The sequence below is a fragment of the Coloeus monedula genome (genome assembly GCF_965178545.1).
Source record: "Coloeus monedula genome assembly, chromosome: 17".
Taxonomy (NCBI): domain Eukaryota; kingdom Metazoa; phylum Chordata; class Aves; order Passeriformes; family Corvidae; genus Coloeus; species Coloeus monedula.
In genome coordinates this window covers 14,104,985-14,249,163 of record NC_138797.1, presented here as the reverse complement: position 1 = coordinate 14,249,163, position 144,179 = coordinate 14,104,985, and the positions used below count along the sequence as shown (strand labels likewise).

Genomic DNA, 144,179 nt, shown 5'->3' with positions numbered 1-144,179 from the left:
GAGCTGGTGCTCGACAGATGGGAGTTAAAAGAGAACCACGTTGGCTGCCCGAGGCACAGCTTAATTTGTCACTCAGGTCCCTTTGTCTCACGTTTAGTGGTTCACTGAGCCACTGAGAATCAACACAGGAGGGGAAAACAAAATTAAGATTGAAGCTTGAAGTTTGGAGCTGCACCTGGAAACAGCAGAGAGGCCACTGGGCCTCTTGTCCAGGGCATCTTTTGATTCTGGGAATTCCGTGCATTCCCCAGGACGGTGTGGACGGCACGGGCTGCAGGATCAGCTGCGGCACGGCTCCCCTACAACACAGAAGATGGATTATAGGAAAGGGCAGCCTGGCCGGGTGATCCTGGTGCCCTCTGATGCACAGATCTGGGTTTGTGCCAGCAGCTGTCCTCCCTTCGTTCTTCAGCAGCACCAAAGCGGCCCCGCCGGGCTCTCGGTGCCCAGAGCGGGGGCTGGAATCCATCCTCTGCAGAAACACGGATTCCAGCCTCGGGATTGGGGCAGGAGGAGGGCAAACCCAGGGAATTCCTCCACAACTTCCCGAGTGTTAACTCTGTGTGTCTGCTTGAGGAAGGAGGGCTGCTGCAGGAAAACTCGATGTGGTTGCAAGAGGATGGGAATTTACCATCATTTGCTTGACCCTATATATTTGTGGTTAAAATTATGCCCACACATTTAATTTTTACAACACCTGGAGTGTAGAATAATAAGGCTGGAAGAAAACAGAGACAACTGGTTTTTTGTGTTGTTGCTGTTCTTTTGATGCAGTATGAAAAAAAGTACAGCCGTGAGATCAAGTCAGGGTTGGGGTGCAGGTTTTGTTTTGGTTTTGGTTTTTTTCCTTAATAAAGATGTTCAGGAAGTTCTTTAAATAAGAAATCTGGGTTGTAGATTTGTCATGCACATTTTCCAGCAAGCAATTAAAGCTCAACATTTACAGGCACTTAGATGAAGCAGATGTATTCCTGGCAAGGGAAAAGCAACAGATTTTGAAGGATGCTGACAGCCCTTTATCTTCAGACAGGAAAAAGTCTGCTTAGGAAGCCCAGCAGTAAGTAAATTATTTAGCTCATCATGTGTTACTTAACAGTTCTGTTATTTGATTGTTGAGGACTTAGTAAAAGAGTAAGAAAGCCCAATTTGTCTTCAGCAGGAGTGAAAGCAAAATTTCCCAGGGAACGAGATTAAGTTTGTAAGAGCAACATGAAGTGTTTTCATCTCTTATCCTAATTTAAACCAAATTACTGCGGTTTTTTTCCCTCTCCTAATGGCAGTAGATCTCCTGTAATGTGGAGACACTCTCAGCAAAGCAGTGCAGTGAGATTGTGCTAATGAGATTTTTGCCAAAAGCAATCAGTTTCTGTTCAGTGTGCAGGAAAGGAGAAGTCCTGAAGGTGTCCTGGATAAAGCTGCCGTGTTTCACAAGGGTCTGTAGTGACAGGAGAAGGGGAATGGCTTCAAACGGACACAGAGGAGGTTTGGATGGGATATTAGGAAAAAGTTCTCTGTGACGGTGGCAAGGCTCTGGGGTGGAAGTCCCAGAGCAGCCGTGGCTGCCCCTGGATCCCTGGCAGTGCCCAAGGCCAGCTCGGATGGGGCTTGGAGCAATCTGGGACAGTGGGAGGTGTCCCTGCCCATGGCAGGGGTGGGAATGGGATGGGCTTTAAGGTCCTTCCCAACCCAAACCGTTCCCTGATTCTACAATATTTTCTGGGATTCCTTTATAGACACCCAAAACTTATTTCCCTTTTCATTATAAACCACAGCAAAATAATGAAATGTTATCAGTTTGCTTTGGCACACGGCATCTGCTCCTCATTCTGCCTCTGCCCAAAATAAGTGGCATTCCCAGTGCCTTCCTCTGGCTGCTGTCAGCCTGGCTGGAGCACAGAGTTGCAATCACGTTCCTCCTGATCCTGGACAAGATGAGAGGGAGCAGTGAACGCCATCCAGTCCAGGGTTATTTTTCATTCCCATTCATTTTTCTTTGTGATTAAGCCCTGCTTTTGATATTTCAAAGCATGAGAGCATCTCCCTCACCCTGAACTGAAGAAAACCAAACCAAACCCCAAACTCTTTCTCTACTGAATAGTTTACTACAGGAACAGCAAGAGTCACCCAGGAACAAGCTGAATGTGACCTGCAGTGGTCTGAGCCTTTCCAGCCACTCCCTAAGTGATTAAAAATGAATTTTGGCCAGGTTACTTTGGTGAATCAGGGAGGTGGGAACTCTCTCTACACTGGAATGTGGATTTTCCACACTCTCTCTGCACTGGAGTTCTGTGATTGCCTGGAAAAATATTTTCACAGAGCTGTTTCTTATTTCCTAGGTGAAGTCCATTTGGCTTTAAACCTCCAGTTATTTTGCAGCTATCATTGCAGGAAAAAAATAGGCTTGTTTTTAAGAACAGTCTCCATCTGAGAGTGTATTTTGCTGTATGATGAATTCTCTGGTTTGTGGCAGCCTCGGAGGCTGTAAAAACCCTTGCAGCTTGCAAAGCTGAAGTGTTACAAAAGTTTGAAGACATAAGATATTATTCAGGGAATTATTGAAAATGGTGTTGTTGAAAGGCTGGCACGCTTAGCAGAAATGGGGGGGAGCAAAGTTTTCATTTGAAAACAAACAAAAAGCAAGAAGGAAGCTGCCAGGGAGTTGTCAGTGAAGCAATGAAGGAAGAGTTGGCCAGGGAAGGGCTCCGTGCTGCTCCAAACTATTTTTATTGTCCAGGGTCACTCGTGCACAGTTTTTCCAGGGAAAATCAGAACTGGGCACGTGTGCAAGGCATATATTAAAGAAACAACAATCTCACACTTAATCCCCTTTGTGTCTGGGGATAAAATGCAAGTTGTTGCTGTTTGAGTGGGTGCAGGTGAACAACACCTGCCTGCTGCAGGGTTTGGTTGTGATGTGGTGTTTTCCTCCAGGATTTAGCAGAAGTCATCAATGTATCTTTGACTTGTACCTCTGCAAAGACTTGGGATACAAATCCATCCAACTAACTGATCAATCTTGGATGAACTACCATTGATCTAACCCGGATTAATTTAGTGTTTCCTATTTACTCATTCTGGCCATTTGACTCCAACACTGGTCATGCTGTGTTTGTGTGCTGGTTCTTGGGTAGAAATTCCAAGTAATCAAATTCCTGCACAGTCTTTCCAGCACAAGCCACTGCCCCAGTCATACCCTAATGATTTGAGTCATCTTTTGTCCTGCAAGTCAATAAATTGCTCATTCATTGTCCTGCTAATTAGTTAGTGACCTGGAGCAGAGATTGCTGTGACAAGAAGCAGCCAACTCTATTAAAGTGTTGGCATCACAAAGGTAAAGCCTGGAATTAAAGCAGAACTAATATTTAATCTTGCTCTCATTTCACCTAAACTGTTTGAGCTCAGGATGCAGCTGAAAATCACTGTCAGTGAGACTTCTGTGACGAGAAAAGTCCCAATAACCAAAAGGAAAGGTTTGAAATTAATAATTCAGTGTGGCAGAGACAAAGCAGCCACATGATCCAAACAGAACTTTAATCAGATGAAATAGTTCTGTTGAGCAATAAAAGCAACGAACTTTCTTGTCTTAGGGCTAATAATTCATTTAACCTGACAGATATTTCAGAAGGTCTGGATGACTTAAAATGGAAGTTTCTGGGGGATGCTGTGCACTGATAGATTTGATACTTGGCAGCTCTCACAGCACTTTATTCCTGAAATAAAGGTTTTGTACTCCAGGCATACAATTAGGCACAAAGCACTGCATTCATCACCTCTTGCCTCACTTACTATCATCATTTGTCAGAATCTTTCCTCACCATTTTTTTGGCCCTGTCAAAACTGGATGACTTTTCCTTTAGAACGGCAACTCATTCAGCTCAGCTGAAGTTATTGGGTTTTTTCCTCCATCACATATAAGATTAGCTCTGATAGTGTTGGTTTTAGTGAAACAACCTTCAGAATTCACAATGACTGCAGCAGGGCAGGGTTTCATGACTACATCGTCTTTTTTTGACATCCTGTGTCTTGTCTTTGTCCTCCTGCTCAGCTACACAACGTTTCTATATTATCATTTAATATGAAACAGCATTCAGAGGGCATATTACAAATAGAAAACATCTTCCCCATGCTAAGATCAAGTGTATGAAAAAGCACTTTGATTTATTTTCATACCATAGCTCTGTCCATTCCGTATTTATCCCATGACACCAATTTACACCGTGCTTTAATGTGTTTGGGGCTTTAAAAAAAAATCAGATATATCAGAGATATAATAGCTGACAGAATAATGCATTGGGAAGATATTTAACTAGAAAATTACTTCCTTCTATTTTAAGTCTTTGTGAAGTTCTTCCCAGAAAAGTTAGTGTGAGCTGCAAGACTGATTTTTTCCTCCTTAAGTGATCATTTAATTGTGTGGACATTGTGGTTTAATAGGAGGGATGTTGGTAGTCTCCAGACAGGGATTACTGACCTCTCTAACCCTGCTCAATTTGTCAGCCCTGGGATTTCCCCGGGAGCAGCAGAGAAAGGAAAGCCCTGCTCCTTTTCCTCAGCAAATTCCAGCAGAAGGGTTGCACATAATGAAGTGCCAGCAAAGGCAGCAAATCTGGGCAGAGGGGAAATGCAGCCCCGTTCCAGCACTGCAGAGGGGATGGGAGCCCTCTCCACAAACACTCCTGGACAAAATCTATGGATTCCTGACTTCAGTTTGCTGTTCAGCACAATCAGACTTATCCCTGCTCAGACAGGAGTGATACCATTTGTGGCTGCTGATAAGCAAAGGAGAGGAAAAGTCCATTCCAGCATTTCCAGGATTGTGTCACCTATCAAATCAGTGGAGGAACAGTGATAATATTTAAGGTGCTTGCAGTGATGAAGGGTTTACAGTGCAATGAATTCCCAGGGGGAGTTGGGCTAATTCAGAGTCTGATTCCTTACAGCAAATGCTACAAGGGCTTTGCTGTGGATTCTTGTTCTATTAAAGGTCTGTTTGCATTAATCTCAAGGGGGATCCCACACTGTGCAGCCACAGCCTAAATGCTGGGGAACAGGGCGGGCCACAGTGGGAACTCCTGGCTCCTCTTTTTGAGGACTTTCTCACATTGACCTAAACAGATATTAAATTGATTTATGGCTAAATAAAAGGATTTTAGACACAGGAATGGCTGTAAATGGCTTCTACCACCAGTTAAAGGGATCAGTCAGGGTGGTCTCTTTAAAACATGTCCAAAGCTGCCCAACGAGTGTGAATTCAGTATGTGGTACCTGATAAACAAACCTGAGCCTCCCTCACCTCCCCCTCACAGTGGTGCTGTCTGTACCATCAGTAAGGATAAAACACTGAATAATTGAGCAGGATTGAGCTTGAGTTGCCAGAACAAGAGCATTTCCTGTGTGTTTTCAGGATAAAGTCACTGTGCTCCTGTCCATAATCACTTGACAGGCTCAACAGGCTCAGCCTGGTGGATTATAAAAGTCAATACAGAGAGTGAGAGGTGAGTTTTCCAACATCAAATACACTTTAATTGTTGCTAGTTAAAGCTGAAAAGCCCTTTGTACCTTAGAGCAAACCTGCTGCAGCAACACAGGCAGGTGTTACCTAAATCAAGTTTTAAGACTTGTATTAACAATGAAAACTGTTGGATTTCTGATTTAAAACACCGTTTCCCCCATGCTGGGTTATGTTGCCATAGACAACAAAGGCAGGTTTTTGCTTTTATATCCCAAAATGAGCAGTGCAGCTTTCAAAGGTGAATATTTCAATGTTCTGCTTGGCGCATGGGCTGCTAAGGGTAGGTCAGATAAAAGGAGTTATAAATTTGGGGGGTTAAAATTATCATTTTACAATGACAAAGATGGAAATTAATTATATTTATCTGCTGTGTAACAACAGCTACAGCTGGAAATGTTGGAGCCTGCCTGCATTTTCAAAGGTCTGGATGTTATGGATGTGTGTAAAGTTCCCTCTGCTCTCAGCTCTGTGTCTGTGGAAATATCCAGGCCCAAGTGATTAAAAAAAAGTCTTGGACCTGGTCCAAACATTTCTTAACTTTATTTTCATTTGCAATCCTGGAAGGTTTTGTTGAGAGGTGTTTTCAGCGCAGGCAAGATCTTCTGTCAGGAATGGAGAACAGAGGCTGGGTGGTGTTGTTTTGGGGTTTTAATGGTATTTGTTGTACATCTATAGATTGGCTCAGGAACTGCCAGACCTTGTTGTACAGATTTTTATGTATTGAGGACAATTTTGTCACATCAGAGCTGGGTATGAGCAGAGCTGTATTTTCTCATTGTGGGAGTTTCACTGGGCTCCCAAATATTAATTGTGTGTTTAATTATTCCCACTTGGAGCTCCATAGGCTTAATATGGGAACAAAACTTGTGCATTCCAGTGTGGGAGTAGTTCTGGATTCTTCAAGGTTATGGAGAAAGTGAAATTACTGCACTGTAAATGTGTCACCAGGCCCAGCATTTCTATCTGTTCCCAAGAATCTGCTGCTAAAGTTGGAATGACAGGCTCAGGGCCAGCTTGGGAGAAGTCTCCACAAGTTTATTGCCAGGTAAACCTTGTAAGAAGCATCTCCAGGTTCATTTTGATACAGAAACATTTCACAGATTAAAATCTGTTAAACGTGGAAATAAAATTTGCCGCGTCAATCACCAGCAACTGAGAAAAGCTCAAACCTGGGGAAATAACTTGTAATGAAATCAGTCTCTTACAGACTTGGAGAGTGCCATTCTAGGGCAGTTTTACCTCTTATACTTCCCTAATTTCCTATTTGACTTTTACTGCCAATTGCTTTAGCTATTGATTAGGAAGGCAGGAACGGGAGCACAGCTCTGAATGATGGTTGCACAATGCTGTTCAATATGAGTTGCAAATACCAGCAGGCAGGGTTCATCTGTCTGAGGAACTGTATGAAAAACCCTGGAAAAGTCAGAGAAACGTGAGGCAAATGGGAAATTCTGATGGAAAACTGCTGGGCTGGCACTACAAGGAAGGCAGATCCCTGAGTGTTGGTTCAGCAAAGGGCTCCAGTCTTTAGTTCTGAGTAAATGAGCTTGTTAAACTGGGATACTCCTGCTCAATTAATTGAAATGGCCATTAATTATTAAATAAAGTGGAATTGTACTCATGGGCTGCATGAACTGAAGAATTAACTCAGCACCTCTAACTGCAACAATCTCTCTGGTCTGAGGTCCCCTATAGAGAAAAGGAAGTGAACAAAAGAAAGAAAAAAAAGATAGAAAGGGGCTGTAAAATGAGGAGGCTGCTTGTGCTTGTTCCACTCAGCTTTCCTTCACACCTGTATTCACCACAAAAAAAATTTGCTGGTTTTGGACATACAGAGATTTAGGTGAATTTTGGCGTGTGATTCAATATCAGTATTTCAGTCCATTTCCCAGCCAGTGAGACGGTTCAGAGGTGAAGAGAGAAGAAGTTCAATAACCACGAAGATATCAAAATTATGTATTATGAGGATTAGGACATTGGAGGGAAAGGGAATAAAAGCTGGAGGTTTCAGGTCGGTTTCCAAGCAAAATTTCTCGGGGGAGCAGGGAAAAAATTACACTGCAGCTAAAAATGAAAACAGCAAAATAAAATATACACGAAAGTAAGAATCAGGTATTAGCTTTAAAATTCGATTTTGTGCTTTCGCAGATGGAGAATTCGAGGGATTTGGAAGCAGATCACAAACAAAACACTGAGGGGGAGGAAAAAGAAAGGTGGAAGAGAAGGTGATGGATGCAAAGGATTCCACGTACAGTGCTTTTAGAGTGATATTTCCATTTATGCTGTGAGAATTGGGAACTTGGTACCATTTTAGTGCTCTCTTAATTAATTCCTTGTACCCCAAACACCTTTTCTGATATATCTGACTGAATCTTTGCATAAAACACTCAAAGAGGGGCAACAGCATCAGCCATACTCTGGTTTTGTTATGAGGAACATTCAGGGTGGTGCTTCACTTGCATTTTCATCGCATATGCTAATATTTGTTGTATTTACCTCGGTAGATGACAAGGCAGGCGAGGCTGTGCTAATGAGCACTTCAACAAAGCCACAGAAAATGCCACCAAAACAGCAGAAATAAATAAGAAACCACCCTGCCCCTTTTCTTTCTCACCCCTGGGCCATGCTCCATATGAATCCAAGCCCCAAATTATCAATATTTTTAGGACAGAGTCCTGTGAGGAACTGGCAGAGAATTAATCAGAAAACTGCCAGTACTAAGGTTCTGCATGTTCCCAAATGCTTTGCTGCTCTGGGATGTGAGCAGAACTGTTGGGCGAAGACTTCTTCAAAGGAAGTTGTGAACATCAGTGGAAGAAACATCCTCACAACCCCACTTTTCCTGCCTCAATTGTCACCTGTAAAATTGAGAAGAAGCCTCTCTGCTGAAGATTTCAATGAGGTTGTCAAATGTGCTGAGATATTTTAGGTTGTAGGTGCTCGTTCCTCTTTGAACTGAGCTCCTTTCATGAAGAACACCAAAGAGCCCTCAGATGACAGCAATGTTCCGTTACTTCTGGGCTCTTTTTTAACAGCTGCTTGGAAATCTGAAGCCAATCACTCCAAACTGCATTTTCTGTTCACCGTACAAAGCTGAGACAGTGAAATTGCTCTGTGCAGGAGAAACAAAACTGTTATAATCCTTAAAACAAAATCTTCTGGGCTTTCCCCTGCCTGGTTTGTGCCTCAGACTGTGAGCCTGTTAATCAGCACTGAAGTGGATCAAACTGCAGCTCTCCACGTGGCAGGGATGCTGAACTAAGTGGTTGTAATGGAGCACAAGTGCCAGAGGTGCCATTCCCTGGCCATGCCTTCTGTCCCCACAGTGCCAGGGTCCTCAAAACTGATGTAAGAGTTAATCTGAGTGGATATAGGAGTTTGCTGGGTTATAGGGTTTCTCACTGGTAGCGTGCCTTGGAAAGGCCAGGTTGCATTCCTGGGGTGGTTTCCCACACCTAAAAGAGCATTATAGCCATACTTGTCCTGGAAATCTTTCCCTGGTAAATCCTCAAAGAGGCCAGAGACTCTCCAACAAGAGAGTTTAGTGGTAAAGATGGAATGTTTTCATTCACAGGAGCCAGAGCCAGAGGAAAGCCATTTCCAGTGATCTGCCTTGACCTGTTTTTCTGACAGTCTCCCTCCCTGCGCCGTCCCCTCCTGCACATCTGTGGTTACAGAGGTTGGAGCAGGAGTGAGGAGGGTTTCTGTGGTCTTTGCTCCTGTGGGCACTGATGGCTCTGGCTGAGGACCCTGGCACAGCTCTGAGCAGATGTCAAGTGCAACGTGGTGGCCAGTGTGGTGGCCCCCTGCTCCTGTCTGCAGTGCCAAACAGCTCCATCCCTGGCACAAACTGGGCTGTGCTGCTGTTTGCGTCCTCACAGGATTTCTCTACTAAGGAATAATCATGAGGGTCCTATGCAGAAAAAAATCTGTTGGATGCTTCCCTTTCCCAGTCTCCCTTTTTTTTTTAAAGGTAAAAAATAAACTCAAGAAACACCCCTTTGAAATGCTGATTCCTGTTGCTTGGGGCCATCAAGCCCCCTACAGCTTACAGCAAATTGAGGGTGATGTAATTTTGGAAGTTAATTCATTCTTGAATGAGACTGGAAGGGGAACTATCCCATGGGATGGATGAGCAGCAAAGGATGGAGAGGCACTTGAGTGTTCTGGCTTGCATTTCTCCTCTCAAACACAAATATATGATTTCTTGGAGAGCTGCTTCAAAGGCCGTCTGGCTCAGAGGCATTGGGCCCACTCTGAACTGTGACAGATCCCTCTTTAGAGGGTAAAACCCAATAATTGTGATTTATGTGAAGCCTGTCCTGGCTCTCTGCAGGAATCCTGCCCTTGGGAGGTCTGGGAGCCGTGCTGTGCCATCCATACCCATCCATGTGCTCCTGCTCCTGGCACAGCCTTCTGCAGACAGGCAAGGACAGCTCTGCTGGCCCTGTGACCATGGGGAGCTGCCCAGAGCTCACCCTGAGCCAGCTGGAGGTGGGAATGCTGGGCTGGGCTAGAGAACAAGCCCTGGTGCTCAGCCCCAGGCAGCCCTGCACTGCTGCTGCTTGGCTTTCCCTTTGGATCAGGTGTGCATTTAATATTCCCAGCCCAATCAAGGCTGCCAGGCAACTGCCTGGAAATTATCGGTGGGATTTACTCCACATTGCAGCTCCTCATGTCACAATCTCATCGACATCTGCACCAAACAGCATTTTGGTGGTGCTGTCATTGGGAGAATCCTAGCACATCTCAGGGTGTCAACTTTCCTCACTGGGGCACTCTCCATGGATATCCTGGGGGAGGATGGTTGGGGCTGACAAAGCAGCCCATAAATAGCCCACAAACCTGAAATTTCTGTGCTACAGCCTGTTTCCTACCTGTCATGGTGTTATCTCCAGAGACCTCAAAAATTAGGCTGAGCTTTTGGCCAGGAAAGGTTTGCTATTAACCAAATTCTCTGTGGGGAAAGAAATTTGTGCGTGAGCAGCGGAGAGGGAATTTCCTATTTCATCATTGTTAGCAGCTGCTCCGAGGAGAGCTGTCCTCAAAGATGTGCTTTCCTTCCAACAATTTATCATCCACAACCAAGGGAGGGAAGGGTTTGTTTTTAGGGCCCTGTAAGCCACAGGGTATCCTGGCATAACCAAAGCAATCCCTCCTGGGCAGGATTCGAAGCTGAGGGATGGATAACCCATCTTTTTCACTGGCATGCTTTGAAATGGAATTTCACTCTATGCTCACAAGTAAAATGCTGTTAAGAAAACATCCCAGTGGTTTCCACTGAACAATTGTTCTTTTATTTGGGTGAAATTATGGATAAAATCTTGAAGGGAAGCATTGACTTAAGTGTATTGTTCATCTTAAGGCAGTTAAATATTCCATTAACTGAAGCTAAGGCAAAACACAGGAGTGGAGTGATGCAAGATTAATGACCTGGTTTAAAGGTACACATTAAGTCACTTTATTTCAGCAGCACAGCGTGAGAAGTCTCCAATTGAACTGCGCCCGTGTGAGGGGAAAAAATAGAAAGCTTATGAGGGAAAATGTTTTTCATTCTTAAACCAGATTAGAGCCTGAGCCACCCCAATTTTTCCAAAGTGGTATTAATTTTACTGGTCCACTTCGTATTTGTCTGAGTTGGTGTCCAGTCTCATCACCCAAGGTCACAGATACCCCACTGCAAATTTCTGTCCGAGGGTTTTATGTTGTGATTGCTTTGCTTCAGCTCAGCAGTGCAGGGGATTCTGGAAGCCATAAATGCTCCCCTGTGGGTCTTGACCTCTTAATGGAGTGAATTCCTGGTGCTCTTTGTGTTTATTAGAGGCACAGCTAGAGGAGGGCTCTGTGGGGTCAAGGCTCTGCTTGCCAGGATGCCCACGCAGGGCACAGGAGAGGGGGTTTGGGGGCACCTGTGGAGCTCAGCCCTGCCAGAGGCGCCTTCCCAAGGCAGTAGGGGAAGCAGGGTCTCCTCCAACATCAGAGGAACTGCTACTGGGGGCTTGGTGCTTCCCACTGAACTCTGGAGCTCCTGCCTTTCCCACAGCTGGATTAATCTTCTTATTCCAGGGCTGAAATTCAGTGAAATTCCATCCCAACCCAAGTTTCTAGGCCAGGAGAATGAAAGTCTTGTTCAAATGTGTGATGGCAAAGCGTGCAGCAGTGACCCTGCACGACAGGGCTGGGCAGTCACTGCATGGATGAGTGGTCACCCGAGACATAAATCACATTTTTGTAAACAAACCTTCAGCTGCAACCAAGTGCCAGAGTGGGCCTTTTTTCTCTTGTCTCTTCCCTCATAAATCTCTACAGTGGTTTGGATTTATAGGCTGTGGAAGTGGAGAGGAGGAGCAGGTTTGGGGGTGTTTTCCTCCTGTTTGGCAAAGTGGGGTGGCCTTTCAGCAGAGACACTGTTATTGAGCACTTGGAGAGCACAGCAAGTGGAAGGAGTGATGGAGGAACGGAGATTAATTTTTACTGCTATGTAGTGGGCTTGATTTGCCCAAAAATTTTGGTTTAAAATAACAAGCTTTAGGCTGTGAGACCATGATTTTCTTTTAAGTGAGACTTGATAACATTTGTGAAATATGAAAGACACGACCCAGTCTGCTGCCAGTAAGTTCTACAACACAAGCTTTATTTTAGGAGCAGTGTGGAGCATAATATTTACTTTAAGCCCTAAATGGAGCACAGAATCTGCAATAAAGAATATTTTAAAATGCTCCAGCAATAAACAAAGTAACAGAGGAAAAAGGAAAATAAAAGTCCAGGGTAGTGTATTGGGTTCTTTGTCAGCAAGGCAAATACACTGCCAGAAACACTCCTAAGAAATCAAGCAGCTCAAACTATTCCTGCTTCCATGTTAACACTGGAATAAGCAAAGGAAAACCTGGTACAGCTTCAGCCACAGCTGATGTTTCCATAAACATCCTTTTTGCTTCACTCCAAGAAAAAATACATTTAATATTCACCTTTTAGCTAAATACTCATGATGAGTTTTTTCCTGTATACCAAAGAGAGCAAGGGAGTGAAAATGTTGATTCTAGATATTCCCCACTGTCATGACCATGGCCAGGAACATGCAGAAGAGATTTTCAGCAGAATTCTGTGCAGATCTGTGGAAACTGAAGATATCGTTGCTCCCTCAGTGCCAATAATATCTCCAAGTATATTTTTCTCCCCTAAATTTATTTATTTGCTATTATCAATAAATCAATGGGAGCTTTTGTATTTTATCCAAGTCATTTGAGTTTAAAGGTCCCAAGAGAAGCACAGAGAGAGAGAGTTTAAGTGGTTTTATCAATAAAATGGTGTGGTTTTTATCACTTTTAAAATATGACATATATCTTGTGCTACAGGTGTATTTTTGCACTGTGAATTTTCACTTACTGATGAATCTTTACTGATGCATTCATAACCAGCAGTGATTTGTAGGCATTTTTCAACAAATACCAGGATTTTGAGGCAGGATTCTGAGCAGGATTAATCCTCATTGAAATCAGAATTCTTCTGTGGCTGTAGTAAGTCACATTTTCACTTGATTGCTGCATACATTAAATAGCGGTGCTTGGCTGGGAGGGGTAAACCAGATCTGTCACTTATTGGACCAAGAACAGGGAGAGAATGAACATTTTAAACATTTTAAATTTCCAGTTTCTGCCCAGCAAACACCAGGCAGGGGTCTGGAATTAAACCATCCCAGGGACCAGATTTTCTCTCGCTCCATTTTGACCTCTGGGGACCAAGAATTTGCCTTTGGGCTGTATCTGTGAGGAAACCATAAAAGATAAATAGCTTCAGTGTTATGCAGATTTTCTGCAAAATTTTACAGACCAGAGATTTTGGGGAAGATTCTGGACCTTGATGCTTTAAATTTTGCATGCAGAGGTGCCCCTGAGGAAAGGTTCATTTTTCACCCTGCAATTAATTGGTGTGGGTATGTGATGGTTGTGCACACACGGTTTTAACCGTGTTTTTAACAGTTTTAATTGACTAAAACTTGGAGTGAAGTAGGTCTCCAAGGTTTTGGGGCAGTTTCAGCACATTTTAGAAAAGACTTAATTTCCCTACTTGTCGGCTACACAGTGAAATCTGAAATGAGCCTGTTTCAATGGATGAATGGCTGAAAATTAAAAGACTGAAGTAGAAAAGATTACATGACTTTGACTCTTTCTTTCTCCCTCTTGCTCTCTGTCACAAGCCCCACATTAAAAGCCCAAACCTCAAAGTTTTGGATATATTTAGCATTTAATTACATTCTGTTTAATTACTTGGCACCAACTAAATGCAACCTCATTAATTTTTAATATTGTTCTAATAACAGTTATTAACTGGCCCTCTAAGAGACATCTCAATAACAGTGTTTACAATGCCATAGAACCTGGACAAATCAAGGGGAAGGGAATTTATAATCTCAGCCTGTAGGTTCTAAGATCCTTTACATCTGAGTAATATCACAGGGCAAGAAAAATCTAATTGCATTCCTAACATTTTGTGACACCAAAGTCTTCTCTCCCTGAATCTTTTGGGAATGACAAGACTGAAGCTGAAGTGAGAATTCATCCAGAAAAGGAGGTTTGCTTCTAAAAAGTCTGATTTTTTTAATCAGTGAAGATTTCAAAAGGAGCAGTGTCCCTAAATCACCCATTGTGTCCACGTGGAAGAGCTTCAACAATTAAAATGAAAAAAATCCCCTAAATAGAAATGTTTGCTGATGAAAAATGTGGGATATAATGAGTCTTCAAGTTTAATCAGCCCTTTAATTAAATGAATCATTTGGTTTGCTTTTATTACTTTACCTTCACACTCTCACCTCCTGCTTTTTCTTCATGCTCCTAATCATATAACCAGAAAAACTCTGCATTTTAATTATCTTACCTCCAGACTTCCTTTGTAATGTGTTGATAATTTGTCTGTAATAGAGAGGAACATTGGACCCGTTCAGACTTGAGGTTATTTTGAAATCCTTCTCCTTCAGCTGCTCTTACAAAGCACGTGAGGTGCTTGTTACTCCTGAATTCAATAGATTGATTGGCTGGGCATTGATTAATCATCAGCCTGCACTGGGGAATGGTTAAATACTTCAGCCAGTAGATAAAAATGGGCATTTTCTAGAGTTTAAGGAGCATAAGGGAGTTGTTTCACTGACCCTGTGCTTTTCCTGGAGGTTTTATTTGGGGTTTTTGGTGTTCTTTAAGTGGACTGGGAGCTGTGCTCAGCACCAGGGCTTTGCTGTCCAGGCGTGTCACTCCTTTGCAGTGTGATTTCAGGGACCCTCTGCATCTTGCATTCTCCCAGCTCATCCCTCTCAGTTCATCTCTCTCTGAAGCAGAACTGATGAATGCCCCACACAGGAGCTGCTTCTCTGGGCAGATGTGCTCAGTGGGAAGAGCACCTTTTGTCCCCCATTTCATGGGGCAGGCTCTGAAACCCAGATCTCCTTCCCAAGCCAATATCCTGTGCTGTGGCACCTTTGCAGCTCTAATTTTTGTTCTGAGAACCTGAATTCCTGTGAGAACTGGGCATTTACACTAGCCAGTGTCACCCAGGTCCCCCCAGGGGTCCCAGCAGTGAGTGAACACCTTGAGCCTTGTTGCTGTGAGCCAGAGGGACTTTCCCACTGACTGAGAGTGAACTTTTAATCTCAGAGTTCATTTCACACCACCACAAGAGGATGATTTTGGTGGTAGATCAGTCCAGGACTCCCTCTTATCAACACTCCCCAACCACTTTGTGAATTGAGGTGGTGCTTTAGCAGTCCCACCAAAAAGCCACTCTGGGCATGCCCTGGAGCAGTTCTGCTGAAACCCAGGGGTTTAAGGATTAGAAACAACAATCTGTGGTTAGAACACCTAAATTTAACGTCAAAAGCTGTCAGGCCTTCGAGGTCTACTGTGCCTTTGTCATTCCAGTCCAGAGCCATCAAATATTACAAATACTTTACTACAGAGGGATCTGTAGTTGCAACCACAAACCAACCTGGGTAGACAATTCCTACCCCTGTATCCTGCAGGTTTCCTGCTGCCCAGACAGCAAAATTAATTGCAAGTAGCTGGCACATTTCCAAGCAAGCACGATTCGTCCCTTCATTATCACAAATCTTCGCTGGCGCTTCCTAATCAACTCTTCATTCATAACTCGGCTGCTTCTGTTTTGTTTACATTTCTGGGATGATTGATGTAAACACACTTTTGTGCTCAGCAGCCGTTTTGCATGGAGATTAAAGCTGGAGCAAGCAGTTGGTGAGATATTGAGTCTTGACAGAAAAGGAGCTCAGAAGACAAATTTCCCAGGACTGGGATCTCAAAAGTAAACCTCTTTTATCCAAACTATCTCTTTTCCTGACCAATTCCTTGGAAACAAATTTAAACCGGACTTTCCTGCTTTTCATGGGCAGCATTATATTATTATTATATTTTATATATACATTAAAATAGTTCTGCTTTCTACAAATGAAGGAAAATTTGTCCTTAGTCTATAAAAGGAAAACTAGAGGGAGCTCTATATGAGCAAGGAGAAGAGAGGAAGGCAATGGCAGGAAAATTAACTGCCAGCACTTTAGAAAAGTGCACATTCACAGGATCTAAAACAGCCAAAAATCCTTCTCTGACTTCTGCTGGACTCTAGTGTGAGTTCAGCACTGCCAAAATTCATCCTGCTCCATGTGAGGAAACCCTTTGGAATGGCAGCTTTTCAGGAATTGCTGTTCCAGTCCCATTCCCTGAGTGAAAAAATCCCTAATTTTAAGGTGCAGATCCACAGAATGATACTGATGTTAACTCATGCAAATGCTGAGGCATTTTCCTGGGAGCGTAGAGACTTCATTCATTACTCTCTGTCAAATATGGTTAAGATCCATATGTGTCACCTTAATTAAAGCCTGTGTGGAGTGGAGAGGGATAAAGAAGGATGAGCAAAGAGACTTTTATTGGCTGGATCAAGAAACAGAGCTGTGTTTTGCTGCCATCACCTTTAATACACTCCGAAACTCTGATACGGCCTAATCTGCTCGTGTAAATTGAAAAAAGGCATGATAGGAAAAATGAATAAGGAAGCAGAGCACCAGGAGGCAGAAGGATAATTAGAAAAGCTCCCTTTATCTAAAAATTTCATTAAAAACAAAGAAACACTCAAGCACACAGAGATATATAGGACATAACTTTTAATTAAAGGTGCATCTGCTGCTTTGCAGGCTCAGAGCAGAGCACACGTTTCCCTCTCCCAGACAATTCCCTGGCTCTGGAGCTCCATTTCTGGGAACAGCTCTGGGGCTGAGGTTACCACAACACTTCACAAGGAAATAGAAAGCTGATCAAAGCTCTGGGCTCACCAAATCATGGGATAACTGGTCACTGAGTGTTTAAAGAATAACCTCTCCTCTCGAAGGCTGCACGTCTCGGGCCAAAGCACCCATCTGTGAAAATAAGGACTCACAGATGATTTGCCTTTGCACATTGAGGAGTGGTGTTTTAGGAATGAGCTCCTTCTCCAGGTCAAACTTAGGGATTTGCCCTTTCTTTGGACCAAACCAAGCCCCCCCCCAGCATTTCCATCCTCGGAGGGGAGCGGGATGAGGCCTCACGCTGATTTTGTCACAGAGGTGGAACTGCCCCATGGACATTTCGGTCATTTCCACCAGAAAAACCTCAGGAACTTTACTGGAGCAGCTGCAACATTGTAGGAAGGTGGAGTGAGATAAATTTTATCTCTTCAGTTCCTTCTGCTCTTCAAGCTGGTCTTGTCTTCTCCACATCACTCAATTAATGCACAGGCAGAGCACTGGAAGTTGTTGGTGCATTGCTGGGAACTTGCTCAGAACTGGATCCGAGGAATTTTGAGATCCTTTCAAGTTTTTATTTTTTGTTTCTTTATTTTAATGCTGTTTATTGATTTTCCCTCTTCACTTTTTGCAGAGGAGACCTGTCAGGAGTGTCCTTCATAAATCCTCACCTCTGGTTTCTCACATAAATTCCAGCCAAAGAATTGCTAAGGAAATATTAAAGCAATTTACATTTCTGCCAAGGATCCTCACCTCCCCTCTTCATAAACAGCACAAACATGTCAAGGAAAACTCCAGAATCAAGGAAGTCTGTTAAAAATATATATTTGCTGCTGCCTATAGATGATGTTGATGGGATAAAAATGAATCCTATCTCCCTGCTATGCCTTACTTGGCAGATTTTCACAGTGAGAGCCAAGGTCGGTGTGCACCAGAGCTGGATTAAAGTCTGGCTCCTTGGCTCTGAGAGAGGAAGAGACAGCAGGAAAGCAGAAAAGAAGCAAAGCAGCCTAGTTCAGTAAAATGCAGGAGTCTCCTCCCCATGGTCATCAACAACCGCCCAAAAAAATGTGATTTTCACTTAATGAGCCCCTGCCAGGGAGCAGGGCCAGGGCTGGGACCCTCAGGCACTCCCAGGGCTCTGGCAACTGTCAGTGCCCAGCAAAACAAAAGCTTCCAAAAAGAATTATTTATAAGTATTGCCACCAGCACGACTTTGCCGTGAGAAAAAACACTTCACAAAGCTGGGATCCGTAATTAACAAGACATTAAGGCTGTCATTCCCATATCCTGACCACTCCTTTACTCTTGTTTTCCCTCCTGTTGGAAGCAGTGATCACTTTTGTGCACCTCAGGCATTTTTTGTGCCCAACCAAGCCAGGAGAACACAATTCCTGCTGCTGTTTTGGCACCTCAGAGCCCCACCCGTGTCTCCACGTTAGGATCTGCTCCGCAGCATTTGCGCAGCCCCAGTGCCACCCCTTGATTTGATTTGGGTTTCTGTTTCCTGCACACAGAGCAGTGAATGCTGCATGTCTGCCTGGGAGGCGACTGCTCGTGGCTGCGGTATCCAGAGGATGCTGTGTTAGCACCAGAGATCACAGCTCAGCACCAGAGAGAGCAGCTCCTTCCTTTCTCTCTGTTAGTCTGCACTGCACAGCAATAAATGAAGTTCTTCAAATCATGGCTTGATACAAGCCTCAGTTATGTTTGTGTCCTCACGTCTTGGCCAGTAAACTGAATTTAATCTAATTTTCCTCTTCTGGTTGCTCTGAGTGGCTTCAAAACGGAATGTTGGCAAGCACAGCCACAGAAAGGAAGTAATAAAAGTTAATTTCATTGTTAACAAATATCACTGTTGGTGAGCCAGGATTTATGAAGGTCATTGGGGAACTTGACACGGATTATTTAATTTCTTCAGTGCTTTAATAGGGATCTTGCTGCTTTACAGAGGCTGGCTGAGCTTCACAGCAGCCACTCATTGAGCTGCAAGTACAATGTTAGAGAAAATGGATGTTTTTAACAGAAACAAAGTGCTGAGGGGTCAGGGACAGAGCTCCCCTGGCTGAACACACATTCCCTGCTTCAGGTGTTACCCAGGTAGCGCCTGACTGAGTTTGGAGCAGACACTGGGTGCAGGAGCTTTTTAATTTGGATCCTGAAGCCGCTGCCTGCTTTCAAGAGGTCCCATTAGACAACTGAGCAACACGACCTCCCATTTCTCTGCTGTTTCTTTTATTTCCTGAGATCCTGCCACAAAAGCTCTGTGCAAACTCTGACTTAGGGAAGCATTCAATGCTCAGGCTCCCAGGAAAATCAGAGTCTGCTCATTGCACCGCCCAAAACAGGGGTGGGAGTTTAGGCATTGCTGCTTGAGCTGCAGGTGCTGTTTGCAAGGGGCTTTGAATTCCCCTCTGCCTGAGTTTGGGGTTTGAGTTCCATCTCCACAAACTATAAATAAAGTTCCCACCCAAGTGTGAATCATTGCCTTTATTGGCACAGTTCTCCTGTCTGAGGTATTTTTCTTTCGAGGTGAATGCTGGATAATTAAATAATCTGCATGGCAGCTGAGTTATGATACCTGAAAGTGTTTGCAATATCTGGATGAATAAGATAATGCCCCCCATGAAAAATGAAAGCTCATCAGTCAGATATTGCACTAGTCAGAGTCCTTACAATTAATGATAATCAATAATAAATAAATAGAGATAGACAGGTAAATGGTTTTTCAACAAGTTTGCATTGTTGATCATGGGAGTTTGCTTACCAGTCATTAACTGCAGCTGCCTCACAATCTCATTTGAGACCTTCATGCTGTGACAATATCAGCCTCCAAAAGTTTTGAAAAGATTGTCTTCTCATGTAAATATTTTCCACCCAGCCAGACCTTCCTTTCCCTTGGATTAAATTTAGCAGCAACGACCACAGCTGGCTCCTGAAATCTCTGTGCTCTGCCCCAGTGAAGGGTCCCTTCTCACTGAGTTTAATGAGAGCCTGAAGAACCAGAGAGACCTCAAAGTTATTTAAAAAGAGCCTAGTGTGTTAAATCTTAACTCTTGTGTTCAATCTTAACTCTTCAGGCATTCCCTGGGGCGTTTCTGAAGTGTGTGCCTGGAGTGGGTTCCCAGGGTTATCCAACACTGCTGCTTCCCATGCTCTGACTCCTGTGCAGCGCTGGCCACAACCCAAAATTTCAGGGCAAACCCCTGAAAAGGCTGTGCAAACACAGAAATGTTCACTCACAGGTGTGTGATTTTCCTTCTCTTTAAGAACAGCTTCAACTCCCAGATCTCTGCTTTAAAAATTGCCTTCAGGAAATCTCTGCCATTCTGTTGTTATTTTGATAAATCCAGATGAAATAAACACTCTCCAATTTATCAGAACTAACTTCTGTGCAGTAAAAACGCTCTCCATCAGCTTTGCAATGTGCACACTGCACGTTCTCCTGCTCTCCAAAGAGATTAATCACAGAGATAACCGAGTGTCACTCAGTTCCTGGGTGATTATCACTGTATCTTCCTTTTCCTTTCTTTTTAAAGAGGAAATATTACTTGAACGATGGCAAACATGGCCACACATTTAATTGTGTGGAGGTGAAGTTGAAATGAGAGCCCGATAACTCCGTGCAGCAGAATGTGTTAATGAGTTTGCACTCCTGCTAATGTTAATGAGATTATTCTGAAATAGAAGCACATGTTTCTAACAGTTGGCACTCTGTCAGCATGTGAACAGCAATGTTTATCTCCTTACTACTTCCCTGATCTTTCAGTGGGAATAATTGAAACATTTTAGTCCTGGAAATTCAGTATTTCATCTCAGGCCAAACTCAACACATTTCATTTTATTTTAAGGCAGAAGTGCAGCAATATATCAAAATAATGGCAGTTTGTAAATCCATGGATCTGCTTCTATGACTGCAGCTGAAAGTATTTGTAGGGAGAAAGCCTTGCCAGCTTTTCTGTGCTATCTTATTAAATGTGTCCTTCTAAACATTTTTCACCCAGACTCTTTTGTTTAAAGCTGTTGAATCAGGTAATTCATCATTTATATTCCTCAAAGATGCAGAACTGTGCTCAATAGAAATTGAGGGTGCTCAGTATCTTTTAATTGCTGGTAGTCCCTCTCTTTAAAGAACGGAATTTGCTGCCTCAACGAACCCCAGGTGCCCAACCTCAAGGATTTATTTGTATTTTTATCTTTCTCAGAGAGCTTGTTTCCAGACTCTTTTCTCTTTAAAGTTCAGACCCCACCAGTTCAAGTTTTCCACACTTCTCATGGCTCTTCCCTGTCCTGCTCCATGGTCTGGCCCTGGGACAAACCTGGGAGACTCCATGAAAAGCTGCGTTTCCAGACAATGCAGAATTTCTGAAATCCTTCAGATATTTTACTTCTTGTCTTAATCTGCCAGACAGCCTTCAGAAAACAGTGGGGGAAAAAACCGTCCAGAATCTGTTTGCTTTAAGGAATTCATATTTTTAACCTGACTTTATCCCTGAAGTGTCACTTTTCTCGGACAGACCCGAACCAGAACAATGCTCGGATCTTTTTCAGATCAAAGGCTCAGGTTTGCTTTCAGCTCGAGGGTTTCATGTGAAACCTCAGAGAAAAAGTCAAAGCTCTGGTCTGGAAACCATGGACAGTTCCTCGCTTCAAACTCTATTTTTAATCCACAGCCACCCTTAATATAAAAGACAAAAAAAGTCGAGGGATGGCTGTTTGTATGGAAAGCTGTGGGAAGCAGTGGGGAGAGGGGATTGGAGCTTTCCCAAGTGGGGTGGGATAACTCAGCTCAAATGGCAGCTCCAGGGCAGAAAACAGGGAACAGCCTCAGCACATTCCTGCCCCCATCCTGCTGAATCCAAGGAAGGTGTTCCCAGGCAGTCAGCCCAGGTGTTTCCTGGGTCTCTGTCACCAGGTGGAATCAGTAATTTGGGGGAAGTTTGATGCCCATCTTCCTTCTCAGCTGAATGTCACTATTTTGCTGTGTTTCACTCTTGGCAAGGTTATTTACGTTCCTTTTCCACACGGACAGGAACAAGCTCCCAGAGGGACCCCTTGAAGGTTCAGTCTTTTCCCAGCTTTGTAAGGGAAGAGCTGCTCCTCTCTCAATTTCCAAGCAAGGAAAGCAGGAGGCAGGCTGACACTTCCAGGGAATTGGATGGTGGTTGTGAGTGAACTTCTATTTCCTTTAATGAGGCAGAGGGAAATTGCCTGACTCCTTTTTTCCTTTCCTGAGACAGAAATTTCCACTTAGGATAATACCTAATTTTCTTCCCAAGCCACGTCTCCTATAGACTTCCCAGTTAGTTTGTAATTGTTTTCTTTTATCTCTGTGACTAATGAAATGCCCCTGATAAAGGACTGTACTAAGAGGCAAATGGGGACATTAGGAGTTTTATATGTCACAAGTTTTATATATTCAATGTGGGAATTAAATTAGGCTTCAGTCCCCTGGAAATTTATATCTTGGCCCTTGTTATACTTCATATATTTAATTAAAATGATAATATATTGGGCTGCAGTTGTACAATTATTTTAAAAGGAAGTGATCTCTTCTGGGGGCTTATTTGGGTTGTGAATTAAAAGATGTGGAGATGCAGAAAGAATAACAAGGTCTGCTGGGAGAATGGGCAGAGACTATTGGTGAGAGTTTATTTAGACCTCTAGGAAATTCAGATTAAAACGTTTCCCCAAATTACAGTTTACTAGAATTGTGACTGCTGCACTAACATTGAACCAGAAGCAATTTCCTGATGCTTCTCCTTAGTTTAGCTGCTACAATTACAGCCCCAGGACTCTGCTTGGGGTTTTGTAAATCCCAGAGTACCACACTAAAGTGTCCATTTCCTTTATCTTTTAGTGGAGTCAGAGGGAATCTGTCTGGTCGAAGGCACTGGGATTGCAATGACTTATGCTGACCAGCTCCAATTTTCTCTCCTTGTAAACTCTGGTTAGTGTTACAAAAACAATCCAGAGGCAGATCGTAGGTGCCACACGTCTCCTCTGACCTTTAAATCAAATTTAGCATTCCACTCTCTAGGAGGCCACCGAGGAAAACTTGACAGCTCAATAAAGTGGAAATTTTAGGCAATAAATCTAAGCATTCATGAGAAAAGGGATCAAAGCTCTGCCTCACTGTGGAAATTCCCAAACAAGAGCTTCTGAAACTTGGCTGGAATAAAACCTGGGATTGTCAGGAGTGAATTCTCCTGCCCTAAATAATAAATCAAGGAGCAGCTTGATGCTCTGCCTGCCTGACATGGCCCAGCCATCCCAGCTAAGATCAAATAATGCAAGGCTGGGATCACACTGCCAGGGATGAGCTGGGAATCCCAAAGCAGCCCAGCCCAAAGGAGCTCCCTTCCCCCCAAAATCAAGACATTTTGTCAAATAACAAATAATTTGGGTCAAACTGTGGGATAATATCCTTATAATTCATAGAAAATGATGTTTCCCTGCTCCAGAGAGAGTGAGAGGAATCCTTGTCAGGAGTTACATGGTGCAGGTGTTTATGGAAACAGCTGGGGGGTTTTTACTGACAAAGCAGTTTTGCAGAAGTGCCGTGACTTTTTTGACAGTGAGGTGTGTCCAAGGGCATCCTGAAGGTAATGACGGTGGGAAATGCAGCTTTGGGATCAAAGGCAAAGCAAAAACCAAAGAGAACAATTAAAATGTTTGAGGCTGCATCAAAACCAAACATCATTTCTGGGGAGATAAAAAAGCAAGCCCTGAATTCAGGGACAAAAGTACCAGGGCAGAGAAGGTCTGGCTTTCAGCAATTTGCTGAAGGTGTGAAAACCCCAAAATGTTGGATTTAGGCCAGTGAGTAACAGCACCGAACTAACCACAGGCTGGCATTGCCTTCGAATTTGCCACCAAGTGCTCTGGAAATCAGGTCTGTCTTCCCTAAATATAGCAGGTTCCAGCGTGGAATTGTGTCTTTCCATCTGGATTTGGCAATTAAACAAACCAAGTAGTGTAAGTCCCTCCTCTCTCATGGTTTTGATTAGAAATCTTACTTTGAACTCAGAAAATGTTCCACTTTCCATGAATGAACGTGCCCTGATGGGGAGAAAAAAGGAATATTTTGCTTTCCACAGAAAATTCTCCCCTTTAGCTGCTGGGTGAAGGAGCCTGGCAGCATCCAGAGTGGGATTTTTCAGAATGGGATTTTTCGGAACAAGGCAACACCTTTCCATACCTGTCCGACTTGTTATAAATCCATTTGCCCTGTGTTTCCCCGGGAAACACCTGCTTAGTTTAGGCAGGAATGTGAGAGGATCAATTCTCCTCGTGGAAGTCACTTACTGGGGCTTTCACAGAGCTGCAGAGGGTGTAATCCTGGGCTGGAAATCCTGGTTTTTGACAGGAATCCACACAGAGACCCTGCTCTTTGTATTCTGAGCACTTCAAGCAGAGTTTAACCAAGTCCTGGGAGTATTTTGCAGCTCTTTTGTCTCAGGATAAGTTTCGAAGAGAGGACTTGGGCTCTGTTTGCTTGGCAGGTTCTTTTTTAACAAATAAATCATTAAGTACCAGGGCTGTGAATAAGCCTAGAAATGTCCCCTCTAAAGAATAAACCCAGGCTTCAAATATTCCAAATATATTCCCTATAAATCCCTGGATTTCAATCTGCTGGTGGGGCTGGTAAACCATTATAAACCATTATCTACCCTAGGAGTCACTTATACTGACAGCATCTGATAAAAACAGTAAAGGAATTGGGATTTGCTGTTATCAGTTTAACAGAAATGCAAATTCAGATGGGATCCATTGTTCCTGTGTTCATTTATTGTCTATTGTTAGCAAAAAATCCATTACTTCAATGGAAATATCAGTAGAGACATAAGTAATTACATTTCTTTTCTCCTCTTAATTTTTGCATGCCTGGAAGGGGGAGACTTACACCAAAGGGTAGGGAAATCTGGAAATAGGAAGGGAAGGTGATTCAGCAGGGGAAAGGACAAGGATCTGCACCCCTTATTTTAGTGGGAGCTGGGAAAGAGAAAAAAAATTAAAGCAGAAAGTAAATTTCAAAATAAACCGTCCAAAAGCACCTTATTTCATTACAGAAAACACAAGGTTTCTGTCAACCTTGCAAATAGGAGAAAAGGGCTTAGGTTTTGTCTTTTGGACATAATTCACGGAGTAATAACAGATGAATATGTTCCCAAAGTAAAGATGTATTACCTCAAATTGGTCCTATATTTAAATATGAAACGAGCTGGCGTTTTGTCACGTCAGCTAATGGAGCTGCTGGGGAAAATCTGCGGATGAAAAATAGACAATTAAATGGTTCCTTTGAAAACAAAAGAGGGATTTGCATATCTCTTTATAGTGATGAGTTTGCAGTTCTTCCCTTGCAGGGTTCCAACAAAGTGTAAATCTGTAGTGTCTGGGATCCAGAGCTCCTCAGCTTCCTGGGAAAAGAGCTTTGTGTTCTTGCTGTCATTTGCAAAGGTGCCCCAGGCTGGGGAACACTCGAAAAGTAAGAGATAAAAAACCTTTCCCTTTCATGACGCCAGAGCTGTAATTCCATCAAATATTTGTCTTGCAAAAAAAGGGCTCGGAAGAGTGACTGCGCTGGGTGCTGCTAAAAGCTCCGGATTCATTGCCTGGGGCGTTCGTGGTGTCTGTAACACATTCCTGGGCTTTAAAAAGGGGTTCTGCCATTTGGGAGATTTGGAGAGCTCCCATGGCACCGTTTCCATGTGGGAAGGTCTGGGAGGAGGCAGAGGAAAGGGGACAGACCCCTGAGCAGTCACAGCACAGGAGTTCAGCCAGGCTGGCAGGGCTGGGAGCCAGAGGGGCTGGGATTTGTGGGGATTTATGCCAGAGGGGAGGTTTTAAGGGAATCACTAAGGAAAACCCTGTTTGCAGGGCATGATATTGCACTGCCACATCCCAGAGCATGGAGCCGTGACCAGGGATAAACAGGAACGGGACAAGAGACAGCCCTGAGGTGAAAAGTCCTGAGACAAATAAATCCTGTGGAAGATGAACATTTCAGGAGGAATTTCTTCCTGGAAAGGGTGCTCAGGCCTTGGAAGGGGCTGCCCAGGAAAGTTTGGAGTCCCCATTCCTGGAGGTGTCCAGGGGATTCCTGGAGGTGGCACTCAGTGCTCTGGGCTGGGCACAAGGTGGGCATGGGGCACAGCTCGGACCCGAGGGGCTGGGAGGGCTTTTTTCCAGCCTCAGTGATCCCATGAGCATCAGCAGGATGGTGCAGCAGCTTTGCATGGCTATCCCAGCAGGAGCAAAGCTGGAATACGGCACAGACCCAAGGCCCTGTCCCTGAACTGTTCAACAGAAGGAATTTGCTGACACTTTATCCTGGGATACAAAAATCTCCTGGCTTCTGTCACGGCAGCATTAACGCCTGAGCTGCATTTCCATACAGCCACAGAGGATGGATCTTCTGTGTCTCCCCCAGTTTTCCCTGCTAATCTTGCCTGGTTTCCCAGGCAATGAACAGGGAATGTACAAAGGGCCGCAGATTCTCATTTCGTTTGCGTTCCACAGCAATGGAAGCGTCTCTATTGGCAATAAAAGAGGAACGTGGAACCAGAGAAATGAATAAGGTACAGAAGTCAGCCAGCATTGATGGCCAGGAAACAGAACTTTGACCACGTTTTTTGTTATGGAATTGAAAACAACCAACCACAAAACCAAAATGGGCAGAATATCACAAGTAATTAGAATTTGTCAGGCTGTGCTATAGCTGGCTTTTTTTTGGTGCATTTGAGAAATGTCTGCCACAGCATAAACCGCTTTAATCTGAGAGGAACTAAAGATTGTTTACGTTTATTTCCAAAATCATTGCTTTGGGCTGATACTGTTTTAAAAATTATTCGGTGTATTGACTGCTTGGAACGACTGTTTGATGTATTGAGGTGTGAGACCATCAGTTATTCCTGTGGATCTTTTAGTGAAGCCCAGGATATTCCCAACAGGAGAGATTTATTGGACTGGCAGCTACAGCAACGTGCCAAAAGTTGATCTGTGGAAGAGACACAAATTTAAAATCTCAGAGCTCCACAATGGTCTTGTGGTTTGCCCAGAGTCACACGGAGAGCAAATATTCCAGCCAGGAAGCAGAGCCAGGCACCCCAACCATTCCTCTGAGCTCCTCCATCACCTGATGGGAAAAGGAAGACCCACAAACATCTTCATCAATATCTCCCAGATTTCATTGTTAAATTTACAGGAATAGGGACCCTTTGCTGGTTTTTCCTGCTCCAGCTTCCCTGGGAATGCATTCCCAGTGTCAGCACTGCCTGCTTGGCTCCGTGGAGCCTGGGGTCCAGCTGATCCCTGCCAGCACTTCCCTCTGCCGGCCGGGGCTGCTGGCACCAAAAAAATGCACGTGCATCAAAAGGAGCAGTGAGATGACAGCGGGGAGTGTGGTCAGGAGTTTATTTTCCTTGAGTACTCAGTGAGGCAGATCCTCCCTCAGCCTTACCTGATCCTTGGGAAGCTCCAGGTGAGCACAAACCCAGCAGTGCCTGGTGCTGACCAGGGAAGGAGATGAGCCCCAGGCACCTGCAGGGGCTGAGGGGGAGCAGCTCTGCAGCTTCAGGAGCTCTGCTGTGGCTGCCCTCAGCAGGACCTCCTCAAAGCGCTGGCTGAGCTTCAGGCTCTGGCTGAGGATGCAGAAGGAATTTCTGCACCTGGAATGCCACATCAGCCCATTCTCCACACAAAAACCCCCTGTCTGCACAATGAAAACCCAGTGTCTAAGCAAGATTAGCCCTGGGTAGTTTGATAAAAACTGGGATGTGTGGTTTTTGCTGCTGACATTTGCTAAAGGATTGTTCGGCTCTCCGACGGCTTTTACGGCACAAAGGGAAAAGTTCATTCTGCCAAAAATGCTTGAATGTTGTATTGAGTCAGGTAACTTCTCCAAATTCCTTCAGTCTCTTATACCTTTAAATCTCCAAGGAATCCTCTGGCTTTCCAGGTAGACTCCCATTTGGTATTCCAGGCAGTACAAGCTCCTGCAGAGATACACAAACCCTGGGAGCTGCCTTAGGGATATTTTCTCTCCATTTTAGCCTGGTTCCCGAGGGAAACCCTCATGTTTCCAGGGTGGGTGGGAGGTTTAGGCACATATATCTGTCCTTCTGTGCTCCCTTCTAAAAATTCCCATTGTTTGATTCCAAATTTCCCAAACAAGTAAGGGAGAAAAGCTACAGTGGGAGTTTATCAGACAGCAGAGAATCTGCACCAGCCAGCAGCACTACAAACGCTTTGAGATTCAAAATGCTGAGAGAGCTTCACCAGGGGTGTGAAATCTCTCAAGCCCCGAAAAATCCACATGGGGGAATTGGTGACCTGGGAGAAAACAGCTTTGAAAGTCTAAACACAGCAGGCATTGATCAGGAGACACTCCTGAGGCCAGGAATGGTCCTTAGCCTGGGAATCTGGGAGTTACGCAGAGCTTGGGGCCAGTAGGGTCAGAGGGAAGGGAGGATGGTGGATTTTAGTCCTGAACGTTCAGAAACTGCTGTTCATAGGGGGTTAGGAGAGGCAACACCAGCCTGCAGGGGTTGGTCTGGGCTAGGAAATACTGCAGGGAATCACTATCCATCAATAGAGCCAATTCAGGAGCTGGAGAACACCTGCGGAAGCTGGCAGAGACAGATGATAGGAGACCTTGGCAGAATTCAGGCAGAATCAGTTCACCAGGCAGCACAATCCACAGAATCAGAATTCATTAGCTCTCCTGCTCAGCAACCTGCCTGTTTTCCTCCTTTTCTCCTGTTCAGGCTGGATTTAAGAAGCTTCTTCTCATGACAGAAGAAACCTCAGCCTCCCTATTCCAGATTTAGAGCACATCCCAAATACTTTGAGGTCAGAATTTTGTTTGGCTCTTACAAAATATATCTTGTGAGCTGCCTCATATTTCTCCATCTTATTCCCTGCTCCTCCAAGAGGCCACGCAGTAATTTCTCTCCAAGTTTCCCTACTACATGGTCAGAGCAGGCTCTGCTTTCCGGGCCAGCACTGGGAAGGCTGAAATCCACAGGGGTTTTGTGTAGCTTCATATAAATCCAATTCTTTCAATAATTCCTACAAATGGATGCTGGGCTCCACCTCACTGGGCTCCTGCCTCCATCCCAGGATGAGGAGAGGGAATCCAGAGTTCCACATCTATTCCTCCCCTGGGGACAACATCAAAGCGCAGCGAGGGAATCTCAGAGTCCACCAGTTGAGGTGGTGGAGCCTGGAGCACCTGGCATGAGGTGGAGGAATCCTCTTGGAAGCAGAGCAGCATCACCCACAGGAGCTGTAGGAAACAGGGGTGAGGCAACACTCAGTTGTTTATTCACAAACCTGACAAATTACGGGCTTTTAGAAAATTTGTTAGGAGGAAAATTAATTGCAAATTGTTTTTTGCTTCTTTCCCTAATGAAATAGAGTAAAAAAATCTATCCCTAAAGTATGTAGGGGAGGGGGAAGCTTGTTTTTATTTCCTTTTATCCCTTCTGCTCTCATAGGTCCAACTTCACCTGCTTATTCTGCTTTCTTCTCCCAGGCTTCATCCCAAGGCTCCAATCCATGGTTATGGGCAGGTTGAAGTATAAAAACTCAATAATATCTCTTGATACACTCCCCCTCCTGTCCCATCTGCTTCAGGGTCAGTAAATTCTATCAAGAAAATACCAGATCTGAGGGTCTGTGAGGAATTTCACTGACAAGAGAGTCAATGGCAACTACGGTGGGCTGGTGAATACCTTCCAACTAATTATCAGGCTGATTGTGATGTGAAGAAAGGCTTTCAGAGCTTAATCAGGAAAAAAAAAAAAAAGAATAATGCTGAAAATTAAAGGGGAAAAGTACAGGAAAAGAGACAAAAGCAATTTTTGGGAAAGGACAGAAAAAACAATTTAGGATGGATTGAGGAGTCCTGCATTGCATTATTGCACCATATTCCTTGGATTGAAAGGGTGTTCTGGGATCAAACACCACCTTTTACATCCTCGCTTCTCTGGGCAGGCTGTGCCAAGGCCTCACCACTCTCACAGGCAGGAATTTCTTCCCAATATCCCATCCAGCCCTACTCTCTGCCACTTTGAGAGCACTCCCCCTTGTCACATATCTCATTAAACTTAACCCTGCAGGCTCGGAGCTCAGGACTGACAGAGCAGGACCTGTTTCTGATTCTTGCTCCCAGCACAATCACATCATTTTAACCATTTATAACTCTGTGCTATCCCAGCACCAGGAACTGCCAGCCCAGCCAGAGGGTGATCCAGGGCCCACGTCAGCACAGGCGGCTCCAGCTGCAGGTGGAGCAGGAGCTGATGTGGGCCCCAGAGGAACAGAACCATCCTGAATTCCAGGCTCCTTGCAGTCAGATTGGCACTGAGATTGTGGGGAATCCCCTAATTTAGCAAAGCTGTGACTCACAGCTCTTGGGTGCTGGAAAAGTCCGGCTTTATCCCAAAAGCCAGGAAATTAATCCAGCTGGGAATGAGCTTTATTAACGTCAGGGAATTTACTGACTGGGATAAGAGCAGTGCAGCTTTTGCTGCTGCTGTTTTGGATCTAAAGGGACTTTCGAGGGCAAAGCAGGAGGAGTTTGGATCCCCTCAGTGCCCACAGGTGCCCTGTCCCAGCACCCCCAGCGCTGCAAACCAGGCTGGCACCAGTTCCTGGTTCCTGTTCCCAGCCAGGGCTGCCCAGCTACCAGGCCAGTGTGCTGGTTCCTCCTGACTTTACAAAAGTGAACAAATGCAGGTTTTGCTGACAGAAATACTTTGTGAATTAGCCCAGGTAAAAGCTGAGATAGTCTGTTCTGGGTGTTGTTGTGAGCCTGGGCACCTGCTCAGAGCGAATAACCGCAGAAACCAAGGGCACAAAAGAGTTTCAGGGTGAATTGTGGAGTTCCTTAAAGCTCAATGCTGCAAATAGCCCCTCGGAAGCCAATAGAAATGCTCCTGGAGAAAACACCTATTCAGCAGGGATAAGGGAGTAAGAGCCCATCCCAAGGTACTGGGGAAACTGCTCAATCCAGTGTTTGTATCCAGTGTGTAATTTGAAAAATATCAGCGTTTCAACAGTGCCACAGGAGTGCAAATGTTTCAATTCAATGCTAGAATTGCCTGCAGTTGCAAAAGGCAGTTTTCACACAGTCAAAACTGCATTTCCTGTTGATTAGCAACTTTTTTTTTTTTCTCTCTGGAGCTGGAAAAGTGAGAAAGGAAATCGGGGTTAGAGCTGATTCACTTGGACAGAACTTCTGCCTCTCTCTGTTAAATTGAGTGCTACGAGTTGGAAATGCAAAGTGGAGGGATCTGTTGCAGCCCAGCTTGACTCCAGGGGGGAAGGACATTGGAATGTAGAGCCATGATTTCAGAGGGACTGAATTAATCACTGGGTAATCCTTTAAGTAATTAAGGATCTAGTAACTTGTCAGAGCTGGACCAGATTCCTCTCTGGATACTGCCCTGCCTGGGGACATGGTCTGGGCACTGGAGGGTTTAAACAAATCTCTGCCAGTCTCAGCTGGCTTTGCCAGCTTTGGAGTTGAGAAAATGCACATGGAAGGGCTTTGAAACAAAGGAGGGTTTGTATCAATATCTGGTAGATGCAATTTGGATCAGCTCTTGGCTTCTGTGAGGCCAGAATTTCTTCCTCAAGATCCAGGACTCAATCCAGAGAGGTTTTACTTGTTGTAAAATCATAGGAGTGATGCAAAGATCACTCATAGAGGCCCCAGGATCTTCACTCCTGTGTCCCAGTGCCTCGTGCCAGCTTGTCCCCGATTCTAACAGAAGTTCTCTTTTCTCTGCTTCTGCATCTCCCATCTCAGCTGAGCTGTAAGGACTCCTGGGGCTGGGCTGGTTCATCTCTGAGCCAGAAAAGCTCTCACTGCCTCACATCCTCTGGAATCTGTAGTGCTTATTCAGGCCATTAATAAAATTAGAAGGATCCCACTAAAATCATGTTCTGTGTTTGGCATCCCTGGCTGGGCTTAGCTGATAAAAGCAGACTCGGCCCTGACGAAGGCCCATTGCAGCTCTGCTGCTGCAAAAAGGCTCTTAATTCCCTTACCTTGGAAAATATATGAACCAGCCTAAATTCCTCATAATTACAGCAGGTAATAAAGATGCATTTTAATAGAAGGAACTAATAGTGGGTGACATTTTTATAGAGATGACAGATGATCCATCTCCGTGCTCTGCGTATCTTTTGTAGAGGAGGAGGGTTAAACCTTTGATTCGAGGCACTAAATCAGTTATGAGGAAGCAATAAACTCCTGGCTGTGGCTTTAAAAATACTTGTCCTTTTCAAATACCTCCTGCAAATGCTACGGAAACAAATGGGATCAGACAAGAAATGCTGGCTCTCCACCCCAGCAGGGCTTTGTTCTCTCTCTCCCTTTAACAGCACAGTGGAACAGAACCAGAGTTGAGTTCTGGTGCTCCCAGGGCTGTGAGAATTTCTGGCAGGAAAACCCACGGTGCAGACCAGCAATAAAGCACGTTCCAAATGGGAAGGGTATCCAAGAGGCTTCATCCCATGTTCCTGGGGACAGGGAATCACAGCAGCAGCCCTGGCAGGGCTCTGTGTGTCCATAAAGATTATTTCCTATCTCTACATAAAAAGTCCTGTAGCTAAGCTTATCTTTTGAGTGAAAAAACCCCCTTAGAGCTTATTAAGGCTGTATTTTTTCCTCCAAACCCACTGATGATTATTAAAGCCCTTTCAGGTGCCCAGCTCTGGGCTGACCTTGAAGAAGAGCAGCTCTGAGTGATGAGAATTTGACTCGCAGGGAACAGGGCAGCAGCAGCAGCAGTGACAAGTCCAGGGCTGCTTGAGAAAAGCTGAGTTTGAAGCTCCATTTATTTCTGACAAAGTCTCTGTCTGATTTGAACCTCATTCAGAGAGCTGGTGCTTGATAACACGTCAGAGAATACAGATATAATTCTGCTGGAAGGAGCTCGCTCAGCTTGGCAGGCTGGGGGAAAGCTGAATCCAATGTTTTGTCTGGGAATGAATTTCCTTCCGTGGCAATTGATGGTTCCAGATGGCTCCAATGGTTCGTAAGATCAACATTTTTATGCTCTTCTGGCAGGGTCTGAATTGATTCATATTGGCCATGTTAATGATTTCAAGTTTGCAGAACTTTGAACAGAAATGCATCAGAAAGCTCTGTGTAATTTGGACTTTCATGGTTTGGAATGAATAAATTAATTACTGTACCACCTTTTCAGCCAGAAGAGTGTAAATAATATAGGAAAACAGTTTAATTCCTTTGGTTTGAAAGCATCCAAAGATGCTCCAAATGGCTGCTACTTTCAAAGATAAAAAAACTTTCTTAAAGCAGTTTTAATTCTCTGTGATTGGTCCATGCTAAAATCAACTTTTGGAAAAAAACCTCTGAATACTTTTACCACAAAAGGTTACTTTCTCATTAAAACGATGAGAAAATAGGACTATTTTTAACAAATTCTAGAAAAAAACCCTTCTACTCTCATATTAACTATATTTAATCTTACCTCTTGTTCCCATACAGAGACAGATTGCCTGAAGGGATGGGCTGGCACTGCTCCATGGAAGTTATTGCAGTTCCTGGCAGTTCCTACCTTCCACAGGTTTCACCCATAAAAACGAAGCATCATTCCAGAAAGCATTAAAAAGTGAGAGACATTTCGGGCCCTGCCTCCCAAACCACTGCAGCCAGGGAGGCTCCAGCTCTTATTGCAGGAGGTTTCTGTGTTTTAGTGACAATTCCCAGCCCTTGATGTGTTTATCCTGCTCTGCCTTAGCACTCTTGCAGCTCAGGAATTCTCAGCCTCGGAGATACAAACCCCTTTAAAAAGGATGCCAGTTGTTTTCCCCAGCCACAAAACCTGAAATTGGTAAAACTAGAAATGTAGAAAAATCTTCTGCAGCTTTGGCTGCTGTTGGTTCAGAGTGTGGTGGTGGAGAGGGTGGGAACCTCACTGCTGTGTGGGGTGGGTGATGCTAAACCCAATAAAAAGCCCAACACCTGAACAGCCCCCTTGGATCAGGGCTCCGATTTGCCTAGAGGTCTGCAAACAGTTTCATTTTTATCTGCACCTCCTTTTCTTTTATTTTCCTCATTTTTATCTGTCTTGAGCTACGTCAATAATATCAGAGATCACCTGATCAATCAGTCATCACCTCAGGAATTATCTCATAAAACTCCTTTTCTTTCCTTTAAAGGCAGTGAGGTTCATTTTTTTGTTTGTTTTGCTGTATTTTGTTGTTTTTCTATTAATTTCCTACATAAATATTCAACTTGCCTCACAAACTTTATATTTTACTGTTATCAGTGTTGGACAAGAAGTAACTGTATCCATGTGTGTTCCTTCAGCTTTATTAATGACACGAGATATTCATCTAAAAACCCTGCAGAAACGGATTCATTACCTCAGATTGCAGGGGAAAACTCACATTATTTGCTCTGAATGAGGAATGGCCAAAGCCCACTTTAAATCTCACAATGGGAACTGCAGCACGAAAGTGAGATAAGAAAGAGATGCTGAGGTTTGATTCTCAAACTGGCTGCAAAAGAACGTTCCCAGTTCCCACGTGTGACAGTTGTCCATGGAATTGGGTGACAGAAAATATGCAAATGAGGTCTGCAATTACCTGACTGGGACGCACAAACGGGGGAATTGCTTCATCAGTTTGGAAAAGCGAGTGCAAATGGATTTTTTGGACTGCAGAACTGAACTTCACAGAAATCAGTCACTTGAATTATCTTACTCATAACTTTACAACTCTGTATTTTCTTCTATATTCTCTATATTTTCATCCCCTGAAAGTTTCCAGCTGTGCTTTTAACAAACTTATGGGAAGAGGCTTGCATCACCTGTATTAGTCTGGCTTTTAACTCTGAAATTGGTGATTTTAGAATGGCCTGAGCTATTCCTGAAGCAAACCCCCCCCGTGGTGGTCATTTATTCAGACAGCCAGAGCCAAGGCTGTGTCTGGCGTTGCTCAGAGTCGATCCAGGGGCTGGAGGAGTGGGAATTCTTCATCCAGGGATGAGCTGCTCTCTCCAATTCGGGTGCTTCTCCTGCCTCCCGATTTCTCCAAGCCCTGCCTTCCCCCTGGGATCGGGAGTTGTTGAAATGAGCTCCACTGACACAGCTCCCCGAGACAGCAAAGTAATTGTGTCCCATAGGTACCAACCCAGGGCAGCACCATTTGTGAGAAACATAAAAGAAGGAGCTTTTCTCCTCGGGGCTCTTGGGGAGGGACGCGTTAAAAGTGTCTGAGAACGCAGGTGTTAAAGGAGGCTCCATTTTCCAGTGGGAATCCAGTCTGGGAGGAATTAGGGCCCCACTGACCCAGCCCTACTTGTATCCCACCTGTTCGGGTTTCCTGGGGCTGTGGGAAGGATGTGTCTGTGTGTGCTGAGGCAGCCGTGGAGTTTCTGTGGTGTTGCTGTGGCTTTCTCGGCAGAGCTGGAGCAAACGCGCATTTTCTCCTAATGCCAGAGGAAGGGATGGATGTCTGTCTGCCAGCTGTGAATTCCTTGGCCAGCTACGTTTATACAGTGGGAAATTATTAACAGAAAACTGTTCAGGCCACTGAATAAATTCCTTCTCTTTTAATTTAGCATTTTTTACTTTTTCAGAATATTTAGAAGTCTTGTGCCAGTGTGGGGCCAGTGGGTCCCCCCAGGGCCTCTGTGGCTGTCTGAGCTGTTCCCCACAGGGTGGAAGCTTTAGGAAATGTCATCTAATTTTAAAAATTGCTCACAACTATCCCCAAACTCTCCTGGCGTGGTGTGTTCTGATTTTCTTTGTGAAAGCAGGCCTTGCTCCTTTTTCCCAGGATTTGCACCTCATGCCATTTTCTACAGTTGTCCAGAGCTATTTCCATATTCACAATGCCAAATCAGAGTCTGATGAGAAAAACCCACATCCCACCTCCTCCCCTTTCTCTCAGCCAACTCCAACGAAAGAATTTTCTCCATTATATTGTGACAGAGTCAAGGTGTAACCACAGGAAAGTCCTTACACAAGATTATTCTCACAGCACCCACAGGAAATGTAAAGTCCTTTTCCACACTTTGATTCCAGTATGTTCCCCACCAGGACACCTCCTGCTCCAGGATGTTTCCCACTAAAGTGCAAACTTATGATTTATTAAATAGGTTTTATTTTAAGCTGGATGATTGTGAAGCTTATGGGCAAGATTATTATAATATGTAAAACTCTCCATTTGTCAATTTGCCTGCAAGAGGAAACAATAAAAAGAGCTTCCCTGTCAATATTTATTATATCAAATATTTAACAATGGTTTCTTGGCAACTGGAATGAAAAACAGGACTGTTAACTTGGATCCAAGGGTTTGTTTTATCAGGCTACAACTGAAATCTGCAAATGGTGAAAATGGTGCTTAAACAACAGGAAAATTTGTGTAGCAATTGCTGCATAATGAGGAAGCTCAATAGCAGATAATTGCATAAAAAGTACTTTAATGTTAACTGCCTACTTTAAAAAATTATTGCAAGGTTGGGTTCATAATTAGATTATAATTATAAACAAACATGAAATGATTACTCCCAGCAATTTGGATGGGTTTTTTCAAAGCTTTGCAGCTCCTTTTTTATGCATTATTTTTATCTTTGTGATATGAATCTCCGTCTCTCAGCTCTGAAGAAAGATGGTTTAATTCTCTGTCTCTCTCTTCCCCCCTCTTCCTCCTGCCCACTCTCCATTAGCACCCCCCCAACCCCTCACATTTCGTTAGAGGCTCGTTTTATTCATTTTATTTACAATTAAGCAGTGATGAGTCATGTATTGTTGCTTTTGAAGGATGTTCTCAGCTATTTCGGAGATCCTAAGCAGGGTGCATTAAGGTTAATTACCTACTAATTTACAGTATAAACTGCACTTGCAGGCACTTTGATCTTCACTAATTGTGGCACTGAACAAAGTACATAAGAGTTCGTTTACATTCCAGCAGTGTGACCAATGACAAAACCCCTTTATGGAATTTATGATGTCCTTTCTTTCTCCTTGGCTTCAGTGGCTCCCGGGCAGCCTTGAGCGGGGAATGATCCAGAGGAGTGGAGTCTCTCCATACTCATTTTATAATGATTTTCCTTTCTTAACACAATTCAGATGTCGAACGTAGAGCAGCTGACTTTTATTGCGTTATAGGATATCAAACATGTTGTGCTACGGAGGCAATAAATGCTAACGGGGTTTGATGTGATGGAAAGGTGATTTTGAGGGTCTCAGGACAAAGTGGAAGGGCGGGAAGCCAAAAGCATGAACTGAGTTAGAGAAACTGAGCAAGGGGATCTTGTTCTTTCCTGGGACTTTTCCTGCTCTTTTCCTGCTCAAAAAGCATCTGTTCCCAGGCCTCCAGGAGGGAAAAATCCGTGTGGCTTCACTGAATCCCTAAAAATGGGCAGAACATTCCAAATGAGAGGAGACAGGGTTAATTGTTGGAACCAGGCTGGGCTGGAACTCTGCTGTCAGCACCGGGGGTGTTCTGTGATCCCTGGGGCTGAAGGCTCGTGGTCAGCCTGGAAGTTATTCCCAGCTCCTGGAGTGTGCAGAGAGAACATTCCCAACTCCCACTTTGTGTCTTGCTGGTGGCTTTTTTTAGTGATTCTCAGCTGAGGCTCCTCAGCTCAGCTCTATGTAGGGCAGCAGGAAACAAAGGCACCAGGAGAGAGCAAAGGCAAAAATCTCCAAGGAAAGGATAAAACCTGTGCACTTGCACCTGGCTGTCTCATCTCCTCCAAAACCAGGCAGGAGCTCATGTTGCCAGGATCATTTACTCTGTCAGAAACAGATCTTCTGTTAATTTGGGCTAGAAGTGTCATGTGGAGTTTAAATGGTCTGTGACTTGTAGCAGCATAATTCTCCATTAGTTCAAGTTGTTTCTCGTAATTTTCCTATCATGAATTTTACCTTTGCACAGCACCAGAGCAAGGATTTTGTGTCTGAGGCTTCTCAGTTAAAACGCCCTTCTGTCCAGGAGGAAACTACATTCAGGTGTTCAGAAAGGGGGTTTGGGGTTTCTTTTTTCTGGTTGAGTAGCTGAGAAAGAAATTGGGATATTTTGGGGTGCTGCAAAGCTGCATCTCACATCTTGTGGCACGCTTACAAGTCTCTCCTGTTAGGTGTGAGCAGCGTGGGAAAGCACTGATTGCATTTAATAAATACTAATATTTTTAAGAAGGAACCTCAGCAGCTTTCCAGCCTTGTGTGCTCTGCTGACAGCAACACTCAGGAGCAGGAGGAGCAGCAAGTGAGAACCCCTGAGCTCAGGGGACATCAGCCTCTCTTTACAGGGAGGATGGAAAGGTCAGGCTTCGACATTTCCTGCTGCAGATGGTCAAATGCTTTGCCTCCCTTTTTCTTCTCCTTCTCTTTGGTGTTCAGAATCCATTCAGAAATTTCCCATTAAAGCTTTCTCAAAAGTTTCACTCCCGAATGAAACAGCCATTCTTCCTCCAGCTGGATTCCAGCCTAATAATTTGAAATAAAAATTTGGGGCCTTTCAATTTCCTCACAGAGGCAAATGGGAGATATTTGGGGAATAGATTCCCCTCATCACTGCCACTGTCCAACATTTCTTAAATTCTTTTAAAGAAAGTTGTAACAAAGTGAAAAAGGGAGAATGTAAAGATATTTTTCTCATTTTTGGCTTCTTTTATTGCAGGGAAAAGCCTTGGTGGAAAGCAAAAAAAGGGATGAGGAACTTGAACTGGCTCAGAAATTTTTCTTAGGTATTAATATTGTTAAACACTCCGATTAAACCTCTTAACAGATTGTAGGAGGACAGGTTTGGAGGTTTTTTGAACTTTGCTTTAGACCTTTTCCTGCACCATTTTCAAGGAAAAGACTCAGAAAAGTGAGGCAAAGAGGACCCTGAGTTGTTCTTAGTTGTTCAGTGGTATTTTACTTAAATAAACATTGATCAACAAAAATAATCTAGAGTTTATACAGGGTGGCTGGACACTGACAAAACCTTTGGTGTAACGTATATTAAAGCTTTCACTATTAAGGATCAAAACCTGCTCGTTCTTGGGGATTCATTTCACACAAAATTGTGAAACAAAGGGCGATTTATTGAGAAGAGACCTTAACAAACCAGGCAGTCACTTCATCTTTGAAATGCTGTTGTTGCATCCAGTGTGGAACTGGGCAATCTTTATATTTAAAGGGAAATCAATATCATTGATTCCACAAAATAAAAGCTGCTCCATAAGAAACTATTACAAAATCTGGCTGTTGGCAAAACACAAAGTTTTTAAATCAAACTGATCCAAATCGGGGTGAGTTTCTTGTAGCCAGACACGATGAGGAAAAGGCACAAGGAGTAGCAGGGAATGACACATTTGATCAGGAAAACTACGCCAGGAGTTTGGAAAAACTTCTTTTGTCCTTGTTTCTTTCTCATACAAGCACTCCCTGCAGCCAAGCAATTTGCTGGGGATTTTTATTTAAGTGTAACATTTTCATGGATTTTTTTCTCCCTCTTCCACAAGATGCCCACAGCAGTCACTCAAATAAGTGTCAAAATCCTAATCCCTGTCAAAGAGCCAGTTTAAGACAACTCTGGAAGGCACAGCCCTCAGACTCAGCTCTGTGTGTCTTCAGAAAAGGGCTGTGAGCTCCATCCAGCATCCCTCCCACCCAGGGGAAGGAAATTCAGCTGTGCCAGGATTGCTGACAGAACTAAAGGGATATTTTTCACTTTTAGGAGCACCATTCCGCCCTAGCACTGAATTTCTGGTTTAATAGTTTGATCAGTCTTATATAAAGTGACGTTGGGTAATTAAACTGGCATCCAGATCACCCGTGGAAATGTACAACAGTCTATTTAAGGGCACAGAATAAAGTAAATTATGACTTAGGCTGACACAAACCAAAATTTTCTATGCAAAGCAGCTATTCCTAAATTTCTTTAAGGAGGTTCTTTGTTAAAGCCACACAGTTCCTTAAAAGAAAAAACAACCTGTCTGTCAGAGATACTTCAATTATCTTTATTTTACACTGTTTTTCTTCTAGAAATAATAGTAAAGAAGGTGGCTCGGGATGCTTTTATCTGAAGCAATAAACCTCCAGGATGTAATTAATTGCATTGCTTTAAAGTAAGGGCCTCTAGCAGAATATACAAGCCTTGACATTTTTGTTATGCATAAACTCGATTAGGTTTATGCCAGAATTAAGCATCAGGATTATATTTCCATTCCATTCTTAAATTCTCATTAAAACCAAAATAAGGGAAGCCTCCAACAAAAGCTACACTTGAGTAAAAATGTGATGACACATTCCAAGACTGAGGGATCTGAGGGTTGAGATCATCCTGTCGTAAATCCATTTCTTTCACGTTTGTCAGCTGCTAATTGACATGTAAAAAAGGACATTTTAAATGCTCCAAAAGCAAGCCAGGCTTTGCAGAGAAACAACAGCACAACCTTCCTTGATAACACAGTTAAATTAGCTCAATTCACTGCTGAATTATAAAGTAATTAAATGTTATTAGGGACGGACTGGTCCCAGTGCAGCAGGATCCAAATGGGGTTTCAGGGGGAGTTTCATCCCAAAAAACTCCTCTAAGGCTCAGGAAGGGTGAGACAGCCCCATGGGAGGGAACTGCAGCACAGCCCATGCCGGGAGCTGCTCTGCCAGATGTTGCTGCTCCATCAAACACGATAAATTGGGTTATTTTTACCCAAATCGAAACAGGGAACTGAATCCTGAAGACCTGATCCACGGTGAGGGTGAAAACAGGGAGAAGACAGGAGGGAATTTCAGCATTTAACTGAACAAATGAATTCCAGAGGGCTCAGATTTCCAGACTCTCTGGCTGGTATTTTTCAACACTGAAGATTTTTTATTTTTCAATGGCTGAAGATCTTGAGCAGTCTGGATTCCACCAGAGGTTCTTAGAGAAACAACCCTGAGCTGCTCCTGAGAAAGGTTTTTAGCAGCTTACCCTGAAGTGTTATTTTTCTACTTTTAGCCTTCTATTTTGACCTGTTTTGATCCGGGCTGCAGGCAGAGGATGATCCAACACTGGGATTTCTGTTAGCAGTAGGATATTCCTCCCAATATTCCTCCCAATATCCCACCAGCACTGGCTTTTCCTGTCACACGTGGTCTCCCTCTGTTCACAGCCCTCACAGCACTTCCAAGCCCTCTCAGATAAGAAGAGCTCTGTTCCCGTGAGTCAGGGGAGTCATTCCTCAGCTGCCTTTACTCAGTCCCTTACTCCAGACACATGGGAGTAGCTACAACTCTGCCACTGAACCCAAACCCTCTTTCTTCTGCTGCTCTTTATCCCCACTCCTTACCCAGGGCGTGGATCTGGAGGAGGGGGGCTTTAGTGAACAGCCTGAGGTTTGTCACATTAACCTGATATTTATTTAAGAGAGAAAGCCCTGGCAGGAGGCCGTGAGTGGAGCTTCATGACAGCTCAGTGGTGATTTGATGGAACTTTGTTCATCAGGACTAATTTTGTCCCTGTGCTTTCCTCGTGTGGGAGAATGGACAATCAACAAGCAGGTTCCTTCAGTCAAGGGGTTTCCAAGTTGTGGCCCCATTAGAAGATATTTCTCTGGCCATGTTTTTAAGGCTCTTAATTTGATTCTCATTGCCTATAGCTTTGCAAAGTTGTAAATAGAAAATCCCAGAGTGGTTTGGGTTGGAAGGGATCTTAAAGCTCATCCTATTCCACCCCTGCCATAGGCAGGGACACCTTCCACTGTCCCAGATTGCTCCAAACCCCATCCAGCCTGGCCTTGGACACTTCCAGTATATATAAATATGCAGAAACTGGAATAAGAATGAATCAAGCTCAAGTCCCAGTATGAAATATGTATGATTTCCTCCCACAATTTCTGTAGAAGCAATTCCCTTTTGCATTTGGATGTGACTTTTATTGAACTCTCAGGGGTGAATTAAAACCCTGTGTGCTCAGTTCAGTTCCTCCAGCCCTGGAAATCTGAAATTCAAGACTGCAACTCAGAGCTCTCTTCACACATCACTCTGCAATTTGTACAACTTTCTGGGGGAAGTGTCCTATATCAGGTAAGAACTTTTCATTTCGAGGATTTGTTGGACCCATAGAGCATCGGTTGAGTACATCAGCTCTGGCCAGACCAATGCAATAAAGCAGAAATATTCTTACTTTTTTGTGCTTGAGGTCATATTCAACAAAAAAATACCAGTAGCAGACGTTCTTGTCACCTCATAGACTCACTTTAACTTGCTGTGTTTTCAATCCCAGGCTCTCAGTCAGTCCTGCTCCTTTTGCAGCCAGAAATCCCCCAAGGCTGGCAAATTAAGTGCCCAAGGTGGATGTGAGTGTGTCCCTCTGCTCTTGGCTTAAACCTTTTCTAGCTCTCCTCGAGTCCTGCAGCTCTGGGCTGCTTTGGGCTGGAGCAGACCCAAGTCTGCAGCACTCTGAGCCCTGACCCTCACTTAGTGCATGAATGTATTTCTGTGGCTCTCAGGCACTTCTTTATCCTACAGAAACACAGTAATGAGCACAGAGCTCGGGGAAACTGAGCTAAACTGGGGAACTCTGCAATATTTGTGTAAAATAGTGCTGGGAAGAGAGCTGGGAGCAGAGAAACCCCCGTGTGCTGTCTGGTGCTCGCTTTCTCTGTGACCAATTCCATAATTCTCCAGCTTCATGGAGAAAAAATATGTATATTTTTGGTGTATTATATTTTGCATTGCCTTTGAGCACCTCAGTGTTTTAAGGGTGGGAGTTTTTCATGAGATCCCCTACAGATGTGAGGTTTGAATTTAGAATCTGGCCTAAATGAAGATGATGTAATCCTGTTCCATTTGAGGTCCCCAGTTCCGATTTTAACTTCTGTAGTTAACAAGGATCTCCAGCCTCCTCCCACTGAAAATTCAGGGTGAATTAAAAGCAGCCCTACAGCCACTACTGAGAGCCATTCATAATTGTCTCTATATTTCTGTTTTAACTGCATTTTAATGCCGGTGCTGTGTTCAAGGCCAGGCCCTTGGGAGCTCATTGCCACATGAATTAATCTTGCTGTAAGTAATCTTGAACAGTCCCCAGCAGTGCAGTGATTTCCTGCAGTGTTACAACTTCACCCACACCAATATTTCTAAGCCTAAATGGGGCCTCCTTATCTGCTGGTAAAGAATGAGCATCTAGAAACCATTTTCTGCATAAATATACAAATAACCCAGTTCCCAACCTTTTCAAAGGTGAATGGCATCTGCTCTCCTCGCTCTGTGTAGACATCAGACAGAAAGCCGAGGGGAATTGGCGTGTTCCTAATGCCAGTAGGAATTTTGAGAAAGCATATTTAATCCATTAAAGGATAATGTGTACTTTGTAACCCACTCCATGCTGGTACTTCTGCACTTGGTTATTTGGGGAGATAAAAATACAGGAATTGTTAGAGACGATAAACAAGTTCAGATTTCCAAAAGCTATAAAATGGCTCAGATCCCACAGGCCGATGGCAGGATCCTGGTGCTGCAGGAACATTCCCCAGGATCAAACCCTGTTCTTAAATCCCCTGGACACAGAGCACCCAAAGGGATTTAGGAGCATGCCAGGAACAGTCCCCAGGTGTGGCACATCCAAGAGACGGGGTGCTTTGGAAACAAAGCCTCACTGTAGTTTTCTTGAAGACTAAAAAAGGCCTTGAGACAAAGCAAAGATTCAAGTTTTGGGACCCATCTTCCTCCCAGGTGGACAACAAGGAGTCCCCCAAAATGAGGAATCCCCCAAAACAAGGGTGGGCTCACCAATGCTGACTGAAGGACAGAGTCTGCTGGGGATCAGCTCCTCTGGAGCTCAGGAGAAGGGAATTCTGCCCTGTGGGATAATCCTGGCAGGGCTGGTGTCATCCTGAGTGCAGCCAAAGGGCAGGGAAGTGCCCCAAGTCCCGTCCTGGGGATTGGGCTGAGATTTGTGGGGGGCTAAAGCAACATCTGCTCCCCCAACCCCAGCTGGGCTAAAGGAGGGTGGGTTTGATATTTATCACCTTGTCACAGCCCTTGCTTGGCTAAAAGACAGCAGATTTCTATTTTTTGTTAATGAATATTGAAGTGACTCACCCTGGTTTTGTCTGGGAAGGTCTGGAGCCCAAAGCCACCCCCACTGCTCCAGTTCAGAGACTCCTGGAAGAGGGAGGAGATTTCATCAGTGAGCAACGCCCCTGGTTTAGCCCAGCAAGAGGAATTTGCTTGGCTGCCTGCACATCGAATTACTTCTAAAATCATCACCTACCCCTGGAAAACCTCTTCTGTTGCTGCAACAAAGAATTAAGCAGATGCACAGCTTCAGACATGGAAGGGAATGAGCCCAAATCCATGAAATCCCTTCAGATTTTAGCACTGGACGTGTGCTCCACTGTCTGCTGGATCCTGTCCTGCTTATGTGTGTGCTGATTATGTAAAGACTCCTCAAGGTCTGACTTACACTTATAAAAAGCTTTGGGATCTTTTCAGAATCTTATTTTTCCAGCAGCAGAAGGATTGTGACGCTCAGGAATTTCTCCAGCAGCCTGGTTTGTCTCTCACCGTTCAGAAGACATCAATAATGCCCACGTTTCTCAAGTGCATTTAAGTGGGATTTGGTCTGTCATCAGTTTAAATCTCACTCCAAAATTCAGTCAATCTTCATTCAGCTTCAGAATGTGCTAAATTGTTCAGATATTTTAAAACTCTTCTTCCTTAAGGCTTCTGAGTGAAATTTTACATTTATCTAATAAAGCAGCCAGGATTTACTACACCAGTGCTGGTAAGCACTTTTTACTCTCCTCAAGATAGATTAGAGTTGACTGTAGACTTTTTTTTGCTACAGCTGCACAAGTTTACAAGTCACAATTGAATTACCAAACTGAGGAAAAGAAAGATTATTCCTGTGGGTGCAATGCAGGTTGCAGACTTGTTTTCTTTTAAAGCAGGGTTTAAAGAATTAGCAATAAATGTTATCAGCTGCAGCTAGAAAATGATGCTGACTTGTTACTTTGTGGGGACCCTACGGGGCATCATGAAAACCAAATTCCTTAGCTGAGCTTTCCAGAAAAAAAATCCAGCAATGCCCTTTTGAGCACCTTAAACTCAGATTTACTACAGAGGAAAAAACTCGGCTTAAAGGCATCCCTGGCTCGCCCCTGAAGTTGCCCAACCTGCAGTGCTCACACAGTTATTGATTTATTTACTGCTTAAACAATGTGTTTCTGCAGTGATCTTTTGAGTGCTATTTTTCCAAGTTGTGCAGATGCTGTTGCACATCAGACTTTGCTCTTTTTTCCTGCATCTAAAAAGAAATAAATATTGTGAGCCGTCACCTTTTTTCTCCACAAAATGTACTCGCTGCATTTCCAGCTCTGCTGAGCAGCCTTTCACTGCAAACCCTCAGATCCACTGCTCGGTGAAATTTCTCATCTCAGGGTGAGTCCCTGACAAATCATCAGAGTTTAGAAGTGCTCGCAGTTGTTATCTTGAGCTGCTGTCATTACTGCAAACCTCATTTAAGCCACCCCCATGTCTCAGCCAGGACTGACACCTACAAGCACAAAAAAAGCCTTTTCCAGCAATGTATGTGTGAAATATTCAATACAGCTTCCAAAAACCCAGGGATTTGGGCTGCAGCCTGAAAGATAGACTTTTAAACTCACCACAATCCCTGTTCCTGACATTGTTATATGATCAGAGCTGTAAACCCTCAGCTGTCTCTCAGAGACCTGAAGAAAAGTGTCTTCCCCACTTGTTCAGGGGAGTAATTCCTGTACAAAAAGGAGCTGACAGCTGAATCCTGCCCACTGAATCAGTGTTTGCAGCAGACTAGGCCCAGACTATCTCACTTAACCACTATTGAATTTGAGGCAACAAAGATAGATGGTCTTGGAGTTATCTCCTCCAGAAGCCTTTATTATTTTTGTAGAAATGCATTTAAACACCCCACAAAAAGTAAAACACTCGATGCCGCTGGAGAATTCATTCCTCTCTCACTGCCCTGATGTTCCTTAGCATTCCTGTGCTTAAGGTCTTCATTCTTCAAATATTTCAATTATTTTGCTTTCTAGAAATGAGCCAGAGTTTATTTCTCCCGAAGAAAAGAGGAACGAGGTGATCTCTGACAGAGGTCTGTACCTCGGGTTATCTCCTGCTGTTCTGGCTGTAAATCTGGGCTGCACTGAGCAATTCCCCCTGGACTCTGATTCCTGCAGCTGCTCCGGAAGCTTTTCCATTTTCCTGGGCTCGAAGGTTTCTTCAGGGTCTTTCTTCAGTGCCCAGGGAGATTTATTAATAAAAATAAATTTTAAAAATTGTCAAAAAGTTACCCAAATTTGACAGTGTTGGGTAACTGAGCTGAGCTGGTTCATTTGTACCAATAGCTGCTGGACTAAGCCACGTTTATCAAGATTTCAATATTTATATTAAATATTTATGGTTGTCTAAAAGCCCTCAGAGAGGAAAGGGAAGGGTGAAAGGACCCGTGACCTCTTCCCCAGCTTTGGAGGGACTGGTGACACTTCTTGGCCACTTCTGAGGGTCTCACAGGACCATCAGAATTACAATTGATAGAAATCTTTAATTAACAAATAAAATTAACTGGCCACCACCATCATGTCATGAAGCAGTGGCTGAGGGTGAAGGTACAGTCGGGTTTTAGGCACAAAGAAAATCACCTTTGATGTGAAACCTGGACCTTTTCTTCCACACCCTGGCCCTAAAATGTCCAAAATCTTCCTGGAAATTTCACTGAGCTTGACCACTGGGATGAGCCTCTGGTGAAATCATTAAACCAGGTGAGCTTAACGTGATCTGGATTTTCTCAGCAAAATAAATCCATACTGTTTGATCCCCCCTCAAGGGAAAGCTGCACTCACCATGACATTAAAGATACCTTCTGAAATTAAAAAAAGCAAGCTTATTAAATCTTACTGCAGGCTTTTCAACAGCCAGTTTTGTATGCTTTAGAAAATCAATGAAAGGATGAAAGTAAAGATTGTGGGGAAACATTTGTTTTATGCTAAAAATAAATAAAATAAAAGAGAGACATTTGGAAATACGATGACCAAAAACATCCAAATGAACTTCCAAAATTGTACCATTTTTCCCTTAATCAAAATCTGGTGACAAAAAACCCCACAACACTTTGGAGCAGTCTAATTGTTTTATTTGCAATCATTCATTTGAAAAGTTCAAATCTTCTATTTCAGCATCAATTCTTTCCCTTTTCTCTTTGAACCAATGTGAATTTTCAAACAAAAAGTGAGTTTCAAATTAAATACACAGGCTTTTGGATGCAAAACAACTCTCTCCTTTTATTTGCAAAATAAAAATTCTTTTTTTTCTAATCCATCTGCATTTTGCAAACAGTAATTGGATCCCAGTGGCATTTCCTGGTCGGGAATGGTTTCGAGTAAAATCAAAGTTGGGAACCTTGTGAAGGCTGCTCAGGTGCTTGGGAGGCTCTGGAGGAGGAGAATGCCCCTCTGGCCTTGACCCTCCTCTCTGAAAATGCATCTCTCAACCCCGCTGCTTTATATTTAGTTCTGTAGCAGAGCACAGACAAATCTTTATTTTCATTCATTTTGCTGCTTAATGGAATGGCTTCAGCTCAAGGGAAATTGAGCCTTGCTGGATCCTTAGGACTTTTTCTTACTTTTATTTTCAGGTGGTGTTAATTCTAAAGGCAGCCTTTGTCAGAAAAACCCTTTTGTTCACTGGAAATAGACTTCCTTTTACAAAGCAAGGGATAAAATAGAACCCCAAACATTGATTTTTCCATTGAGCAGGACTCCAGGACAGCTACCAGATGTCTGAGTGCCATTCTCAGATTCCACCCAGCCACCAAACCCTTGGGGTGATTCAGACCCTCCCTCTGCGGGCAGATCTTGTCCCCTGCACGGAGCTTTTTTGTCACTGCCCTGGTGGCCTGGGGATTTCCCTCCTCCCAAGCATTAGGATTATCCAGCACCTCTGAACCTCCTCCCAAAGAGATCAGAATGCAGCATTTTCCTCGTGCCAGCAGCAACTCCCGAAGCTCCACACTCCCATCCTGTTCTGCCCCGTGCCAACCTCCCTGCCCACATCAGCCCTCGGCAGCACAGTGGGGTGAGGGAGCTGCTGGCTGGGAGTAAACCCAGGCACACTCAGGAATCCAGGGATGAAGCTGCTTTGTTTGCCCATCTCCAGCTCTCTGCACTGCCCTTGGACATCTCTTGTCCTCCAGCAGGACCAAAAACCATTTGTTACCACGTGGTGGCTGGAACAGGACGGGTCAGAACCATGCCCTGCAGAAAATGAATAAACAGAACATACTGAGGTAATTCAGTGAGGTGAATAATAGGACAAGAATGTATTTAGGTTAAATTGTTTGTTATTTCGTCCTTCCCATCCCTCACTTGGGTATTTCCCCCACATCAGATACCAGCCAAACAAAACCCAACAAAAAACCCCAAATCTGCCATCCCTCTCCAGAAATGAGTCTTTCTTAGATCATTTTGGATCACTTTGTTCCCTTGCAGCAAAGAAGAAGCAGGAGGCAGAAGGAAAATGAGGGGGAAAGGGGGGGAAGGAAAAGAACCTGTTAAAAATTATGCAACTTTTCCCTCCCCCCAAACTGTGAAGATTAAAATAGTGATCACAACTTCCATGGAATGCCTCAGCTCACAGCTTGCACCAAACAGACTATTCCAGCCACTTCCCCAATATTCCCATCATCAGTTCCATAAGAGTGCCTGATTTTATCATTATTCTTTGTATCAACTCCCCTTAGGGCAGAAAAGGGCTTTATTCCCCTCCCTATTCCCAACCAGCAACAAATAAATAACTTCAGCTGAGTGTCCAAGACAATTTTCTTTTCTCAAAGGAGCCTTTTCTGTCTGAACAGCAACAGTACAGAAAAAATGGTGTTGTGGCATGTGCCAGCCAATAAATTCTGTCCCTGGGCATCTTTGTTTATTTCCATTGAGTTATCTGGGTGATGTTATCTTTAGAAGACAAAGAGTTGGAATATTTTAAAGAGCTCTTACAATATGAAGGGCAACAGTCAGGAATTGCCGAGGTAAAAGATGTTGCCAACTCAGAACCCCCTAGAAAGGGAGGAGATCATAAAGGAGGAGAACATTTTTCTGTTTTCTTCAGCCCATACTTCATGTTAATGGCTCAGCTCCTTGGTGTGCTCCTGACACAGAACTCCTTGCATTAATTTCTCTATTTTAAACTTGGTGCAGACATGGGGCTTAAAAAAAGAGTTGGCAGCTAATTGTGAAATTCTTCAGGCATTTCAAACTGTTTCACTGCATTCCCCTTTCCAGGAATGTTATTTAGATGAAACATGGAAAGGGAAATAGAGCAGAATTCCATTTACTCCTAAACCATCCTTTGTATCAAAAAATGTCCAGTATCAGAGAAAGGATTGATCCAGCAAACTGAACAGGGCCAAGCACCAGGATTGGATGTGTTGGCACCTGGGAATCATTTCCCAAACCCTGTCTCTGTATTCTCAGTAGGTTACTCAGCTACAAAAAGGCCAAAGTGATTGAATTAACACTCATGAAATGTTCAGATACTGCTAGAGAATGACATAACAGAAACCACATATAAAACCTTGTTTAAAAAAATATCTTTTCCTTTTCTCTCCTTCAAAGCTGGTTTTTCCTTTTTATGTAGAGACAAAAGAGCTTGTGAAAATTTCAAAGCTACCTCAGTGCCTTTTCCAAAAATAGTTTTGCCACCAGGTTCTTTTGAACAGGATCTTTTGGGCTCTGCAGTTGTTTGGCTTGTGCAGCCCAAATTCTTCACAGCACAGAGGATTCAACAAACAGCAGATTTCTCCACTGGATGAACAGAGGTGAGCAGGGAGACCTGGCTCTATCAACAACATTTACATCACTGGGGAGTGAAAGAAAGGAAATTAGAGAGGGGTTTTCCATGATAAAATATGGATAAAATATAAATAAACCAGATAAAAAGTAAAAATACTGATCTCATTCATAAAGACATCACTGATAATAAATCTCTTCTTCTCAGAAAGGAACTTCTTTCTTTTGTCCTTACCACACGTGGCTAAAAGGTTTTCTTGCACAATCAACTTTGTCAGCTACAAAGTTCCCTGCAAAGTGGGTAAAGGATGTGGGTATAGATCCTCCCACTGTGCAGCAGGGGGAGGAATCCTGCCCTCCCCAAAATCAATGAGTCTGCTGGAACTGAAGAGGATCAGAAAGTCGGCTCTAACCTTTACAGTGCAGCTCAACACAGGGTTTAAGGTCTTTGAAAACAATCAAACCTCTAATCTTAAATACCCTTTAAAAAGTGAAGCGTCTCCTGAGCTGTTGCTTCCCAACAGGAAAATGCAGGACATGGGAAGGCAGAAGGAAAAGGAATTTCATTTTCCAGCCCTGGCTCCATCCAGCCTGGCTCATCCTCTCTCTTCTGGGAGCAGCTCCTGCTGGCACAGCTGTGGTGGGACAACACAAAAATGAGGACGAGATCTGGTAGCTCAAGTTGTGTCTAAACCTCACAGTTTGCTCTTAATTAAATGTTTAAATGGGACCTGCCTGTCCCTAGAGGCCACCTCTGAGTGCCCAGCCCTGTGTGATGACAGCAACTCCAATTAAACCTTTGCTTTGACCAGCAAAATAATTAGTTGGTAATTATTTGTGCAGGCTTTTCAACAGATTTTAGAAGCACTTTCCATCAAGGAGTATCCACGGAACAACTTCCCAGTCTCTCCAGCTCAAGTTGAAGTAAGCATTAATGACTCTGAAGAAATCAGAAATGTTTTGCTGAGGGGCAATCAAGGCAATAATGAGATGGTTGAGGATTTTTGCTGGATGCTAAAGGCAGCCATTAAAGATCACGTGTTTACAGATGAAAGAAGTTAGATACACTTATCATTCTGAAATTATACTGACACCTTTAATGCCGTTTTTCTTCTGTCTCAGTAGCAACACTTCTTTTACATTACAGATATATCCATGGGCAAGGTGAGATTGCAGATTTTACCAATTTTATACAAAATATTGATGCTCCCCTCTGAAATAAACTCTTAGGACAAGTAACCTCTTTATAACATCATGCAAACTACGATCTGCAATTCCAGGGGGTTTAGATATACATATATTTATATACACACATTTTGGGGGTACAGCAGGGACACATTTTTGATTGCTCATCACAACTTTTTAATATTTTTCAGCAATGTGAATCTTTCACCTTCTTGCCAGGTCCTTCCACTTCTTCCCCAACTGCAGTGGTCAGTACAGAAACAAAATTGGGTCCAAGAAATCACCTTCTCATCTGATTTATCTCACAGGAGTGCAAAGTACCCACCAATCCTCCTGAAACTGCCCAAAAAGTCCTGGGTGGTAGGTGCTGGACAATCAGGAATTTGGGCACAGTGCTGTGCCACTGATTCCCTGATGTTTTTACAAGGAGCACCAACCAGCCATGAATTCGATTTTAAATCAGTGAAATATCAACAGGACACACTGCACTTGGCCAGCAAGGGAAGGAATTGGAACCAGGTCCCAAAAGCAGCAAATCCCAGCCCAAACTGGCTTTTAGGGAAGCTCCCAGGTTCCTGCAGATGCTTCCACCCACCAACATTTTCAAGTACACAGAAACTTTTAATATAGAGCCACATCCTTCCTGATACACAAGGCACAAAGAGCCATCACTTCAGAGTATTTGGGGCACGAGGGATGAAGCTTTCATTAGCAGCTCATGAGAAAATCATTTTATTTAATATTCAATCTGATGGCACTGGAGTTTGGTGCTGATGGCAGAACCTAAAGAACAGGTTTCATCCAAAATCCTTTGGAATCAACGTGATTCTGAACACCAACTTCAGTGAGGCCAGGATTTCTGCCTAAATTTTATTTTTAAATAAAATGCATAGGTTATTTCTCAATCCCTCTGATTACCTCCAGGATTCTGCCACACTAACTCGTGGCAGTTCTCCTGCCTCCCAGGGCAGTTTCCATTTTGCATATAACAATTATATCCAATAAAAAAATAGTATGAAGCGACTTCCAAAATCCAAAGGTCAAAAATTCAGCTAACATATATTAATCTTTATTATGTAACAATGAGATAATAAATAAGTTTATGAATTCACATGACCTGTACAAAAAGCTGGGAAGCTTTTGTACCAAGTTAGGTACCACTTATTTGGATTTCATATTTGTTGAACAAATGACCTAAAATTTTATACAGCTGTGGAGTTAAGGCAAAACCAGAAAAGACCTTTAACACAACAGAAGGGTTGGAAAATACACAGAAATACAAACAAGGGGATCTCATCTCCAGCTGACAAAGTGGTTGTGTCTAAGGAAGGAATCCCTCAGGAGCTGAATAAAGCAGTAATTATCAATCATGTTAATTAAAATTGAAGAACAAGTGTGAGGTGTCCTGCAGGGCAAAGCTGTTTTTGTAAAGCTGTGCCTGAATGATCACCTTTAACCTGGGGAGTTTTGTCTGAATGGTTATAATCTGCTTTTCATTTTAGGAATCAGCACGTGGAAAAGAGGAACCCCTTCCGTATCCAACCAAAATACATCCATAACCCCTCGGGTTTATGGAGGCTGGACTTGATTGTGACTGAGCTTAAATATTTGGGTGAACCATCCAACACACAACACGCAGAGGAGAACTCAAGCCGACCACTTAGCAGTAAGAATTACCTTCCTAAGACAATGGAACAGATCGTGGCAGTCCAGTCCCAGGGACAGAAACACGTGTGACCAATTTATCAATACACAGTTCTTTGGCAGCAACACACTAACTCTTGACTGGAGTCTGAACTCAAACTCTCCTACATGAAAGACTTGGTGCCAGGCTTTTCACAGTTAGAGAAAATCCACTTCTTCCACGAAGTAAGTCCAGAAAATGAAATTGGAATAAATCTTGCAGAGCTTTAGACTGTAACCTTAAGCATTGATATTTATTGTCTGCTCTAGTCTCAGTCCAAAGATATTGTATTTGAACACACAAAATTCTGTGAGACTTCTGAGTAGTTCAGATGGGGCCAAAATCCATAGAGAGAGAATCCAAAATCACCCATGAGGAAGCAATAAAGAACCACCACTGCCATGATGACAAAATGATCTTCATGTAAACAGAGGCAAGGATGAGTCCACACCGGGATGGATGTCACAGGAGAATTGACTTTACAGGGGAAAGACCAGGAAGCCAGAGAATGTCGAATACTGCCATCCACCGACCAGGTTCCCTTTCTCCAGTTTCAGGTAAACCTTGTCCTCCTTGTCCAGGTAGAGCAGGACCCCGTTAGTGGCAGCTTCACGGGTGACGTCCTTGTCCCCAGCGAAAGCAGAAATCACTGGCTTCCCATTCAGCATCAAATTCACCTGCAAGGGAAGCCCTGAAAAGCTCTAATTAACAGCAAAACATCAAGAACCACCCCTGAATACTAACCACAGTGCAAGGGCCCGATCCTCGGTGCTTTTTGGGTTGTTTTAAACCAGTAATGACATTTATTTGGCAAAAGCAAATGGATGTGAGCTGGACCTGCAGCTGAGTGAGGCATCACCTCAGTTTGTATCACTTTGCCTATCTCAGGGATTATTTAGTCACACAGGAGCAAAAAAAAAGGTATTTTCTATAAGTTTGGTCACCAAGAGATGTGACACGAGGTGTCAGAGGCACCACAATGGCCTGGGAGCTTACACTGCACTGGGAACAAAATGTGTGTCCCTCTCAATACAGATGGCAGCCTGGTTCTAAAGTTTAGAACTGACTTTTAGCTTTATAAACTCACTCCATTTTTTCTGTAAAACACTTCTGCAAGCCAGCACAGCCTGTGCTCTGAAAGCAGCATCTCTAATAAAGATGGGCAGGGCCTGGGGGAATGAGCAGTTCCAGGCATTTTTCATTTCCCCCATGGCAAATGATCAGCTTTGCTCTGTTTTTCCATTCCAAGCAGCTCTAATGCAGTCACAGGGGGTGAATTATGGGATGCTTACCCACATCCACTCTGCTGGCCTTGCATATGCTCCCATTAATTTTAATGGCAGTCACCACAGAATAAATTAGTGCTCAGCAGAAGTCAGGGCAGCAGGGTCTGGTATTTATTTGGGATTCACCTGTCTGGGAAATCCACTTAATCAGGAGTCTCCGGGGAACCCATTGCAGTTTAATGATATTTAATGGCACTGACAGATGTTGTGGGGGCAGAGGAACATCACTTGTGCAGGAAGCCTGCAGGTGATTTAGTGGGGCTTCAGCCTGGATGTGGCTGAGACTCAAACCAGTTTGATCCACTCCAATGGTTTCCAGTTCTCCTCCCCATTTACCACGCAGAAAAAGGGCATCAAGGCTTTACTCATTGCTTGGCTTGGGTTTATCTCACTCCTTCTGTACCATCAGGTTCTCCTCACAACATCTTACAGGAATTTAATCAGAGGACACATCACAGGTTTGCACAGCTTGGTCTCACACTGACTGTTCCAAAACAGAGCCAAGCAAACCCATCCATCCCTTCAGAATCTCTTACTCCTGAAAGATTTCAGGTCATGCACAGGTTGGAACATTCCCTGCCATGAGCCCCAAACTCCCAGGTTTGAGCTCCTGCTTTGTGAAACACCAAAGTCCGAGCTGGACTTCCAGAACCCAAAGCTTGGCATCTTTCCTGATACTGTGCATTTGAAATCCACTGAAGTGGCTGACAGAGTTATTCAACCTTCAGCATTCAAGAGAGTGAAAAGAACACATTTTGAGCACATTAAACAGCCTATAAGCTCATTACAGAGATTTTCATGAAGCCAAAGTTTCATTTAAGGCTTTGTCATTGACCTGATTGGAATTAGGATTTTACACAGTAAACTGAAGGGGAATTTCACCAGAGGTAGGATTGTGGCTTCCACCAGCTCTCCCCATCTCCACCATTCACACTTTTCCCAGGAAATCCAGAGCCAGCAATGCAGAGGCAGAGCAGCCACAGAGAAATGTCTGATCACTCCTCCTGCAGATATCCATCTCAGCTCAGCCTGGCAGCCTTAAAAACACGTCCAGGAGCAGGAGAGAGCAGGAAAAAGCATCAGACACTTCAATGAACCCGGAGGTCTCGTGGGTGGAAACGAGGGAAGCCACAGATGTTACTCCAGCCCTGGGAAGCCAGGAGGTGTCACAGCAACTGCCTGACCTGGCAGGAAGATTAAGGAATTGCTTCAAGGAATTTGCTGCTGGCTCAGCAAGGGGATGTTCAGGAACTTGGAGGCTTTTCCCTCTTGTATTTAATGAGGCAGCTCCGTTGCTATTAAGCTACAGAAGAAAGTGCAAAATTACCCCTTTTTTCTAATATATGACACATCTTTTGTACATTATACGGTGAAAAAAGAAGTTTAAATTGCTGTAAAAGCTCCCTAGAAGATATTGCTGTAGGGATATAACCAACCTTGGTCCTCAGCACACTGAGGGCATAACCAGGGACCTGGCACCAGGAGCCAGGGCACAAATTGTTCCAAAAATACTCGAATCTGGTACCCAGAACTCCTGTGTTCCACACAGTGAGATTAACCTGCAGCAAAACACAACTTTTCAACAGAGCTCTCTTTTACTCTTGGAACATTCCCTCTCTTGAATGCTTTATGTCACCCAGATATTCATGGCACAGAAGTGAAGCTGTGGTGATTTACCTGAGGTGAGGATTCTGCCTTATTTCAGCTGCTCTGTTTAAATGATTGACTCTGCTGCTAGGAAGTCAACACCACAGGTTGCTGTAAACTAAACTATTCTTCCTTAAAATCCTGTTAAATGCTCCTGTGCTCAGTCAAGATCCTATCCTAAACAAACAATTTAAGTAAAGATTTTGTAATCATACTCGATCAACATACCTGAATTGTTTGACTCTGATAGACTTTAATTACGTGAAAATTGAAACTGTAAATTCCTTTCCTTGGTGCTACAAAGACAGACTCCAACGTGAAAAAATTGCCCACATTTACTAGGATCTACAAACAGAAAAATATAGCATGGGGATTAGTACAGGTAGTGAGTGCTAAATGAAAATACAGATTATCAACTTTAGAAACCATTCACCCATGGAAAATTTTTAATCTACATCTAAGTTGGTTTATTCATTTTCTGTCGCTTACTTTGGAATAACTCATAAAATGGGTATTTAGTTGTATATATAGGACAACTTTACTACAAATAAACTAAGGTGAGAATTATTTCTTACTTTGATACTATACCATACCTTCCAGTCCTTTCTTCCATACACGTTTTTAAAAAGGCATTTTTTGTTCATCTTTCCCCGAAATGACATCCAAACACCAGTCCTGGGAGTGGCTCACGGCTTTGGGCTAAAAAGCAACGGCCAAGCCAACACTGCCTTCCCCAAGCACCAAGTGTGAGGAAGGATTGCATGAATGACAGGAGTCATTCCCAGTTCACAGCCAGGCTGAGTTACTGGAATACCCGGCACATCCCAGCAAAACCTGGCTTCAGTTGTTCTTACAGGCACTAATAATGATTTGGGTTTAATTAAACAGAGGCAAGTGACAGAGGGGAAGATAAGAAATGAGTGCATCACCAGTATGGTACACATCCTCTGCAATGACTGCATTTTGCCTTCATTCCACTTCGTTGTGCTTTATTTTAATTGGTATTTCCAGGCTCTTTTGTGCCAGGCACAGCCCTCGGAAGCCTCTAGGACTGTCCATGGAGTTTTAGGGTCATTTACAGTGCCAGTACCAAGCTGTGGGGCATATCTGGCTCCAGCTGCCACGACAATTCACTGCTCACCACAGAAGGGTGGAGGAACGAGAAGAACCATCAGTCTCAATGACTTTGGGCTCGCCCCAGGACAGGAGCTGGCATTAAAACGTGTGTTGGTATCTGCACGTTAATATTGGTGCTGAGCTCAGCAGAGCTGGACCGTGAACCTCGGACTGTGCAGGGAAAGTTAAAGGATTTCCCCTAAAAATTCTCTCTTCTTCCCCTCTCAAAAGCTGAACAAACCGTCTAAACCCTACACAGGCTGCACCTGAGGTCCCCCTGTCCCCAAGCCCCTCGGGGCCGTGCACCCCCCGGTGCCACCGAGCGCTGCCAGCCCGGCACCTCCCGGGCTCGGTCCCCGCTTCTCCCCGGGGCCGCAGGTGCGGAGGGGCCGCTCCCGGGGGGCAAATGGGGAACCTCTGCAGCCCCCAGCCTCAGCTCGCCCTGCCCTGCCCCTCCGCCTCGGGGTGGATTCCCGAGTTTTAGCCGGGATCCGGGAAGGGGCGAGCACCTGTTGATGCGCGGGGGATGTGCAGCGGCCCCGCGGTCCCTCGGGCGCGGCGCTCACCTGGTCGAAGTAGATGATGCGCGTCTTGTTGCTCATCTCGGAGGGCTCGTGGTTGGTGCTCCGCACGGCCGAGAAGGCCACCTTGGAGTTGGCCGCCCGCACGGAGATGCCCAGCGGCGAGGAGGACGAGCCCTTGGCTTCGGGGGCCGGGTTGGAGTCGCAGACCACCAGGCACTTGCCCTCCAGCACGATGGGCTCGGTGTCGTTCTGCGCGGTGGCGGCGCGGCCGCCCAGCGCCAGGGCCAGCAGCAGCAGCCGCCAGCCCATGGTCCGCACCCGCGGCCGCTCCGCGCCCCGCTCCGGCCACCGCGGGCGGCTCGGCGCACACACCGCGCTGCTCCGGCTCTGCTCTCCGCCGGCTCCTGCCCGCCGGCTCTTCTCTCCTCGCCTTCTCCTCCCACCGCCACCACTTTGTGCCGTGCTCTTTTTTTTATCCCCCCTCTTTCTTTCTCTCTCTCTCTCTCTCTCTCTCTCCCCGGGTCCTTTGGCGAGCTCTTTAAAGCGCGCCGCAAAAAGCTGCCGAGCGAAATACGCGCTGTCCAGAACGCCCTTTTCTCCCCTCTCTGCACATCAAAAAAGAGCGCGAGAAGGGGAGGCGGGGGGAAAAGAAGCCCTCAGGTGAATTATTGCTGAGAGAGAGAGAGAAACGAGAGGTGGCGAAGAAATAAACCCATCTGGAGCTGCCATGATCGCCGCTGCCGGCAATTCGAGCTGGAGATCCAGGATGCTCGGAGTGGCGGAGCGGAGAGGTGGCACCTTCCCCCAGAGCTGCCAGATCCTGCCTCTGATAGCAGCGGCAGGGTGCTGCACACTGCACTTCTCTGTCTCTATCTTCCCCCGCCACAAATCCCCCCCTCCGCAGCAGCTGTGTCAGAACAAACCTGCCCAGTTCTCACCTAGCGGGGCAGGCTCGAGGTTTCATCCCCAGGGAGCCTCCCCTCGGAACTGCCCCTGCTCGCACACGCTCTTGTCCTCCCAGGCAACTTCTGAAGCCGCTGCAAAGCCCAAGGGAAAGCGCCAGGACATCGCAACATCCCCGATTTTCAGGAGGAGGAGGATGGGGAAGCGCTGCAGCCTGCAAGGCTGCCCTGAACCTGCGGCAGTGTCCCAGGGCACGGAGCTCCTGTGCAGGTGTTTGCAGCTGGGCTCGGGGCAGGACACCCCGAGCACGCAGGAGGGAGCAGCTTTCCTCAAATCACACCCTGAGGTCACCGGCAGGACTTTCCTGCCTCCTCTTCGAGCATTAACGTGGCCAGGTGCCACCTCACAGTGCTGCCACATGGTTATGGTGTGATTTAACACCTTTGTCTCTGATTAATTTACTTTTGTGGTGTGTACTGGAAGGATTGGGAGACTGAGCAGGTACCTTAGCGTAGTTGTCCCATGAATTTCGAGATTATTAAAAACATGAGTGGCTTGGTGCTGCTGATGGCTTCTGGACAAGACCCTTCCTGCATTGCCTGGCCCTGTTTGAAATAATCTCATGGTGAAACCTAAACTCACTTCAGGAACTGGCAGAAGTGGCACAGTGCTCCCAGACGCAGAATTGGCTACACAGATTTCTATCCAAACCAAAAAAGTGCCAACAGTTTAGAAGAAATTGAGCAAATGATTTTTAGATAGATGCCTTTCAGTACAGCAAATTGTTTGTGCCTTTAACATCTTTGCAACAAATACATCCTGTGCCAACCATTAACAGCAGCAGCCTCCATTCCCTGCTTGCCCAAGGCATCTCTGAAGAAGATTTTAAACAAGCAACAGGAAACTAAGAGGAGGAATAAAAAGCACCAAAATCCACTCTCTGCTGAACAGCAAAGCTTTCTGTGGGCAAGTGTGAGCTGGGACTGGTTTTCAGTTGATGCAGAGAACCAAGGGTGAAGCATTAACTCTGCAGAACTCAGCAAAGTCTTTGAGAAGCCATAAAGCAGCCAAAAGTCTTCTTAGCAAGCATCAAACTCCCTAAAATTCAGAAGGCCAGACTCAAATTTTAAGAAATCCCATTGATCAGGCAAGAGGCAAAAAGAAATGCTTCTGTTTTCTAGGAATGCATCAACATCCTCTTGCTCAGTGACACAACAAAGATGGATGGAAGGGTCCAGCTGAGAGGCACCACTTCCCTTAAGGAAAGGAAACTAGAAATCAAACAAATACTTGAGCACAGCTTTGTACCTCTTGTAGAAATTTGAGCTGCAGATTAAAAGATTCCCTCCTGTGCACAGGAACACCAGTTTGAGGACTCTAGCAAAACAAAGCTGTGGGAAAAGTGTTTTGTAAATAAATACAAACAGTTAAATATAAATATTTCCGCACTATTTCAACATCTCCTGCTTCAAATCTCTTCTGTCCCTAAAGCTGCTGAGTGGCCTTTTAACACTGCACAAGTAACAGCACCAGTAACAACCATCCCAGCTCTCCCAGCCTTTCCTCCCAGCAGAGCTGCTCCATCCCTCTGCTCATCCTGGTGCCTCCTCTGGACTCTCTCCAGCAGCTCCACATCCTTCCTGTGCTGGGATTAGAGATGGATGACTTTCACTGCACTGGGATTTGGCCAGGGGACCCCACACCTGGACCAGAGCAGAGCTGGGGCATGGCCATGAACGTTCTCCATGTGCTCCTCCAAGAGACATCAGGGCTATAAATGATATCCATAATCCACCTAAGGAAGCAGCCTGGAGAGTCCCTATCACCAAAATATCTGATACCAGGAAACACCTCCTCCTTTCTTCCCAGCCAAGCAGAAGGAAGAGAGCTCCGAGGTTATTTGTAACAATCTCTGTTTGGGTGGCTGAGCTGGGCTTTGATTGCTGAGCAAAATGAGGGAAGTTTGCAGGGGATGCTGTGGGAGAGGTGAGTTGAAAAGTGGAGTTTGCATTTAATTCACAAGCAACAAGGTTAATGATTGCTCTTATTTTATCTGACAGAATTTCCCAGTATTGATCCAGCTCCTGCTAACAGGGATTTGGTTTTTCTTCCTTTGAAAGAAAAATGAGTAAAATAAATAGCAACAGTACACAACAATGGAAACAGTTAGATTAAGCTCACAGCATCTTTCCCTTTCTGGACACACTGTGGAAGCCTAAAACTGCCTCCAGCTGGAAGAATTTTGCTGTTTCACAGGAGACCCCCAGCACTGAGGAGGCTTTCTGACAGAGGGAAGAGCCACAGGGAGAATCAGGATAAAACACCATGTTTGCATTTACATTTCCTTCTACCTCTTGCCTTGTAAACCTGCATTAAATAAGATTTCTGTATCAATATTGCATGATACCTTCCAAATCTCTTTGGAAACAGAACATCTTGCTTTGTATAATTAGTCATTTGCCTCACAAAAGGGAGGAATAATCTGCCTCAGACTTCCTCTCGTGCTTTTGAGCTCCGTGCTTGTGTCTGGAGGCCTTTGGAATCCTTCTAACCCCTCGGTGACAGAGCCCTCCTTCCTCTCCTTGCCTTTCTTCTTCAGCCTAATTATTCTTCCCTTCTGCCAGGCTGAGCTTTCTGTTTGCTGAGCGTGGAGAGGTTTTTGCAGGGAGCTGAGCCCCTCCCAGGATCTCCCCCCATCTCTGTGCTCTGCCGAGCCCACCCTAATGAGGAGACGTGAGATGAGGGGGCACAGGGGGGGATTCCATCCCAGAATACTGATGGCAATCCCCACCTGTGCTCGTGGAGCTCCGTGGGCAGGCTTTTCCCAGTGCTCTGACATCCTTTCAGGCTGGGATTGCAATTCCTGAGCTGGCTGGCATCTCCATCTGGCTGTTGGCTCCCAGACAGCTGGCCCGTGGTTCTCTGCTGCTCAAACAGTTTGTTGGCCAAACCCAAGACAAATTCACCTGGCTAATGAGCCTGATGGTTCTTAAGAACAGGCTGTAAATATTTTATGAAGTAAATTTCACTTCATTTAAATAAGCCTAATATGCGAAGCAATCCTATAGGAATATAATAAAATCTTCAGCTCTACACGTGCCTACAATGAATAGAAGGTTTTGGTCTTTAATTCACACTGATGCAGACTCAAGCCTAGATTTTCCTTGCTTTATTTTAGTCTGAAATCCAATTTTCCTTGGTTTTTGAAGTAAGCCTTTTCTGTAGTTTGCCTATTTCCATGTACCTCTCCTCAGTCCATCCCATCTTCAAGAATTTTTTAAACTTTCTGAAGCAGCAGAACAGAGAAAACAATAAAAACCAATCCTCTGCCTGTATTTGTTGGGCTGCTTTATTTTCCCTGACACTCTGCTATGATAAATCTGTGTTTTGATGGCCTCCTCAGCAAACAGAATTTTAAAACTCCCTGTGAATTTTGGAGGTGATTAAGAAAATGAGTCAGCAGGATGCCTGCATGTGTGAAGGTAACACTGCTCAGATCTGCTGACAGCTCTGGCAGTTGAGATCTTTATTCAGCATTTCTCGTGCAGCCAGAGCTTCTCTTTGACCACAGCTGAGCACACCCCAGCCCCAAGCACCCAGTGAAAACTGGGGTTTGAAATGCTCCCAGGCAGATGCTGCCAGTCCTTCCAGCAGCAGTTGCTCCTTGATGGATGTCTGGGAATATCCCAATGTTTCTGGTGCTCTGAGTCCAGCAGACTTTGGGATTACATCAGTGTGAAAGTGAGAGCAAAATATGACCCTGGAGGTTCTTTTTGCTCCTTCCTAGACCCCAGGTAGGAGCCAGTTGTTTGCCACCAACAGGCCAGCAAATGCCATCATTAATCCTCACTAAACTATCCACAAGTAGCTCGATATTTCCTGTATTTATGTGTATTCAAAATACTTCCAGGAAGTATTGACATGTTTAAACCTCCTGTAAAAACAGGGGTTGGGTGGATTAAGACCATAAAATCAAGCACATACATTAACTGCTTTTAAAGCAGGTATTTGCATTTAAAACTTGTTATAAAGCAAAATTTAAGTCTTGGTTTACTACTGTATTTCAGTTCATGTCTAGGAAAGATCTCCTGTTTTTCCCACGTTTTTCTGTTAATTTTCCTGATCCATCTGTGCAATCCTGTGGAATAAATAATTTTACAAAGCTCTGCCCTGACCTAGGGAGTGATCTTGGATGTTTCAACAGCATTTTAATGAGGCAAGAAGTGAGATTTTTGCTCAAATGCAAGAAAATCAGATGATACAGTCAGAAAACCAGGAAAACAGCCTGGCAGGAGAAGCTTCCCCTTTTGATAGGAGGGAAGGATCAAACAAAGGGGTTTGTTCCACACTCAGGATGGAGTTTACAGAGGCTCCAGCACTCTGCTGGTGGTCAGTTTAGCTTAAAATGTTGAATATATTTTGTGGATGTATTTGTGTGCTAATTTGGTGTCAAGGAAACAGAGAAAAATGAGCTCATGGAGTGGTGAAATTTAATGCATCTCCCTCCACATCCATCGAGGTGCACAGATCACCTCCCCTCAGGAGGACTTGTCCCAGATTTATTTCTCACCAAAGGAGTTCCACATCAAGGGCCAATGGAAAATTAAGACTAGCACTGCTGAGGGAGTCATTTGCATTAAAACAAGCAGTGAATAGGAGGTTGTCCATTGATCAGATTGCTTGTTTGAGATTTAGAGGGATTGGATTGACTGGAAGGCTTGTGCTGATATTCGGGGAGGAAGCCACAGGGAATGGCTTTGCATTAGGATTCTTAGTGCCATCTATTGAGATGTGCCAACTTCTACAGATTTTTTAGGTATTGGAGAGTTTGATTTTTATGTATTGGAGGGTTTGATTTTTTATATATTGGAGGGTTTGATTTTTTTTCTATTGGAGGGATTGGTTGTTCACTCACTCCCTTCCAAGGCATCCTTTTGCTGCTGGGATTGGTGTCCAGCCTCCCTGCAAGGGTCACATCAGCTGCTCCTGACACATTCACACACTGTTGGGAAACAGAAAAATCACAGCAGGGCACCTGGAAGTAGCTGAGTTTTCCTCCTCCTGTTTTAGAATAAGTATCATAAGAGCAAATCCCTGGAGCCGGGCACAGCCTCCAAATCTCTAGGAAATCCTTGGCAATTGGGACAGGAACATGCCATGTCACCTTTTTTACTTCTTCTCCCCAGTATTTGGCTTCCAAAAAGGAATGATTTTTTGGAAGCCCCAGTTTTTCTGCTCCTCCAACAGTTTTTTGAGCCTTTTTTGCAGCAGACAAGATGCTTGCAATGGCTCGTGCCAGGGCAAAGGGTGCAACAACCCCAGGACAGCTCCATCTGCAGAGGCCTAAATGAGCAAAGCTGAATGAACTCGTGAGGTCTCCAGAACAAACAAAGAAAACCTAAGGGAAAAGGTTAAAACCAACCATCCAGTAAATACTGCTGGAGATCTGCATTCAGTAACCACTGTGAGGTCAAAGTTCTTGACAAGGGTGTCCTTCTGAAAGATTTCCATTCCAAAAGTCACTTCCTACCGTGCAGTGTGTGAATCCCAGCCTACACCAATCCCAGTCCTTGGAATTTTCAGTTTGAGACATTGTCTTTCAGCAGGTAAGAAAATTTCTGCCTGCATTGCACTGAGCTTTGTCTCAAAGCTCTCCCTCGGGATGAGTTCGAGATCAGTGTTAATGAGCAGATCTGAGTCTCAAGGGATTCAGACAAAAAAAGTTTTAAGACAGAAGTTATATTCTGCATGAATTCCGGCCCTTTGGGGAGGGGGCCAGCACAGCCTTCCTGCCTGCAGAAAGGGAGAGACAAATGCAGAAAAAGATTTACACACCTAAACCACCAATTTTTGTGCCTTTTGGGCCAAGAAACTGGAGAGCTGCTTCATCCACCACAGGCAGGACTTGGAGAGCAGAGTCATCCCAGCAAGGTTGTCCTTTCACAGGGCAAGTTCAGTAAATCCATAATCTACAGGATTTGGAAGGGGTCTGATTTTCCTAATCAGCTTAATTCCTGATGGCAACGTGAGAGATCAGATTGTCTCAAATGGCTGCACTCCAAGGAGCAAGCTTCAGTATTAATGACAGCAACTTGGGATGTCATCTGGGAGTTATTTACTGACTCAGAAAAGTTCCTGGACTGGAGTTGAGCAAATTTCTATTTATAATTGCACCATTTCAGGCCGAGTCCTACAGAGCTTGTCCAGGAACATTTCTAGGAGCTACAGGAAGAATTTTGGTAAAAATCTGCTCATCAGTACTTGATCTTTATGGACAATAACCCTTGGGGTTTGGGGTTTTTTTAGGTCAGTGCTTATGAGCAAATGACATCACCACAGCAGAGATCACCAGTTATTTACCCTTTTGCAAAAGTGTGTCAGTGATTTATGTTTCTAAACACATTGCAGCACTTTTGAATTGCATCCAGGGACTTCAAATCTGCATCTGAGACCTTTTGTTTCAAATGCCTTATTTGTCAAATGAGCTTAAAGCAATATTTAGCTACTTTGTGGCTTTCTCTTGTATAATTACTGATGACTGCCGTTGTATAGAATATTCCCAGCGGGCAGAATTCATCCCTGGGTAAATAGGTAGCAAGTGGGAAGGCTTAAAGCACATTTAGCAATGCCTGCAGTCATTTCAGTGTACACCCAAAAAGCCACTGGGCTGCTCGGGCACATCACACTGTGCTGTGAGGTGAAGGATTCAAGTCAGTGCTAAAGAAAATCTTATTTTCACAGAGTATTCACACCTGCATGAGAATGAGCTGGAGCTTTCAAAGGCTCTCCTGTTCTTTGTTACTCTGGGAATAAAGCTTTTAGTACATGCTAAACAGTGAAAAAATGAGTATTTACATTGAATTTAGGGGGAAGACTTACCAGTTGAGCATTTTGGCAGCCTGATTGAGCCGTTCACTCAGGGACTGGAATCTTGTTCCTGTGAATATTCACATCCCAACCTCTGGGATCGAGGCAGGGAAGGATCTGTCCAGGAGACCTTTGAGCCACCTCAACTCTTCATCAAAACAGCCCCAGGCCTGAATTTTCCACATGTTCTTCTTTAGGATGAGCAGTTTAAAACTTCTTTGTGGCTTTTCTGTGCCAGCAACTTCCTGAGCACAGGAGTGAGGATTTTCCAACTCTTTCAGGCCTTAGCTGTTGTACAGTGAGCACCCAACAGGTGCCCTTTCAGAAACCCCACTTTTATTCTCTTTATCCAACACCATTTTTCCCTTCTCCTAAAGCTGGTTTGGATTTGAAAGGCATTAATTCAAACTAGAAACCTGTATTCATAAGCGGCATCAAAGATTTCTGCATAGAACACCTTCCAAGTGACCACAAGTTTTATTTTTACTGCTCATTTATACAAATTAGCAGGAGCACTCTGCCTGGTGCCTGCAGTTCAAATAGGAAAGGGGGGAAAAAAACCAGGACAACTGGAAAGCAAAGGTCAGCCACTGCCCTGGGATGTAATTGTGCACTTATGGAAGTTAAAGTTTTTCCACTGACTCCAGTGCTGGATAATCTCTGCTCTTCACATCATCGGTTTGAAGAAACCCCGGGAAAATTCTGCCCCTGGGGAAAGATATTTGTATTTCAGCCTGTGAATTCTTGAAAACCCCTTGTGAGTGGTGCCCCTGTGGAGCTCAAATCCCTTCAGTGACCTGTGCCTAAATGAGCTCCATTTCTTCCAGCATTTCCTGGAGTCAGGGGTTTCTTCTGGGAGCTCCAAGCCTGGAGTGTGGGGCTGTTCTGAGCCGTGGTTCTGCTGAGGGCCATTATTGTCCAAAAGGAGATACCGAATTTATCTTCCCTGTCCCTGCTGCTCCTGCTCACCCTACCAGTGATGTGAATTTTGAGGAAACAAGCCATGGACAGAGCTCTCCTTTTCCTCCTGGATCCAGCGGCTCTGGCACAGCTGAGCTGTCAGCAGAGGAAAATCAGTGCAGATCTGACCGAGAGCCTTGCTCCACACAGCTGAATATTGAGATTAATTCCACTGACCAGAACTTTCTGTAACACCCTCACTAAGCTTTCATATTCCAGAACATGCCAAAAATCAGCTCTGTGTGAAAAAAATAGCCCAGATGTAAAAATGCTGCAGTTTTGCAGGTCATATTGCTCCTAATATCAATAACCTACACAAAGAGAAGCTTCACCCAACGCTCTGACTTTTATGACTTTTGCAGGATGAAACCATCACCTGCTAAGGAGGGATTCTAAGGACATTATCCACAGGGAGACCTGGAGCTCATCTATCTAATCCCAAATAAATACTGAGGTGTAAAAACCATTATTCTTTATACCCCTAAAACACAAGAATACATTTGAAGAGACTTGAAAAACCCCAGCCTTATGCTAAATAAAGAAACAAAGAACAAGGTAGGGAACGAGATCTATTTATTTTTATTAATAGATTGGGATGTCTCAAGCTCCCAGGCACTGAAGGAACAGCTTATTTGGGAAAACAGAAACATCTCCCACTCCATAGGAAAGCTTTGTGCTCTCTGAAAGGATAGAACTTCATGCCAAGAAGGTGCTTGGGCATTAATTTCTTTAATTAATGCTCCAGGATGTTCACACAAAGGCCCAGATATCGACCACTGGGCAGGATATATTTTTAATTGGAAGAGGCCGTGCCAGCTGGGCTATAAAACAAGTACAAGCTGTTAGATAGAATAATGGAGAAGAAAGACTTGGGGGAAAAAAGTAATGAGGGGAAAAAAGTAATGAGGGGGATAAAAGGAAAGAATCCTCAGTTATAAGAGACTTTCCAGGACTTTGGAGCTAAAAAACCATGAAACCTATCATGGGCATCACGAATGCTGCTCAGGGATGCAGGGATCCTGATCCATGGAAATGGCCCTTGGATGCAGGATTATCTGGCACGATTCCCATGCCAATGGAGAGAGCTCAGGTTTTGGAGCTGTAATCACACATCCAAAGGTGCCAGTGGTGGTTACAGGGCAGGCACCTGCACTGCACAGGCCACTGTGGATGAGGGGTGCAAGGAATTCAAAAGGAATTGAATTTTCCTCTTCCAGGCAGAAATGAGGGGTGGGAGCTGCAGATCCTGGAGATATCATTGCTCTGATGCCAACTGGAGGCAAATACAGCCAATATTTTTGTGTGTAAAATTAAATACTTGAATTGCTTCTGCAAATATTTTTATGCAAAGTAAGTCTCGGGGGTGCTAATTTTGGTTTTGTTTCATTCCTTTTGCCTCTGAGAAACATGAGTGCACGTGGCTAACTGCTCCAAAAGACTGTTGGGGAGCCAAAATGACACATTTGGCTGGTGCAGACATGGAAAAAATCTTCCATCCCCAATTTCCAGGCAGTGCCCAAGTGCCTCTGCACTCCTGGTGATTGTCCCTGGCTGCCCCAGCACTGAGATTCTCTGTGCTGCAGCAGCCAGGCTCTGTCCTGGCCTTTTCCTGAACTCCTGGATGTTCCAGGTCACACCTGGAGCAGCAAAGGCGATGCTGGATATGGAGAAGTGTTAAATGCCAACTCAGAGAGGGCTGTGATGATGGAATTCTGCCGTGTGAGCGCATCTAAGCCCTTCAGAGAGGTTAATCCCAACTCCTCTTAGTGCTCAAGTTCAGCATTTCCATCAAAGCCCAAACACGGGGCAGAAAGACCCAAAATAAATCAGGTAATTCACTTTTCTCTCAACCCACACTGTTTGCAAAGCTGGGAGAGAAAATGCCCGATTTTATCAGGGCCCTTTTACAGCTCCTTTCTGCTGTTCATGTTCAACACATCCATTTTGTCCTTGCATCTCTCAGCCTCTTTTCCTCCCATACATTGAGCTCCTGATAATTACTCTAATTAGAAACGTGCAAAAGCCAACAAACACAACAGAAATATTTTCTTTTTTGAAAACCATGGATAATTCCCTCCCGTATCCATTACTTTGATGCTTCATGAGACCTTTTTATTTTGCTGCTCTGACATTTTTCTCTTCCTGACAATGCAAACGTTATCTATTGATTAATTTCTATAGCATTTATGGCAAACACATGACATTTGCCATAAAAAGAACTATTTTATTGTCTTACTTAAGGGGGACAGGGCAAAATAAAACACTCAGCCAAAAACTTTCTTCATTACATACTAAGGGTGCAATGTTTTAATAGCAAAATAAACAAGAATTTGTTTAAATATTCTCCTCTGCGGGTAACAGCTCCCCATTTCATCATAAAACATGTAAAATATTATTTAGAAATTAGATCACCACACAGATCGTTATTCCTTGAAAATATTAAAACTGCCTCAGATGCCAGGGTATTCAAAGGACAAGATTGAAAAGAGAAATTATAAAAGGTCAAAAGTGTTTTTCTTTTCTCAATATATAGAGATCTCAAGGTAAAAAAAGCACAAAATTGAGAGGGTCATAAGTGATCTGTGATATTACAGGTTAAACACCATTTTAAAATTCCACATTATAAACCGATTGTCTCTCAAAATCGAGGTGTTCTGCTGCACAGGTGAGATGCTGGCAATGTGCTACTGATTAGTAAAGAAAAAAACAACCAAAGGTTGTTTCCTGGACTCCTCTTTCCCTCAGCTCTCCATAAAATTTGTGCTCTTACGGTGTGACTTCAGCACAGGCCTTCCTGAACTCCCTGATGAAGGAAGATATCCATCCAAAGAGCTCCTGCGAGTCCAGGTCTGGTGCCTCCCCAAACTTGACCTGGGAATCGGAAATAAAAGGATATTTAGCACAGGAGGAGGAGGAGGAGGAGGAGAAGGAGGAGGAGGACGAGGAGGACGAGGAGGACGAGGAGGGGCAGGGCAGGGCCAGCGCAGGCACGAGGGGACCCCAGCACTGCCTGGGCACCCCTCAGCTCTGCAGCAGGAGCAGCCACCCCCAGCACCCCGTCCTGAGCAGGGCTTTCAGGAGAAACAGGAGAGATTTGTCTGTACCCCACTCCAGAAGTGTCCTCCCCGCAGCACAAGGCTCCCCACGTCTAAATCTGTTCAGTATCCCCCACCCATTTCCACTTGTTGTTAATTCTCTCATTGTCCCAATTTTATTTCTTGCTTTCTCAATCTTTTTGGGGACAGAGTTCTTCGTTTATGTGCTGCACACAGACCCAGCTTGCTGCCCCACACTGAGGCAATATTCCTGTTTGCAGGAGCCACAAAGAAACCCTGGTGCCTTTTTGAAAATATTACTTTTAGTGGAACGTTTGTAATTAAATTTCCATGGTCAAACATCTCATTAATCTTCAGTGTCTGCTCAGGCAGGTCCCCAAAGGTCCTCCTGGGCTGCATCCTCTGGGTGACATTTGCTGATCATTAAACTTCTCTGCTTCTAATCCCTCCCCCATCACAAAATAAAATAGAAGTTAAAAAACCACCAAAAAACCACCACCACCACGTAAAGTCATGTCCTAATCCCAGGATTTTTCCAGTTTCGGAGGTTATCACTGCATTTCTGTCCCTTTCCTTAAGATCTCTGACTGTTAAATATGGGATTTTCTTTCTGTTTCTACAGCCAGTATAAATAAAAAGCAAGTGGGAATTTCTTGTGCTCCTTTCCACTCCTTTCTTCCCCTTTTAAAAAGAAATGCAGCTTTATTTTCATTGCATTTTAATATGATATGTACCAGTACGTTGCTATAAAGCTTCTTCATTTCATCACATCTTTTTGACAGCTGGGAGAGATCCCCTTCATATTTCTGAATTAAATCCTGTAATAAAATAAATTTAATTTGCTGTAGGAGCACACCATTAAAGCAGGAATTAAACAGCAGCGAAAACAAGATCATTCAAGGCGAAATTTTCATGTCATGAAAATTTCACATTTCACAAAAGAGCAGCACACACATCTCCTTGCAACCATTAACACATCGAAGACAAGAAAAAAAAGAAACATTAACTCTAGAGAATTTTAACTGTATTCTAAAATGACAAAACCTAAATCCATGAAAAGTGGCAGGGCCAGATAAGCATCACAAGGTCCTGATTTCCAGCACGTTCGGCCTTTTTGCACGTGCAGCAAACACTGCCAAGCTCCAGGTCCTTAAAGGGCAGAAGGGGGCCTTAGAAACAAGTCTGGAAATGAAATCTCTTAATTTTGTTTTGTTTGTAACACCCACATTTTCAACAACTTAATGTCTATGGAAGAAGCACCTGGGAGCACAAAGATGTGTGGGACAGCAGAGATGGACGTGGTGGGGACACCTGAGCTGCCCCAGGGGAGCTTTGGCTGGGATTTCAGGAAGAATTTCTCCACCAAAAAGGTTGTCCAGCCCTGGCACAGCTGCCCAGGGCAGTGCTGGAGGCCCCATCCCTGGAGGGATTCAGAAGAACGGGGATGTGGCACTTGGGGACGTGGATTGGTTGTGCTGGGTTTGAATTCAGTGCTCTTAAAGGGCTTTTCCAACCTAAAGGATTTTATGGTTCTGTGTTCCATGGCAGGGGTGGAACTGGATGATCCTTAAGGCCCTTTCCAACCCATTCTGTGATTCTCAGATCTCTGCTCTCTTCTCTCCTCTCTGGAGGCAGAAGAAATGATAACAAATTCACTCTAAAATCCCAATTATCCCAAAGCAGATGTTGTGGGCAGCTGTGGGGCTGCTTGCTCCTCATCCATTCACCTGGGAAGGAAAAGCAGGAGATGCAGAAACCCTGAAAACCCTTCCCACGCTGCAAATTACAACAGGAGACATCCCCAGAAGGGAGTAAAAAGCCACTTTCCCTCAAATCCTCCTGATTCCCAGGTGTCAGCACAAACTCCCAGGTTACTCATCCCTTACTTCAGCCCATGAGAAGGGTGTGGTAGAGTTACCTTGAGTTCCTTGCAGAACTGGGACTCCTGGGGTGTTGCCTTGCTTGCTTTGGGTTTAATGAGCCTCCTGCCCTGGATAATGTTCTCCAATTCTTTTTTTAAAACTAACACAAGGGAAAGAAAATGAGGAATTTCAGCAGCATGAAGAGGTGTCCAAAGGGCTGCAATTGTCTGATTTAGGGCACAAGGAAAATCTAAGAGAATATGGGTCTACAATACATTTATCTAGGAGTATTCACTTCCTGGGTTGAGGTAGAGCTCCTGAAAGAGGCATTTTCTCATGGCAAAAACGTGCTCACATCCCAGCAACTGCAGCATAACGCAGAGGGCAAGAGTGTGGTAAAGCAGCAGCCATAAATCTGACCTTCCCCAGCCTGAGCACTGGCTTAGCCATGGAAATAACATTCTTCAACCCACATTTCTCTGTAGGAAGCTCTGGGGTCCTTCAAAGAGAAAAGAACAGAAATCCTCCTCTGTGGAACAGTAAGAACTCTTGTCAGCCGGCACTGGGCTGCTTCCCTGGGAGCTCTCCTGCTGGGAAAGGGGGGACAGAGGACACAGCCTGGGCTCTGGGGGCTCCTCTGGCATCTCCCTCCCCTGTGCTCAGGCAGTTCCTGCAGCACCGAGCTCCAGGATGTGCCTTGAACTGGGAAAAGCTGGTTCCCTGGATTTTGGTGCATCTCCTTCCTCTCTGCCCTGGGCACATCAGGAATCCATGGAGGGAAGAGCCCAGTCAGCCTCATCTGGCTCCCCTGAGTCACCTCTTTGGACCTCTCCCCGCAGTTCCTGGGTCTGTGCCCATTTTGCAGCTTTGCCCAGCACTTTCCAAAACTGTCCTTAAAATATTCTGTGATTTTGAATTGTCCCTGCAGACCACCAGTGACTGAAGGTAAATATTGTTACATTTAGTCACTTATGTCTCCTAAAAGGTGATTGGAATTTCTTGGAGCAGGACAAAACACACCAAAGGAGCCTCGAGCTACTCCCAAAGCTGACCCCAGGGCCCCCAAGGGGTGCAAGGGGTTTGCCAAACCCAGGCTGAGAGTGACCATCATGGAGATCTGTTACCAAAGGCTGAAACTGGGAATACTGGTCTGCAGTCACAGCCAACACCCATGCACACCTTCAAAACACAGATTTTTATAAATATCAACAAAATACACATCATTTCCACCCACTCACACGCCTCTATCAGCTCTCAAAGGGTTCAGTCTAAAAGCCACTGAGCTCACAGGTTATGACACTGCTCCATGGGGAGTTGGAAATGCATCTTCCAAAATCCATCTCCCCAAAATCCATCTTACATTTGAACAACCTTGGTCTGTGCTTCCAGATGACTTCACTGGTGCTGGAGTCCCTTCTAGAGAAGGAAACCAGTTTGGTTCCAGGAAGTTCTTGAACTCCAGGAAGTTTTCTCCTGCTGCATTCCCACTCCCAATTCCCAGAGACTGTCACAGCCCTCACTGTGACAGAGCACTTGTGCTACTTAACTTTTGTATTATATGATAAACTCTATTTACCATGGGCAGTACATATTTTTTACATTTCTAAACCACCTGGACACACTTCAATATCTCTTTTTTTTTTCTAAAATTCTTCACAGCAACATGGCAGGTTAAGCATCACCATGGCAACACTTCACCTCAATGTTTTGAACCTTTAACTCCCTTTATAAACTACAGAGGTGCAGTGAAAACCTGTTCCAAATGACTGCACAGCGCATGAAAATTTGTCTCTGAATGTAGAAACCACATTTACATACCATCAACTTCAGCACTGAGGCCCTTCATGGATGCTGGAAGGGAAGAGAGAGGGGAAAAAACATGACAATAAATATCATTTACACAGTCAGGATGGGAGTTTGCATGGAAGTTGAAGGACTTCATTTCTTATTTGTTGATTATTTTCCCCCCTGCCTTCTCTCACCATCAGGAACAGCTTCAAATTCTGTCAGCTCCTGAGGAAACATGGCCAGCTCAGGCTCGTGTAAGAGGATCTGTTCCACAAGGGCGTGGAGCAAGGTGAACGTCCTCTCCTTCCCCCTCAGCAGAGGCAACTGCAACAGAGCAGAGCAATGATTGACACACTGGGCTATCATACCTTAAACAAATAAATAAAACACGAAAAAGGAACAGCAGAGATGCTGACAGATCCCAGGTATATTTGGCAAGAATAGAAAACAACGGAATTAAACTTCTCCTTTTCATGTTGCTGTTTCACTCACATTCCCAATTCATATCCCCTGACCTTCCCTGTTCTTTGGTGTCTTCTTATTCCCACAGGTCTTTTTCAACTTCAGGTACTCTAATTGATTGCAAGTGATTTTGGCCCCCCAAAGCAAACACAGTCATCTTTCCTTTCCCCTTAGAATCACTGTGCTGTGTTCACAGAGAGAGCAAAGCTTCTCTGGGCACCCTGTGCCAGGGCCTGCCCACCCTCACAGGGAGGAATTTCACCCCAATATCCCATCTAAACCTCCTCCCTATCAGTGGGAAGCCATTCCCCCTTGTCCTGTCCCTCTATCTCTTGGAAATCCTCTCTCTCCATCTCTCTTGCAGCTCCTTCAGGCCCTGCAAGGCCACACTGAGGTCACCCCAGAGCTTCTCCTCTCCAGGTGAGCAATCCCAGCTCTCCCAGCCTTTCCTCCCAGCAGAGCTGCTCCATCCCTCTGCTCATCCTGGAGCCTCCTCTGGGCTCTCCCCAGCAGCTCCAGCTCCTCCCTGTGCTTGGCCCCAGGGCTGGATGAGTTGCACTGGAGTGAAATGAAGCACTCAGAAATTGCTGCAGGGCCACAGGAGAGTGGCCACTGCAGAAGAAATGCCCAGGTCCATCCTCTGAGCACAGGGAGGTGAGAAGGGTCCATTCAACAAAACTGCAAAATGCACTTTATCTAAACTGTGCCTAAGCAGGGCCTGCAGCTCAGACAATTCCTCATGCCAAGGGATTTTAATATCAGGGCAGGCAGAATTTTGATGTTCTACCTCACTAGAGACACAGGGCATTCAGCACCACAAAGCCAGTGCTGCTGCCTGAAATGGGGCAACACAGCTTCTTCTCACAGAATGAAAGAATCCATTGTTAACAGGACTTGGTTTTTGTGGAACCAAGGGCAGGTGGTAAAATGTTGGCTCCTCGTTAGGAATTACTGCCTCTCTCCACATTCAGAGTTAATATTAATGGCTAACAAACCTTAGAATGTGATGGCTTTAATTACAAGCAAATAAGTACTCACTTTGGCCAGAGATGACAATCGGAATCCTTTAGCCAGCTCTTTTCCAGCTTTTTCATTCAGATGGTTCCCCATGGCTAAAATGTACTCCAAGACAGCAACAAACTTTTGGCTGGATTGCAGCTGCTTGCTTGCTTGGATTTTCTGGATTATCAGCTGAAATGCACAAACCTGCCCTCAGATAGATTGACAATGTGGGCAATCCGTGGTGTCTGTGCCTCCCCTGTGCCAGCCCTCACTGTCCCCACCTGAAGTCACTCCCTAGCCCAAGGCTACCTTCCTATGCAAATCCCTCAGGGATTTTCAGCAAGGACCAGCTCAAACTCCCCTAAGACCAAGCTGTGTTGGCACAGTCACCCCAAAAGGAGCCACATCCTTTCTGGCTGCCAAACCAGCTTCAGCCTCCTGTGCACGAAAAGTGTTTTGCTCTTTGGTTGCCCAAATTTCAGGGATCAGCGGAAGCAGAGTCTGGAGCTCCATCCTTCACCTCCCACCCTTCTCTTTACACCAGCTCAATGCTGTTATCAAAATTCTTAGCACAGTTTCCCCACAAGGAAGAATAATCATTTCCTGTACTCAAACTCAGTATAATTCATTTTTCCCAGGAAAGCCACCTCCCATCTAGGGCTTTAGGCACAAGACGTGATTTTGTTCTCAGTTAGAAAATTTGGGGTTTTTAGCACCACACCTCTTTTCAGCAGCCACCAACACACCAATTTAAAAACAGGGAGAGGAAGAAGCACATGGGAGAGCTGAAGGCTGTTGTTAAAGCATTTACAGCACAGCTCAGGCCAGAGGATGCTGACAGCCAATATTCACATTGTCCCATAGGATTTTAGGTGTGTATTCTGTGGTTTAATCATAGGTGTTAGTGTGCATAAGAACATACTTAGACACTAATTAGCTCTTCAGTGACCATTAAATGTCCATCAAAGCAAACAGTGCAGAAAATAGCTTCCAAATATTCAATATTTGGCTTAAGTGGAGGACAGCAAAGGTGTAGCTGCAGCAGGCAGGGTCAGGAATCTCTGCATCTCCCCTGTGCTTTCCATCTGTTCCTCTTCTGAGCTTTCCTCACTGTTACTATGGTTTTAATCACAGCCAGACAAAGGACAACAACTTGGTCCTGCAGAACTTTCACATTCTGTTCTCATTCCCATGCAGAACCACAGCAAAACCTCTGAAACATTTTCATGGTGTGGAAATCCTTGTTTTGAATCAAAGCATGGGCAAAACCTGGCAGGTAAGGCATGGCTTGGCACAGCAGGATCCAGTCATGAGACTGGCACTGGTTTATTTGCATCCCCCACCCTTAGGTCATCCTGGGAAAAGGCAGAGAGGGACTTGAGCTCTGATTCCCAAAAGTTTCAGTCCAGAGCTGTAATCCTTAGAGAGAACAGCTCCTTCAGTCTTCAGGAAATATTAAATCTCTCTGAGATTTGTCAAACAAACTTCCTCCGTGTCTTAGATTGATTCGTTCAGCTCATGGGGCAGGAACCTCCCCACAAAGGGAATTGAATTTTAATGGTGAAATTCACTTCTGTCTTATCACTGCCCAAAGAAGGAGGAAAGCTTAACAGCACCAAAGAAAATTTTGAAGATCTTTTCCTGTTCTTTTCTCCCTCTTTTTTGGAAGTCTGTTCTACTGCCAGGCCCGTTACCTTGAACCTTGGTGGAATAAGGATGATATTAAATGCACGTATGGAAAATAAAGGAAAAAAAACCCAAAATAATCCTCCACAACTACAAATCTTTGAAATCTGCACTGAGGTGACCTGGGCCTCTCTTATCAAACTGACAGATGTTGATCACAAACACGCCATGAGGGCTCCTCTTACTCACAGGCTCCAGATCTCTGATGCTCTCGGGGAGCTCACGGACACTGAGCAGGAGATCCAACCTCTGGCCCAGCTGAGGGATTTTACACATCTGCACAGAATGGAACAGAACAGCAATCAGAACTCACATTTACACCAAAACATGCATTGTTTACAATTTACACCAAAACATACAAACATTTCATTATTTATTGAGCAATTCAGCTGTGCCATTGTTTTCCTAATTTCTGTGTTCGTTTACTCATTTTATTCTGGGTCTAATCCTGGGGGTACACTCTGGCACATACTGCAAATTCACTGTCTGCTCCTAGGGCACACATTCTTAAAATCAATTGCAATCCTTCCTTGTGAGCAAAAATACTTAAACACATATAATTTTATAGATTTTGGGAATCTAGCTCAGAATAAATCAGCTCCTACTCTGGAGGAAGAGGAGGGAGTGTGACTTGGAGACACAAAGGGATCCATAATTCTCTTTTTATTATCTACCTGTCTCAACTCTTCATCAGAATAATCCTCCTGTGCTGATTCTGGATGAGATTTTAAACTTAAGTGCTAATCAACAGCTTCTTGTGGTGGTTTTAGCTTGGAGAATGTCCTAAAAATAGGATGTGGTATCTTTTAATGTTGAAACTCCTTACCTCTAACATAAACTGGTCAACCATGTGCAGCTCTGAGCATGACCCCTTGAAGGACAGGTACCTTTCTGCATCTTTTGGTGTGGGCAAATATCTGTGAAGAGAAAAGGAAACTTAGATGTCCTCTTCCTCTTCATTCTGTATTCTGATGAAATTCCATTCCTTGCCCTGGAATTTCCTACATTTTTGTGGTTTATGTGTTTCATATTTATCCTTAGTAGGTAGTTGAACCAGCTGTGAGATGGAAAGCAAAAGTCTGCAGATAGCTCTGGGTACCTGGAAATGCTGATATGTACACGAGGAAAATAACAGCCAGAATGTTCCCCTGCAGCTGTACAGATAATTTAGAATGACAGAATATTTCAGAAAGGCAAAACCATGAGACAGAGGAGTTCAGGCCCTGATTTGCAAAGAGGTTGGATCCATTTCTTATCTCTGATATCACAGAATAACATGAGCAGGAAGGAACCCACAAGGATCATCCAGTCCATCCTGGCCCTGCACCCCAGCAACCCCACCCTGGGAGTGGTTCTCTTCTTCACCCTGATTTTCACGGAGTTTTTTACTTGTTTCAATAGTGACAGCACAGAACACAGACCCACAACTTCCTCCCCTCTGCACAAGGTCACAGAATATCCTCCAGGGCTGCAGGTTTTTAGAAAATGGATGTCTTCAAATATGCCTTCACTTGGAAAAACAAACACAGCCCCACAGCTCCCTTCCTTTGGAGATCTTCCTGCCTGTCTGAGCCATCACTGGGGGAATTCGCAGCATTTCTTAAGAAAAGTGGAATCGATGTCAGAGCTCACATAGAGGAGTGTAAAGAAGCTGAAATAAGTATTCAGGTCTACTCTCTTTTCTTTGTCTTCAAAAAACCTTCTAAATTTGCAGCAAGAGTGATTAAACATTCATGGCCATAGCAATACATTTCCATTCAAAGTCAGGAAATGTACTCAAAGATGGAAAAAAGCAAATATTTTAGCACGTTAAACACAGGACAAAGAGTAAGATTTATTTTACTGTTGTCAATAATTAATATAACATTTCAATTGAAAAATTGGTGGCTTTGCATTACTCCACCTGTGTTAAAGCAGATTACAATGTAATCCTTTCAGCCCACTTTACCATCAGGAAAAAAAAAATGAATTCTCATTTAAAAATAAGTTAGCTGTTGGCAAATGAAAGGGTATTTATTCATCATTAAAAATAGCTTGAGTTTTTAAGCAAATTCACAGAACGTATTTTAAAAGGTGACAGCAAACATCTTCATTTAAGCAGAAGTCTGATACCCCATAAAGTCGTTCAGCTGCATTATGCATAGAAAATGGAACTAACAGATTATCTGGAAGGTTTGAAGCTTAAAGCATTAAACAATGGGAGCCCTGAGAAAGGAGGCACACAAACATGGGAATGCACTCCATAAATATCTTTTTACATGAATGCAGCTCTAATGGAATCTGTACAATGAAAAAGACTCCCATTTCTTTAGAAAGAAAGAAAAGTTTAGAGAGACATGGAGTGCTTTGTTATTAAGACATGAGGATAAAGAATCATTCAGGGAATGCTGGAGAGGTTTCCACATCAAATTCAGTCCTGAAGTTCCCAATGACATCCCACCACTTCCACTGGATACACGAGCAGGACACTCTGCTCCCCGGTGGCAGCCTTGAAAATGGAATTTTGGGGTTGACTTTAAGTATTTTTTATTCTACAGTAGTAGGATTCAGACATTCTGCGCTGGCTCAGACACTCTGACAGGTATGATTTGCACTGAGAGGAATTTTCCAGCCCTGGACTGTCCTGTTTGAGCTCCTGTTCTGCCCATGGGCTCTCAGTTAGCTGGAGGCCACAGCTCTCAAAGGTCAAATTTTTCACTGCAACTCCCAAATGGAGTGGAAAGGTCTCCAGAAGTGCTGAGTGTCCTCCTTGTGTCGTGACAAATCCACCACAGAGCATTGCACGAGAGCAGCGTGGGAGTGGTGAAGCTCAAGAGAATTCCTGTCTGCTCCTTCGATTTTCCACTGCCTTGGGAATCCAAGCCTTCATTTTGAGATGCATCTCAACTGTTTCAGTCACACTCAAACCTCTTGGGGTGGAAAAAGAAACATCTTCCTTTCAGTGCAAGATTTGCCTGTGGATTCCTCGATTTTGGCACTAAATAACAATCCCAGGGACAGAATCATTGAAGCCACGTACTATCGTTCGAGTCCTTGAAAATATCTAACACTGAGCAACACAACAATCAACATCCCTTCCACATTCCACTGCTGGGAATATTCCCTCAGCATTATTACCCTCAAAGAGAGACTTCAAGGAAAAAAATGTGGTATTTCAAGCTCCATTGCCATCATTATTATTATTATTGTCTGATGGCAAAGAGCCCAGATGCCATAAATCAGTGATGCCACAGCAATTCCAGCAGCCTGGAGATCCTGGGCTGAGTCTGCAGCGTCAGGAGTGAATCCTGAGTGGCAGAGTGGGGTCAGTGCTTCCCTTTGAACCAAGATGGGAGCAGGGGATGCCCTGGGAAATGGGGCTGGAGAAATCTCCTTCCCTTTGCCTTTCCAGAAACAGCCTCACGTCACTGGAGAGCACCTCGATGTCCAACTGTTCCCTGCAGTTATTTCCTGCCCAATTCCAGCACTGCAATAAGATATTCCTGTTTTCATGGAGGCTTTAGGGTCAGATTTTGAGCAGCCCCCTCAGCGGGGCCATGCACCTTCCACCAGATCCTAATTCATGTGCACCAGTGTGGGGTTTAACTGGGAGAGCCCTGGGGCAGCAAGGAAACACCCTCCAGAACATCAAAAACATTTAAATACCCAGCATCCTGCCCCTGGCCCTTCATCTTCCACAAGCCATCCCACAGAATGACATTAATTCCACGTTCTTCCTGCTCACATCACTTCCCAAGTACAGACATGACCCTGAAGACTTCAAAATTCTGTTTCGGATCAGGATTTCAAGGCCCAAATTAAACAGATTCCATGAGAAGCAGAAGCATCAATTATTTACTTCCTCACTTTTCTGTCAGTGCCTTCTTTTTCCCAGTTTTCTTTAGCAAAACACTCCTTTTTTTTTCTCATTTTGAGGCAAGAAACATTTTCACATCAAGCTTTCACATGTAAAAATGTTTATTAAAATGGCCCAAGTGTTACATGGGAGCTGGGATGTGGAACAGATCTCGCTCTAGGATCCCACTTCTTTCCTTTCTTTCTGCATCTCAAACTGTCCAAAAAGATAAAATCCAGTTCCTGTGAATTTCACACACCAATAGTTTGCTCAAATTCCTGAAATCTGTTCAGTTTTGTTCAAGCCACAGAAATCTGCACTCTGCTTGAAACCCCCAAATCTCTGCCACTCAGGCACACAAATATTCCCAATATCCCATCATCCCATAAAGCTCCTTTAACACTTGTCTGCCTTCCTCCTCTCCAAACCACCTTTCCAAACTCCACATCATTCGCAGAAGATTCTGCCTTCTCCAAAAGGTCCCAAAACCAAACAATTCCCCCCAAAGTTACCTTCTCAGTGCTGTAATCTGCTCATCTGTAAGCCCACCACTCTCCTCGTGGATGATGTACAGTTTTTCCTTCAGCTCACTCGGTTTTGTACGGAAACTTTTAAGAAAAATGTCTGGAGAAAAAGGATTCTTGGGTCACTTGGAAGGAAATGCTCAAGGGAAGGAAAAACACCAAAATATCTCATCTGAACTTAGCAGATTTTAAAAAGAAATAAGAAAAACCCCAACCAAAGAGGAAAAAAAATACCAAAATATTCAGCAGCTGGTATCCTAAAGCAAAAACTCAGTCTTCATATTTTCTTTAAATTTACATAGCCAGTAGTCAAGGAAAAAGAAATCTGAGGATGATTTTCTGGTCTCCCACTGATACTTGCTCCCTGTGTGGCAGGAATTTCTTTTTTCAACAAGAATCCCTTAGAGAACTTAGCTTTTATTTGTATTTTCTCCTATATTGCTCTTGAATTTAGTGTGGAGATCTCTCAGAACTCTCATTTTCCTCTGCTCTTCACAACTCCACTCAAAATCTCCAGAATTTTTAACCTCCTGGCATTTTGGAGCTTCATCTTTTTATTCCTTAATTTAAGGGCCGCGGTTTGCAGCACTTGCAGGAAGATTAATCAGAATTCTCAGGATCAAATTAACTTTTGATCTAAGTCATGTCCATTATAATAAGGATATGCCAAAACTCTCACTGACGAGGATAAGATTAAGAAATGGATGTAGAACGTCCCAGTGAAAAACGTTGTAAGAGGAACAGGATCAAAAGGAGGAATGGTGCAATTTGCAAAGCAAAAGAAAGACATTTCCTCAAAGAAACTGGAATAATTCAGTAGATAAAAGTGCTATTACAGGATTCTTTTATCTGCAACAGCACTTTGCCATCACTCTTCCTTTTAACCCTTCAAATTGTTAGTCAAGGGATGCAATAATTCCAAGTTATCTCCATTTACATTTCCCAATTAAAACTTTACACGCTCTCCAAAATATAATTTTTTCTTATTAACATTCATCAAGATGAAATCATTAAAACTTCAGAATTGACTGCCCCAAATTCCTTACACATGGAACACTTCTTAAAAGCATCTCTAGGTTATAGAAATTTTTTGGAAATCCATTTTTGTAACAGAAATCCCACTGCTCTGTGAAGAACAATTACTCCTGCTCCTTTAATATCTTCTCATCAGAGGAATTGAAAAACCTTCACAGTATTTTATTAGGAAGATCAGGACTGGGTGTTGAGCTGCTCCATTAGCTCTGCCAGGCTGTTCTAGGTCCGGCTTTTCGTAGAATCCCACCTGACATATGAGAGCAGAGGGCTCTGTTCAAGAACAGGATCCTGTTCACAGCCTGAGCCCGTGGCCAGGGAGAAGCCAAGAATTCCTGTGGCCTGCCCTGGAGCTGCCCCAAAGGCTCCTCACACCAACCCACCTCCCCTTACAGGGATTTCTTGGCCCCAGTGCAGCACAGCAGTCACAGTTCTGCCTCCCAACCGGCTCCTGCTGACTTTGCAGCCCACAAAATTTGAAAAGTCTTTGAAGTCAGAGGCTGAAATTGATTTTGCACATGTCAGGGATGATTTTACACTTCTGCCCCAAGACAGCTCAGTGGCACTTCCAGGTTTTGTAGAAGAGAAGCAGCCTGGGGGTTCATCTCTACAGCATCAAGGACCACGTTCGGAGCACCTGAGCCATGGGGTCATTTTTTGTAAAGAGAGAAGCACTGAATTAAAAGATGATTTACACACAGCCTTGATTACTGCCTATGGAATGGCAGAAAGCACAAACAGCAAATGCAGGCAGAGCTCAGCCCAGGCTTCCAGAGAGGAGCACACAGCCCTTGTTATCCACTTACTGAAGTTATGTGCAACTTTCCGATCCAGCAGGATGTGCTGATTCACCGAGGGCTCACTGCCCAAGAGCACTGCCGTGTCCTGGATCTGGAACTGCTCACAGAGCCTGCATACATCTATTTTTCTCTTGCATGGGTCACATGATGCCCAGACAGATTTTTGAATCTAAAAATACAGGAGGGACACTGGGTAAACAAAAAGCCAGAAGAACAGAGGCCCTTTGTTCCATCCAAACCCGGAGAAGGGCATCCAGGTCGTTTCGTGGCACAGCTGGATTTTTATACCTCTCCATGTCATCCAGGCTACAATACTGAGGTTTCTTTCCTTTAACAGCTACCATCAGTTTCATCCTCACCTTGTCCCAAGGAACGACATCCCAGTGAAAGGCTTTGGTTCTCTTTGCTGCTGGAGAGAGGCTGCAGGGCTGTGGGAGGGCAGGTGGGGCTGGTGGAACCTCTGCCCTGCCCGTGGGAGGTGGCAGAGCTGCTGCTGCTGCTGCTGGGGCTGCCTCCCCCTCTGCAACCTTGGCCGGGGGCACTGCAGGCTTGCTCAGGCTGCTGCTTGCAGAACTCCCACTCAAGTGAGGGGTGTCCTCTTTCTGCTCATTCAGAGGCACAATAAATTCCTCATAATCAGCTTCGGGGGAGCTGCATCCTTGAGAGCCCTCCTGGGGCAGGGAGGCACCGCTGCCCGGCTGGCAGTGCCTTTCCAGGAGAGACACCCACTCACTCTGCAGCCTGCCAGCAGCCTCTGGCCGGGTGTTCAGGACAGTGAAGGGTATCCGGAACCTGAAATGGAAGAAGGTCATCTATAAACGCCAGGGAGTGCAAACAACATCCTGCCTAACACGGAGATCCCTGGTTTGAGCACAGTGATGTTCAGCAGCTGCACTTGTCAGAGGAGCCCAGGGCTGCTGGCTCTGACCTCCTCAGAGTTAATTGCTCATGTGTTTGTGGTTGGAGAGCTGAGGTTCTGCCATGTGTTGGCTCTGCAGTGACCTCGTGATCAGCGTGCTACACCTGGCTGGGGTGTAACAGGCACTCAGAACCTGCTCACATCTGTCCCAGCAGCTGAACCAGGCATCTCCTCCCTGGCTCCTGACATAACTCCACAAGCTGCTGTGGGCAGGATTTCAGTGGATCAGCTCAGGTCCACTTTGGATTCCTCCAGAAGATCCTCATCAAATCTCTGCAGAGCAATGGGAGGGGTAATCGAAATAATTCTGGTGGCCTCATTTCTCCAGTGTTGTTATTTTATCCCAGGACACTGAGACCCTCTGCTGCCTGACCTTGTTTGCAGCAATTCTGCTTTAACAAATTATTAATTACCAACTGTACTCACAGATAATGGTGATCTCTGGTGTGCAGGGAGAAGGTGCTGCAGCCACTGTCCCCACTGACACCCACGTTCCCAGCCAAGAGAGGAACTGTGGCTGTGGCAGGGGCTGCAGGCTGGCCCCTGTGCCCCAGCCCAAGGCAGTACAAAGCCAATTCTCCTTCCCGCAGCTGTGCCAAGCACCTGGAGGACAAGGGATGGAGACACAGCTCATTCTTCATTGACTTCTTATTTACACAGCCTGGCCCTTGGTAAAGCGCTTTCTAGTGTCAATAAATCTCCACATTTTTACAGCATCCTCCACGGAACAGTCAAAAATATCAATAGTAAAGCATAAAATCTTTGACATGTTCTTGTTTGAGAGTTTCTTGTTCTCATCTGACACTTTAAAAAAGTGTGACATAAAATCTGAACAGCCCAGTGAGAGCTAAAACTAAAATCTGACCATCAATTAAAAATCATCCAAGTCCTGTTAATTTTTTAGCTATGCTCTGTCCCTCCTTCTCCATTTACTCCTCTTGTTTATTTGGGACAGTGGATCTTTGGGACTCTGAGCTTTTAAAGGAATCCACTGTGACTGAGCAGTGCATGGTGTGACAAGGCTTCAGAGTTTCTGTGCCTTCCATGTTTCACTCCACCAAGCCATAAACAAATCATCAAATTTAGTTCCCAATCATACAGTCCAATATCCCTCTCTCTTGGAAATCCTGTTACTCCATGGGAACTCATCCTGGGCTCCCTCATTCCCAGGAATGGCAGGAAAGGGTCAAAGTATTCTACTCATTAGGGCTTCCAGCAGAAGTGACTGTGGAAAAATTTGGGGGAAAGCTCTTTAAATTATAATTAACCCTGGAAGAAATTGCCTGAGCATACAGAGCTTCCATTCCAGCAGAATCCTCTGCTTCAGCCTCTCCTCTGGAATTCTGCCCTGCTGTTTATAACAAAGGCCCAACAACAGGCTGGGCTTTACTGTATGTGGGTTTTATTCTTATTTAAGCATTTGCCTTCTCATTTTTCTGGAGGTTTCTCCCTTTCTTTATCATTCTGGCAGTTCTATCAAACCTCTCTTTCCCTCCACTCTCTCTTCAAGGTGTGGCCGGTTGATTAAGGCATTCTATGAGGAATTTAAATAAGTTTAGCTGCTCCAGAACAAATTAAACATAAAATATAAATTGCATCTATTCCCACACAAACAGTCAAGGTGATAAGAATTGCTTAATGGAGCTGGCAGTTATATTGATCTCTTCTCTCTTCAAGGCAGGGACTTATGGTTTAATCGGATCTCCAGATGCTTCCACCATCACTTACTTTGCCAAAAAAAAAAGGAGAAAGAGAGAGGATTAATATCAAGAAGAAAACAACAAGGGCTTTGCTTCACAAGATAAATAAAAATCAATTTTTGTTTGTTAACAAACCTGTTCAGTGTTGTGAGGTAACAAATCCTGGAGACACTTGAGGACAGTGTTTACAAGACATACAGTGGTAGCCTTTTAAAGGCAATTAAAATCATTTTCTGTGAACTGTGAAGTCTTTTGAGATAATTGCCTTGTGCAGATAATTGCAATGCGAATTTTTTTTCATTAGGTTTTGCTAGACAGAATTTTTTTTCCTCTCTCTTTCTCTCCTTTGATGGTGTAAGAAATTTCCAGGTGTTTTAGGAGCTGTCTCAGGGAAGGGTGGTTTGTTTGCAGAATAGGGAGCAAACATGGAAAACCATTGCATGACTGAGAATGGAGGGAAAAGTCAAGAGGGAAACAAATTCCCAACAGCAAAATTCTTCTGAGCACCGTCCCCATTAGAGATTTGTGTTGCCAATGCTCCCAGCAGGCTCCACACCACACCACAGCTTTGGTTTTGTGGGTGCCACTACTGCACTGACAGCTCCTTGCAATGCATCTACCTTTACACTTTAAAAAGAAACTAAAGAATTAACTTATTATCTGCACATTCAAATCTCAATGCATCTATCAGAAATTTTAACAAAAGCCAGAGTTCATACTTCACCCATTTAGTGGAGGTTGAAGTGCTCTGCTGCAAATCCAGCAGCCCTTCGTGGATCACATCACATTCTGCAGGTCCCCCAGAGCAGGACTCCGCTGGTCTCTTGTAAGAATTGCTCTGTATGACTCTGCTCAGCAGGTAGATTATCTGGTTAATAAGAGGCAGCAGAGAAAAAATACTTTCCATGTTCATTGCCTTCAATAACAAACACATCAATAGCTGGATTTTACAAGTACAAAGCCACAGTCAATAGGTAAAATAAACCAACATAAAATAACTCCGGTCTTTCTATGATGTTAAACTACTTAACTGCAATTTGGTTTTATGCCCACAATTCTAAACCTGTCAGTGGAAGGAGAATATAATTTTATTCTGGAGGGGTTACTGTAAAACACAACTTTTTTCATTCATATACAAAGCAGCCTAGGACACAGTTTCTGTCCAGCTCAGTTCAAGCCCAAGCAGCACTCGATTGATTCAGCTGAAAATCTCAGACAATGGTCAAAGATAAACCACTGGGTCTTTTCTCAGCATGAGGACGATCCTCATTCATCCTTAAAACTGAGCATTTTAAGAAATATCTTATACAGAGGACAAAAAGTGCTTAGAAAGTTCCAATTAGGATTCAGCTGTGCACATCAGCAGTTTTGTTTGCTTGTTTCAACACTCCCAGAGTGGTTCCATCCCAGGTGTGGCTGCAGAACTGCCCCCACTCTCCTATCTCATCTCGAGCTGCCTTTACACCCCAGTCCTATGAACTGTGCCAAAATCCTGAGGCCAAACTTCCTCCTGAGCTCACATTCCCTTTGTTCCTTGTCCAAACACCCACGGAATACAGACATCCCTCCTTGCCTGCCTGCACAATGCCCAGCAATGCCTGGGGCCTGCTGGGTGCCACCACCCCACCAGCTGGGATTTATGGCAATGTCTGGGGTTTTTCACAAACCCACCTTCCTTTTGTCATCAAGGGACACAGCCTCCAGCTCGTAATCCTGCCTCCCGTGGAACACGATGCTGAAGCGCCTCCTCTCAGCATCCTCGCAGCCTTTGACTTGGGAGAAAGGGAACTGCTTCTTAATAATTCCTTTCTCAATGTTAAAAACGATCCTGGTGTTGAAATCCAGCTGCAATAGAAAATTCTTCATCACTTGAGGCCATCTTTGTTGAAAGGCAAAGGCAGCATCCCAGTATTACCATGTGAAGGCATTTAGATAAAAGACCAGAATAAATAGAATTCAAAAATGACATTCCACCATCAAGATACTGCCCAATGTTTGTTTTAGTCACAAGGCAAACAGATATTCCTTGGAAGCTGTGTTTCCACTTCTCTTTTGATGAATATGCATCAATTTATCACTCTGAAATATTACTTCTTTTGAAATTCTCCTTGTCTCACAAAAGCCAGCACAGAAACTTCCCCTTCAGCACAGAATAATGGCAGGACCACCTCAGCAGAGACTGAATTCCTCCCTCCTTCGATCTCTGCCCCAGCACTGAAATGCAGTGAAGGTGTTTAGAACAGTTCTAAGTCAAGAACTTGTACGTGCAGACCACACAACCAAATGCCCACACTGTGGCCTTTCCCGCTGTCCTGTCTATGGCAGGAAGCCTCCAAAGCAGAACTTTTCTCGTGATTATCTCTGACTTTTGAAGGCTGCTGGTAATTGGAGGATTGAAATTAAGCTAATCCGAATTCCCAGACTGATAACTTCCATTTTTCACTACTATACCACTCTCCATTTTTCCACTTTATGTCTAAACAAATAATCTTTTCATTCAAAAAGTGGTGAATATTGATGGAATTAAGGAGATTATATTTTGCACAGTTAAGACACAGTAGATAAAAACCACCCTGTAGCATGCATGACTTGGACTTACTCATTATCAAATTTTGTCCAAACTACAAGAAGCTTTAGTGAAATCTGTGAAAAAAACCCGTGAAACCTTTGTCCCTGACTTCATGGAAGCAGGAAATCACCATCAGGTGTTGTCAACACAAGTTTGCTTTAATATATTTTTATACACTGCACCAAAAGTGAGGATTTTTAAAGGTACCTGCAAAATTCGTTTCTGCCAGCGGTAGTGTTTGTATTTGTAGATAATGAAGTTAAATTGTGACCCAGTTAGCAAATCCTGTGGATCCTGGAAAACAGAACAGAGATCAGCCACACATCCCACACTGGGATAACGTTTGGCCACCCAAATCCAGCCGTTCTCAGGTGAAATCTCTCTCTGTGAACAGAAACAGCACCGGAGGTTTTGCAGGAGAATTCCACATGGAGATAGATGGAAGCATCCTCCTGAGCTTTGTTAATCATGTTAATGAGGATGGGGAGAGAGACTATTCACAAGGGCATGGATTTACAGGACAAGGGAGAATGGCTTCACACTGACGCAGAGCAGGTTTGGATTAAATATGAGAAAGAAATTCTTTACTATGAAGGTGGTGAGGCCCTGGAAAAGAGAAGCTGTGGATTCCCCATCCCTGGAAATGTTCCAGGCCAGGCTGGATGGGAACACTGGAGCAACCTGGGATAGTGGGAAGTGCAGGGAGGTGGAACAAGATGAGCTTTTACGTCCCTTCCAATGCAAACCATCCCATGATTCTGCAATTCTGCCCCACGTTTATTAACCCAGTATTTGATGCAGCACTCAGAATAACAACCCTTGTGTGGATTTGGACTCCTTCATCCAGGTAATGCCACCAGTGCAGCTGCAGCATTTCCATGGAATATCCATCACACAGGACATCACCAGCAGCACCAGCCAGTCATACCTGTCCTTTGTGGTTATGAACGAGGCTGTCTGTGTTTCCCAAGCTGTGGTTGTATCCTTGACAGCAATCCAGACACGCTCCTCATCTCAGCAGGGCTTTCCAGAACCTCTGACTATATTACAAAATAGATCAAAGGAGTGGCCTTACCTTTTCAGCATACACCTCCTTCTGTGCCAAATGCAGAGCTCCTTCAATGCTCACTTCTTTATTTTTCACCATATTCATAATTTTGAGGATTTTTTCCTGGCTTAACTGGCAAAAAAAAAAAAAAAAAAAGGTCAATCAAATGTTTTTGGAGACTGGTTTTTCATCTGGCTGTGGAGGATACAGAGTGCTCGTGACACAGCCACGGTAGGTGCCGTAAAATTACAATTTCATTCATATTTTATGTCCTACTCACAACCTGCCCGGCAAATATAATCTCCCTTTGAAACGTGGTGAAAGTTCACAAGATATCAAATATACAGGGGTTTTTACAACTTTAGAAGATGTGGTGGTAATATCTGGAGATAGAACTGCCAGGGGGAAACCTTTCTGAGTTAGAAACCCTGGCAAGAAGTGAAAACATCAATTTTGCATGGGAGCCTGTCTAATCCTGAGTGTAAAGTCCTGCATACAAGACAACATGAAAGAAAAATCAGGAGCATTTGAAATTTTCCGGGTGAAGAGGGGGCAAACTGCTGTTGGTAGGAGGAGGTGCAGCTGCCACGGGGACTTAGTGAAGCACATTAAAAGCCAGCGTTGAACTTCCCCTTTCTCTCCCCAAAACAGGAGGTTGAACTGCCAGTAAAAGACACATATTTCTGTCACTCCCGAGTGCAGCAGGTGTGGCTGCAGTGGCAAACAGGAATCGAGCAAAGCAGAAAGGCGAGGGGAGGCACCAGGGATGCAGAGCTGCAGCTGTCACAGCAGTGGCAAGGCACAGCCACGGGCTTTGCAGAGCAATAAACAACTTCCTTTGAGACAGACCACAGAGTCCCCGCGTGTGGCATGCATCCCTCAACAGCAGCAGAGCTGGGAATCCGGGAGGAGCCTGGAGGTTTTACAGGCAGAGCTCAGGAAGTTGGAATTTTTTTATCCAGACTCCGTTAGCTCCAAGATCCGGCGTTCCCTGTGCCCTGAGAATGGCTTCACCACCGGGACAGATCTGGCAGGGGGAAATCTTGCTTTGCAAGCATTCTTTTCAAACTCTCCAGGGGGATATCCAGGTGCAGAGCCCAGCCCAGGCTGTGCAGGAGCGAGGGAAGGGCAGGAGGGTTGGGAAGGGGCCTCTCCTGCAGCTGGAGATGCTGAGGACCTGCCCAGCTTTTCCTACACCCACCACTCTCCACAGAGAGAGCAGCTCCTCTGCTGACCACCCCAGCAATGCACCACAAGGTCCTCTCAGAGTCACACAGGATCACTGAGGCTGGAAAAAATCTTCCCAACCCTTGTGTCCAACCTGTGATTGATCCCCACCCACGCCCAGTCCTTCCTTGGACACCCCAACCCTCCAGACACCTGGCACAGCTGATGTGCCCCATAAAAACAACCAGTCCCACCACAGAGGTCCAGCAAACCCACAGATTCCCCTTTTCCCAAGCCACACTGCACCCAACACTCATTATTTTACCAAATTTCTGACATCTCAGCCAGTTTCTGGGGGACACACACTCTGCACGTTTTTACAGCCTCCAAATAAAACTGACAGCAAAAGAAATATTTTGTTTTTAAAGCCCTGGAATTTTCAATGCTAATATAAAGGTAACTTATGGCACAGCTCCCAGCTGCAAGCAGAAATGGGAACAGTGAGGAAAGGGGGAAAGCAGCCTGATAATTCATTCACAGAAGGTTCCTACAATGACCTCCCCACTCGCTGCTGGAATTTTAAATGGCCACATATTCACACCTCACATGCACTGGGCAGGATTGGATCTTAACAAGACAATTCCCCACCAAACAGGCTCTGTGTGAGTAAACAAGAATATGGATATATCTGAATTGAAAAACACAGTTACCCTAAGGCTAAGCTCTGCCAGCTCCAAACTGCAAGATCCTATTTATTCAGGATAGCAGCTCCTGAGATGAAGTTGGAAAGTATTTTTGCCTGTTAGGCCTTTTTGTATGGAGAAAGGTTCAAAGATTTTTTGCAGCATGATGACAATTTTAATTTCATTTTTTCCAATTTAATTTTTTAAGATTTTTTTTCTTAAAAAAAAAAAAAATTGCAGAAAGGGAGACATTCAACTTAATATTCAACTCTTCCTCCTTCTTACCTTCACCAAAGTCTCTTTTAGGCTCAAATGAATTTCTGCCCAAGACATGAAAGCAACAGGGAAAATGTCTTAATTTGCTTAATAATGGATGAGGAAAAAGGTGTTTACAAAAGAAAAACAAATCATTCTGTGTATTTAAATTCAGGAAGGTTTGTTAGGAAGTCAGACTGACAGAGAATCCATTCTCAAGAAGCACACAAAAGGCACTGCTTGGGGCAGGTTGTTTTTAACAGCACCTTGTTGTTTTCACCTCTCTTAACTCTCTGCACATCTGTAAGCAGGAGGGGAACATTTCCAAAGCCAAGAGAGGCAAAAAAGGGCATTTTTCAGCTCATGAGAACTGTCAGAATTATTTGTCAGAAACCTGTCTGGCTCACTTAGGTTGTTGACAGTCACATGTTTCATGGTATTTTTACTTGCAAACAAGACTCCAATATCAGATCCTGACCTTTATCACTTTGTACCTCGGGGGCTTTTCTCTCAGCATGACAGAATTTTTGTAATGTGTTTGTTTTGGTTATATTTTTCTTAAAAAGAAGCTAAATTTGTCATATTATCCACCAAAATGCCACTAAGCCAGTCTGTGTTACACTGCCTAATAAAATGTGACTGAAGCAACCAAACTGAATGTTTTATACAAGACTGAATAACAAAACTTAGAAAAAAATTAAATTCTTCCATTATAAAGCCAGCACTTTAAGGAAATACATGAGATTGTGTTAATAATGCACTCACTCACCTGCCAGGTTAAAGCAATTTGTTTAAAACAGATTAAATTTTCATCACCCACCCCAAATTCAGTGGAGCCACACAAGTGATTTGAGAGAATTCACAATTGAAGGAAGAGCATGGGGCTCCAGACATTCTCTGGAAGGAGAGGCTTTTACATTTTTGGCCTGGTACAAAATGTGTTTCGTGGGGAGAGAGGAGATTTCTGGCTCATTCTGGGGCAGCTGCCAACGCTGCCCTGCACATGACCCCTCCCAGGCCTTCCTGCCTCTCCCCATCTCCCCAGCACAGGCTCACAGGAGGCCCTAAAAGGACCCTCTAGAGGTCTTTTGCATGGAGTCTCCACACTGTGGAAATATAGGAAAAATAGGATTCAGGTAGGATGGTCCAGGGAATAAGAAGAAGCTGAGCAAAAGCCACATCACCCGAGTCACGCTTGAGCAGGGCAGAGGAAAGCACACAGGACGTGGGGCACTGCTCAAGGATAAAAGGCCAAATGTGTTCCTCTGCTCTTCTTCCTGACTCTCACCCTGCAATAAACACTGGCCCACTCCCCCAGAGGGTCACAGGATGGCTCTGACTCCTGTGCAGCCACCTGAGCTCCCTGGCCTTCTCCAGGGGACAATCCACCCCTGCAGACCTGTCTTGTTACCTGAGAACCCTTTCCCTGCACTGCCTGCAGAGGAATTGGAGCTATGTGGCTTTTGCTCAGCTTCTTCTTATTCCTTGGACCATCCTACCTGAATCCTAACAATATGACAGCAATCCAGTGCAAAAATGCTCCTGGGATCTGTGCACACGCATCCATGGAGACACAGAGCAGGACATGGGGCTCCACAGCCCCACACATGACCACAGCTGTCACAAACACCGGCATGACTGGGTGAGACATCATTTCAGGCTCACCCAGGAGGAGATCACAGCTCATCTGCCCCCAGCTCTATCATTTCCTGAGGCAACAAAGCCCAGTCATACAGAAATCCTGCTCCCTGCACCAAAGAGGAGCAAATTTGATGCAGTTCTAGTCAAGCTTTTCACTGTTAAGCATTCCTTACACTTGTCCCGATTAAAGATTAAACATCCTCATCTGCTCCCTGCAAGGAGCAAGAGACAGCAGCTCCTGGGTGTGCAGGATCCAGAGGGAAGGTGGGACTGGGAGGGCTTGTTCCAAATCCTCTGCCCTCCACAGCAGCATCTCCCTCCTGGCACTTCCATGCTCCAAGGATAAGGGGCTCAGCCCAAGAGGAAAGGATCAGGTAAGGGTTAATTGTGGCTTTACAGAACTCTCATTAATTTGGGGGCATAAATCTGACTGAACTTCACTCTGCCTGCATGCTGAACGTGTCATTTAAGTGATTTTAAAACCAGACACAGTCTGGATTGCGTTAAAGCTCCAGCTTGGTGTTATCAACTTCCATCTCCTAATTTATTCACTTCCAGCAAGTTTGAACTTGGCCCAAAACGTGCTGAGTGCTCCCATACATTTCCAAGGGAGTGGTTGTCTCCTAGGACTGGGGTATCTGAAAGGCCTTCACTTTTAATTTACGTGAAATATCAATCCAGGTGACTGATGTGGTGTTTTTGTGTGGCAATACCATCTTTTGTAGCCAGACCTAGAGACAGACCAATATTATTTGTCAAACAGAGCTGCTATTCATCAAATAAATTATCCATCTGTAATAATGTTTTGCATTATTTCTTCAGATCCATATCTGGCTGAATAGTATCTGTCAACATTTATTCAAAGAAGAAGGTATTCATCAAACAGGAGCTTGATTTCCTTGAAAATACTGCAAATTCTGCCACTTCCAGAAGGAGCTGGAGGAGCCCAAAGATATTTTACTGTAATTTATTTCTTATTGGTATAAAGGTATGGAGTGATTGTTTATAACATAAAAAATCTCAAAGAACTATTCTCAAAAAATATGAAGATATAAACTGGTGCCCAGTGACATGTCCATAGCACAGCTACAATACCAACAATTTTAACTATTCTCAGTACTGAAAACATCACCATATTGAGGAACCTCAAAGCCTTGACATTTCTTAAAATTCCCCTCTGAAAAACTGACACTTTCTAGGTCTCACATGAGGCAAACACTTCAGATTTTCCCTCAGTTACCAGCATGGACCCTCCTGCTCCAACAGCTCTGAGAACTCGTCAGGAAATGGCACTTGGAAAGTAATTTCACTGTGGAAACTCAGGATAAATCGAGTGGTGCTGCTTGCACAGGAGACTGACTTTGTTCTGTTCACTGTTTCCTCAGTGATCTGCTCAAGGACTGGAGATTATGTTCATTAAATTCGCAGATTTTGACGGGCAGGTGGAAAGAACAGCGAGGGGGCTTCAAATTCCAAACAACTTTGACAAATGAGAGCAGCAATAATCTATAATTCAGAAAGCAGGTGGGGAAAAAAAATCAGGATGTTCAGCAGGAACTGCCAGCTTCACAAGCACTGGCTGAAGAACACATTTTTTGCAGAAAAAGCCCAGAAGTTCGAGCAGCTTGCACAACGACAGCAGTTCCCAACACGGTGCTGCTGCAATAAAAGGGAATTTCCCTCGGGGAGATTCCAGGCAGCAGCAAAACACAGAGAGCTCAGCACTGAGGAAGGATTCTGCTGGAACAGGGCAGGACGTTTTCCATGCCTCCAGAAAAGAGTTGGAGGAGTCCAGCTCAGGACAATGAGAGCAATCAGAGCTTTGGGAAAACGGGATTTACAAGGGAAGGGAGGAAGGACTGGGATTTCAGAGCCTGGGGAAGGCTGGGGCAGGCACAGGTTCATAAACAGCTGCTGCCAAAAGGGAAGGAGCAGGCGGCTCCCTGTGTGGTGGGGTAAGGAGAAATACGGGATAAATTACAGCAAAAGAGGTTCTGCTGAGATGTTTGGAAAATACAAGGATAACACTGAGCCATCCAGGGAAAATTATGGAGTCTCCCACCACTAAACATCCTTAAGAAGAATTTAACAAATGCTTGTGCCATATCTAACCTGCTCCTTGTTGGACCCGCATTTTGCACACTCGTTTTGCACTTTGGTTCAGTCCAAGCCTGCAAAGAACAGAAGGTTTCACTGCTTTTCCAGGGGAAAGAGGCAGTCAGAGATTTAAAAATTTTGGAAAACTCCATCCAGCCTATGAGCTTTTACTTCCAAGGCAGAGATGCTCCCTGGAAATCTCTCCTTCAGGGACCATGTGCTGCTTTATCAGAGCCAGCCTCAGCATCACCACAGTTTGTGGCCTGAATATTTTAAATTAGACTTGATTTCAAAACAATATTTAAGTGCAAACTTACCCAGTAATTTCTTGGTGTACTGAGGTATAATTTAAATGCTCTGCTACAAAATGGACTGAAATAGAATAAAGAAGGTGGCTCATACAGGAGCATTTCAGTTTGCTACTAAAATAATAACATTCTATGCCTTTAGCTACGGTAATTAAAATAACCCACAGTGATAAGAAGTATCAAGGATTATCATATTTGCTTATTAACATGATAGTCAAATTAATCTTGTGAAGAAACAAAAAGATTGCTCGGCTACTTAACAGCAACATCTAATTATTTTGGAGAAAAACATGCATCCTTCTGCTCACAGGCTCACAATCTCATCTTGTGCCCCCATGCCTTGTAACAGAAAGATTCATATCAAGCACGAACCAGGCTGCTAAAATTATTGAATGCTGAACAAGACATTTCATTATGCTGGAGGTTTATTAAATCACATTAACACCTGCTAAGCAAAGGTATGAAGTGCAACAGAGAAAGCAGCACTGATTTCATACACATTTAACTGAGGATCCAGGGTCTCCATGAGTTTCACATTAATTAGCTGGAACATTTAATGAACAAACCCTTAAATTACGTTCTAATCAAAATACAGACTAAGAGCTTACAAAACAAACCCCCAACGAGCATCCATCTGCTGGTGCAACATTTCTGACCTGATTTCTCCTTTCCCCAGGATTCTGGTTTGCTAATAAATCATCCTAGCAAAATATTGAGGTAAATTTCTCCTTACCCATCTCCTCCTAAACTCCAACAGATTTAGCAGGATATGATCCTTGTCTGTATAATGGTTTTGTTCTGTTCTGACTACCTGCCTATAAAAATACACCACATTTTCCAAACAGGGGCAGATTCCTCAGGATCAGCTACCTGGACATCAATTTAAGCTGGGCTCTAAAGTCAGATGATAATTTCTGTTCAAAAAAAGGCTTGAGAATATTCACTGCGCTCCCAGTTTCAGGAATGTGGGCAATATTGAGAATTAAACAAGACACATGGAGCTCCAAATGCCTCAAGAGCAAGAAATTTAACAGCAAGGCTTCACCTTTGTCTGGGTGATGAGGAAGACATCTCAGGATGTGCTTCATCCCTGTCCCTCAGGCTACCAGAGCTGCTGCCAAGGCTGGGGGCACCTTCATGAATACACATATCAGAAAATATGGAATCATTTGGCCTCATTTAAATGGAATTGATCCCTTGGTAAGTATACAGTGAAAATCCACTTTAAGCTACCTCAGAAAAAACCAGTGAAATTTTTAAAAATGGGGGAAAAAATGAATCACCTAAGAGAGGTGGCCTTTAAGAAAAAGTCTAATGAAAATTGTAGGGGAAATCCATGGGGATAAAGTACTTTAAAGCAGCTGATTAAAGTAAAGCAGGGTAGAAAAGCAAAAGGTCTGGCAGCCATTCCACCTTGCACCATGATCTTATCAGCTCTCAGAAGACTCAGATGAAAAGCCCCAGAAAGACATATAGTTAACTTTTAAAAGGAGTTCACAAGAAGTTTAAAACACATTTTTTCTCAGGCACAGTTTCTCTGTGTGGGCATTTTGGTGCTCGTACAAGCTGAGCTTTGTGCATGTGCTTCACTGCAGGGCTGGGGGAGTGAAAGTCAGTGAAAAGTGACACCATCTGGTCGTGGTTTCCTGTTTGCTGGTTCTCATTCATGTAAAGCCCTTTTTGGTAGCAAACATTTGGTTGTTTCCACATCTGTGCTGCCCCCGACCTGCCCAGCAGTGCAAGAGGGAAGATGAGAGATTCATAAGCTGCCACTCGTGCCTGTGTGTCTGTGCCAAGCCATAAACACATGAGCCACGGGCAGCAGGGAAAGGGAAAACCCTTCCAGGGCTGGGTTTGTGCTTTTCCAACCCCTCTGGCATCAACAGCTTCTCCAAAGAGACCCCAGCACCACCAGAGCCTGGCTTAGCAAATCTCTCATATTTGAGGAACAAGGGGAACCATGAAAACTGGGCTGGACCTCCCCAGCCCTCACACTTTGCCAGGCAGGAGCAGTGCCAGATAAGGTGCTATTACTTGAGGTGAAGCAATTATTAACTGTCAAGCTCAAGAATTCAGTCTTTGGATCACCTGTCAGTGCCCTGCTCAAAAACCTTGCCAGGCCCAGGGGGCTGGTGCTGTGTGGAGGTACCCAGAGGCAGCCCCTGCCCTCTTCCCCCTGTGACAATCCAAAGACCAATAAATAGGTCTTCCTCCTCATCTGTGTAGTTGCTCTGGGGTTTTCCAGAGCCTGGCCTAGCAAATCTCTCATATTTGAGGAACAAGGGGAACCATGCAAACAGGGCTGGATCCTCCCCAGCCCTCCCACTTTGCCAGCCAGGAGAACTCAGAGCCTGCACACAACACAATCCTTCTTTTCCCTAAGTGCTCTTTTCCCTCTGCCAATCCCATCAGCTGTCCCAGTCACAGAGGAGCTTCCCACTGCTCAATTCTCCAGGTAACAGACTTCCAAATATGCAAATATTGAAACAAGCAGGAGGCTACAAGTCTCTGTGTGTGGCAGGCACTCAGACAAATCCACAGTGCTGCAAGCTGATGTATATTCAGTTCTGGCATATCAATCACCTCAGATTCCAGTAGGATTATCAAAAGACTGCTTTTGCCTATAATATAAAGCGCTTTTTCTCCCCTCCAATTACCTTATGGAAATTTTTAGCACAGATAATATACAGTGTTAATAAATCCTCTCTAGCATGGCAAGAGAAAGACTGATTTTCTCTCCTTGTATCAGGAAAACTTTGCACGTTTCAACTTTCTCAAGAATAAAGTACAGAAAAATATTGTCTCCAACACATCTTCTGCAAACACTCTCTGATATATGAGACCAGTCTGAGCTCATATCATGTAATAGTCCATTACATCAAACAACCTACTGCAAATTCCTTGCCAATAAAGCACAAAGTCATTCCCAGTTTCTGATAAACCATCTCCAGCTACGCACAACAAGCAGCACTTCCACACAAGCCATAACACTTTCTGCCTTTACCTGTGAAAAAGTGTCTGGTGTTCTTGTGTTCTCCATGTCTGGGGAAATTCTATTTGTTTCATCAGTATCCTACAGGGCTGCAAAGTGCAGTTTATTCATGAATCACACCTGCTTCTCCACAGCATGCTGCTCGCTCTCTGCCTCTCTGTCTCTTATGAAATCTTGCAGCCAATGGCTTTTATTAAGTGCTACTTCCTTTTATGCTGAGAACTGAAAGAAACAATAATGATGCTTTTCTTCCTTATGGCAGCTCTGTGAAAAGACAAAAAAAAAAAGTAGAAGTTATTTGCTTGCTTTTCCTGAACTGATATTTATGTTCCAGTGACTTCCTGAAATCACCAAGCCCAGACTGCTGAAATTATGATTTATTACTATTTATTATGATTTATTACATTGCATCTGTCTGAACACCCAGCATATGTTAGTTACCCAAATAAAGTCCGTGCTAAATGTAAGAAAGTTTGCCTGAGGAGCTACAAACACAGTGCCCAGTTTTCCCAGCAGTGCTTTTATGCACAGCAGCAATTTTTAACACATCTCCAAACTCCAGCATGAATATCTGCATATTGGACAGGAGCACCAAGGCACCCGCAGCTTCATGCACAAGACTCCTCCAAAGACAAAAAACATTTTAAACTTTTTCTTTGCTGTCTGTACAGGGAAGAGAATTGTGAATAGGAGAGGAAATTACCAGCAAAGCACTCCTGAAATCAAACCCCAGCCCTGACAAAAATTGTTCAGCAGCTACAGGGAAAACACACCTTGGCTTCCCCACCTTTATATAGTGACTCCTGCAACATCACAAACCCACATCAAAATCAATCTGGAGACTGAAAGTTCTGAAGACACACACAGCTGGAAGATGAACTCTTCATATTCTGAAATGTCTTCTCCTCCAAGCAGAGGGGAAAATCAGCAGCTCTGAAACGTCACCTACAAAGCAGAGTTTTTAAGAAGCAACAGGAATTGAAAACATTTGGGGTTGATGGCAGGTCTCCTTCCTCTGCTGCTCTAAAAGCAGCTTTTTAATAGCAACAACACAGGAAGTTGAGGAGGCCAGGGCAGAGCAGGTGCCACTGCATCACTCTGAGCCCAGGGTGGGCTCTGGCTCAGCCCCCACACCCACAGGTACAAATCCCACCCATCAGTGCCAGAGCTCTGGAGTGAGAAGTGGGAGAGAAAGGATTGGGAATGAACTCTCCCAGATCACTTGAGGCACTGGAAACTAAATGGGAGGTCAATATATGCTAATATAAACAGGGTTTAATCATTTGAACTGATTAAAAGTCTTTGAAGGGGTGTTAGCTTAACACAGCCTCATGTAACAGGGCTTGACTAAATCCAGGTCTTCTAAAAAAAATTTAATAAAAGATTGTCTTTCAATACCCTCAGTTCTGACTGCTCTATGTCCAGTGTGACAGATGGAAATTTTTCACTAAACTGGAAAAAGAAATAATGGGAAATGTGTTTCTTTGACAGCTATCTGAAGCCATTTGCTTAAAATACAATAGCAACTAATTCACTCAGAATCGCATTTCTAGTGCTGGCCTATTCCCCCTAAGAATCCTCAGCCCTTGAGGAACTACGATTTTCTTTTTAAATGAAAGAATCCCAAGGAACTTTTCTTTATAACATGATTATAGCAGCACAGAACGTTTCAGAGTTGGGAAATGACAGGTTCCTTTCACAAAGGCTCTGCAGAGATATGAGATGATCTTTTCCCCTCCGCTGCCTGGAGAGCAGCATGTTCTGCAAGGCTACAGAGTCTGGGAGAAAGCAGTTAATCAGAATAGAGCTCAATTGCTACTCTTGGAGCAAACATTTCCAATTAATCTGAAGCCGTTAATTACACCTTCCTTTAACAAAGGCTCTGGTGTAATTTCCCTTTTTTTTGCTCTCAGTGAATCGATTCCAACATGGGCCAGAATCACGAGCTGCGGCAAACACACGGGAAAATTCCCTGCTGGAATAAACCACCCTCCAGTGGAGATGACAATTGTGGGGGAAAGGGCTTGGAATCAACATGGAAGAACAGGAACTCTTTGGGCACTGTCTGAACAATGCTCAAGGTAAATGTTTCCGAGCAGCAGTGCAAGTTTTGCTGCAGAAAAACATCAACAATGCTGTTAAGCCTGGCCTTGGACACTGCCAGGGATCCAGGGGCAGCCCCAGCTGCTCTGGGCACCCTGTGCCAGGGCCTGCCCACCCCACAGGGAACAATTCCTTCCCAATATCCCATCCAGCCCTGCCCTTGGGCAGTTTGAAGCCATTCCCCCTCATCCTGGCACTCAATCCCTTATAAAGGGTCTCTCTCCATCTTTCCTGCAGCTCCTTCAGGCACTGCAAGGCCACAGTGAGGTCACCCCAAAGCTTCTCCAGGCTGAACAATCCCAATTCTCTCCTTAAACCTTATGGGGTTTTTAGGCTAAAAAGACTGGATTCTCTCAGATTTACTCAGAGAGATTCTGAACACCTTTTCCTAAACTTCCTTCCAGGCACAGGGTGTGAACATCCATTCCAGCCTCCTGGTTTCTGGTATCTCAGCCCTGGGAGTGACTTCACAGGCCAGAAATCCAATTCTCTGCCTGCTTTCTGAAATTCTAAAGCCCAAAGGGTTTTTCAACAGCATATTGTGGATAACCACATGTGAACTCATTGTTTTGTGCTTTTTGTGGAAGTCAAAAAAAAGAAAACCCCAACCCTATGATCACAATATTTTCAATCAAATTAAATATGTGTTTAATAGGCAAAAGTCTCATGTTCATTTCATTAAAGAATTTTCCTAAACCTTTCAATACCTAAGAAATAGATGTCATGAAATAAGTTATTTCAGGTTAAAAAAATGAGAGCTGAATTAAATATTCTTTAAATAAATAAATACAGCATGAACTTCATAGACACATTTTTGCCTCTCATTCAAGCATGAATGTTCCAGCAGGGCTGGAATGCTCTCACAAAGGATTTCAGAGCTGAAAAACAAAGCCTTTCCTTGAAAACTTGCTTCACCTGAAAATTACTGCCTAAGCCTGTTTTATAAAAGGGCTCTTTCTTTCTTTTTCCTGTGGAATGGTGCTGAAACAGAGAGGAAGTCAGAGCTCCTTGTGACTTCACGGGGCTTTGACCTCAGCATTCCTCTTCATTTTACATGATGGAGACCCCAACAAGATCTGAACCAAATCCACCCAGACACGTTAGAAAGAAGCCCTGTTCCAGGAGTTTTGCTTTTTCTGTTTCCTCAGTGCTTATCTAGCACAGAAACTGATGGTATTGCAAATTCCAGCTGTTTCCATTTGGCCTAATTTTGGTTCTGCTTTTAAGCAAGGAAAATACTGATGCACAACAGGTTGTGCTACACTGAAGTGGAAGATGCATTAAATGCAGGGGGGGGGGACAAAAGGGGGTTGTATGAGAACAGAAGATGAGTAATTTGAAATAAAAACTTCAGACAAGTGAGTCTGTGAAACTAAATTCAGGTCGAGGGTGACATCTAGTGATGCTCAGCACAAATTCTGCCTATTTTTGCAGCACCCTCACTCATGCAGAAGATTTAAACTTTCACCGTGTTTCACCAGATAGACCACAAAAGAAATATTTGTGAGTTTAAATGTGAGTTTAAATGTGAGTTTAATTTTTTTTTCAGGTAATTTTTGAGCTAATTTTTAAATTAATTCACTATTTTGAATGACTAATGGGAGAACCCATAAAAGGAGAAAAAAATAAAGGTAGGAACTTGGAGGTAGAGAAAATACATCTGCTCATTACAATGGAGAAGTTGGTACACGAGGTCTGATTGATGGAAGTGTTGTTTTTTGGCTTCTTTTCTTATTCTTCCCTTTTTTGTGCAATACATCTGCAAAGCACGGTGGTAGCCTGATACATAAATAAAGCAAATCAGTAATTAGCAACAGAGCTATTATTAATTCCCTTGTGACTTGATAATGCACAAACTACTCAGCTTTTGAATTTTGAACAACAAAAATGTTCCCAGCAGCTTTCTGCCTTTGCCAGTGGTTCATGGTCAGTGTCCAGGAGGGGAAAGGAGCAGCCCACATGTTGCTAAAAATAACAATTCTTCATCAGCCTGAGCAATTTCCTTTGAGCTTCTCACTGTGTGCAACAAACAGCAATAAAGGAAATCATGGAATAACAGAATCCCCTGCGTTGGAAAAAAACTTAAAGCTCATCTCATTCCATGCCCTGCCATGGGCAGGGACACCTTCCACTAGCCCAGGTTGCTCCCAGCCCCATCCAACCTGGCCTTGGGCAATTCCAGGAAAAACCAAAGCATCACTGCACCAGTTCATAGTTTAATTAATTTTTCAACTGCTTAAAACACATTTCATGCAAAAGTCTCACCCTCTGAATCTCCCTGGTGATCCCACCTTGTTAACTCTGATGCTGCACCCCAAAGTCGAGAAGTTAAACCCACATTATTCCAATGCCCAGAGGAAGGGACAGCTCCACAGATCTGCTCCTCTGTGACACAAGGTGGCACCAGACACTGCCTTAATTTCAGTCTATTAGAAGGTGGATCATAAAGCAAAACCTTTGAAGAGTTTGTGGTTTTAACGGAGAGGAGTCAGAAAACCACAGACTCTCCAGTGACTGTGCCCAGGGAGTGGTCCAGGGAATGGCTGGGCACAGCAGGGGCAAGTGGCAAGTGCTGAAAGGTTTGAAATAGCAAGGAATTGGCTGTGGAATCAAAAGGAGAGCTAAAGCAATCCTGAGGGAAGCTGGATCATCTTTTGAAAGCTGGGAAACAGCAGCACCCTTTAATGGGGCACAGAGTCGGTACAGAAAAGGGACCCTCTGTAGTCCAGAAAGGTCTTTTCCTCCTGGAAAGAGGCAAAGGGATGCCTCTTCTCCCATAACCTCCTTTTGAAACTTCAATCCTTTCATCAATCAAAACAGATAATCCGGTTTTAGCAAACCAAATATTAAAAAAAAAAAAATTTAATGACAAAATATTTAAAAGATGACAGGAGATTGCAGCTGCCTCCTCCCCTCCTCCTTATTTGTCTGGTCTTGACACCACAGCCTGGGACAGCTCTGGACCAGTCCCTTCCTCTGTTTTCAGTCTTGGGCAGCAAGAGAAGAACAAAACAAAGGGTTCCACACGCAGCCACGGTGTCCCAGGTCAGCGATGTCACTGAAGCTCCTCATCCATCTGTGCCCCTGAACAGGGAATTCTATTGAAGGCCACAGTCAGGAGTGTTGCAAACACAAAAGTCCAAGCGCTCCCCAAAATCCTCACCCTTTTTACACCCAGTGGTGTAATTTAAAGCCCAAGCAAGGCACCGAATCACCCAAACTTCAGCAAGCACCTTTGCAAGGCTGTCTTTTCCGAAGCTGTGACACAGAGAACACCAGGCAGCTTTCCTCGATGCTGGCTCCGAAAACGACTGCCAGAATTGCTGTTAAATGAGGAAATCCATGGAAATAAACCTGGCCTTTGGGCAGCCCTTTTGGCACCGTGGCTGGAAGGGCATCCCCAGGGAAAGAGCCCCGAGGGCACAGTCCTGGGTGGCAGCATCCACAAAACACTGAAATGGGCTAAACTGAGCCCCTGCCCTGGCAGTGCTCCCTCCAGGAGGAATTCATCATCATCCTCTCTTTTGCAACGTAGGGAGCACTCGGCTGCACTCTCTGCTGTGTCATTGCTCGTAGCTGCCCTTAGCAGACCTCAGCCACCAATGTTTGCTGGAGGCAGCTTGTTACTGAGAGCTTCTCGAAGCTCCAGCCTCAGCTCCAGGGAGCTACTCATCACCAGGCTCTCTGCTAGGGGATGGGGAGAGCAGGGGGTCTGCACAGCTTGGCTGCGTTCACTCCTCACTTCCCACTTCACAGGGAAATTAAGAAAGAGATTTCCATTAAAATGCTTGCCCTGCTACAGAGGAGAAAACATGAAGCCCAGATCCTAGGCTGAATGAGCTTCCTGCTCTGCTTTTCATGGAGTGAGAGGGAAAGGAGAACTACACTGAGGGGGAAAAAACCAAACCCTATCTTGTAGTGAATATAGGAATGAGGTGCCCTGGCTTCGCATCTCAGCTCTCCACTGTGCTAAAAGCAGTGTTTTATGCTCTGACACCTAATTAGCCAGAGAAGGAACAATAACCCACGAGGCAGGGGGTGAATTTACAGCAGATCTCTGGACACCCTGTTAGCACAGAGTCTCTCCAGACCTTCCACACAAGCCTTTCAAGCTGGCAAGGCTCAAATAAAGAAAATCCTAAGTAATATTATCACTATATATTGTACCTAGATGCATCTATTGTGCATTTATATCAAAATTTATTAATAACTAATACTCAGAAGATAATAATACAGCACAGATTCAAAGAGGGATTCAGGAGAAGAAGGAGAGGATTGAAGGTTCACTCTGGCCCTCTGCAGCAGTTTGTGGAGCAGTGACACAAAACCCATCTGTGAACGAGGGAGCTCCTCAGGTCAGCCTTGATTGCTTGGAGGTTCTGGCACCTGCGTCCTCCAAGGCACTGACCTGGAAGAGCAAGGCTGCAGAACATTTTGGGAAGTTTCTAAGCAGCCACAAAAGTGTGAAATCAGCTGCAATTCCATTATTTCTGCCATCAGAAGTGGTGCAGGATGAGTGACAGATGTAACCTTTTCATGACAAGCCCTTTTCTTGTTAAGACAATATTCAGAGCAAACAAAACCTTAAACCTCAGCTTCTGCTTTTATGCCAGATAGGAAAATGTGCTGTTCAGAAACATCTAACCATAGATTATTATTAAATTCAAAGATGTGTAAATAACCTTGTACACTTCAACTGAGACGAAAAAGAAGGAAAGAATTGGTATGAATAACTAGTTGTCACTTCTGCTTTCCATAATAAATTCGTACAAGGTTACATGAATCATATTGGCTTTCCAAATCTGTTTTGCTTTCTACATCAAGATGGTTCTGTTTCTGACTGAAAATATTCTGTATTGGCACCCTGTAGTCTGACATTACTCACAACAGCTGGATCACATTGCAAACTGCAGAATCTGGAAAAGGGAACCTCTCCAACCCTGAAGAGCATTTAAATCCCATTTTACTGTTGAAGAGCAACATTTCGGAGGGCAGCAAATTCCTGGTCATCCCCAAACCATAACAAGTCAGTAAAGACTGCCTCGCTCTGTTCTAGAAGTTATTTGCAAAAACAATGCAGATAAAAGCTCAAAAGTTGGAACTTTTAATAACCACAGGACAGCATCTTCCACACGCAAAAAGAATAGAACAGGAAACGCTTGGAAAAAATAGAAAGGCAGAAGTTAAACCTAACTGGTAAATAAAATTAAAGGATAGGGTCTGGTTGTGGGGCTTTTTTCTGTTGTGCTTGTCTGCAAAGCAGCAGCACTGGACTGCAAGTACTGCAACAAACAGAGGCACTTTAACATTAGCAGAACAATTTGTCCCCATATCCATCCCTCCACAGCAGCTGACAGCTCAGTAAAATCATCTTTAAAGCTTGCCAGCCTCCAAAGCCTCACAGTTCTCTCTGGTGCAGGAGCGAGGTCAGCAGCAGCAGCAATCAGGTTTGAAAAGGCCAAGTGCACCCATCCCTCAGCACCACACAGCAATGAGATTGGTGAAGCTTCCAGGGAGATGAGGAAGATATTCCAGGGATATTTGGCCCTGATGGAGCTGAAGAGCAGAATGCAGCTGGCTCAATCACGTCTGCTTGTCTCTCACTCTGTAAATGAGAGAACAAAGCTGACACTGAGCATTATTAGTCTAAAGCACTTAAAATCCCTTTAACATGAAAAGCATCTGCAGGTGCTGGTAAGTGTTTTGCAATCAGGTCTGCTTTGTCTCCTGTTACCCAGGGACGAGAAAGAAAATTGTCCAAAATGTCCCAAAGTTGAGTCTGTTTAAATTAACCTTTTAACTGGCTGAAATTACAGAAATCCTCATCTGAAAGCCCCCTCATTGCAATCACGATTTCATGCTCCTTCTCCTCACTAATCACAGTTTGGCAGGCTGCCTCCTCACTTGCAGCCAGGATTGAAGGAAAATTCAGTGGATAGCATCCTAAAGGATGCAAACTCCTGGTGCTTGGCTTCAGCGGGGATTCAGTTGGGTCAGGTGAGCATTTACTCTTCCACTTTGAAAATCTCTGCCAGCAACGTGGTGCAGACAAATTTAACTTCCACTGGCCACAGCTGATATCAGATTCATTCTTGCCTCAGACTAGAAAATAACATTTTTAGCTATGGGCATGACTGGGAGCTGTAGGAACTACAACTCCTTGGAAGAAGACCATGGAAATCTTTCCATTATTATATCTGATACCTGATATTGCAAGTGATCCTGAAGCCTGTGACTCTGACAGGACTAAAATTGCTCTTGGAAAGCTGTTGCCTCAAGACATTGAAGAAAAACAGCATTTCAGTAGACAGAACTTAATCACCTGTGTCTTTACTTTGGTTTCATCATGTTGGGTTCTTGTGAGGCTCCTAATTCCAGATTTTTTTGAGTTTTACAATCATAATTTATAAATCATTTTATATAATTTTATATATTTTATAATCATTTTGTATAATCATAGGAAATGCCCCAAAGTGTGTTTGTGCTATTTATAACAACCAGTGATCTCTCCATGTTCCAGTGAAAAGCAGCAAACGGGTTTTTTGTTGAATTAAGTCAATAGTCAAGCAGTTCACGTTGTACAAGCCATGTGCTGAATGAGATCTGAAGTTTCATTTGTTTTGTCAAGTATCCCTTCATCAAAAACCTAAACTCTACTGAGGCAGCTCTTGAGCACTGAACAGCTCTGCAGGTCAGCAGAGCGCTGAGCAGCCACCGTGGAGTGCCCAGGCAATGAATTCCAGCCCGTGTTTACAGATATTCCCAATCAAAGCCCTAATGCACACTCCAGAAATGTGCACAGAATTCAAAACCAGCAGAGCTTGCTTTGCTAAGATAAAATATTGCATCTTGTAAGTCCTTTTCTATAAAGAATAAAGGAGAGAAAAGCTCTTCAAGAGTTTTTCGCTCACTGTTTTGGCTGCTTGGAAATACAGGACAATAATAATTCCCTGCCACATGGGAGAAACCATCTGCTTATTATCCTCTAATTTCCTTTAAAATTTCTACTTTTGTCTGGCAGAAACTCTTGTTGAGAAAGAGTGAAAATTAAGGAAACTGATATGCATTTGCCAGCCATTATCATCTTAATCTCATGTCAAGCGTTAAACAAGATTTTTCATTCAACAACCTCACAGGGGAATTCTCTTAGAAAATTCCATGCTGCACATTTAGCAGTAAATGTTACTTTGTCTTTACTTTTCCCTGAAGATTAAATAGTTTTACTAGTGAAAAAACAACTGAGCAATAATAGCATTAAAAAAAAAAAAATCAACCTTGCTTTTTAACTGCTTTGTAAAACATGGCAGAGGTTTTTACCTCAGAAAATTGTTCATTTCTGCTGGTAGCTAAAGCAGCCAAACCTTTGCTTTGCCTTCATCACAGCCAATATTTCATTAACTGTGCTGACATCCTCTTATTTACAGCTCATTTTTCTTAGAAATGGAGTTATTTTAGGAAAGAACATGAATGAAAGTAACATAAGAGACATCACAATAAATCTAATTTCCACATTTAACCCATTGCATCTTTGTGGGCTCGACGCAGGTTGTCCTGACATTTTTTTTAAGGGCTGGTCATGATTCTTTTAAAGATCCATCCGCTGATGGAAGGACACAAAACTTTCATTACAGATTCTTGGCCTAGATAATAATTTCAAGTTTGGAGTCTCACTCAGACAGTGAAGGGCAGCCCTGGCACGGGCAGATAAGCAGAGATGATGGCAGGGCTGTATCAGAGGCTGCTGCTAAAGGAAAGGTCTGGCAGTGCCCAGAGCACTGAAAGCACAGGGCAAAACCCTGGCAAATCCAGCTTTGTGCTCGTGAGCTCTCTCGTCTTTTCTGGCAAAGAAAGGAATGGGAATTGGGTCTTGCACACCCCTGGCAAGGGCACTGATCAGAAGCCTGGAGTACAGAACAGCTCAGAGGCATTTTCCTCTGAACACGTTCTAAAAGGAGGAGGCTGCTGATAAATATTGTCAAATTTGGACCTGTTTTAACTTCATTTTCATGAGTTTTCAAATTATCATTATAGAAGCACAGGGGGGTGGTGTTTTCCTCAGCAAAAACTGTCCTAGTTAAAGAACAGGTTTTAACTGCAGCAGCAGACCCAAGTGCTGGTGTTTGCACACAGAACCAGCACGAGTTTTGAACGTGAGATGCATTCCAGAAATTTTCTATTTCTCAGCTACGTGAGACCCTGAAGCCAATTTCCAGAACTCACCTCCAGTAAATCACTCTGGAGGCTGAAGAGCTCTTCTGCAGTCAGAATCACAGTCTGGGAGGTGAAATAAAGTGAGCATAAACCAGCACGTCTCTATAAACTTCTGGGGGTGTGAAAACTCCTCCTGAGAAATACTCAGAAGAGGGCGATTGTGGAGGCCAAACCTACAGAGATTTCTTTACCACCTCTTTGATCACCACAGCTATGAGAGCCTGAGTCATGCCAGGTTTTTGAAATACACATTTCCTCTCCTTCTGCAAGGAACAAAACAGGCCAGGGATTCTGGCCTGGAGGCTGAAAGAGCAAAATATGGGAAGGAGATGCAATATCCATGATGGGGGAAATGAACAATGGTGTAAGAGATGTTTTCCCTCCCAAGCACCCATTCTCCCCTGACCTCCGGCCCCAGCTGCTGTTGGACTCAAACGTGGCATGAGAGCACAGCCAGGAGGTGACAGTCGCATAGCAACCACAGGGACAGCAACCAAGGACTTCTCTCCTTCACACATCAGGGGATGAAAAAACAACAGGTTTGGGGTTTGAGTCCAGGGAATAAACAAGAACACAGCTGAAGGAGGACTCTGCTCCCTGGGTGTCAAATAAATGTACTCTCACAGTGCCTGGAGAGCAGGCTGTGAGCGGGAACATTAGTCATGGACTGCAGAGCCTGAGACAGGAGGTGAGGAGGGCAGTTCAGTCACTGATTCAAGCAGAAGGTGACACTTCCTGGACATTAACAGAGCTGCAAGCAAACACTCGGGTGTACCATGAGCTTCCTGACTCACTCTGAGCCAGCAAAGCCCAAAGATCCCAGCCTTGACTGGTCCACTCAAGCTGCACCTTTTCCGTCGTGGATTCCACTGACAACAGCCCTGGGCACAGCCCAGGCTGCAGCTCCTTCCCTCGAGGCCTTGGGCAAAGAGCTGGGAAGGGCAATGGACAAGGCAAAACTTGGGGAATCCACAGAGACATCTCCCATCCCTAACTCTCCAACCTTCTCCTCACCAGGTTCTGCTGGAAAGGGGACCTAAACCAAGCTATTATTTCATTTTATACACCATGGCTTGCAGCAATGCCCTGCTCTTGCTCTGCTCTCCTACCCAAGAGGAGTGGACTTCACTGACTAAGAGACTGAGGGTAGGAATGTGTGACATCACTTGGGCAATTTGCCACCCCTCAGGGGCAGCGCAGCACTGCCAGGACACAGATCCACTGCAGCACCGGAGGGGATGTGAGAGCAGCCTGCCTGCTCTGCACTGCCATGGTCCCAGTCACTGCCTGTATCCCTGGACACAGAGCAGGAACTGACAGCTGAGGAGCAGCATCTATTAGATGAAAATAGAAAATATATTGTGACGTTTCAGGTCATGGAGGTTTTCCAGTGCTGAGCAGAAAAATCCTTTTGAAAATAAGGGCTCACATGTTGCTGTCTTTTGTGCAGACACAGCTTCTTCCCCTCTCTGCACAGGCCTCAGAGTCACTCTGAGTTTGCTATCACGCAGGAGGCTCTAGCCCAGTATTTTTAGCACTTAATGGCCAAGCTGATAGTGCCATTAATCCACTTTGGCGTCCAACATTCAATTTCCACTTCAAATTGCACCTCAGTGCAAGCGGTAGCTTGTCCTGCTGCCACAAACATTCAGAAACTCATGATGCAACACATTTAATGACTTCCTGTCCCAGCTGAAAGGTGGGGGAATCTGTAGCTGCCTTTTGAAGCACTGTGGCACCAAGGGATGGAGCATTCTGGAGTCACCACTTACAGGAACAACAGAGATACTGCTGGCACTGCCCAGATGGGCAAGACAGGACTGGAACGGCCCAGCACTCCTGGGAAGTGCTTGAATTGTGGGTGCCTCAAACAGAAGAGCCTCTCCATCAACAGGAAATCCAGAGCCAAGCCCAGGAGGATGCTGCTCCTCCAGGGTGAGCTGTGCCTTTGGATCCTGTCCTTGCCCTGGGGGGACACAGCCTCCACCTGCCACTTCAGAAGAGAGGACAGAGCTGGCAGGGAGGGACATCTGCCTGGCTTTGCCAAGATGGGCTCCTCCTCACCTGGGAAAACAACATTTCCAAGGACATTTGCAGCCATTCTGCCCAGAAGTCACTACCCTGGTGGTGCACTCCATTGGCCCCAAAAGCTGGCAGGAAGCACTGAGGCTTCTGCACAAAGCAGAGGTTGCTGCTCCAGGCTTGCATCCACACCCACCACGCTCAGATGGAGGGAATCTCTTTTCCCCACCATGGGATTAGAGGCATGGGAGAGACAGTTTGCTGGTTTAAGATATCTGCTCTAAAATACATCACTGCAAATTTAGGAAGAGACTAATTTCTTTAAAATATTACCTTGTTTTGGGCAAGTCCCCAGCTATTTAATCACTTAAAATTACTGTTCTGAATCTTGTCTTTGTAAAACTGTCAAATTTAACCTGGAGGTTCAATTTGAGATTTGTTGCCTCTTGGTATTGGATTATGGGTGCATGATAATAATTCTGCGGGCTCAGAATGAAACTGGGAGAAATTGGTGACTTTTTTAAGCTAACAAATCTGCAACAGAAGCCCTAAACATTAATCTAAGTGACATTGCATGGCTTTGGTTCTAAAGTACTTCTGCAAAAACATGAGTTGGGAAGAGTTTAGACATCAGCAAGTGCTCCTAAAAAATCAAACCTAGAAAATTGCACCACAGAAATATAGAATGAATGCAGTGCAAGGAAAATCTACCTTATGCTTGCCTGCTAATATGTGATAAATGAAAATCTCCTCGGTCCTGCAGAGGTTTAAATGGGCACAATCCCAGTTAAGACCAGTCTTAGTGGCTACTCAGGACGCTCAAACGTGCACGGATGGTGTATGAGCATCCCGCCTGCCCCAAACCTTCCCAAGGGCAGGCAGGACCCGGCTGCCCGGAACAGGCAGAAACTTCTACGGGATGAAAACCCCGTTTTCCAGAGGAATTTTACGGCAAATCCGTCCTGCTCGGTATCTGCAGAGGGCGCCAGACAATTTCGGATGCGCCGGGATGCCGCTCCAGGTGCTCCAGCTGTCACTCACAAAGGTGCTCGCTCTCCAATGGCCAATGCTCAGCTCGCAGGATGAAGTAGGAGTTGGTTTTTCTTTCTTGCATGTATAAATCCCTTAGTTCTCTTCTCCTTTCTTCCCACTGAAATAGCAACAGATGCTTGGCTGAGCTGCAACATGCTGGCAACCGACCTGCCCCAGCAGACACGAGAACTCCCTGCTTTTAATCACCAGGAGAGCTAAACCCAGCAGCGTCCTGCTGCTGATTCTTCCCTGCAGAGAAAACTGTCTGCTGCTTACAAGCTTCGAAGCTCACTTTCTTACAAAGGGAAGAGCAGCCTGACACACAACTCACTGTAAATGCAGACTTTTTGATGTTTGCACTTGTAAAAGTGACTAAAGTCCTGCTTGATTCCACCCCATATGCACAGCAGCTCTTGGAAGGACTTGTTTTCCTTTTCCTTTTTTTTTTCTCTTTTTAACCTGTGCTCTCTCAGGTCCACAGTCACTGGTGAATTCATCTCCTTTGCTGACAATGAACACCACACACTTTGCATTCTCATTTCAGCCCGTGCTGCTTAACATCACTGAAGACTTCAATGACTCCATCCTGAACAACAGGAGTGGCGATGGATTTTGCGAGCAGGTCTTCATCAAAGCCGAGGTCTTCTTGACTTTGGGGATCATCAGCCTCCTGGAAAACATCCTTGTCATTCTGGCAGTGCTGAAGAATGGGAACCTGCACTCTCCCATGTATTTCTTCCTCTGCAGCCTGGCTGTGGCAGATATGTTGGTGAGCATGTCGAACGCCCTGGAGACCGTCATGATTGCAATCCTCAGCAACGGCTACCTGATCATCGACGACCACTTCATCCAGCACATGGACAATGTTTTTGACTCAATGATTTGTATTTCTCTGGTAGCCTCCATTTGCAACCTCTTGGTCATAGCCATTGACAGGTATATCACTATTTTCTATGCCCTCCGTTACCACAGCATCATGACGGTGAAGAAAGCCCTGACTCTCATTGTGCTCATTTGGGTGGCTTGCATCATCTGTGGCATCATTTTCATTGCCTACTCGGAGAGCAAAACTGTCATTGTGTGTCTCATCACCATGTTCTTCACCATGCTGCTGCTCATGGCCTCGCTGTACGTGCACATGTTCCTGTTCGCCCGCCTGCACGTCAAGCGCATCGCGGCGCTGCCCGTCGAGGGCGTGCCCCCCCAGCGCACCTGCATGAAGGGTGCTGTCACCATCACCATCCTCCTGGGGGTCTTCATTGTCTGCTGGGCACCCTTCTTCCTCCACCTCATCCTCATCATCTCCTGCCCCATGAACCCCTACTGCATCTGCTACACCGCGCACTTCAACACCTACCTGGTGCTGATCATGTGCAACTCGGTCATTGACCCGCTCATTTACGCCTTCAGGAGCCTGGAGATGAGGAAGACTTTCAAAGAAATCGTGTGTTGCTGTTATGGCATGAGTGTGGGACAGTGCATGCTGTAAACACCTGGCTTTGGGTGGAAAAAACACGCCACAGGTGTATAAGTATAAATATATATATGTATATATTAAGATACAGAGCAGCTCACTTTAAATGCAGTGCCTGAAGGAAGGGTGCAGGAAAGACAAAAGCCTTCTACATGATGCCTTGTTTCCTACTTTTTAGAGTGAAAACCAATTTCAACTGAATTATTTGAAGTTTTTAAAATAGTTATAACGGAAGGAAATCCAGAGTGGCTTACAAAACAGCTTCAAAAACTTACTGGGAAAAATGAGTCCTGAAAGGGACTGCCACCTTCTAGAGACAGAGATAATTTTCCCTCTAGCATTCATTTGTGCCTGTTGCTTTATCTCTGTGCCACTGCCAACGAGCCGGTGCTTTCTAAAAGATTTCTTTAGTAACCTCTGTGGAAAGCTATTTTTCAAAACACCAACAGGTAACAGCATTGTTCTACACCCACGCCTCCGCCTTTTAATGAAAGAATAGATTGGCATTTTTACTCCTTACCATAAAGCAGCCTGAGTACAATTTTCAAAGGGTGAAAGCAAACATTTCTCTTGCACTGAAATCAGTTATCACTACAGGATCAGTGACAGTGTGACTTCAACAGCTGCCTGATAGGATTGACTCATGTGAAGGCTTTTACATTATTTGTTGTGATATAAGAGTATTATATCCTTGAATTTTTAATTATTTTTTTTAAGCTGGAAGGCACTGATCAATGTGGTATTTGCTAAGTTCATAAAAAGTCACAGAAGTCTTCTTTTGATAAATCCTCACTAATGAGACCCACAGATCTGAATATCAGAAAGAGCCAAAATGCAAAATACCTTGAATGTAGCTTTGTGTAAAAGCTGCAGGGAGTCATTAGAAATGTCCACCTGTAAGTTCAGCACCTGGAAGAAATCAGATGTGTGTGGCAGAGAGGACTTTGTGCATTGAGAAATAATGTCCTGGGACAGTCTCTCCTTATTTCAGCTTTACACTGCACTCAGGGGCTGGATCCTCCTGCCCCGGGAACAGGAGAACACCAGGGCTGTTTGCCATCCTTTTTGCCATCCTTTCCCAGCCCTGTGTGTGTCACTGGCATGAAAAGAAGCACCTGCAGCTACAATAGTTTCATCTCTGCTTTCTGCAAGAATAAACCCTCTGGGTGGCCTTCAAACAGCACATCATCCCTGAGCAAAGGCTGCTGCAGCTTGTGCTCGACACAGGCATGGGCAGTGGCACCCACAGTGCCAGGCTGAGGACACTCTGAGCCATCCTAAAGGCTGCTACCACCTTTCTGGTACCTGCTTTTAGGAGGGGAGGTATCCCCAAACCCTTAGAGTTGTCTGATTCTTTCAAACATCTAAAAGATCCTATTTGACTTAAAACTCTTTTATTCCCCCCACCTTCTTATTTCGGAGTTGCTGGGTTGATTATATTATTATTATTATTATCAGAGTTATTTCTGGGGTTTCCCTCTGCCAGGTGAGAAACTGTTCCTGCAGCCCAGAGTTCCCCCAGCTCCTGTGCCCCCAGCTCTGCCCCACACTGTGCTGGTGTTTCAGTGCCAGTGGCTCCAGACCCAGCCCTGCTGCCCGTGGGGAGTCACATTTCACACTTTGCACATCCTGGCCTCTGTTTGATCCTCAGCATCCGACGGGGAACAGCCTCATTTCCCAATCCTATGGGCTGTATGGTTTTCCTGGGGCCAAGAACCACCTCTCCCCATGCTCCAGCCACACTCTGCCCAGCAGCACAACCAGCCTCAAGTTCTCTATTCCTCCTGTCCTCTGATCACACCCTGAATTCCCTGAGTTCTCACTTCCTCCCATTATCACATCCTCCAGGCTTCCCCCTTTCCAACACTCTGTTCCAACACTTACCTAATCCTATAACCCTTAATTTAAAAAAGGCTAAAATTTTAAAAAAGCAAAACCAAGATCACTGTGGAGCAGAACAGGCACAAATGAAAATTCTCCCCATTTCAGGATGAGACCAAAGAAAATCCCCCCAGCTGGCAAAGCCAAATGCTTTCAGCCTTATCTGTGTGTCACAAACCCCAGCTGAGCAGTCCCAAGATGTGCTCTGTTAGCCCAGCCTGTCGCACTTTGCAGCATCTGATGTGGGGCACGGAGATGAAATCAGCACAGGGAACCACGGAACTCTGGTGGTGTGCAAAGACTGTGCGCAGCTGTTGTAAAAAATCTCTGCCTGTTCTCAGTGTTCTGTGTTTTACACTCTGGAGCATGGTTTGCCACGATACTCTGCCTCAGGTCGTTGTGGATTGAGCTCTTGTTGCACCTCATGTCCTACTTATTTCTCTGATGTCCTACTTCTTGCTCTTTTAAAAGCAACAAGACTGATTCATACCGTGCTTTGCCTTTAAACATACTCTGCTGAATAAAATCTGAAGAGATCACTGATAATTGTGTTTGCTTCTGTCAGAGCAGCACTTCACATCAACCCAGTCTGGGGGCTGGCTCACAAAACTAGAAATAGTCTAACACTGGGCAAAAGCCTCTTAATTCAGAGAATTGTGGAATGGTTTGGGTTGCAAGGGACCTTAAAGATCCTCTCACTCTACCCCTGCCATGGGCAGGGACACCTTCCACTATCCCAGGTTGCTCCTGGCCTGGAACTCTTCACTCTGCCCACAGAGCTCCACAAAAAAGAGGGGAAAAGCCAGATTTTCAGTCCCATGTGCAAACAAACTGAAAGAGAATCCATAAAATCCCTCAAAGATTTCTCACCCCTTCTGGCACCAGGCTCCCCACAGGTTATCCAGGAGGTGGGGAGTGGGTTTGTTCAGCCCCAGGTCCACATTCTCAGCTCTAAGCCCAGGTTTGGAATTCTGTGGGGCACAGAGCCAGGACCGTGGGATCTCAACAAGCCTGTCCCTGATGGGAAGGGAAAGAGGGAGTGCCCATGGGTCTGAGCCCCACAACAGGAGTTAGTGAGTGAATACTCACAGCTACGGGCCCAGGTGGGAAGGGAAATGGGAGGAAAGGAAAAGGGAAAAGGGAAAAGGGAAAAGGGAAGAAGGAAGGGAAAGGGAAGAACAGGACTGCACTGCAATCAGTGGGACAGATCTAAACATTTTGATGAGAGAGGAGCCCTGGAACTTGTGCTCAGCCACCCTTAGGGACAGAACTCCAGTCAGGACTCATCCAAGAGACCCAAAACCACCAGCAGTGCCCACCCCTGTCTCATTTCCCAGCATCATTTCTCTCTGGGTGTGCACACACAGCAACCAAACCCAGCCCAGGCAGGGGCAGGGCAGCAGCCCCTCACACCTGCTGGGAGCCAGAGCAACATTTCCAGCTGAGAATCCGCCCCTGATGGGGACTGCAGTGAAATGCCACCACTTTCAGAGCTGTTACCTGTAAACCAACGAATAATCTGCTCATAATAAGAAATGTTTCTTACTTGAGGAGAGTGTTGGGCTGAACAAGATATGTGCAGTTTCCTCCAGATGGTCTAAGAAATGGCAGGCTGAAATAATATCTTTTGCATCTAAAGGTATCATTAATATGGATTTATTGAGTCAGTTTTCCTGCAAGACAATCAAGCAGTTCACAGACACTGTAGGATTACCATTTGCTCAAAGATGTGTTGGGAAATCCTCATATATTTAAGACAAATATTTGAATTCACAGGAGCATGAGTTATCCTGCTAAGTCAACTCAGCACAGCATATTCTGCAAATTACAGACAGATTTGTTCCTTTCACATTAAATTCAGCACTGTGCAGGCAATTTTCCCATCAATAAGTGACTAAATATTTTATAATCGACAGCATTTGTATTAATGGGCAAGTAACCAAGTCCAGGCACAGAATTCTGCAGTCAAACTAGGTCATTATTAAGGCCATTAGTACAAACACCTTCATTATTTCTCACTGAAATAAGATGTTTCTATTTGCTGAGGCCTAGGTGGGGACCAGGGTTTGCTGTTTGGTGGCTGCACCTAAAACCACTGATTTAGAAGGAATCCACAAAGGAATGGGGCTTCACAAGAGACACTGGAAACCCCTTTGCTGTTTGCAGCCCAATCTCAGTTCCTCACCCCTGGGACAGCACCGGAGACAGACACCAGGGGACCTGGGCACTGAGAGCCAGCAGGGGCACAGCAACTGTTCCACAGCTCCTTGGCCCCACATCCAAGGGCAAAACCCACTCACATGGGATGATTCAAGTCTTCAAACCAAAATAGAGGAGGGTTAGATGGGATATTGGGAAGGAATTGTTCCTTGGGAGGGTGGGCAGGCCCTGGCACAGGGTGCCCAGAGCAGCTGGGGCTGCCCCTGGATCCCTGGCAGTGCCCAAGGCCAGGCTGGACATTGGGGCTGGGAGCAGCCTGGGACAGTGGGAGGTGTCCCTGCCATGGCAGGAGTGGCACTGGATGGGCTTTGAGGTCCTTCCAACCCAAACCATTCCATGATCCCATAGCCCTTCCTGCAGCAAGGAGTCCTAACACACCATGAGCTGATTCTGATGGTACAATGCAGATTTTCCTCATCACGAGGGTGAACACCTCTAAGAAAACATCAGGTAAAGAAAAGAGGCAAGAGAAAGCTGGATGGGAGACAGAGTCTGAGCAGCTGTGCAAAACAGCACTGGGTGCAGGTAGGGATGTCTGAGGTGTGGGAGAGGGCCAGGCCTGAGGGTGAGTATCTCTGGTGCCAATCAGGAGACCAGAAGTGTGAAATCAAGAGTCCGCAGCTAATTAGGACAGAATTCATCCTTGTTCCTGTCTGATTTCACAAAGCCTACACGTTACTCCTGCCTTCAGCCTTTAAGACCAAAGTACCTCTTCACAAAACACTTGTCTCTCAAAATGAGTCTGAGCTTATTCTTCACTTGAGCAAACCACCAGACCTTGTACTTGTAGCCTTTTATTGCCTCCACGTACAGTCAATTATGTGTTACTTGTGAAGAGATTTGCCTTTAGTAATGTTAAAATTGTACAGCATGTACTTGGAAAGGTCTAAATCTAAATCAAGGACTCGTAATTTCAAGTTTTGAAATGGTACAGAGACAGTAAATAAATGTAATCTTTCATTTTCAAATTTCTCTGCATGAAAGGAACCGAGGTGGGCTTGGGAATCCAAAACTTTTGACGAAACAAAACAGAAAGGAGGCAGCACCAAAGCTGAGGCAGTAAATTTATCTTTAAGAAATTAGCTCATGCATTTGCATATCCAACTTGATGTACAAAAATTAAACCAAACACTGCACTACTGTCATCATAAAGTGAACTGCATTATCTTCTGTTTATGTAACAGACCATCTATTTCTTCTGAAGGACATCTGTCTCGGGACCAAAACAGTGAAAGCAGGGCCTATTTAAAAGCACAAATCAAGGGAAAATACCAACTCCTCGTTATGCTGTGACCTGAACATTCAGTTCCAGGGGAAGGGAACAGCAAAAATAGGCAGAACACCCATCAGTGAACACCAAAGCAGTGTTAAAACAGATCTTTTTTAAAGCAGAATCAGCTACAAGTCTCTAAAATCAATTTTCCTCTCAAGTTTGTTGAAGCTTACAGGGACACCACGCTGCTGCCTGTGCCACCCCTCACAGCAGGCACCCAAACAATGGGACTGGAAGATGCTGCTTTGGTTATTTGGCTGCCACTCTGTGCTCCCTCACCAGCCATGCCCCAGAGCTCTGGGCAGTCTCTGAGCTCTCACCCTTCTCCTCTGCACTGCTCTGTTGTTACTCAGATGAAACTCAACAGATAAATAATTCCCCCCATTCCCTAAGTACTCTTTGACAGTGCTTCTCTGTTTAATGCCAGGCTGAAGTCTAAAAGAAATCAGTAAATCCATGTGTACACGTGGCACAAAGCTGCCATTCCATAAATAAACCTACAGCTGTGTGGCTCCAGTCCAGCTGCTGGGGTGTCATTACTCTTCTCCAAAAAAAATGCAGATGTGTGCCCAGGAGGAACTCTGAGCAACTTCCTCTTGGCAAATCCACTTTGGAGAGCCCAGAAGTAAACATTTAAAATCAGCTCAGGTAAATGTGATCAGCCAGTGTGACCCCACAGTGGATTCCTCATGAAATCAAAGGAGCTCCCTTTGATTAAAATGAGAAGCAGCAGAAAAACGTGCACTGAGAATGTTGAATTAGGAATTGTGTGTATTTGTAGGCAAAGGAACAGTTGCACATTTCAGTGGTAAAAAGCTTTTACTAATGAGCAATTGTTCTCTTCTGCTACCTGCATGTAGATCAAAAACCACAGGGCTTTTGCTTTTCACTATGCAAGAGAAGTTAAACTGAAATTATATTCATCTGAGAACAGGTACAAGCGGACTTGTGGGTGTAATGACAGTGCAAACATTGTTTGCATCACTGATTCATGGAACTCAGCCTTATTGTGGATGATCTGATGTGCAATTTGATAAGTCTATCATATTGTTATTGCCCAAAATCCATATATTCTTTTGTTCTTAAGATGAGTCTCTTTAAAATAGGAACCAGCCATGTCATAAATTCTGTTACAAAGATAATAACTACTAAACCCTAAGTTTTAAATCATAAACTGGAAGAATGGGAATGACATTGGAAACAAGCACATTATCATAGGACAGTATGTTTTTACCAAGAGATAAAAGATTGTAGTTCTTTGTTTTTCATAATTCTTATGAGTGGGTAGTAAACAGGTACAGAACCTACTGAAATTAAACCAGGCATACATGGAATCAGACAAGGCACACAGAAGTGACCAAATATTCTTTTTAACAACCAATTCACCAAGCAGAAAAACACACGATGTTCTCTGAGTTTCAGTTCTTTGCTTTCTTCTCCCATGTCGTATTACTCTCACTTGGTTTGGATTCTATTTCTACCTTCTCTGGTTGTTTATTTTGCAGTTTCACCAGGAGCTGACACATCACTTTGACTTCTCCTTGTAAAGGGTTTTGTGTCTTGCATTAAAATACCTCCTTTGCTGGCTGACAGAAAAAGCTGCAGCAGCTGCACTTCCCATGCTCAGCTCCTTCCAGAGGCAAACACAGAAATGAGACAAGGGAACATTTGCCTCCACCCTGCTCTCTTAGCAAGACATTTATATTATTTTATCCAGCTTCTGGTGGGAATTAGTCCCAACCACTGTTCATTCCCAAAAGGAAAACCTCCAAAAGATAACTGAAAGTTTTGCCCTGTGGCTTTGGCCTCTCTATTTTGGTATTGTTAATTTGTCTAAGCTAAAAATAGATTGTACTTGTAAGGGTTAAATGATAAATAAGCCAATAAGCCTTTAAAACTTAAAATACAGACATTGAAAGCACCCAAGACCAAATAACAAATTTCAATAACGAATAATGATTTTTTTTTTTTTGTTCAAATAACAAAAAGTATCCTAACAGGTATCTAAATTCTTGATAGCACAAGCACAGTGAAAGTCAATACTCTCCCTCAAAATGAAACTCATTATTTCTCAGACACGGTGGATTTTAAATATCATCTTTTGACCTGAGTGTAGCTCCTTACCAGAATCTAAGAGCTGTTAAATTACTGATGGGCTGCATGTAGGAGAAATATTCAAGCCCAGCTCAATTACTGTGTGAAAAGCAGTATGTGAAGAGGTGTTGGATATCCTACAGAGCACCTCAGGTTTGCTTTGCTTTAGGAAAACTGGAGAAAAGGCTTTGCTTTCCTCTGGCTGCTGCCTTACAGACCAGAATGGGACTTAAGTGATACCATGGACAGAAGCATCGCTTGCATCCCTCCCTGCTGGTGCCCCCTCCCAAAGGAACAGGATTTCTTATTTAGCTCCCAACACCTGCTGCTCAGGAGTTTTCATCCTGGAAGGGGAGCTATTAGAAAATATGTAGGGGAGTCCATGTCTTTATCAAAGTCAAACAATGAAACCAGAAGAGCAGGCAGGGAGGACATTTAGTCCAGGGAACAGCATTTTCCAGATTGTAACAGCCAAGAGACAGCTCAGGGAACAGAATGCTCTGGGAGAGCTGGAGCTATGTGACAGTTCTGTGGTTTGATTTCTTAAGTGCTGTTCCTTTGCAAGTTCTCCTTAATGAAAAATTATTCAGCTATCCTGAAGTAATACCTTCCTTTTAATGTCATAATTACTACCAATCTATTGTCCAACTGCTGATCAGAAAAGGCAAATAACTTCTGAGGCTTATGCACAAATATTGCTATTTAGAAAATCAAATCACTGAGGGACTGCCCCCTTCCTTGCTTTGCTGGGAGCTGGGATGAGCAGGACATGCAACACAAGGTTTAATATTACTTTTTCTGAAGAGATCAGTACATTAAGACAGCTCTGTAAATGGTGAGCAAGAGCCCTGCGTGATCAAAACCACTACATCAAAGAACTTGGAGCAATCAGATATTCTGAATAAAGGTAAAGATGGAATTAATTAAGACTACAGCTCCCACATTGAAGCAGCAATGAATATGAGGTCATTAAACCATCTGCATAATCAGTGAGCATGTGTTAAAAGCAAGAAGTAATTTCTGTAAGGGAGAAAAGTCTAGAAAAAAGCCATTTCTGATTGAAAAGTTGTAATTGTTCCAAAAAAATTGCTTAGCACAACCATATTAATTTTGTAATAAACAGATTTCAAACATAATTTTGTTTCCTTTGTGAATCCAACAGTTCCTTGTCCAGTGTGTTGGAAGCTGGATAATCACACCCACTCTGGCTGTACATTCATGGGGTGTACGTAGCCAAAATGGGCATTTTCACATCCTGCAATTAGTAGCTCACAGTAAAAACCAGCAGCTTGTTAAGAACTTTCCAGTCATGGTGAGTTATAGATGTATTGACACATATTTATATATATTTATATATGCATTTATACCTGTGTATGCACAAGCCATGTTTCATTTTCCTTATGAGCCCACACTTTGAATTAGTGGCTGACTATCCACAGAAAATCTGGAATTAACTGGGTTTTGCAGTCACATTTGTTCCTTGCACATATGAAAGTGGGTTTTGTTTGTGTTGTTTTAATGAGAATTTAAGCACCCTCAGTTCTGCTGCCTTACACCCAGCTAGTTTCAATTAAAATGTGGAAAACAAAGGAGATCCACACATTTACAAGGGTCACTCGAAGACAAACTGGCAAAAGCAATTTATAATTTACTTAGGAAGATGAACACCGCCTGCTTCTGGAGAAGGAGAACTTCCAAAGGGACAGCATTTAAGAAAACTTCTGGAGGGAAGTTTAATCTCAATGGTTCTCTTCTAGATGCTCCATCAACTTAATCCAACCTTATGAATTTTATCTTATTTTGCAGAACTACAAAACACAGCTGGAGAAATTGGATGGAGAAATTAGAAAACGAAGACAACTCCTTTTTTTTAATTATTATTTTTCTCCCTTTTAATTTCTCTGGGTATTTAAAGACTTTTAAAGACATGCTGGGGCCAAATTTAAGGCTAAGAAAACTGGTATTGGATAAGGCTAAAAGAACTGGTATTGTTCAGCCTGGAGAAGAGAAGCTTTGGGGTGACCTCAGTGTGGCCTTGCAGTGCCTGAAGGAGCTGCAAGAGAGATGGAGAGAGAGGATTTACAAGGGATGGAGGGCCAGGACACAGGGAATGGCTTCAAACTAAAAGAGAGAAGACTTGGGTGGGATATTGGGAAGAAATTCCCCCTGTGAGGGTGGGCAGGCCCTGGCACAGGGTGCCCAGAGCAGCTGTGGCTGCCCCTGGATCCCTGGCAGTGCCCAAGGCCGGGCTGGACATTGGGGCTGGGAGCAGCCTGGGACAGTGGGAGGTGTCCCTGCCCATGGCACCCCAAAATGTGAAGTGCTGAGCACCCCTTGGGCAAGTCTATCCAAAGTCTGATTCCAAATCTATCACAGCAGGTCAGCACTCCTGAACATTTCCCAGCAACATCCTATTTTGGAACAACAAATAAGGGAGAAGCCCTTCGAGGAGCTCGGCACTGCTCCCCAGCAGAGCCCAAGGTCAAATTAAACCAAGCAAATTTTGGCAGCCAGAGGATGCTGTGGCTTGGGGAACTCACTCCATGTGCAGAAGGTTTGCACCTCAGCCCCAGGTCGGGGCCAATGGGGCCGTTTGCAGGTGGTCACCAGGGGCAGGTGGATGCTGCTCTGCCACCCCTGGAGCAGGAACAGGAGCAGGAACAGGAACAGGAGCAGGAACAGGAACAGGAACAGGAGCAGGAGCAGGAGCAGGAGCAGGAGCAGGAGCAGGAACAGGAACAGGAACAGGAACAGGAACAGGAGCAGGAACAGGAACAGGAGCAGGAGCAGGAGCAGGAGCAGGAGCAGGAGCAGGAACAGGAACAGGAACAGGAACAGGAGCAGGAGCAGGAGCAGGAACAGGAACAGGAACAGGAGCAGGAGCAGGAACAGGAACAGGAGCAGGAGCAGGAGCAGGAGCAGGAGCAGGAGCAGGAACAGGAGCAGAAGCAGGAACAGGAGCAGGAGCAGGAGCAGGAACAGGAGCAGGAACAGGAACAGGAGCAGGAGCAGGAACAGGAGCAGGAACAGGAGCAGGAACAGGAGCAGGAACAGGAACAGGAGCAGGAGCAGGAGCAGGAGGAGGAACAGGAGCAGGAGCAGGAACAGGAGCAGGAACAGGAGCAGAAGCAGGAACAGGAACAGGAGCAGGAGCAGGAACAGGAGCAGGAACAGGAGCAGAAGCAGGAACAGGAGCAGGAGCAGGAACAGGAGCAGGAACAGGAGCAGGAACAGGAGCAGGAGCAGGAACAGGAGCAGGAGCAGGAACAGGAACAGGAGCAGGAACAGAAGCAGGAACAGGAGCAGGAGCAGGAGGAGGAACAGGAGCAGGAGCAGGAACAGGAGAGGAGCAGGAGCAGGAACAGGAGCAGAAGCAGGAGCAGGAGCAGGAACAGGAGCAGGAGCAGGAACAGGAGCAGAAGCAGGAACAGGAACAGGAGCAGGAGCAGAAGGAGGAACAGGAGCAGAAGCAGGAGCAGGAGCAGGAACAGGAGCAGGAGCAGGAACAGGAGCAGAAGCAGGAACAGGAACAGGAGCAGGAGCAGAAGGAGGAACAGGAGCAGGAACAGGAGCAGGAGCAGGAACAGGAGCAGGAACAGGAACAGGAACAGGAGCAGGAGGAGGAACAGGAGCAGGAGCAGGAACAGGAGCAGGCACTCCACAGAAGTCCTGTCCTGCAGGAGGGCCTGGATTTGAACAGATCTAATCAGCAGCTCAGGCAGGGCTGCCTTCCCCAGCTGGCCACAAGTGTTTATAGACACAAACAATGTGCCAGTGTTTCCCTGAGATCCATGCTGATAAACTCTGGAAGGAAATCAGCATTAGGAAGCAGAATAACAAATAATTGCCATAGACGAGTACTGCAAAACAGCCAATTTGGCTGTGATTCAAATGAAAAATTACTATTACTCGGCCTTCATTTCCTATCTTCTTTATCAGAACCTGTTATTAATCATATTCCCAGTTCAGACTGCAGGAATAATACAGTTTAATACCCAGCAGGAAGTGTTACATTGACATAATCACCAAGGTGTACACATTTTGGCTGAGTAATTGCTTTCTTTCGAGGGAGGAAGATTATGGCCCATCACAAATCTTGCTTTGACAAAAAAACTTCCTTTTAAACAGACACCATTATGGGAAGAGTCACTCAAGTGGAAAAATATAAGCACTGGATTGAACAGTGCACATTAAATGGCAATTAGAGAAATTCCTTATTAAAAGCCAAACCCAAACCAAACCACAAACCCAAGACAAATTACAAATCAATTACCTCTTACTGTCAAGCACATGATAATTAAAGCTTGCTTGATGCCACACTGTGAGAGACTGGCAGGGGGTTTCTAGTCTGAAAAATGCTGCAAACCCTGACTTGTTACACTGGCCCACTTCAGTAACAAAAATACTTAAGGATGTCACTTAAACTCCAAAAACTGCTCCCAAAATCTGTCAGAGGGCTTCCCAGAGGGCTCAGTCTGCTGCTGGAAGCCTCACTGGGAGAAGAACCCTGACCAATGGGACTGGGAGCAGCTACAAAGCCACAACAGCAACACATGTGGCCCATTTCCCTGTAGTCTGGCTGCTAAAATTCAGATGTTTACAACTCCAAATTCTCCATTTACATTCTCCAAATAAAACTAAGCTGCCAGCAGCTGATGACCACGGACGTTGAAGGAAGTGTCCACGGAGAATGAATGAAAGGAAAGACATTTCCAATGTATCAGCATTTCTTATACTCATCAGTGATTCTTTTCATGCTGCTTTGATTGTCTTGGGTGATGCCAATTGTACCCTCCCTGTGCTTCCCTCAGGAAGCAGATTTGTGCATTGGTTGTGTGCTGGCTGCTCTTGTTTGTGACATGCTGCCATAATTCCAGATCCGTGCCTCTCATTCTCCTGTTCTTGTTAGAAAGTGTGGTACTTTTGGGCAATAGATGATTGTCCTCTCTCTGGAGGGCTCCTGCAAAGCAAAAAAAAACCCAGCTGTGAGGCTCACAGTGGTGTTTCTGAACAATAGCAAGAGGTCATCTAAGCTCACTCCAATTTACTCTGCCTGTGCCAACCTGATAACATTTTCACCTCAGACATGCTGCCACTTAAAACTTGCCATAATGCACTGGAAAGGGATGGTTTTTTCTCCTCCAGATAACAGAAGGAAGGAAGACTGGAAAGATCCTGCTACTTCTGTAATCAAAAGCAGGCTTCATACACATTTTCCCAAAATTCATGCCACTTTTCAAAATGAACAACACAGGAGGGTTTTGTGATTACTGCTCCCAGCACTGCGTCTGAGAACAGTGTTAGATAAGGTAACAGGGGAAGGCTTGTGCCACACATGGTAAATATTTCATGCTGAATTTATCTAAGAGACCTCTTTTCCTCAGTATCTTGTTCCAGCTGGCCATTTTCCATACAGGTTCGAGGCAGCTCACGTGAAGAGCAGCTGCAGGAGAATTTCTGTTATTAGAGCAAGTGGAGAGGCCCAAAGCAAGAGGCCTCTTCAGCCCCTTCAGAAAATGCAGAATCAACCATTTTCCTGCCACTTCCCAAGGCTTTTGATTGTTTTTGATGTTTACAAGTGGACTTGGCAATGTCAGGCTTACAGTTGGACTCGATGTTCTTAAGGGTCTTTTCCAACCTCAGTAATTCCCTGACTCCATGAACAGCTGTTCCAAAGGGTTACATCCTCTTTGGAAAGCACAACTGCTCCTAATCCATCCCTGATGCTGCAGCTCATGCCAAAGATCAGCAGCTCCATATCAGGACTGGGAAGAGTTATAACAGAGACAAGGGACAGTTGAAGGCTACAGATCATAAAAGCACACCTCCCCTCTTCTAGCAGACTTCTTAATGCTTCCCTCTCTTTTCACTCAGTTTCCTTCTCCCCATGAGATGAACTCATGTTTTATGAAGATATTTCTATGCTGCTGGGATAAGGGTGCAACTACAGACTAGAACAGTCAGGAGACACCAAAAGTTCAAAGAACCATGAACACTCGGTCCTTTTCTTTCCTAGGGCCTACTGACACAAAATTATGGAGTGGTTTTTTTTTCATTTTCTCACCTCTACTATCTGTGGCAAAGATCTTCCTCACAGCAGTTTCAGCAGGAGGAGATAATTGAAGGACATAACACAGAACTGTTTTCAAGGAAAACTTGTTTTCAGGTACCTGCCAAGCACCATCAAGACATTCATCGTGGTTGTGCTGACACAGCCAGGCAGGCACAGCCCTCCAGCAGGGACTGTTCTGCTCACTGACAGCTGCTGGGGCTGCTTTTATCATCTTTGAATATATAAATCACAAGCAAATATTTCTGGTTTGCTGCAGTCACAGAAAATCTTCTCAGTGTCCACCTGGTGCTGGTTACACACTCCAGGACCAGCATGCAGGAAACAGAAAGGAGCAAAGGCAAACAGTTCCTGTAGATTGTTTTTCATTATGGTGAAAATGTGATTCTGGATGGAAGATTCAAGCCGAGCACTACTTGGATAATCACGGAAAAATTAAAGCTGGGGAAATATTTTCAGCCATTCAGTTCTGCAGCCCAGCACAAGAAATTCACCTTCACAAGAAAACCAGGTGGGTCCTTGTGGTGCCAAGTGTGGGTAAAATGTGTTGCAGACACTGCAGCCTGAGGAGCTTGGGATGAGCTCAGTTTTGGTGGAGCTTTGGGATATATCCAGGCCTTTTGCAGGCTCGATCACAGCAGCCTGTGAGTCACCCCTTCCCAGAGCTGGTTACGTGTCTCTGATTGCCCTGCAAATCCTCCAGCTTCTCTCCCATCAGCACAGGCCTCAAGAAAGAAATAGCTTGGTGGCCTTGCCACTGATGAGTTCCGTCCTTCGAGAGGCAACAAGGAGTCCTTGTCCTTGTTCCTCATCCTTGCTTCCAGTGACAAGCACCCTCACCACGCAGGGACAATGTGGTGTATCCCTTTGCTGCGTCAAGACATGGTGCTTCAACATTAACCACCAAAACTGAGGAATTTCTGTTGTTTTGCTCAGGCTTTTTACTGTCAAATCTACAATCCTTAACTGTAAATTTACAGCTTTCAGAAATCTTCCAGAATCACAAATACATGCTAAGAAAACTCTTGTTTGCTTGTTTGTTTGTGGCACCTAAAGATAGAAGAATTTTTCATGCAAAAGTCAAGTGTTAATCCTTCCCCATGTCTTTTAGATGAACCTTATTCTATCTTCCAGTACCTAAAGGGGCTTCAAAAGAGCTGGAGAGTGACTTTTACAAGGACATGGAGTGACAGGGGATGGCTTCAAGCTGACAGAGGGCAGATTGGGATTAATTACAAGAAAGAAATTCTTTACTTACTCAGAGGGTGGGCAGGCCCTGGCACAGGGTGCCCAGAGCAGCTGTGGCTGCTCCTGGATCCCTGGCAGTGTCCCAGGCCAGGCTGGACGGGGCTGGGAGCAGCCTGGGACAGTGGGAAGTGTCCCTGCCCGTGGCAGGGGGTGGAGATGTTCTTTAAGCTCCCTCTCAACCCAAATCATTCTATGAATGGAAATGTTCCAGACAATACCATTTTCTGTTTCCTGTGCTGGTGACGTGGATGTTATGGCACACTGCACTCTAAGCACTTGCAGCAACCATTTAATGCTGTCATTTTTTTCATTATATGCAATTTGGGACCTCTGGACAAGGAAGTGGGGAGTACATGGACAACCAAAATAGCTAAAAGCTTTCAATTAGCTTGGTACATATTTCAGTGCAATTAACATTAGAATGAGCTTGGATTTATAGTTTTTTAGGCCAGTTTATGAAACAGCTGCAGTACTTAACTTCTACAATCATTTCAGCATCACAATAATCTCAGAAGCCCTGCTGCAACAACGAAACTGAAGTAGGTTTCTTTCCACTAAAATCAGTGCAATTATGGTTGCCATAATGATGCCCCAAGCAGAGAGACAATGTGGAGAGAATGTGGGCATTTTATTTTCTGCCCAAGATCAAGTTAGAGGCCATTTCTCCCTCTAAAAGCCTCAGGGAATCAGGAAGTTTTATGAGAGAAGTAAAGTAACAAAATGGAGACTTGTTCAATCTCTGACCCACCATCCTGTGCCACACACAGACATAAAAGTCTTAAAAAGAGAAGAATTAATCCATGCCAAGGTGGAAGACATGTACACATCTCTGGGCACTCCCACCCGAGCTCTCCTTGAGGATGGCTCTGCCCTCAGGGTCCTGGGTGCTGCTGGCAGGGTACCTAAGCTATTTGTACAACCTGGGGGAAATCAGATCCTTAAAACAGAACTGTAGATTGTCCTACAGGAGCCCTGCAGCTTCAAAACTGTGTGACATGACCAGACCAAGCTTTTTCTCTCACTGAGAGTCGCCAGCCCTGCTTTGAGCAATACAAACTACCAGCAAAGCCTCTAAAAACACTCCTACACGCTGTTTAAATATTTTGCATTATTAATGAGGAAAAAAATCACAGTTTCATTAAATGTCAAGGCCCAATTAGACAGACGAAGCAATGCACAAAGGCACAACACTTGCACTGCTTTTTTTAATGAGCTGCAAGATAATGAGGTGAGTCCTGATTCTGAGCATAACGTGGGATCCTTGAGTTTACCTAAACTGCCTTTTTTCCAGCTGGATCTGTTATTCCTTTTGCAATATAACTGATCATTGAGCTGCGGAGGATGCTCTGCTTTTATGTGCTCTCATCTGGCTGCTGCAGACTCCACTTTCCCCCCAGAGCATCCTTAATTAAAGTTACTCTGCATTGTATCCAGCCTGCCACGGGACACAGGGATAGTGCACAGCTTGCATTCAAGCTCGGAGAGAGCCAGAAACAAAGACAGGAATGGGAATGGGAATGGGAATAGGAATAGGAATAGGAATAGGAATAGGAATAGGAATAGGAATAGGAATAGGAGTAGGAATGGGTCTTCCTGTGGGAGGAGACAGCCTGCAACCCCACAATGCCTGACCATAACCACCCTGGCAGCAGCATTGGGCTCAAGATATCCAAAACCCAAAAAACTCTTTGGTAATCTGAAGCATTTATTTGTTTCGTGTACAAGCAATGCAGCGTTTAATCCATTAATTGGTTTAATTAACGAGTTATCGTGGCTGGGACTTTGCCCTCATGGTAATGGTTCACTGAGAATGGAGAAGTCAATGGCACAAACACACAGGTCGGACACAGGGTGTGGAAGGGAAGCTGTGGTGGCTGGGTCACTTTTCTGTAGCTCGTGGCTACTCTGGATGTCACAGCCAGAAAGAAGAGAGCTCTGGCAAAGCTCAGCAGTATCTGAAGAATTTCGTTGGTGTTACAGAATCACGAAATCACTGAGGTTGGCAAAGACCTCCAAGAGTCCACCCTGTGCCGGATCCCACCTTGTTCCCCCAGCCCAGAGCACTGAGTCCACGTCCAGGTGTTCCTTGGACACCTCCGGGGCTGGAAAAAGCAGAGTGGCACCAACCCAGTACAACCAAACCATGTAAAGCCACAGCCCTCAAGTGACCAATGAGCTCCAATGCTCTGACACAATTGCCAGCATTCCCAATTTGTTCCTTAATTGCTGTGCTTCCATTTTTACACCGTAAACCAAGTGCTAACGAGCCTTGTCAATGGATGAGGAAATGAAAAGCTAGATAAGACAAACACTGCCTGTTGGATTGGAGACTCTCCTGGCACTCAGCTTCATTCTTTGCTCCCTCCTGATTCCATGGAGCTCCATTGACACGACGGGGAGAGGATAAGAACAGGCAGGAGGGCCTTGTCAGCCTCGGCACTGAGAGCTCTTGTTAATCATCAAGGGACTTGTACAATCTTTGCCATTATTTAGGGAATAGCCTCATGAATGTGTCAGGTGCCTCCTCCAGGAGAGACAGCGATTTTAGCAACTGGCAGAGCACCAGGCTCGGGAAATGACACAGGAATGGAAAACAAAGATCCTTGGAAAAGGATTTTTGCAGACCTGGTAAGGGCCTGCTGGAAAAAGGCAGCTGATCAGGGTGACTGTTAGCACAAGCAAGTTCAAATCTGCTGCTTCAACCTATTTATTGGGCTGTTTGGATGCAAAACTGAACTAATTTGCATTGATTTGTAATAATTTGCCCAAACTCACTCAGAAAGTCCAGTATTATGACCTAAAATATCCTTATGGATGGAGAATGTCCCGTTCTCTTCCTCCTCCCAGTTTCCAGTAACTCTGTCCTGGGAAGAACAGAACTGTATTGCTCGAGTTTTAGTGGGAGGCTACTCAGTCTGGGGCAGCTGTGCAGATTTCAAAGGTTTCTGAATGAAATGAATCAGGAGATAAATGAGAATGAACTAACTCATCAGCATAATCAAAACAATAATTTAGTCACATTACAATTCAGACAGAAACAATGCCCAAAATAGGAAGCAGGATATAATTAGTCCTACTTTCAAGCAGTATTGATGCTCCTAACAGTCTGGTTAACATAACTGCTTAGCAATTGATGTATGCAAATTTAATGTTTCTATTGCCATTAATGAAGTTTGAGAGGAAATGAGAAAATATATTCAAATTAATGCTATAGAAGGTGAAAGGCAGAGCACTGACTGCTCTTTTAGCAGTCTGAATCCCAGCAGACACTGATTCAACTCCCACATCTCAGGAATAGCTGTAGGACTCTGGCCCGACCTGGGAAATGGATGAGTTTGGCCCTCATTTCCACTGAGTGGAGTCTGAACTACCTGTTAATGGTTAAAGCTTCTGCTAAATGCTCAAGAGGGTCAGGATTTCACATCCATCGAGCATTGCTGGTTTTCAAGGGAGATGGAATTAGATGTACAGAATCTGATGTTTACCAAGGGCGTTCGGAAAAAGCAATAAAAGCAATCCTGTATATTTTCTAAGAGCAGGGTTGAACAGGGGAGAAGTAAATTCATCAGACCACAGATGAATTTACTACACAGATAAAATAAATGTCACTACCTGATCATCACATAAGATTCATCACAATGAAAAAAAAAAGCCAAAACCAAACATAATTAAGCCAGTGTGCATATCAGATTCTGAATCGAGCAATTTGGCTGCACTGAGCCTAGAATTGAAATGATCTTGTCTGTGGATGACTAAAGGTTACTGCTCTCACAATTCAAATGGAAAAATGTGTTCATCAAAAACATATCTATTAGCTTCACAATAGTAAGCACTCTGTGAATACAAAGAAGTTTCTTAGGAATAGGTAATGCTGAAGGCTTACCCAGAAACCAGGGAGCTGCCAATTTTCAGAAACAATTACTCAATTTGCCAGCAAACATATTTTCCTTCCGAGCTCTGGAAGGAGAGGCCTGGTTGTACTCACACACTAATGCCTATGTTTGCAGCTCTATATACTTCGGTATTTTTAATTTTCTGGTCACTTGTCTTGCTATAATTTTAGAGATGCTACTAAATATTTTATAGAGCAGCCCATTGTAAATCAATCTGTGACATAATGTACCATTATTTCCCATAGATAATTTTCTACAGCTCAAAAGCATTTCAATAAAGCTCTAAAAGCCCTGGCAATGACAACACACTGTGTTGTGCATTGCCATGGCAATGCTTCAGAAAACAGCTCTGATTTGGGGTCGGAAAGATCAAACATTATATTAGATTGAAAGTACAGAGTTCATCTTGATACAACCTGAAACTATCATGTCCTAACTGTCGTGTTCTCAGCTGCTGAGACTGGAGGCAAGATTGAGGCAAGAGGAATCCTGCTGGATGCTGAAGAGATTCAGACCTTCAGTCAACAGGACACAGTCAGAAGGTTTAGGAGTATGTTTAAGGTCCAGTTTCCCAGAGCCAGGAATTCGAAGTTTGAGCCAGCCTATATCAAAAGGCAGGATTTCAGAAGAATTCATAAGAATTCAGAAGAAGAAATTATTCTGGATCGTCTGTTGTGTATCATTTAACCTTTCACTTAATCCTGAAATTATGCAGCTGGGCTGCCCTAAGGGGGTGTGAAGGGATGCTTTAGCCTTGGGTGTGAAAGAGAAAATAACGTGGTACATTGGAAACTTCTGTTGCTCCGTTGTCACCCCTCTCTGGATAACCCCTGGCTGTGACAAACAGCCCTGCTGTGGCCTGGATGTGGTTTCTGGTCCCCTGAGTGCAGATTCCAGGCCAAACTCTTCTGCAATTCATCCCTCCAAACTCCCAAGCCCACACAGAGCTCCCCCAAGATGGCAGTTGCACTGTTAATCTCAGGCCTAGAAAAGCATAACAGCAAGAAAACAACTTTTTTTAGTAGAGGGGGTTGGTTGAGAAGATTTCTATGTTGTTTTGTCGTGGGTTGTTTGTCTGGGTTTTTTTAAACCACCGGTACTTTCTGAAAGTTCAAAAAAAATCCCTGTTCGTGGGGTCAAGGTGGGTGCAAGAAACCCACAGATTATTTCTTCTTTCCTCCTCATCTCTTAGGGTAACTTCACATCTTGATTCAAAGAAACAGCCGTCCTTTCAAGTGGAGTGGATTCCTTCCTGCCCTCTGCCATGGAATAGTCTCTCCTCATGGCAAGGATCCCTCTTCAAAACCTCCTCTCACTCTCTCCTGCCACATCCAGGGCACTGAACCTCGGGGTGTTCCAGCACTCAGAGGCTGCTGTTCTGGGCAGGCAGAAAGTAATCAAGGGGTCAGTGGCAGGATCTTCTCTTTAGTCACACAAGGGATTTCTAAGGACTCTGCCAGAACCGGCAACTTGCAGAGGTCAGTTCCGTCACCCCAGGGTACAAAACTGCAGGAGCACAGAAAATGGCAGAAGGGAACAGAAAATGGATGTGGAGGAGGCAGGGAGTTATCATGGGACTGTTACATCCCAGTTTGTGTGTGTGATATGGCTGCTTAAATTAAAAATGGCAAATACAGGAAGGGAGAAAAACCCTCTGTTTGTGTTAGTTTGGAAGCTGGGGTAGCCACCCTAGAGAGCTTGTGCAAGGTTTCATCAATGCAAGATGAAAATCAAACACAACAGACAAAGAAACAAATGACCTATGAGTGATACAGGGGAGAATTCATCAGTAATACTTAAGACAGGGTGACTCACATCCTGGATATATAAAAGAGAGATGTCAAGTCCTGGATAAACAAAACAAAAATTTAAAATACTCGCTGGTTCTTCCAGAAAGTTATCCCATCAATGTACTCTTTTATAAATACAAAAATAACTAAAATGCTAAGCATTCCCTTAGGCACTAAAGCCATGTTTAAGAGCACTTTCCGGGCTACATTCTAATCCAGGTACATCAAACGAGACATGGAACTGCTCATCCATTAATGTCAGCTTTGTAAAACCAAGAGATGATTTATTTACTTATTAATAATCTGCCAGACTATGACTTCTGCATGGAAAAGCCAGGACTTAATATGAGCTTTGCTGTCAACAGAGTTGCAGGATCAGGAACTCAACCCGTTTCCTCCCTCAGGATATTTTGGATGTACAGAATATCCGTGTGTAAACCTCTTCTTTGCCTTACTCAGAATCCCAGAATCCCAGAAAGACCATTTAAACCCGTGGGAAATCAGATTTCCTTCAGCTTTGCTTCCACTGAGCAGTCCAAAGCAAGCCAGAGTTTCTTAATTTTGAGAGCGTTCTGTTAACTTAAAATTCTTTGCTCATTTCTATGGGCAGCTCTCTGTTAAAGGAGATGAGGTTTTTGTCTTTAACTCCCCAGATTTAAATCACTTCAGCCAAGGGCAGATTACCTGATAATAGATGAATCACCTCTAGGTCATTAGCAGCTGCACCTTCTGAAGCTGACACTGAACTCCAAGGGAAATTTAAAGGAATTGGATGTTTTTCTCCTTCACCTTCTGAGCCTGGTGGTAACAAGAGTGTGACTGAGCTGAGCCAGGGGCTCAGGAGATAAAGCCCAGCGTGACAGTGGCAGCCTGAAGGTGCAGCCAGGCTGCTGAGGCTCAGGCACTGCCAGATCATTAATTAATCCTTCATTAAAGTTCGGGATCTGCATATGGGATTAATGCTCGGAAGCAGCTGGCCAGCAAGGAGCTGTCCCACATCCCCCTGTGCAGCCAGCAGGGTGACAGAACTCAGCACCACAAACAGCCCACAGTGCTCATTATAAAGCACATTAAAGCACATTAAAAGAAAAAAATTTCATATGAATGTGGAAGCAGCTACGTTCAAACCATTTTACAACAGAGGACAAGCATTGTTTGGGTTTTTTTACAGAGCCCCAGATATGGCTTTAAAGTACTTGCTCACCACCAGAATTCTTTTTATCTTATGTGTTTTAAGAAGTCTTCAAGAATTCTTCTGAGGTACAATTAAATCTGAGCCTGAGAGCTCACAGTAGTCTTACACTGTGGTTTGAGAAAGAAAGTGAAGACAAAATCTGAATTATTTGGAAACCAGAACACAAATCTGTTAATCAGACTTTTTCCCATGCTCACACACCCCAAAAAAACCCAAAGCAAAACCAGTATTCATTACAAATTATTCATCTGGGTTTGTGTTCTAGTTGAGCAACCTTTGAGCATTCGAAAGTGCAACCTTTGGGTTCTTTCGTATTAACAAAGATATGGGAAGGTGACAAGTTCTGTAATCTTTATTAAATGTACAACTGCATGTTTAGAAGAAAACTGTGTATTAAGAAAAGAAAAACAGTTGGTAGTGTTCCATGATCTTCAAAAATTGTCCAGAAAATTGAATATTGGACATTCTTGACCTTTCTAATATACAAATGCTCCAGCTACAGAAGAAAAAATATAAAGTCAGCCCCTGGTATTCTACAGCAGGAAATAAAAAGCTGGACAAGGTAAGGATTTTTAAGTTAACATTAGAAAATTTTTTTCCTAAAAATAAAGGTCCCTCCATTCATTTGGAGCATTTCTAACAATAAAAATAAAAGCATGCAATATATACCCTAATTTGTGAGCACATATGGCTGCTGCCTTAGAAATTCAATTCAGATGTTGAAAACAACTAGTTAAACATAATGTAGGTCCCTGAGGAAAATACTCCAAATTTTATCTTCAGTCCACTCCATTTAAAGTTTTCAGGAAATTATTTTAAGCATTTTTTGAAAGCTCTAGTGGCTTATGCAAGAACCCCTATTGTTAACCTAGATGGAAAAAACTTTCCTAGCTGGCATTTCACCTCATTTAAAAAAAGATAAATCTACTGCTAAGCATGAAATTAAAATTTCAACTGGATTGGTATTGTCCTCTGAAGTATTTCCTGTGAACTAATTGTCTCCTCATTCCTTCAACTAAAAATCCGAAGAGTCCCAAGGTTTTTCAAGCATTTCTTGCATTACACCATGATTTGCTACAAGGTCAGGCCCTACTCGGCTGTGTTTGGCAACGTGGGCAGAGGCAAATGTTGCCACGTGCTTCCAGGGTCACATTTTATATCTGTTCCAGCCTAAAAGGGAAACTTTCTGATAGGAGGGAAATTCCAGCTCCAGGCTGCTGGTGCTGTTCAGTGCAGAGCAGTTCAGAGGAGCAGGTGGGAGATGCTGCCTGAGTGGCACAAGGGAGCCAGGGCTGCCCCTCTGCATCTGGGGAGAACATCTGGTTCCAAGAGAAACAGCTGTGGGAGACATCTGGGGAGAACATCTGGTTCCAAGAGAAACAGCTGTGGGAGAATGGAGAAAAGAACTGCACCAGATGAGCCACTGTGGCCCCTCTCAACCTCCCCCACCCTGTGACTCCAGGGTAGCACAAGCTCGAGATCATTTCTTCCCAATTCCACATGTGTAAACTTGTAGGTGACTCAGGAGCTGCATTATGTAAGTTATTGATCTGGGGTCTATCAGCTGCTAAAAATTCCTGTCTGCCAGTGGTGTGTGAGAAAATCTACTCAGGCATCACAGCTGGATGACACTGCCACTAACAGTTGAGGACAGCTGACCTAGCTCTTAATTAACATTCCCAGTTTCTATTAATTTCATCATATCCAGCCCCGACGGTGATATCACACTGGAGCAACAGTGACCCAATTCAAAGTGACACTGCCCAGGCAGTTTCAGTCTTGTTGCATTAATAACAGAACATTTTCTGCAGCCACTATCCCCTGGCAGCTGTACTGGGATTCTGCTTCTCAAATCGCTTCTGCCCCCATTCCCACCCTCTTCTCCCCTTTCCTACCCCCTGCAGTTAGCCAGGAAAAGGCAGAGGTGCTCAGCAGAGGGGATTTTCCAGGCTTTCCCTCCCTTTTTTCACTGTCTGTTTACAGGCTGGGTTATTATTCTGGGGTCTCTATGAGTGCTCAATGCTCTGGTTTGTCACTTCAGTGCCATCTCCTCAACTTCAAAATAGACCAAAGAGTTCATCATTTCCTCCTAAATTCTTGAGTTTATTCTGAAAACAAAAAAGAAGGAATCTGAACTAAGCCCGAGCCCTTTCTGCTCACTGAGAATGAAATCCTGATATTAAATACTGGCTTGCAAAAGACTGCCATGGTCATCAGCACAGTTCCTCTGCAAGTAATGTGAAGATAAAACAGAATTATAAATGTTCATGTAACTTCTGTCTGCACAGTGCTTTCCTGTCACAAACGTTTAGAAACACTTCACCCCTCACAAAACCAAAATTAAACAGCTCTGGGCCCTGTTGCATCAGTGTGTGAACTGCTTCACACCAGCTTTTAGAATCAATTATTTTGGTGTAAAAATCCATAAAAGATGTGTACATTGTTCTTCCATTCTTTAAACGGCTTTTAATGTTATTTCCATGGAAACCACTTACAAGCACGTGCCCAATGTTTGTGGGTTCAAGTGTCATCCAGGAACTCCAGATCCCAAGGCTGCATCACTAAGCTGAACTCCTAAGGTCTATTCCCAGCAGTTGATAACACTGATGTTTATTTACCTCACAAGCCAGCAGAAAACAAAGCTGCTTAACCCAGAGAAGTTTAAAGCAGACAGTGTCTATTTTAGGCCTTTTTCTCCAGTACAATTACTTTGCCTGCAGAACTGTCAGAGGCAGCTGAAGGCTTCTCAAACAACAGGCAAAATTGAGTTTTGTAGCCCCAAAATGAGGAATTCTTTCTTTTCAGGCCAGCAAAATTAATTCCCACACTGGCAGCAGCAGAACTTCTTGCAAACCAAAGTCTCTTGGTTAGCTGTGGTGAATGTCACGTCCATTAAAAACCTGATTGTTCCACAAACAACTCAGAACAAAGCAGGTAGCATCAGAGAAAGCTGAGGGTTTCTGATTATCAGCAAAACCTTCGGTTTTTCAAGGGTTTAATACATCTGACACCCAATTAGAAGCAAAATATTCTCCCAATTTATTATTTTTCTTAATTATCTCGAAAGCGTTTCTAGAAGGCAAGTGACCAATTAGTCTGCGGGGTGATACACCACAGAAACCACTTGGGGTTTCCACAGGACTGGATCTGCTGTTGTGGCAGACTGGTAATTAAGGCACAGATCACTCTGATTTACATCCATTTTATAATTGCAACACTATTCATGCCACTGAGCTGCATCCAGCTAAACCCAGAGTGTTTTCAGGTTGAGTTTTTTTAGGAGCTTTCGGAATCAGGTTATTTTTTAAAACTTATCCAGGCTTCTGGAAAAAGCAGATCTGTTCACAGACAGCTTTTCTTCTAACCTTCCCCTTCCAGTATTTCTGTTTTTTCTTCACTTTTTATGCTTCTTAACCTTTGTACAACATTCAAGGTCCTTAAAGATTTCAAATTTTCAGCTCTCCTTTCTGATTTCCCTTTTAAATTCGCATTTCTCTGTCCTCTTGCTCTTCTCTCCCATTTTACCAACTCTGGGGTCACAACAGTGTAATTAAGAATTTGCCTCAGCAAGCTCAAGTGAGAACTAGTCTGTGACAAACCAATAAAATAACTAAATCCATGAATAATAAGTGAATTCTCATGCACCATCCCATAGGATAACAAATAATGAAGAATGTAGCACTCGCTGTTAATAAGAAATAATGAATAATGGGATGTTGGGAAGGAATTCCCCCTGTGAGGGTGGGCAGGCCCTGGCACAGGGTGCCCAGAGCAGCTGGGGCTGCCCCTGGATCCCTGGCAGTGCCCAAGGCCAGGCTGGACACTGGGGCTGGGAGCAGCCTGGGACAGTGGGAGGTGTCCCTGCCATGGCAGGGGGTGGGAATGGGATGAGATTGAAGGTCCCTTACAGCCCAAACCAATCCATGATTCTCTGATGTGATTCCATGATGTTCCCAGCAGATCTGCTAGTGCTTGGCAGTGGCTCCAGGCTGAGCCCAAGCAGGCTGAGCTCCAAGAGCCCCTCTCTTGTCTGTGCACGCACAGCTGAGGCACAGCAAGCCGTGCCCCCAACGAGAACTGGGGAGTGAGGAGTGAGGGCTGGCTGGGGGCCCAGTCACATCCCCTGACAGACCCCCAAGGCCTTTGCTCCACCCCTGCTCCAGGGAATCTGGCTGCTACTGAAGTAACCCCTTCCCACCAGCGTGCTTTTAAACTGAGCAATGAGTCATGAATGCTCTTCACAAGGCAGCTCCCAAACAAGCCCGGCTGGGAAAAGCCAGCAGTGCCATCCATTGACTGAAGGATGTATGGCATGTGCCTGGCAGGGGAGAAACATCCATCAGCAGGCAGGGAATATCCCTCCACTGTGCCCTCCCATCGTGAGGGATGGGTGCCTGTGCCAGTGTCACACAGAGAACACAGCAAGCCACAGGGTGGTCACACTCCCAGAGCCACAGAACAGGCTCTTTCCTCCTCCTGAGTACATTTAATAAGCACCACCATAAAGCAAGATCGGAACCAGGCTCTCACGGCACTATAACACAGCTGGTAATAGGGCATCACATGCCCAGAGGCTCAGAAAAGGTTCCTTATTTTGTAAGATCTCAAAGCTGACAACCTCAGACGCAATGACTCTATTTATAATGGTTCTACTTCACCAATTCCCACTTGAAAATATGACAAAAATCTTTTATAAAGGACAGGTTATATGCTTTAAAAAATGTTCCCCGTTGTTAAATGGTAGAAAGATCAGCAGACCAAAAAGCTGCTTATAGCTATGGCTGTAATGGACATTGTTCCCTAGCTATGGGCTCATTATATTCTCACACCTATGAAATGCCTGTATAGATGCAATATATTATCACTATTTAAAGTTTGGTCATTCAAGTAGCTACAATTGTTGGTGTATCTCAAATTCTGGTTGAAAAGAAGAGCAGAAGAAGACACCAGAAGAAGGCACCTCTCCTGCTGGTCTCAGGATACTTAGAATCAGAGAAATAGGGAATGGTTTGGGTTGTAAGGGACCTTAAACCACCCCCTGCCATGGGCAGGGACAACTTTCACTATCCCAGGCTGCTCCAAGCCCCGTCCAACCTGGCCTTGGACACTGCCAGGAATCCAGGGGCAGCCACAGCTGCTCTGGGCACCCTGTGCCAGGGCCTGCCCACCCTCACAGGGAAGAATTTCTTCCCAATATCCCACCTAACCCTGCCCTCTGTCAGATGCAAGAACACAGATAAGGTACAAGCATGGGGACCTCCCCTTCTGCAAAACACTCTTGCTGTTTGTTCTCCTGAGTGTAGAACAGGCAGGATTTGAGGAGCCCTTGGTCCCTTTCTCCTGCTTTAGGGAAGTTCACAGGTGGATTTTTCCTTATGGCCAGTCCCACCAGAAGGTGTGTCTGTCCCAGAGCTCCAGGCACAGTCCCTCCCCACGCTGGGAGCGCAGAGCGTGTGCGTCACTCCCCCAAAGGCCGCGTCCCAGCGCAGCAGCAGCACAGCCACCTGCAAGATGTGGCAACAATTTCCAGTAACCTCGGACAAACAGGGGCTAATCACCGTGCCCAGTAATTCCCAGCAGCCTTTCTGAGTACGTGGCAGATTGAATATTGCATTGCACTGAAGCGTTTGACCAGAATCTCATTATGGCATTATGCAGTGAGAGGTGGAAAAGAGGGGATCTGGCCTTGGCTGTTACTTGTTCCATCTAAATGGACTGACAATTGGCTTTAGAGCAATATTGGTAAGGAGCAAAGGGCAGGAAAATCTGCCCTTGGCAATGTGACTTATGGGCTGCTACAAGAGGATGTTATCAACTATTTACACAGCTTTTAAGCCTGAAGGGGAAGAGGACAACTGGCTTTTATACTGTGAAAACAATTTGAAATTGCTGAACATTTAGAAAAACATAAACCACGTAGAATGATTTGGGTTGGAGGGGACTTCCAAGATCATCCAGTTCCACCCCCTGCCATGGGCAGGGACACCTCCCACTATTCCAGGCTGCTCCAACCCAGCCTTGGACAATCTGTTCCCTAATTGCCTGGAACATCTCTTGCCTAATTTTTCTTAAATTCTCATGAAGCTAAATTATCATCAGTAGTGAGAGGCATCAAAAATCTAAATAAGAAGTTTTTAAATCTAAAGAAGAATCTCTGTGCAAAATTGAAATTCCATGGGAATCAGATGAGGTGTGAAACACCTTGAGGAGGCAAAGCAGTTTAAACACTCAGCTTCCAAATTTGGCCCCATCATTTTTCACTTCGCAAAATACCATTTTGCCCATTTTAGTGGCACCAGAAGTTAAACAGGACTCAGCAAACAGCATCATTTGCATGCCTCTCCGTGTTTAGTATTCAGCACAAGACACTGCACTTTTGCTGGGCTACTTGACTTCATCTGGTTTAGAAGTTTGAAATCTCTTTTCCAGAGGTGCAGGTCTAGAGCAGACACCTCTCCTTAGAGTGGGCTGCACTGAATGATAAATAAATAACCTTCAAAAATCATCTCCAAATGCCAAACCCCAGGTACTGGAGTGACTGTTTGCACTTCACTGCAACATAAATATCAATCTAAGGGTAGAAGATGATCAATTCTTCACAGACATGAGTTATGGAAACTTCGCTGGGTACCCAAAGAAATGAGTTATATGTTAAAGCCTGCGTTCCAACGGGGAATGGGTCCACGACAAACACAGCTCACAGAACCAGCAGTGGGTACAGCAATTATTGCTCCTCCAACGTAACCCAGGTGAATGCTTACACCAAGGTGAGAGCTGCCAGTGCTTCTGTGAGGGGAGTTTTGTGTGTCCTCAGTGCTCCAAGAGACAGGGCAAAAGGAGCTGTTTGGACGTGGAGCTGAGCCACCCCGTTAGGGTGACACACAGGGGGTGCCAAGGAAGAGGCTTCTGCTGTCGCTCCCTGCAGTTCAGCTGCTCTGGGAGAAAATTACCTCCCTGCTTTGCTGGGGCTATCAATCCCACACCTGGCAGGATGTGATTTGCACTCACACACACCCAGGAGGCTGCACATCACACCAGCCAAATGGAAAAACATCTCATCAGAGGATCACTGGGGAGGATCTTGTGGAGAGGAGAATTAATGCTGCTGGCTTGTGTCAACCAAGGGACAAAGACACCAAAAGAATTCTGCTTCCTCCATGGGAAAAGGAGCGAGCCACACTGCTCAGCAGCACCAGTCTGCTCCCTCACACACACGCACAGGGAATCAGCAGCAGTTCCCACCAACATGAGCAATATGGATATTCTCACTTCTATTTTCTTCTGGTTTTACTTTACACCCATTTTTGCCCAACCAGCCTAAGGGGTTAAAGAGCAAGACCTGCTGAGTAGGGGAGATTCGCCTTTGTGCAGAGGCTCCCACAAGTCATCACATAAATTGCCTGATTAAGTGGGATTTGGGTTGAAGCCATAGTTCCCCTTGCTTGGACAACCACAGATTCCCACACATCTCCAGGACAGGCCCACACAGCCCCAGTCTTCAAGGATTTCCAGGTAAATTAAGCAAGTAATTCCTTCTTTGCAGTCCTGTTTAGAAATTTTTCTTGCCCTGAAGTCCTCTCAAAGATGAAAATACCTGGGCTGGCTTTCCTTGGATTTAGCAATCCTAGCACTGCAGTCTTCTCCCATTCAAAGAGAAGACACCAAGATTTAATTACTTTCTACTGGTTTTGCTTGAGAAGAAAGATGTCCCTGAAAGCTGATTGTTTGTACTCAAGGATTCATGATACAGAACTTCCCTAATAAATATGTTTATCATTTGCATATGGATACTCCTTTCCTGGTATCATTTTAATTCTTATTCAACTTATCAACTAGCCCCATTATCTCATCTTCATGATTCAAACACTCTTGGAACATGATGTGAAAAAGCCAATGTGCTAAAGAACAGGGCCACTTAAAACTAGTTCACATGCCATGCCCTAAGTTTACTATAATATGAAAAAATTTACCTTTGGTTCTGTTCTAAATGAAAGTCATGATCAGTTGCCAGCTCCTCTCATTGTATTTATATATGCATGACATTACTACATTTGTAATGATGATAAATGACACAGCTTCCAGCACGAAGAAGAAATTGCCTCCCACTCTCGCACAGGAACCAATTCCTACGTGTCCACTAGAAGGCATTAAATTTTGGTACCAGCACATTCACAGTCCCTGAATTATTTGTAGATTAAATGATCTGCAAAACGTGTAATGAATCTGCTCTCATGCAATTTAGAAAACTTAGCAGACTTCTAAGATTTCTTCATCATCAAAACATCCTCGTAGATTGGCTAAGACATTCTCACAAGCTATTACTGAATTACTGATCTCATTTATCCCTGCAAATGGATTTAACTCCTGAACCAGCTCACTGCAGAGTCCCACAGTGGCTGTATTTAGCTGGGACTCTCAGCAAACCAGAGATGGAACAACTCTGCATCCTGGATTTCTGGTTACAGAAATTGCACATTAGAGCACACTTCAGTTTTGTCACTGTTCCTACAGCACTGTCAAACCAAGAGAGATTTTGACTTCAGAAAGTCAAATTATGGAAGGGAAATTGTTATCTAAGAGCTTTATAATAGGTACCTTGATAAAGAGTACCCCCTATGTTACTACATTATACACATTCTGATAAAAACATGACAAACCTTTCTGACAAATTACAGAGAATGGTCATTATGGAAAAGTCTTTGCCTCACAGGAATTCAAATGCATCTCCTGGTGACATTATACCTACTGCCTCTTCAACAGCTCTCAGCTCAATTCCCAGCTTTCCTCTTACTGATGATAAACAGTGACTGCAATAACACAAATAACACAAAACCAGAGCAGCAGTCTCTGGCTGTTGGAAAATTGCAAATGGAAAATAAGAGTAAATATAGATAGAGACAGGCTGAGAGATGGAACAGGGGTTCAGACAGAGCACAAATAAATGCAGTAGATAAAGTGCATTAATAATTTTGGTTTATTTTTAAATAACAGATCCGTGAGCCATCTGGATTTGGGGTTCACATCTCCACACCCCACGCTCTTGTTTCAGGACTGCACAGCACACTGTTGAGATCTGTGTATTTTTTAGCACTTTGTAGCACCCCTTTTTTCAGTTTATCTTATATTTAGTGTAGGCACCAAAACATTTTGAGATGTGTTTGTAAATATGTGTGTCTATGCAGAAGCATTTTCTTGAGCTGTTTCTGAAAGCTGTACCGTGTCCCCTTTATCTTAGTTACAATGAGCAGGACAGAGCTAATGTCTTTTTCCCTGCACTTATAAACCATCTTCACATTAAGCTGTCTCCAGCCTGGGTGTTTGCTCCTTTTTCACTGAGCATATATCACTGGGTGTTTAGCATATTGTTCCTTCCTGCTTCCAAGCTAAACCTCCCACTGAGATTTGGAGGCAGCAGACAGCCAGGCTGTGCATATACAACTGCCAGTCCTAATGCTTTCATGCCTCATTAAGTCACCTCCTGCTCTTTTCTGCACTTGCCCAGGATTTTTGGATGTCCAGCAGCAGCAACACATCTGTCACAGGAGAGCAGCTCCGTGGTCTCTGTCCCACAGCAGCTCTGATGGATCTGCCAGACAAACACAGGGAAGTGCCCAGTGTCCCTGTGCAGAGCCCAGAGCTGCCACTGACATCTCCTTTATTGAGATCAGAGTTAACTCCTGGGATTTTTTTATTATTCAGAAAGAAAAGGGACAAAACTGCAGTGTGCTCTGCTCAGAGCACTGCTATGCCAATATCATGTCTGCTCTGGTGGTGCAGGTGCGTGTCACAGAAAACACACAGCAAATTGCTTTGGAGCAGTAATAAACATTGAAATTGTATTCTGAGAAACCATTCTTCTCAAAGCATTCAGAGAGGGGATGGATTTATAAAGCAAGAACTAAAGGCAGTGTAAAGCCCTGGAACTGGCAGTGCTGTTAAGACAGAACAGACCATTTCAATGCAAGCAAAGCTCTCTCCCTCTCTTCCCCTGAGATCCTCCTTGAAACCCATCTGTTCTGTGGTGCCTCGCACTTAACAACAGCCACCCACCAGCCCTGCACCACCCCGTGCTGTCCTGTGCAGCTCCACTTTGTGCTCCTGAGCTTCAAGTTCTTTCCGGAGGGAACCCGTCCTATTTATCCGACACAGTTCTCCCATTGTCCCCAGCCCTGTGTGCTCACATGGCTGCGGAAACACAGCCATGAGGAGAAAAGGCTTTGCAGCTGGGAGAGGGTGGGATTTTACCGCTCGGGCTCGGCCCTGGGATGCAGTTTCAGGGATATTCACCCTTCACCCTGCCATGAGCAGCAGTGTCTGCGATGGCGCGGAGCCCTTTCGGAAAAATGCAGCTTTAAAACCCTTGTGATCCCAGTTACGAGGGCACCCTCTGACAGTTTGCTGACAGCTCCCAGCTGTGCGGGGTAGTCACGCACTGGAGGAATGGGATGGCATGCAGAGGGACCTGGAAAATCTTCAGAGGTGGAACTGTGCGAA

At 44.4% G+C, this 144,179-nt stretch overlaps 3 protein-coding genes across 3 annotated transcripts; 1 reads left to right on the top strand and 2 right to left on the bottom strand.

Moving 5' to 3' along the window:
• Positions 1-52,929: 52,929 nt before the first annotated feature.
• CBLN4 (cerebellin 4 precursor) lies at positions 52,930-57,332 on the bottom strand (the record flags this gene model as incomplete). Its single annotated transcript, XM_082292818.1, has 3 exons — positions 52,930-53,127; positions 55,612-55,728; positions 57,066-57,332. The coding sequence occupies 3 exons, from the start codon at positions 57,330-57,332 to the stop codon at positions 52,930-52,932; spliced, it is 582 nt and encodes a 193-aa protein (XP_082148944.1).
• Positions 57,333-68,331: 10,999 nt separating this feature from the next.
• Positions 68,332-97,299, bottom strand: LOC309579594 (uncharacterized protein). The gene is made up of 16 exons (XM_082293000.1): positions 97,192-97,299; positions 88,064-88,168; positions 87,196-87,282; positions 86,091-86,264; positions 85,139-85,287; positions 82,160-82,592; positions 81,807-81,969; positions 79,957-80,068; positions 76,436-76,526; positions 75,799-75,885; positions 73,960-74,112; positions 72,654-72,783; positions 72,490-72,522; positions 70,728-70,831; positions 69,544-69,627; positions 68,332-68,624 (listed from the first exon to the last, which is right to left on the bottom strand). Exons 1-16 carry the CDS (start codon positions 97,225-97,227, stop codon positions 68,520-68,522), a joined length of 2,046 nt encoding a protein of 681 aa, XP_082149126.1. The 5' UTR covers positions 97,228-97,299; the 3' UTR covers positions 68,332-68,519.
• A 13,647-nt stretch (positions 97,300-110,946) lies between these two features.
• MC3R (melanocortin 3 receptor) lies at positions 110,947-112,036 on the top strand (the record flags this gene model as incomplete). The annotated part of the gene is given in 3 exon segments (XM_082293065.1): positions 110,947-110,956; positions 110,959-110,997; positions 111,000-112,036. Coding segments are annotated over 3 exon segments (1,086 nt in total).
• Between the last annotated feature and the right edge of the window lie 32,143 nt (positions 112,037-144,179).

What these genes read in the sequence shown, in the direction of transcription:
- LOC309579594 (XM_082293000.1), bottom strand. Translation starts at nt 97,227, where the DNA reads ATGGAGAACACAAGAACACCAGACACTTTTTCACAG. An exon ending in GAAAGTTGCACATAACTTCA is followed by an intron (nt 80,069 to 81,806) that starts GTAAGTGGATAA and finishes CTTTTTCTCCAG; the next exon opens with ACATTTTTCTTAAAAGTTTC. An exon ending in CCTCAGTGCTGAAGTTGATG is followed by an intron (nt 70,832 to 72,489) that starts GTATGTAAATGT and finishes CCCTTGTGTTAG; the next exon opens with TTTTAAAAAAAGAATTGGAG.